At 42.3% G+C, this 103,249-nt stretch overlaps 3 protein-coding genes across 6 annotated transcripts; 1 reads left to right on the top strand and 2 right to left on the bottom strand.

The window, feature by feature from the left end:
* The first annotated feature begins 18,487 nt into the window (after window positions 1-18,487).
* On the top strand, window positions 18,488-30,362 carry LOC106586275 (interleukin-1 receptor-like 1). The gene is made up of 12 exons (XM_014173400.2): window positions 18,488-18,603; window positions 23,666-23,710; window positions 23,920-24,019; window positions 24,159-24,399; window positions 25,146-25,329; window positions 25,508-25,658; window positions 27,912-27,980; window positions 28,086-28,215; window positions 28,399-28,547; window positions 28,671-28,802; window positions 29,186-29,350; window positions 29,461-30,362. The coding sequence occupies exons 2-12, from the start codon at window positions 23,669-23,671 to the stop codon at window positions 29,868-29,870; spliced, it is 1,773 nt and encodes a 590-aa protein (XP_014028875.1). The 5' UTR covers window positions 18,488-18,603; window positions 23,666-23,668; the 3' UTR covers window positions 29,871-30,362.
* Window positions 30,363-53,742: 23,380 nt separating this feature from the next.
* Window positions 53,743-80,169, bottom strand: LOC106586274 (1-acyl-sn-glycerol-3-phosphate acyltransferase gamma). Of its 4 annotated transcripts, none has more exons than XM_014173397.2 (10): window positions 79,964-80,169; window positions 63,359-63,416; window positions 62,841-63,066; window positions 62,508-62,677; window positions 62,078-62,239; window positions 58,770-58,923; window positions 58,559-58,661; window positions 57,478-57,553; window positions 57,088-57,286; window positions 53,743-56,873 (listed from the first exon to the last, which is right to left on the bottom strand). In XM_014173397.2, exons 3-10 carry the CDS (start codon window positions 63,016-63,018, stop codon window positions 56,782-56,784), a joined length of 1,134 nt encoding a protein of 377 aa, XP_014028872.1. In that variant the 5' UTR covers window positions 63,019-63,066; window positions 63,359-63,416; window positions 79,964-80,169; the 3' UTR covers window positions 53,743-56,781. The 4 variants fall into 4 exon arrangements, with proteins under 4 accessions (XP_014028872.1, XP_014028874.1, XP_014028873.1 ...); XM_014173399.2 differs by having other exon boundaries at window positions 79,845-80,151; XM_014173398.2 differs by lacking the exon at window positions 79,964-80,169 and adding an exon at window positions 74,744-74,798.
* A 4,511-nt stretch (window positions 80,170-84,680) lies between these two features.
* LOC106586273 (pyridoxal kinase) lies at window positions 84,681-94,749 on the bottom strand. Its single transcript, XM_014173396.2, has 11 exons — window positions 94,410-94,749; window positions 93,955-94,009; window positions 87,796-87,900; window positions 87,509-87,592; window positions 87,358-87,392; window positions 87,104-87,189; window positions 86,585-86,630; window positions 86,313-86,424; window positions 86,041-86,177; window positions 85,866-85,932; window positions 84,681-85,774 (listed from the first exon to the last, which is right to left on the bottom strand). The coding sequence occupies exons 1-11, from the start codon at window positions 94,488-94,490 to the stop codon at window positions 85,662-85,664; spliced, it is 921 nt and encodes a 306-aa protein (XP_014028871.1). The 5' UTR covers window positions 94,491-94,749; the 3' UTR covers window positions 84,681-85,661.
* Window positions 94,750-103,249: the final 8,500 nt, after the last annotated feature.

Raw genomic sequence — 103,249 nt, 5'->3', positions numbered from 1 at the left:
GTTCAACAGCAGAGATGGGATTTCCAGTGTTTTAAATACTGAGTCAGGGTTCTATGTGTTAAGACTACAGTAAGGGCTCTGTATTCATTTAACTACATGGTAACTAACTACTTACTAAGAAATAGAAGAAACCCGCACACTGCTCTTGCTAGTGTGCGGGTGATACTATCAAGAGCAGTGTGCGGTTTCCTTTTTCCTTCATCCTGTTTCAACTGTTGCCATGCACCTGCAAAAATATTTTTTAGATGTGCTTAGTGATTTTGTACATAGGCAGCACCGAGCTCTTGCTAGTATCACGCAGTGATGCGTGATACTAGCAAGAGCTCGGTGCTGCCTACGTACAAAATCACTCGGTGCTGCCTACGTACAAAATCAGCAGGGGATCACAGGCAGCAGCCTCTAATGTGCTTTGAACATGAATTATGTGCCTATTTAAAATAACTCTGATGTTTTTCGTATGATGTACCCAATGATTAATGAAAACTTGCTATGTCCTCATTGTGGTTTTATGGACGTGTTTACTGCGTCTTATTTATACACTTTTGTGGTGTTTGTGAAATGCATATTGTTATGTTTGGTAGCACTTGTTTATTTTTCCTTTGCCTCCAACCCCTTTCCATGCGTGGAACGGATGTGGGTGGGGCTAGGTCTACATAGAGGTGCTGTTTTGACGAAGGCTGACGAAGGCCGTGAGGCCGATACGTAAGCTTATTAAATATCAGTGATACTATCAAGAGCAGTGTGCGGATTCCTTTTTCCTTCATCCTGTTTCAACTGTTGCCATGCACCTGCAAAAATATTTTTTAGATGTGCGAGTGCCTTTTGAATTTTATATCCCAGGATATCCCAGCCAATCAGCATTCAGGTCTCGAACCACCCGTTTAAAATGAGTGATAATTTACTTAAATTTGTGTTTATTTCTAGTTTTTTCTATCCAAGCTAAATTATTCAACTTCATTTGCAGATAATTTATCAAATAAACTATTGGTCCGGCTGCCTAAGTGTTTTTCGGTGCTGCCTATGTCCAAACAGTAAAAACAAACAACATTTCGGGATGGAAAAACATTTTCAGTTTAAACTTAAATTACTAAACCAGATATACTGTAAAGTATGTAGAAAAGATAATGGACCTATATAATTTCAGTTAAGATCATCTTTGAGAATGAACATGCACCAAAAGAAAAGCTGAAGAATCTAAAATTATGCATTCAGGAGCATTTTTGTCATGTCATGGGGCCCCCATTGATTTTATGTTTCGGTCACTAGGATAGCATAAGCTATTACAAAATGTGTAGAATTGCTGGAAATTAGCTTTAAAACAGCTACAATTTCTTCACCGAGGCCAACAGGAGGAATACAATTTTCAGTCAGCGACTGCACTATTGGTCACACCCATGTCCACGCCAGCCATTACACCCACCACATAAGCCCAATTTTTGCCAGAAAATACCTATTTAAGTTAAAATAGGCAAGAATATCTGACAATGTCTAGGTCATTTACATATATAAATCTATATACAGTACCAGTCAAAAGTTTGAACACAACTACTCATTCAAGGGTTTTTCGTTATTTTTTTACAATTGCTTACATTGTAAAATAATAGTGAAGACATCAACTATGAAATAACATATATGGAATCATGTAGTAACCAAAAAAGTGTTAAACAAATCAAAATATATTTTATATTTTATAATCTTCAAAGTAGCCACCCTTTCCTTTGCCTTGATGACAGCTTTGTACACACTTGGCATTCTCTCAACCAGCTTCATGAGGAATGCTTTCCAGCAGTCTTGAAGGAGTTCCCACATATGCTGAGCACTTGTTGGCTGCTTTTCCTTCACTCTGCAGTAAATCTCAATTGGGTTGAGTTTGGGTGATTGTAGAGGCCAGGTCATCTGATGCAGTACTCCTTCACTCTCCTTCTTGGTTAAATAGCCCTTACACAGCCTGAAGGTGTGTTTTGGGTCATTGTCCTGTCGAAAAACAAACGATAGTCCCACTAAGTACAGAGCAGATGGGATGGTGTATCGCTGCAGAATGGAATGAGTAGGTGTGTCCACACTTTTGACTGGTACTCTATGTATGTACACTACTGTTCAAAAGTTTGGGGTCACATAGAAATGTCCTTGTTTTTCAAAGAAAAGCACATTTTCTGTGGGTTCGATTACAAGTTCAAAATGTCCAGAAACAAAGACCTTTCTTTTTAAACTCATCAGTATATTCTTGTTCTGAGAAATGAAGGCTATTACATGTGAGAAATTGCCAAGAAACTGAAGATCTCGTACAACAGCTTCATTAAATAGTACTCGCAAAACATCGGTCTCAACTTCAACAGTGAAGAGGCGACTCTGGGATGCTGGCTTTCTAGGCAGAGTTCCTCTGTCCAGTGTCTGTGTTCTTTTGCCCATCTTAATCTTTTATTATTATTGGCCAGTCTGAGATTTGACTTTTTCTTTGCAACTCTTCCTAGTAGGCCAGCATCCCGGGGTCGACTCTTCACTGTTGACATTGAGACTGGTGTTTTGCGGTTACTATTTAATGAAGCTGCCGGTTGAGGACTTGTGAGGCGTCAGTTTCGCAAATTAGACACTAATGTACTTGCTCGTCTTGCTCAGTTGTGCACCGGGGCCTCCCATTCCTCTTTCTATGATGCTTAGAGACAGTTTGCGCTGTTCTGTGAAGGGAGTAATATACAGCGTTGTACGAGATCTTCAGTTTCTTGGCAATTTATCGCATGGAATAGCCTTCATTTCTCAGAACAAGAATAGATTGACGAGTTTCAGAAAAAAGTTATTTGTTTCTAGACATTTTGAGCCTGTAATCGAACCTACAAATTCTGATGCTCCAGATACTCAACTAGTCTAAAGAAGGCCAGTTTCATTGCTTCTTTAATCAGAACAACAGTTTTCAGCTGCGCTAACATAATTGCTAAAGGGTTTTCTAATGATCAATTAGCCTTTTAAAATGATTAAGCTGAATTAGATAACACAATGTGCCATTGGAACACAGGCGTGATGGTTGCTGATAATGGGCCTCTGTACGCCTATGTAGATATTCCATAAAAAATCAGCCGTTTACAGCTACAGTAGTCATTTACAACATTAACAATGTCTACACTGTATTTCTGATCAATTTGATGTTATTTTAATGGACAAACATTTTTGCTTTTCTTTCAAAAACAAGTACATTTCCCAAACTTTTGAATGGCAGTGTATATAACTAAATGAACTATCATTCAATACAAGATATTTAGTCGTGCTTAGATGTAACTTCTTGCAGTGTGTGGTTCTACCATTGTCTTATACGCAATCTGTATTGATAGTTCATGACAACCACAGGTGGCTGGTGGCACCTTAACTGGGGAGGACAGGCTCATAGTAATGGCTGGAATGGAGTGAATGGAAAGGTACACATTAAACATGGTTTCCATGTGTAGGATACCATTCCATTCACTCTATTCCAGCCATTATTATGAGCCAGCCTCCCCTCAGCACCCTCCTGTGATGACGTGGACTCGTTAGAATGACATCTGTCTGAAAACAATGTGGTTTCTGCTGCAAACTGAGAAGTTCATTCAGACATACTGACAGAATTTGAATCAACTGTGATTAAATCCTTTAATATTCTTAATTGTTTAATTGAATAAACAGATGCAAATATTTTGAAAAAAGACATATCAAAGTTGAGTCGAGATGTGCCACTTTTAAGCCAAAAACGGTCAGATTTCATTGTCGTATTTCTAACATTACCTAATTCTTTAGTTTCGAAAACTTGGCAAAATGAAGAAAATCTAAAATTTGTGGGATTTTTTTCCAGTAAAAACCTACAGGTTAACTTCTCTGCATGTTCTCTTTCACTGGAAATATATACACCTTATACAGAGAGCTGGACTGATAGATACCCGAGGGAGAGGTGGTACTGTAGTTTGGAGTTATGGGAGTAGACTGGAGATGAGAACAACATTATGCCTTTAAACCTAGAACATATTTCTCCTAAGCTACTGTAACAGTTGTATTGACAGTTGAGAGATTTAACAGGAGATGTAACAGAGGTATCGAACACAGAAGCATCATGGGACAGTAAGTATTATTAAAATGGGGCCCTCTTAACTATTATTGTAACTAGGAGCAGGTTGTCATGGGACCCTCATCTCTTTAGCTTTACAAATAGCTATAATTTAACTAACCCTAACTACTTTTTTCTGTAGTGAGAAATAAAACATGAGTTCCTCGTCATTTTAACAGAGGGCAGATTTATGTGAATCTTACTGAGTCAGTGTCCCTCTACTTGCCAATCAAAACATAATACTACTGAGGAAGTGTTGTCTAAGTTCACACACACAATGCAATGAAGCTGCACTCTGTCTGTTAAGGCTTGCATTAATCTGTCCTGGTTAACATTTACATTTTTACATTTTAGTCATTTAGCAGACGCTCTTATCCAGAGCGACTTACAGTAGTGAATACATATTTCATACATTTTTATACATTTATTTTATTTTTTATTTTTCTCTCCGTACTGGTCCCCCGTGGGAATTCGAACCCACAACCCTGGCGTTGCAAACACCATGCTCTACCAACTGAGCCACATTAAAAAACCTTTAATGCTAAAATAAAAAGCACAACAAACATCAACATAGGGAGAAAAGATGGTGACGTTGAAACAGGATGGTGTTCTGTAGACTAGTGATGATGTGTTGCTACCATGTTTGCATTTTGCACTAGAGAAATGCCAGTCACCTGTCATCTTTGAGGTCTGCTTTCATGTCAGTTCCAGTTATAAAGGAGTCATCAGCCTCCCTATACACCAACCCCTCAGACCACAGATGGGGCGGGTCACCATTAAGAGTATCATCATCGTGTAAATAGTTGTCCAATGAGTAGAGATAAACAATGTAACATGTTTTAAAAGCAAGTGCAGTTGCAGTGCCTGAGCCTAGGGTGGCGCTGTGCCCTACAATGAATAGCAGCAAAATAAAAAGAGAAGAAAATGTAATAATAAGAACAATTCCTTCCTGTGCAATTCAGGACCAATAGTAGCTTTAGTAACATCGTGTTACTCGTTGGTGGCTAGTGATACTAAGATCCTATTGATCCACAACATATACCTGGGCCTAATAAACCCATAAACATGTCAGTACTACCCCGGAGAAAACTCAACTACCCACAGTGCACCATTATGGATGAATGGTTGGTGAAGTGTGTCTGAATAGAAGACTGTAGTGGAGGGAGAGATGAGGTGGGGAGGGAACCTAGCAACCAATCAAACAATCACCCTAGCCTGAGGAAACTTGAATTAAGGCAAACATTACTACTGTCTAGAGATGAAGCGCAGAATCAAATGTAATTTCAGTAATGAGGTTATAAGTGGACAGTAGTTTCTGTACACTAATGCCACTACCAACCCCATCACTGTTTTAGGAGAGAAGGGGATGGCAGTGAGACCTGCAGCTCTCAGCTTCGATCATTAGAAGAACTCATTCATTCAGTAAGTACTGCATTTTGTCTATAAAGGGTAGGTGGGGGTTATCATTGTCTGTTTTGACTGGAATTGGTGATCAAGGTTATTATAAGAGGTCACACTAACACTGGGGGTGGTTTAGCATGTTTAACCCAAAGCAGAGATAGCAGGAGAACAAGTTCATAGTTCACTCAGGAACTGGCTTGGTAATATGTGTGCAGATATCTACTTGTGAGCAAGCAATGGAGAATGCTGTAAAAACCTACATGCATAAAATAATAATTACAGTCAGAAGCCGGGGGCGTTGGAACAGTGGAGTGGAGTATCATGAAAAAGATCATCAAGGACATCAAACCCCCGAGCCACTGCCTGTTCACCCCGCTATCATCCAGAAGCTGAGGTCAGTATCAAAGCTGGGACCGAGAGACTGAAAAACAGCTTCTATGTCAAGGCCATCAGACTGTTATACAGCCATCACTAGCACATTAGAGGCTGCTGCTTGTAGGCATAGACTAGAAATCACTGGCCATGTCACGATCGTCATATAAATAATTTGACCAAGGCGCAGCGTGAGTAGAGTTCCACATTGTATTGCTCGTAAAACTTCAAAAAACAACAAAGATATAACGATCTTGCAAAACGTAGCGCACAAAGGCACCCAGACAAAACAATACCCCACCTCGCAGGTGGGAAAAAGAACACACTAAGTATGATCCCCAATTAGAGGTAACGATTATTAGCTGCCTCTAATTAGGAACCATGCACATACACCAACATAGAAATATACTCACTAGAAATCCCCCTAGTCACGCCCTGACCTAAAACCCCATAGAGAACCCCGAGGGCTCTCTATGGTCAGGGCGTGACAGTACCCCCCCTTCCCCAAAGGTGCGGACTCCGATCGCGAAACCTGAACCTAGATGGGGAGGGTTAGGGTGGGCAACTAGCGTCGGTGGCGGCTCCGGTGCGGAACGTAGCACCCGCTCAGACCGCGGATCCGGCCATGGAGCCGGGCTGAATGCCGTGCCTGAACTGGGAACCGGCGCAGAGGAAGGCTCTGGCCATGGAGCGGGACTGGACGCCGTGCCTGGATGCCGTGCCTGGACTGGGCACCGGCGCAGAGGAAGGCTCCGGCCATGGAGCGGGACTGGACGCCCTGCCTGGACTGGGCACCGGCGCAGAGGAAGGCTCCGGCCATGGAGTGGGACTGGACGCCGTGCCTGGACTGGGCACCGGCGCAGAGGAAGGCTCCGGCCATGGAGCGGGACTGGACGCCGTGCCTGGATTGGGCACCGGCACAGAGGAAGGCTCCGTCCATGGCACTGGCGCAGGAAGCTCTGGGCCGTGGACCGTCACTGGAAGCTCTGGACTGTGGACTGTCGCTGGAGGTTCTGGGCCGTAGACCATCGCTGGAGACTCCTGACTGTACACACGCACTGGAGGCCTGGTGCGTGGAGCCGGCACAGGTTGCACCGGACTGATGACATGCTCTCCAGGGCGAGTGCGGGGAGTCGGCACAGGACGTACCGGGCTGGAGAGAGGGGCACTGGAGGCCTGGAGCGTGGAGCCGGCGCAGGTTTCACCGGACTGATGACACGCTCTTCAGGGCGAGTGCGGGGAGTCGGCACAGGACGTACCAGGCTGGAGAGAGGGGCACTGGAGGCCTGGAGCGTGGAGCCGGCGCAGGTTTCACCGGACTGATGACACGCTCTTCAGGACGAGTGCGGGGAGCCGGCACAGGACATACCGGGCTGGGAAGGCGCACTGGAGGCCTGGTGCGTGGAGCCAGCACAGGTTTCACCGGACTGATGACATGCTCCTCAGGGCGAGTGCGGGGAGCCGGCACAGGACGTACCAGGCTGGGGAGGCGCACTGGAGGCCTGATGCGTGGAGCCGGCTCAGGTTTCACCAGACTGATGACACACTCCTCAGGGCGCCTGTGCTGCAGAATACACTTAACCAATATCTCTCTCCGATATCCCTCCTCCAACTGCTCCATCGACTCCCAGACGGTCTCTTGTGGTTGCCCTTGGGCTGTTTGTGGCCGCGGACCCCGGCGTCGTCGCTGCCCCCTTTACTCCTCGGCGACTCCCGCCAAGGAATGGTCTTGCATCCACCCAGTATTTCTTCCCATGTCCAACTCTCTTTTACCTCCTGGGCACGCTGCTAGGTCCTGTAATGGTGGGATATTCAGTCGTTCCGCTCTGACATCACTTGTCCATATGTATATAGTCTAGATATTACTTGTTAGATATTACTGCACTGTTGTTACTTGTTAGATATTACTGCACTGTCGGAGCTAGAAGCACAAGCAATTCGCTACACCCGCAATAACATCTGCTAATCACGTGTATGTGACCAATAAAATTTGATTTGATGTCAATGATAACAGATGTTAGTACAGTGTGGTGAAAAAGTATTTGATCCCCTGCTGATTTTGTACATTTGCCCACTGACAAAGAAATGATCAGTCTATAATTTTAATGGTAGGTTTATTTCAACAGTGAGAGACAGAATAACAACAAAAAAATCCAGAGAAACGCATGTCAAAAATGTTATAAAATTATTTGCATTTTAATGAGGGAAATATGTATTTGACCCCTCTGCCAAACATGACTTAGTACTTGGTGGCAGAACCCTTGTTGGCAATCACAGAGGTCAGAATTTTCTTGTAGTTGGCCATCAGGTTTGCACACATCTCAGGAGGGATTTTGTCCCACTCCTCTTTGCAGATCTTCTCCAAGCGGTTTCGAGGCTGACGTTTGGCAACTCGAACCTTCAGCTCCCTCCACAGATTTCCTATGGGATTAAGGTCTGGAGACTGGCTAGGCCACTCCAGGACCTTAATGTGCTTCTTCTTGAGCCACTCCTTTGTTGCCTTGGCCGTGTGTTTTGGGTCATTGTCATGCCGTAATTCCCTTCCACGACCCATTTTCATTGCCCTTGTGGAGGGAAGGAGGGGTTCACCCAAGATTTGACGATACATGGCCCCGTCCATCGTCCCTTTGATGCGGTGAAGTTGTCCTGTCCCCTTAGCAGAAAAACACCCCCAAAGCATAATGTTTCCACCTCCATGTTTGACTGTGGGGATGGTGTTCTTGGGGTCATAGGCAGCATTCCTCCTCCTCCAAACACGGCGAGTTGAGATGATGCCAAAGAGCTCCATTTTGGTCTCATCTGACCACAACACTTTCACCCAGTTGTCCTCTGAATCATTCAGATGTTTATTGGCAAACTTCTGACGGGCATGTATATATGCTTTCTTGAGCAGGGGGACCTTGCGGGCGCTGCAGGATTTCAGTCCTTCACGGCGTAGTGTGTTACCAATTGTTTTCTTGGTGACTATGGTCCCAGCTGCCTTGAGATCATTGACAAGATCCTCCCGTGTAGTTTTGGGCTGATTCCTCACCGTTCTCATGATCATTGCAACTCCACGAGGTGAGATCTTGCATGGAGCCCCAGGCCGAGGGAGATTGACAGTTCTTTTGTGTTTCTTCCATTTGCGAATAATCGCACCAACTGTTGTCACCTTCTCACCAAGATGCGTGGCGATGGTCTTGTAACTCATTCCAGCCTTGTGTAGGTCTACAATCTTGTCCCTGACATCCTTGGAGAGCTCTTTGGTCTTGGCCATGGTGGAGAGTTTGGAATCTGATTGATTGATTGCTTCTGTGGACAGGTGTCTTTTATACAGGTAACAAGCTGAGATTAGGAGCACTCCCTTTAAGAGTGTGCTCCTAATCTCAGTTTGTTACCTGTATAAAAAACACCTGGGAGCCAGAAATCTTTCTGATTGAGAGGGGTTGAAATACTTATTTCCATCATTAAAATACAAATCAATTTATAACATTTTTGACATGCGTTTTTCTGGATTTTTTGTTGTTATTCTGTCTCTCACTGTTGAAATAAACCTACCATTAAAATTATAGACTGATCATTTCTTTGTCAGTGGGCAAACGTACAAAATCAGCAGGGGATCAAATACTTTTTTCCCTCACTGTAAGTAATTAGTTGAAAAGGCACTCTCACATCTGAGCTATCTTTGTTGCAGGTGCATGGTAACAGTTGAATAAGATGAGAAAATGGAAGAAACCCACACATTGCTCTTGCTAGTATCATTGCTCTTTATTAAGCTTTACGTATCGGCCTCAAGGACTTCGCCAGTGCTTTGACGAAGGCCATGCTTAATAAAGAGCAGTGATACTAGCAAGAGCAGTGTGCGGGTTTCTTCTATTTCTTAGTAAGTAGTTAGTTACCATGTAGTTAAATGAATACAGAGCCCTTACTGTAGTCTTAGCACATAGAACCCTGACTCAGTATTTAAAACACTGGAAATCCCATCTCTGCTGTTGAACATAGCTCAGTTGAAAATAAGTGTCTTAGTAATATTCAACAGCAGCCAAACTCTAGCTGACTGTCTTGGTAAGAATGCATAGACTAGTAGAATCATAGAACCCCCCATTATATTTGCTCATTAATAAAAAATGGCTCCCACAGCAGAGAGATGATGCACAGTGAATATAAACACCTTTTTTTTGCTCAGAGATAAAAAGCAAAGAGGAAACCTGGCTTTTAGTAGAGCGAGGGGGAGATATACTGTACTACACTCAGGTCCATAAGTATTTGGACAGTGACACAATTTGCATCATTTTGGCTCTGTACGCCACCACAATGGATTTGAAAGGAAAACGATCAAGATGTGCTTTAAGTGTAGATTTTCATCTTTAATATAAGGGATTTGTCAAAATTGTTTCAACCGTGTAGGAATTACAACCAGTTGTATATATAGCCCCCCAATTTTAGGGGCTCGAATAATTGGACAAACTAACATAACTCACAATTTAATTTATGATTGTAATACTTGGTTGCAAATCCTTTTCAGTCAATTACTGCCTGAAGTCTTTTGCCTTCAGTTTTGCTTTCAGCAAGTGAAATTCATGCTCAATTGGATTCAGATCAGGTGATTGACTTGGCCCTTGCAGAACATTCCACATATTTTCCTTAAAAAAATTACTGGGTTCCTTTCGCAGTCTGCACTGTGATGCACTGTCCAATGAGTTTTGAAGCCTTTGGCTGAATCTGAGCAGATAATATAGCCCTAAACACTTCAATAAATACAAGGGAACCAGTTCCAGAGGCAGCCATACATCCCCATGCCATAACACTACCTCCACCATGCTTCACAGATGAGGTGGTATGCTTCGGATCATGAACAGTTCCTTTCCTTCTCCATAACTTCTCTTCCCATCAGATGATACAAAGATCAACTTGTACCAGAATGTCTATAGGATGCTGTTCCAGAACTGTACAAGCTTTTTTAGATGTTTTTTGGCCAACTCATTTGGTCTTCCTCTTTTTGAGGCTTACCAATCTTGTGGTAAACCCTCTGTATTTACTCTGAAGTCTTCTGTTGATTGTTCACTTTGACACCGATACGCCTACCTCCTGGAGGGTGTTCTTGATCTGGCCAACTGTTGTGAAGGGTGTTTTCTTCACCATGGAAAGAATTCTTCTGTCATCCACCACAGTTGTTTTCCATGGTCTTCCAGGCCTTTTGGTGTTCCTGAGCTCACCAGTGCGTTCTTTCTTTTTAAGAATGTACCAAATAGTTGATTTGGCCACACCCAATGTTTTTACTATCTCTCTGATGGGTTTGTTTAGATTTTTCAGCCTAATGATGGCTTGCTTCACTGGCAGTGACAGCTCTTTGGACTTCATATTGAGGATTAACAGCAACAGATTCCAATTGCAAATGCCACACTTGAAATCAACTCTAGACCTTTTATCTGCTTACTTGTAAATTAACTAATGAGGGAATAACACACGCCTGGCCATGGAACAGCTGAGAAGCCAATTGTCCAATTACTTTTGGTCCCTTAAAAAAGGGGGAACCACATATAAAAAGTGCTGTAATTCCTACACCCTTCACCCAATTTGGATGTAAATACCCTCAAATTAAAGCATATTGAAGTCTGCACTTTCAGCTCTTATTCATTATTTAATTTAAAATACAATATGCTATGGTAGACAGCTAAAATAATAACTTGGTCAATGTCCAAATATTTATGGACCTGACTGTATATTTTACAAGAGGTGAACATGGTAGGAACACCTCCTCAACCTCATATAAAAAACACAATTCTAAAGAACGTTATGGAGAGAGGAAAGCTGCTGATAGGCTTGCTTCCAAGGGTCAAAGGGCATTGGTGGCTCATCTCCTCCCTGGTTGGCTGAGAGGACCGAAGCATATGACATGAGGAGAAAGTGGGTGGTCCATGCTATTTGGAATCCTTGGGACGTCCCTACCCTCCATTGAAGTTGAAATGTAAAATGGTTAAGGGAAGGGTTAATAACCTCTGTTGGGGGTGTGGGACGCAACCATCTCACCTGGCCAACATCCAGTGAAATTGCAGAGCGCCAAATTCAAAAACAGAAATAGTCATTATAAAAATTCATAAAACATACAAGTGTTATACATCGGTTTAAAGATGAACTTCTTGTTAATCCAACCACGGTGTCAGATTTCAAAAAGGCTTTACTGCGAAAGCATACCATGCGATTATCTGAGAACAGCTCCCAGCAGACAAATCATTACAAACAGTTACCAGCCAAGTAGAGGAGTTACACAAGTCAGAAATAGTGATAAAATGAATCACTTACCTTTGATGATCTTCATATGGTTGCACTCACAAGACTCCAATTTACTCAATAAATGTTTGTTTTGTTTGATAAATTCCCTCTTTATATCCAAAAACCTTTTGTTCCCTCGATTTGTTCAGTAATCCACAAACTCAAAGGCAGTCACAACAGACAGATGAAAAATCCAAAAAGAATCAGTAAAATTCGTAGAAACATGTCAAACGATGTTTATAATCAATCCTCAGGTTGTTTTTAGTCGTAATAAGCAATAACATTTCAACCGTACAATAGCTTTGTCAATATAAAAGGAAAACAAGAAAGGCGTGCTCTCGGTCGTGCGCATGAAAAACCTCTGGGACCCTGAATGGTCCACTCATTCAAAATGGTCTTACTCCCTCATTTTTCAGAATACAAGCCTGAAACAATTTCTAAAGACTGTTGACATCTAGTGGAAGCCATAAGAAGTGCAATTTGAGTCAATGGATACTGTAATGGCATTCAATAGAAAACTAAAAAAATAAAAATTCCACTTCCTGGATGGATTTTTCTCAGGTTTTCGCCTGCCATATCAGTTCTGTTATACTCACAGACATTATTTTAACCGTTTTGGAAACTTTAGAGTGTTTTCTACCTATATGCATATCCTAGCTTCTGGGCCTGAGTAGCAGGCAGTTTACTTTGGGCAGGCTTTTCATCCGGAGGGGAAAATAGTGCTCGCTACCCTAGTGAGGTTTTAAGGCTATTGTTAGGTAAGAGTTATGGTTAAGGTTAGAGTAAGGGTAAGGTTTAAGGTCAGGGTTTAGTGTAGGGATGTCCCAAGGATTCTGGACAGTACTAACTGAGTGTGTACTTCTAGCTCAGAACAGGAAGTGGGCAGAAGTAAGCAGATGTTACTCGTGTCCGAGTCTCCACAATCCCACTGGGCAAAAACTGGTTGAATCAACGTTGTTTCCACGTCATTTCAACAAAGAAAATGATGACGTTAAATACACATGGAATATGGATTGGATTTGCAAAAAGTAGTTTCGTCTTTAAAAAAACCTTCAATCCAATGACATGGTGACATGTTTTTTGGATTTCAGGTTGAATTCACGTTAGTTGACAACTCAACCAAATGTAGATAAAAACTATACATTGAACTGATGTCTGTGCCCAGTGGGATGCACGTAACACGAAACATGTAACAAAAACAAACAGAGGGAATATATATGTAGTGTGATTAGGGAATATAAACCAGGAGTGCAGGGAAACGAGACAAAACAAATGGAACAATGAAGAGTGGAGCGGCGATGGCTAGAAGACCGGTGACGTCGACCATCGAACGCCACCTGAACAAGGAGAGGAGCCGACTTCAGCGGAAGTCGTGACAGTACCCCCCCCTTGACGCGCGGCTCTGGCAGCACGCCGACACCGGCCTCGGGAACGACCCGGAGGGCGAGGCGCAGGGTGATCCGGCCAGAGACGGTGGACCTCCTGCAGCATTGCAGGGTCTAACACGTCCTCCACCGGAACCCAGCACCTCTCCTCCGGACCATACCCCTCCCACTCCCCGAGGTATAGAAGGCCCCTCGCCCGACACCTTGAATCAAGGATGGACCGAACGGGGTACGCCGAGGCCCCCTCGATGTCCAGAGGGGGCGGAGGAACCTCGCTGCCCAGATGTACTCCAGGTTGCAGTGGTCAGTCCAGATGAGGAAAGGGTGTTTAGCCCCCTCAAGCCAATGTCTCCACGCCTTCAAAGCCTTAACCACAGCCAACAGCTCCCGGTCCCCCACATCATAGTTCCGCTCCGCCGGGCTGAGCTTCTTCGAGAAAAAGGCACAGGGGTGGAGCTTCGGTGGCGTGCCCGAACGCTGAGAGAGCACGGCTCCAGGCTCGGACGCGTCCACCTCCACTATGAACACCAAAGAGGGATCTGGAATCGCCAGCATGGGAGCTGAGGTAAAAAGAGCCCTTAGGTGGGAGAACCTTACAGAAGGACAACCATCTCTGGAGCACTCCACCAATCAGGCCTTCATGGTATTGGCCAGACAGAAGCCACTCCTCAGTAAAAGGCGCAGGACAGCCTGCTTGGAGTTTGCAAAAAAGGCACCTACAGGACTCTAAGATCATGAGAAACAAGATTCTCTGGTCTAATGAAACCAAGATTGAACTCTTTGGCCTGAATGCCAAGCATCATGTCTGGAGGAAACTGGGCACCGCTCATCACCTGGACAATATTCCCTACGGTTATGCATGGTGGTGGCAGCATCATGCTGTCGGGATGTTTTTCAGCGGCAGGGACTGTAAATTTGTCAGGATCGAGGTAAAGATGAACAGAGCAAAGTACAGAGAGCTCCTTGATGAAAACCTCCTCCAGAGCGCTCAGGACCTCAGACGGGGGAAAAGGTTCACCTTCCAACAAGACATTGACCCTAAGCACACAGCCAAGAAAATGCAGGAGTGGCCCAGCCAATGCTCGGACTTGAATCCGATCTAATATCTCTGGAGAGACTTGTGCAGCAACGCTCCCCATCCAACCTGACAACGCTTGAAAGGATCTGCAGAGAAGAATGGGAGAAACTCCCCAAAAACAGTTGTGCCAAGCTTGTGTCGTCATACCCAAGAAGACTTGAGGCTGTAATCGCTGCCAAAAGTGCTTCAACAAAGTACTGAGTTAAGGGTCTGAATACTTATGTAAATGTGTGTAGATTGATGGCGAAAAAATATTTAATCCATTTTAGTATAAGGCTGTAACGTCACAAAATGTGGAAAAAGTGATGGGGTCTGAATACTTTTTGATTGCACATATTTTCTCATAGTTTTGTAGACTTTCCATTTGTGCACAGAAACATCATCCACAATAGAAATAAGGAAAGGTGACGACAATAGAGGAACAGAACATATATGAATATATAGGCCTCAATCCACACAAAAGCAAAGCTCTGTGATGGAAGGTCACAATGTTGGAGATGATGACTTCCGAGTAACTCAAAGTTACTTAGAACTAACCCAACTTCATTCTCTGCATGTCTGTGATATTGTAAAAAAAATCATAACAATTAGACAGTCCCCATTGCCTCGATATTACCCTATATTCTACATGCTGTGATACTGATAGGATGATTAAGAATGTAGTATTTACTGATTGCTGGAAACCATTAACACAATTGCACACATTTCTCTTCTAATGAAAAAAAGGTGTTAATATTCTGTGAACAAAACACTTATTAATTTTGTATTCACTGATGACATTTGTATTGAAGGTTTTGCAAAAGGTGATCCAAGTAAGGAACAAACACAAGAAAATGATCAGAAGTTCTGTAAATGTAATTGAGCATTTGGCCATTGCTGTTCAGCAGTAGATACGTTTCAACACAGATCCAAAAGGTGCTTATACGAGAGAGAGAAAAAATATCATGTGTATTTTTGGCAAACTATCCCTTTATGCAAAGGTCTCCCTAAAACCATTTACAGAACTAGTATTCTGCCTCTTACACAGATTCTAGTAGTCCCTGTGGCTGTACTTAGTGGTGCCCTCACAGAGCCAGCCATGTCCCCAACCACTGCCCCCAGTACTGCTGCCCCAACCTTCAACTATGGTGCTTTTCTCTGTTCATCTCCAACTCTCTGCTCTCGTCCTGCTGTGTCCTTCTGCTTCTCCTCTTCCTTCTGTGACAACATCTGTGTCTTTCCCAAATGTCTATGTTGAGTATACAGACATTACCACATTTTATTCAGTTTATTAAAAAACAAGGGTTAAACTTCTTATGGTTAATTAGATCTGATAAGGAGAGATACATTATTCTACCTCAATATATCTCACACTCACTGAGATGTTTACCATGTCCACATAACCACTAGCAGGTGCTGTAGATTCCTCTGTGTAGTTGTATTCGATCCTCCTTAATCTTCACATGGTTGATCATGTCTTCTCACTTTATTCTGCTGTTTAAACTCCGCTACATCTCTCTCTAGCTTTGATATCTCCACTTCTTTCATTTCATACCTTTGTTTGTTCTCTTGTAACGCCTTCTGTGTCTCAACAATCATGGCATTCAACTCCTCTTAACTTACTCTTTTCCATCTTGTCTCTCTGTTCTTTACTTTCTCTTTCATGCTTCCTCTCCATCTCATCCAATGCTCTGTCTTTCTGCACACACATTTGTTTGAGAGCTTCTTTCTCTCCTTTGTACTTCATATGTCTGTCTTATATCCCCTTTTCTCTCATTGTGTTTCTCTGCTTTATCTCTTTCAACATTCCATATTTCTCCTCATGTCTCTTATATATTTCCTCTCTCTTCAATCATCATTTTAAGCGTGTCATTCTCCCTCTCTTCCTCCTTTAGTAATCTACCAATCTCCTCAGAGCTTTTTGTTAACTTCTTGATGCTCTCCCTGAGCTCCCAGTACATTTTGAGCCAGTGTTCACCATCGTTTCCCACCACTGTCTCCTCAATTTTCTTCAGAAATTCTTTGACCTGAGGGCCTCCAGCCGGTCTTGTGTTATCAAAGACACGAACCTGTCGCCACATTTATTGACAAGCCACTGACAGGCAGGCCATCTCTCGATGTGATGTCCAAAGGCTGTATCTGCCTTCCCTGTGGCTCAGTTGGTAGAGCATGGCGTTTGCAACGCCAGCGTGGTGTGTGCAACGCCAGGGTTGTGGGTTCGATTCCCACGGGGGGCCAGTACAAAAAAATGCATGAAATGTATGCATTCACTACTGTAAGTCGCTCTGGATAAGAGCGTCTGCTAAAATGTAAATCTCCAAGCTTTTCTCCCCTTGGTGAATAACACTATAGCTTGACTCCAGACTGACCGACCAATCAGATTCAGTTGTTCTTCTGCTCTTGACCCGTCTGTCTCTGTGAATGTTTTGCCACTCCGTACAACCACAAGGACAGCTCGGTGTAGTCCTATTTCTCTGGTGTCAACAGTGCATTATCGCCCATGCCACCTGGGTGTATCCACCACTGTGACTTGCCTCATGGTGATGTCACACTGTGTGATGTCATGTGTCCAGCCTCAAAGTTTTGGGGGAACTTATTTGGTTACAAAAATGTATATCCTTTTCCCTGAGCAGAGATCTGAGTGTGTCCCTATGTCTCTGAACATTCATCAATCTGAGGTTCACCCTCTCCTCCTCTGCCCTCCTCCTCACCTCAGTCTCCATTGAAAACATTTCATTCATGACAACATAACCAGGACCACCTGCCACCATTTTATTTATCTCGCCCCAGCAGCTCTGTGACATCATCACCCATGTTTAAAGCATGGTACCTATGCCCACACTTCCCCACCATCTCCTGGAGAAACCCATGTCTCGCTATGTGTTCCTCTAGTGACATTCTCCTGAGTTTCTCACATTGGGTAAACACTACCATCATGTGCCTGCGGAGTACATGGTTGAGAAGCTTGAGGGGGCCCTCTACTGTCAATTCCCTGCCTTTGTGTGAGTTCAAATGGATGACCATGAGGAAGGCATGCGGACCTGGTTGATACATGGATATGCTGGGTTTTATTACATTTACATTACAGTCATTTAGCAGATGCTCTTATCCAGTTAATGCATACATTTTATTTCTTCTTTTTTTCTCCCCCGTACTGGTCCCCCATGGGAATCAAACCCACAACCCTGGCTTGCAAACACCATGCTCTACCAACTGAGCCACACAGGACCTGCTTTTATGTTACGGTGGACAAGGAAAGGGTCCTGCACGGAGTACTGGATGCATCTGTCTGATGTGTTGACCACAGCGACCTGCCGGCAGTCCATTAAAACTTTTCTCCTTATACACATCTCCACGTCCCTCCTGTCCAGGATGGTGTTTCTTGTTGTCTCTTCTCCAGCCAATCCCTACCCAGGAGGATGATTCTTACCTTAGGGAGATTATACTGGTCCCCTATTAGAGAGAAGAGTGCATGTTATATGAAAAATAACACACTTGAATTTTGGCATTACAGTATGACCAAATGTCAGTACTGCAATAAAACTGACTTGCCTACTTAAATAATGGTTAAATAAAAAAATATATATAAGTGTGAAGCATCCGGTTGGGGTTTCCACTCACTACCAAATATGGTGATGAGAGGAAGCACAGTGGCCGGCAGTGGAAGAAGATGGAGCGAGATGGATTTTGACCTACATTATATAAATTGTCTCAAGGATGAAACATTTGATCTCAATACAAATTTTCTGTTCCCAAAACTTGAATCTGGTACGAACAGAGAGGATTAAGTTTTATAGATTTTACCCTTTGCCAATGTCTTAAAAACTTGCAATGTTTAGAAGGACTGCAAGGGAGAATTGAGTTATTGCACAAGCACACTTCACAGAATAGGCTTTCCCTAATGGAAATATGCAAATACCTGCTAGAAAGCACTACCCATACTCCGGCCTACAAGAAAAGTTTACACTGCTCAGTTTGCTCATATTTAGCAGATTCCAGTTCCAGATATACACCTACTGTGTAAATTCTACTCAGATGCTCCTTTAGACTGAGGGAGGATTGCTGCGTAGGTAAGGCTTGCAATTCATTTGATTAGATTACAGTTCAGTTTAAGTGTGTTTTTTTCTGTGCAACGCTGAGTATGCTTCAACAGGCAATATGTGGAAATGTATGCATCTATGTTGAAATTGTGCTGTTTATGTGATGTTTAGGTTCCAATGGTTGAAATATTGTCATCAGAATATGGTTCATGGTTGTCTAATCAGCAAGCGTCTACAGTACACCAGCTGTGCAGTACAACATTTGAAAAACTATTGTAAAATATGCTATTTGTTAGATGACTTTTTCTGTGAATGTGGTAAGTTTTCACAACGCTTTGTACAAAACTCAAAAGAGATCATCAGAAAGGCAGTTGTTTCAAAACTCTAACCACATTTTCTATTGACTAAGTATAAAATAAGCTCAGCAAAATAATACAGACACTTTTTCATCAAACTTAATCAGTGTTTCATCTAGAATACGTTTCACATTGCAATACATGTTCAAATAAAATAATTGTTCAAATAAAATAATTGTTTTTACAATACAATGCTCACATCATTTTTGATATGATTATCTTCTAATTTGTTAAAATACATTTTATTATTAATTAATCCGACTGCTCAAAATGTATAATCACTTAACTGTTTGGTAAATTTATAGATTTTAAACTGGTTTGTCTACTGCATATTTTGAGTACTACATAATTAAATGTAAGGTATAAACGTATAAAGCATATATATATACTATTTTGATGATAATTATTATGATTTAAAAAATTATATTGATTGTATGTAACAAATACATCCCCTAAACAGTAAACATGTTTCCAAAACCAAGTTGCTGGGATCTTTATGAAGGGAAGGTTTCACACTGCTTCACTGAAATGTCATTGCCAGCACAGTACTGTATTATTGTAATATATGCCATTTACATAGCAGGCACTTTTATGCAAAGTGACGAAAGTGAATCCACACATTTTTGTATGTGACCACTGTGAGAATCTAACCCACAACTCTGGTGTTGCTAGTGCCATGCTCTCAATAACTGAGCCACACAGGACCATGAAAGAGTATTGTTGAATGCTGGGAATGTGGGTCCAGGTGCTGAATTTTTTGCTACTTTAGTGCACGTATGGGTGAATTTGTTCCAGTGCTTTTGCTCCCCTGGGGTGGGGGGGACTACTATGTACGGACGGTGCTTTGGTTTATGGCCGGTACGCCCAATGTGGATCAAATCAAATCGAATCAAATTTTATTAGTCACATGCGCCGAATACAACAGGTGTAAACCTTACAGTGAAATGCGCTCAGGTTGGAGCTGACAGTATGCACTTTAGCCTGGTGGTCATTGTATCGTTTCGGTTCTGGGGTGCTGAAGTGCCGAGCCAGAGCAGCAGGGAATGTGTCACTGTCCCAATACTTTTGGAGCTCACTGTATATCACACCTCAACTGTCCACAATGCTAGTTAATGTATGGTGAGCGTTCTGGCACAAAATTATTGCTGTGCATCATCACCCAAATTGGTACCACACATTAGTGGTAGATGAGGTGAGTTTCCCTCTTACTATATAAATCCATTATTAATATTAAAATATATAAGTGCAACACAATATTGTTAAATACAATACAGGATTGGAATACAGGTAGAAGGTGTATGATTGCCATCCCCATGAGCCACCCTCCTTCAGGCCATGGATGAAGCATGTAATGACATTAATCCAGACCTACAGCATGTCAGGCTTGGATTCGCCATGACAAAAGGTTTTTCCCCAGGTTCATGAACAATAAGGATAGTTACTGTGTCGATGAGAACCTTTGGCCAAATGCTAAAGACAGGTTTGATGCAAACTAGTGTCTGCTGAACGTTATGTTTGTTTCATTTTCATTTCATTTGTTTCATGTGATTACAGTACACCTATTTTGTAATTAGGGATTAACATAGGTAACCGGGATCCCGGGGCTGTCATGGGAACACTCTTCATTTTTCCTTCCAAAAATGTGAAGACAAGACTCAGGAAGACGCAACATATTCCCCGATGTCAGCAATAATGCAATTCCACAAAATACACAACATACGCAGCATCAGATTAGCAAAAAATAACAGCACATTCTCCAAACAGGTTGTCGCATTGAAGCCTTTAACCTAGGGTGTTTACACACACAGTCACCATTAATTGAAAACACAAGCATAATTGACACTCCTGGACTGCACACGCGACACGAATGCAGTTAAAAAAAAAATACTGGAAACCCCCACTGTATAGCCTATAAAATAACATGTGCCTCTTTGAGCTGTCATTGTGTCTCTTCAGACAGTCACAAATGTGATCGGCCTATGCACAATTCGTTACATAGGCACCTCTGTCACAGACATAAAGTCTGTTAACAATTCAGAGAGGAATGAGGTAAGATTCTATCTTCTCCTGTCCTATAGCCAAGGCTATTTTCCTATCCAGTCCCAATTCCACTGACACCCAAAATCTCCATTCTCATATTAAAATTCCTAACTTCCTAACTCTGTAATCCATATAGCCTACTGTAGGTTGCATTATCAAAGCACGTATCTCGCCTACGCATGTCAAAATACAGCCATAACAGTTTCCCCGCTTCTCTGCGCTGTCTCATACTTATTGCCCATATGAGAGCTTTGGTAGAGTATATGTGATCATCAAACGATATGACAGTAGATAGGCTATGTATATTTTTTAGACAGAGTTGGCCTCCGTTAAAATACCTTGATATTTAAACTATTTCCACTCTTCGCCCTCGGTTAGTCATACATGTCAGAGCAAAAACTAAGCCATGAGGTTGAAGGAACTGTCTGTAGAGATCTGAGACAGGAATGTGTCGAGGCACAGATCTGGGGAAGGGCACCAAAACATTTCTGCAGCATTGAAGGTGCCCTAGAGCACATTGGCCTCCATCATTCTTAAGTGGAAGAAGTATGGAACCATCAAGACTCTTCCTAGAGCTGGCCGCCTGGCCAAACTGAGCAATCGGGGGAGAAGGGCCTTGGTCAGGGAGGTGACCAAGAACCTGATGGTCACTCTGACAGAGCTCCAGAGTTCCTCGGTGGAGATGGGAGAACCTTCTAGAAGGACAACCCATCATTGCAGCACTCCACCTATCAGGCCTTTGGGTGGCCAGACGGAAGCCACTCTTCAGTAAAAGGCACAGAACAGCTCGCTTGGAGTTTGACAAAAGGCACCTAAAAGACTCTCAGACCATAAGAAACAAGATCCTCTGGTCTGATGAAACCAAGATTGAACTCGTTGGCCTGAATGCCAAGCGTCACGGCACCGTCCGTACGGTAAAGTATGGGGGTGACAGCATCATGCTGTGGTGATGTTTTTCAGTGGCAGGGACTGGGAGACTAGTCAGGATCAAGGGAAAGATGAACAGAGCAAAGGACAGAGAGATCCTTGATGAAAACCTGCTCCAGAGCGCTCAGGACCTCATACTGGCGCAAAAGGTTCACCTTCCAACAGGACAACGACTGTAAGCACACAGCCAAGACAACACAGGAGTGGCTTTGGGACAAGTCTCTGAATGTCCTTGAATGGCCCAGCCAGAGCCAGGGCTTGAACCCGATCAAACATCTCTTGAGAAACCTGAAAATAGCTGTGCAGCGACGCACCCCATCCAACCTGACAGAGCTTGAGAGGGTCTGCAGAGAAGAATGGTGTGCCACGCTTGGTGTGCCAAGCTTGTACCGTCATACCCAAATATTGACGTTTTTGCAAACATTTGCAAACATTTCTAAAGAACGGTTTTTGTTTTGTCATTTTGTGGTATTGTGTGTATTGTGTGAAAAAACAATTGAATCCATTTTATAAGGCTGTAACGTATCAAAATGTGGAAAAAGTCAAGGGGTCTGAATCATGCACTGTATTCTGTCATTCTTTGAAGGAGGTTATCTAGCAAGCTAAGCAACTTTGCTCATTGGTCTTTTGTTTGACTACTGTTACGAAGTTTTTATGATTCATCAAAGCTATACTCGGGATGTGTTCTGTGCTTCCTGGGTGCACTTTGTGTTGAGATAGCCTACTGCTGAAATGCGCTGAATGCTGCAACATGTATAAGATGTTCATTCAAGTTTTCAAACGCCAAATTCGAAGTTGTTCCAAACGTCAAATGTCGAAGTGTTTAAGGTTAACTTTAGTCATTAACTCCAAAATATTAAGGTTAGGTATTAGCTCAGAATGGTTAAGGTTAAGTTTTGGGATAGGCTTAAACGAAATATGCAACCTTTCACACCAGAAGCAGATGCTTACGCCCATCCACAACGCCCTAGCAAAACCAAAACCTACTTGAAGGTAACATCCCTCACTGTTGCCCCTAGTGACCGGATTCTACATCTCCCGACGTCCTCAGACATGGATGGACGTCTAACACTGACATGTATCACGGGTGACCTGGCTGGAATTAATTGAGGAGCATGATAACGCTCTGAATTTATGAACAGCCTGTTTCAAAATTCACAACAATGTCATTGGCGATCAAAGATATACTCATTACTAAATATCAGTTTAATTTGCTCTGAAATCATTACATAGTGGCGCAGCCAAATCAACAAGGTGGCTCAGCGCTCTCTTATTTGGGGAGAACCATATCTTGGTTTTAAATGCTTTAAATGGTCACTGGATAAATATGAATTACCTGGATTAAAACTTGGTAGATTTTGGGGAAAAGATTCATTCTTAGCTGTAATTATATCTAAACAATACATTTCTATTTTTCATCAATTATTGTGAAATATGTATTCAATGAACACACCTGATCGAATATAGTACTTTCTGCAATAAAAGTGTTACTAGTTTGGAGTTTTGTACTAAGAGTTTTGAAAATTCACCACATGCTTGTGAAAATAGCACCAAAGCGATTTGAACAAAAATTGTAGCAAACACAGGTTATTTTCCATAGAGGTCATGTTGCATGTCATGGTTTCTTCATTCAAGCTTAAAATGTTACATGGCCATTTCAATAATCCACATTGTCAACATTTCAGTTTTCATCATTTCTGCAGTATCAATAACAGGATATCCTAAAAAGATCTTGAAAGAGAAATATGACTCTTGTTCTTTCTTATCAGTGGATGCAAGTTCCTGTTTTTCAGAAAATGTACTTCACTTTCAGGGTAAGCTCTTTCAGTAATTATTCACTCTGAACCTAAAAATATTTTCTGCATATGTATTTTATTCCCTTTTGAAAATAGGTATGTAATTTATTGTAAAAACAAGTAAAACATGTTCCTGATGTTTTATTATAGGGTCTTGTGTGGAATGATAGTTCCTGTCCGACTTTACAATAAGGTAACATTATTTTTTTGTTCCCCTTGTCTTGTAGTTGGTGGATGGTGGTCTCATGTTTCTGCTCCTCAGTTTGACTAGGATTTCTGCCCAGAGAGAAATGTCCTTAAACCCCACTACAATAGGTCATTACACAGGTATAGCATCTTCTTCATATTTCACACATTTCTACATCCTATTATTACAAGGCATAGTGAATATATTGTACCTTGAACAATAGACCTCTTTTCCTTCACATGCAACTTAATCGGGTAATGTATGTTCATATTTTGGCAGAGTCCCCATGTAACCAATCTGTCAAGTATGAAATTACTGTGACAGAGGGGGAGGGCCTTAGTTTGCCAGCCTACTATGACCTGAGTGAGTTGGTTTGGGCCAGCTTGACTGAGTTTACCTGGTACAGAAACAGAACCCAAGAGCTCCCGTCCTCTGAGGAAGAGCGTGTGCATCATCATGGACCGGTGCTCTTCTTCCTCCCCCTTTTAATCAACGACTCTGATCAGTACTACACCTACTGGTAATACAACAACTGTGTGTGTGCGTGTGTTTAGGGGTTAAATTGGTCATTGAGAGCAGGGGAGCCCTGTTTGGGAGGGTTAGGGTGAGGGTTGAGTCTAGGGTTAGTGTTGAACCTGGATGTGTACATAGGGCTAGGGTAGGCATGCACATTTACAAAGAAAAAACCTAAGGGTCGCTTGTCTTGCGCAAACGTTGAATAAAATTCTACTTCAACTTACTCTGCCGATTGAAATTTGAGACAAAATATCCACAGAAAACTATTATTACCGACTTCAAAATGCAGAACTCTGTGTGTGGCAATAAAGATGTGTTTGCTCCTGACCTAAGGCCAAGCACAAGACGGAAGGACATGCACGATGATACATGCATACTAATGGAAATTTTGCAGGTGTTTACATGGTTTTGAGCACGTGACAGGTGACAGAAATTTCAACGGCAGTACTGGCACTCTAAAAAGTCGGGTAGATAATACTGTCCTGTGGATATTTTGTCTCAAAATTCGACCCACTGAAGGACCAACCACACAGACAGCTGGTAGGGTCACATGTAATACAATTGTATTCAACATTCTGGCTTCTAAGGAAACTTTCTACGTTTTTAAACTGCTTCGATTCAGGCTGTATAGACTCTTGGAAAAAAACATTTGCTATCTACAGCCTAAATGGGTTCTTCGGCTGGCCCCCAATTAGAACCCTGTTGGTTCCCTTTTGGATAACTAGTCCACTGTATATGCCTATGTTCCAGGAGAAAGGGAGCAGACACCTGCCTAATTTTTGTGACAGAGGTGATTGTGGTCAAAGCCCAACCGTTCGATCACTCAGTCCTATTTAGCAGTATCTCAGAGTCAGCAGACAACATCGCTATCCCATGTCCTGACCCAGTGGAAAAATTGTGCCAGGATGGAAAAGAGAACTTAGCCTGGTATAAGGTACTGAACATGACCAGAATGCTAACACAAACTTCAATCCTGCAAAACTATTCAACATTGGTTCTCAACTCCTGTCCTAAAGCTCCTAAGGGTTGCACCTGCTCTTGATGAGTGGAATCAGGTGTGTTACTGTTATTTCAGCAAAGAAGTTTGTCAAATTGTTTGTCTTTCATTTCAGAATTTCAGTCTCATTCCAAACGAGTCTGAGAGAAATCTGTGGGTGTACGGCGCCTCCAAAGCAGACGAGGGCATCTATACGTGTGTGTGTACGTGGGAGCACAATGGGACAGTTCTCAACACTTCTGCATCCAGGAGACTAAAGATCAAAGGCAAGTAGGTTGTGGCTTGATGACAGCTCTGTCAATCCTCTCAGCATTTTATTTATTTGATTTGAGCTTTGCTGAAACCTCATCCAAGATGGCAGCAGGGTCAGCAAACATGGAAACTCTAGGCTACATTACAGCAGGTTATTAGGCTACTGTCATAGGGGTCGTTGATTGGAGACCAAGGCGCAGCATGAATAGTGCTCATTATTAAACTTTTAATGAAAACACTGCAACACTGCAACAATAAAACGACCAACAATAGTCCCGTCAGAGCCCAGAGCCCAACCTAAAAATGACCTCATACTAGGGTCAGGACGTGATAGTACCCCCCCCAAAGGTGCAGACTCCGAAAGGGAGGGCAGGGAGGGTGACAACAGTCTATGGCGGCTCATGTGCTCCACCCAGAACCTATCTCTTCTCCCGATCCTCCAGCAATGGAGATGGCTCTGGCTCAGGGCGTAACCTCCATTCCGCCCGCAGATCCCTCCGCTTCTGTAACATAGGCCTGTGGATCATTATTGGAGGAATCGGACTGTAGATCCTTACCGGAATCACTGTGCTGTAGACCACTGCTGGAGGTTCCGACCGCCAAGCCGCCGCTGGAGGATCTAGGCTGCAGGCCGCCACTGAAGGCTCTGGGCTGCAGACCGCCGCTGAGGGTTCTGGGCTGCAGACCGCCGTTGAGAGTTCTGGGCTGCAGACCTCCGCTGAAGGCCCCGGGCTGCAGACCTCCGCTGAAGGCCCCGGGCTGCAGACCTCCGCTGAAGGCCCCGGGCTGCAGGCACCGGACGTACTGGGCCATGGAGACTTACTGGAGGTCTGGCGCTTAGTGCTAGCACAACCCGTCCTGGCTCGATGCTGGCTCTAGCCTGGCAAGGGCGGAGCGCTGGCACAGGACAAACTGGGCTGTGCTGGGGAATGAGGGTTACCGTACGTGGAGCAGGCGTAGGATATACTGGGCCATGGAGGTTCACTGGAGGTCTGGCGCTTACGGCTAGCACAATCCGTCCTGGCTCGATGCTGACTCTAGCCTGGCAAGGGCGGAGCGCTGGCACAGGACAAACTGGGCTGTGCTGAGGAATGCGGGGTACCGTGCGTGGAGCAGGCGTAGGATATCCTGGGCCGAAGAGCCGCATTGGAGGCCAGATACGTTGAGCCGGCGCACTTTTCCCTGGCTGCCGGCCAACTCTCGCACGGCAACGTTGAGGAGCTTGTATCGACCGCACCGGACTGTGAGTGTGTATGGGCGACATAGTGCGCATCACTCCATACTGCATTGCTCGCCCCTCTGCGTGCCTACTCCACCGTGCCCTTTCCGCCAGTACCTCTCTCTGGAATCTAGCGTCGTGCTCCGCGCTTGACTCCCCGACTGGCTCCGGTTTACTTCATGGCTCTCTCTGAAATGCCCGGGAAGTTAGATCAGGGCTCCCCCCTGACCTCGCCAAACTCCCCGTATGCCTCCCCCCCCAAAAAATGTTGTGGGCTGCCTCTTCGCCTCCCCTATTGGAGGATACAGCACCTCATAATACCGTCGCTCCCTCTTGGCTTCTTCCAATTCCTCATTCGGGCGACAATACTCCCCAGCCTGGCTCCAGGGTCCCTTCCCATCCAGGATTTCTTCCCACGTCCACGACTCCAGGTACCTCCTCTCACGCTGCTTGGTCCTTTTACGGTGGGTGGTTCTGTCATAGGGGTCGTTGAATGGAGACCAAGGCGCAGCGGGATAGTGCTCATTCTTTGTATTTAATGAAATCACTTTAACAACAAAACAACCAAAACGACCAACAACAGTCCCGTCAGGTACACTAGACTAAACGGAAACAACCACCCACAAACCCCCATGAAAAACAGGCTGCCTAAGTATGGCTTCCAATCAGAGACAACGATAGACAGCTGCCTCTGATTGGAAACCATACCTGGCCACAACATAGGAAATGACAACATAGAGTGAAACTCTAGACAACCCACATAGAAAACAGAAAACCCAAAACACATAGACAAAACACCCCCTTGTCACGCCCTGACCAATCTACTAGGGAAAAATGACTTCATACCAGGGTCAGGACGTGACAGCTACACTAGGTACATTAGGCTCCATTTTATATCAAACAAACAGAATCAAAAGCAACAGCAAAAGCAACCCTCATATCACATGTGGTCTTTGTGGCAGCAACAATCATCAATAACATCAGTGACAACGTTTTGAATGTATCCAAAAGTATCTTTCTGACTAAACTGTGTGTTTGTCTCCTTCAGCTCCCTCTGCCTCGCATCCTCCTCAGATCAACCTGCCTAGAAACGGAAGCACAGAGACCACTGACCTGTGTAGGGATCAAACCAGGCTCAAAAACGTTCAAATACTTGTGTTGTGCTTGATTTGGTTTGCCCGGTATATCTCTCTGTCTTCAGAGTATCTTTTGTTCTTCATAGACACCACTAAGAAGTTGAGGTGTGAAGCGTTTTGTGGGCAGAACATTGAAGACAACTGTCACGTGTGGTGGGAGATGAATGGAGTGAAAGTGCGCTCGCAGCAGCAAGGCTACTCAGTGAACACCACCAGGTAGGTACACACATGCACGCACACACACGGATTCATGCATACACGCAAACACACACACACACACACACACACTTATTTTTGAGAACAAGGTAACAGAATTTACACATTTCCTTGAAAACAAGACCCCAGATTCACCGTTGAGAAATCACTGTGTGAATGTTTTGTGTGTATGTGTTACTGAAGCGAGGTGGAGGTATCTTCAATGCGGAGTATCTTCACGGCTATCCTGACCATAAACACAGTGACTACTAGGGACCTCCAGTCTAAGTTCACGTGTGTTGCAATGAACGACCAGAAATGGACTTCTGCAGTGGTTACTCTCAAGCAAAGAGGTTAATGCACACACTCTTAAACAAACATCACACAGACACACGTCACACAAACACACACAAAATCACACGCAAACTCTCTGTAACTTTCTTGGTGTTGTGTTCTCCCTGTCTTTCCCCCCACAGGGTTTATGTTTATGGGTCTATGTGTGGTGCTACTGCTCTTCTTCTTGCTAGCTGCTGTGGCCATCAAAGTGTTTTACATCGATCTGGTGCTCCTCTTCCGTGGAGTTTTCAAATGCTATGGTCGATCTGAGGGTAAGAACATCTAGCCACCCACTGAAGTTTAATGATGCTATTTCATTTAAGATATTTCATTGTACAGAAATGCTTATTCAGCCTACATGATCTATATAGTATTGGATACCATATAAACATATTACTACATTTAGTTCTTATTCACCACACTGAAGCATGGCCCACTGATTGTGCAGTGCAGTTGTCTGCAGTAGGCAGTAGGCCTAGTAGGCCCTTCTCAACAGGTCCTGGCTGGGGTCAATCCCACTGCAAGAGTAGAAGTAATGGCCCATTTATTAGAAAATAACTCCATTTCAGTTCAAATATAATTTAATCAAATCTCTACAATCTACTCCTTTCCTGCTGAGGTTTGACAGAAACCTCCTCTTTGTCTGTGTTTTCAGATGGGAAGGTCTATGATGCTTACGTTGTCTACCAGATGGATGGCGTAGACAAAGACATGGATGAGAAAGTGTATAACTTTGTGTGCAGCTATCTGCCCACTGTCCTGGAGCAGAAGTGTGGCTTTAGACTCTTCATCTACAGCAGAGACGACTTACCTGGAGAAGGTTGGTTCTTTCAGACTGTGTCCTGCCCTCTAAGAAGCAAATGTAACAGTAATAAAGTACTAAAGTCAAAAGTTATCTTCTCCCGCTCCTCTCTGTTCTGTTGTCCCCAGACCGCATGGAGTTGGTGGAGGCCTGCATGCGGCTGAGCAGGAGGCTGATTGTCATCCTGACCCCCAGCTCAAGCACATGGTCAGGCTCAGGAGGTCAAGGCTCATGTGGCCAATGGGGCTACTCGTCTTCGTTGACCACAGCGGAGGACTATGACTGTCAGGTGGGGCTCTACCAGGCTCTGGTCCACAGTGAGATGAGCATCATCCTCATCCAGCTGGGGGACATGGGGGAGGGTGGCTACACACACCTGCCCCCCGGCCTGCAGCACCTGGTCCGCAAGAGTGCCCCCTTAATGTGGCAGGAGGGAAGGCGTGGGTCGACGCTGCCCAACTCAAGCTTCTGGAAGAGGGTGCGTTACATGATGCCTTGGCCGCGCCGCTCGACTAGTTTTGACAACCAGTTAATATGACTGTTCTATGTGAACAATCAGGTCTGAGGACTTGAAGTGCGGTTGGAGGTCTAGGATTCTGTTATAGAAGAGAACACCCCCAGGTTCTCTGAAAATCCTTATTCCATTCATAGAAATATCATTAATTATTCCAGTGCTGTGCAGAGATATACACAGGTTAGCTGAGAGCGTCACAAAAACGATGTGTACAACGTGGCAGAAGGCCGTGTGATGTTGTGATTCTGGATGGCTAGCAACAATGACAGAAACTGCCATGTGGGGAATAGTAGGTGGCTAATTTCAGCTAGTTTTATCTTGTTCTTGAAACCATGTCTTGTTTTTAGGTATTTTGACTGATGTCACGTCTATGCTAATATGGCAAAAATGTGCTTTCTTACTAACCAATAACTGTAACAATGTATTTGAGAGATAAGTGTTCATTGTGCAACTTCATGTTTTCAATAAACATTGGAGACTAAACATAGTTTACATGCTGTCAACAATCTAAACCAACCCGTTCTGTTTTGCTCCATATTTGTGCACGCGTCTGTTTTGTTGCTAAACAACCAACCTGTCTATGGAGCCATAGTGACATATTGACTAAGGTCCTAAATCAATTGAAATGTACATTTCCAACCTTTGAGAAACTTGTCTACTTACTCAAGATAAGTGCCGATTATTATGTTGAAAGAAAATGAATTTAACTTATCTGATGCCCTGAAGATAGTCATTGAATAAACTGGATGGGGAAAAAGACACGACTGTAAATCTGAACAGTCAGCATTACAGATACCCTGTAGGCTAATTATGAAAGTGATAACTGCTGCCACAGATGATCATCAATCAACAGATATATTTTTGTATTTTTCTGTGATGTTATATCGATTCCCGTTGTCATTTCATGTTTTCATGTGTATCTGAGCTATTGCTGTTCAAGCAGGCAGAAATACAGCAGGTATGACAAGTTTTGTATTTCTGCCTGCTTGAACAGCGAACAGGTCAGATACACATGAAAACATGAAATGAACCCAGGAATCGATAGATCATCGCTCAGAAATGCACAAAAATGATATAACATTCAAAATGGGTGAATCGTTCCCTTAAGGTCTCAAAATAGAACATATCAATGGTAATAGACTAAGCAGACAACACAGGACGGTAAAGGAAATATAAACATATCATTCACAACAACTGTTGTGAAACAAGTGTTCCAAGGACTTGAGAAAGACTCATAATGTGAATATTTTGCTAATGTTGTCAACCTCGGGACCACAAACTAATCATAAAACTGGGAGATCTACCGGACAATGTTCTCTAGGTGATTTGTATTCCTTTATTACTACTGATACAGTATGTGATTGAGGTAGAAATGTATAACCTTTAAATGCTTCCGATGCTTCAGTCTTTATTCTTTTAACCACACTTTGGTTTTGGTAGAAAAGTCACTGCCAGGAAATGCTTATGTTAGCTTCTTTTAATGAATAAAAAAACTTTATTTTATTCAGCATAGAGTGTGTCTGAAGTTACCCATCCCATCACATTAACTGTTTTGGAATAAAATGTTCAATATATGTTCTTAAACATCCTCTTGTTATTGGCTTTGGGGTTTTGCTCAATTTCGCTTTGGATTTTGTTTTCGATTTCAAGGTTGGTTTTCTTTGGGTTTGTCTTGCCCTGATTGGAATCATCCTCGTTGGTCAGGATGTGTTGCACCATCCTCTTGTCTCACCTGTTTGGTTTGCGCCACGTTTATTTCCACTCCCTTACCTAAGTTGGTGTGGGTTTTCTTTTCCTTTAGTTTGTCTGATATCAGGCAAATCTTGTGGGCATCCATGGTGGGTGTTAAGATCAGGGTTGGAAATAAGTAATTTCAAATAATCTCGTTACTTCCGTGCTGTAACGACTGCCGTGAGAGAGAGTGGACCAAAACGCAGCGGAGTTAGTGTTCATCATATTTAATTACGTAAGAACACTATACAAAACAAACAAGAAAACCGACAGCCAAACAGTCCTGTCAGGTGAAACACAATGACAGAAACAATTACCCACAAAACCCCAACGGAAAAACATGCACTTATGTGTGACTCCCAATCAACCACAACGAACTTCAGCTGTGCCTGATTGGGAGACACACACACACGGCCCAAAACAAAGAAATACAAAAATATAGAAAAAGAACATAGAACGCCCACCCAATGTAACACCCTGGCCTAACCAAAATAAAGAACAAAAAACCCCTCTCTATGGCCAGGGCGTTACACGTGCACGAAGAACTGGAATTACTTAGAGCTCATAGAGCTAGACACCATATTTTATGACAAACAATTTGTATATGTCCTTTACCATTAGAAACTAAAACTAATTCTAAGTTAAATGAGTTTAAATTGAATATGCAGACAAAATAAATATCTTCTAAAAAGTGGAGTTGTGTTCGCGACAAGGTCGTCATGGCAAAAGAAATTAACAAGGGACCGCAGAGTGGGGATAACTTAAGACTTCCTGTCTCCACTATCTTAGACATATAGGCTGTGAGAACTGGTTAGAACCTGTTCTCATTTGTACTCTTTTTCTAAGGAAGTGGAGCCAATTACCTTTTTTTTTATATATATATATACTCAAGAAAAATAATGCAACAAGTAAAGTGTTGGGCCCATGTTTCATGAGATGAAATAAATGATATAAGAAAATGTCCATACATTCAAAAAGCAGATTTCTCTCAAATTTTGTGCACAAATTTGTTTACATCCCTGTTCGTAAGCATTTCTCATTTTCCAAGATAATCCGTCCACAGGTGTGGTATATCAAGAAGCTGATTAAGCAGCATGATCATTACACAGGTGCAACTCATGCTAGGGACAATAAAAGGCCACTTTAAAATGTGCAGTTTTGTCACCTGGAACGTTGCAAGGACTGCGTTGTCTACTTTGCCAAGTAGAGGGTCGAGGTGCAATCATTTGAGGATCAAGTGTTTCTGGCGCTTATGAAGTTGCGTCACAGTTACACCAACTTGCACCTGGCTCAACTATTAAATTGCAGTGCAAGCACTGTCAGCAATGTTACCATCACTTTCATTCACATAATCCAAAAGCTTTTTTTAGCATCATGAAAACTGTTCCATGTCAGAAGAACCTAACGTGCTTGCCTGCGTCTTTTCAGGGTTCCAGCAGAAACTTCCGGATGGTCATTGACAGTACTGACATTGAAGTTGCTACTCCAAGTCAGATGGATCTGCAGAAGCAAATATTCTCTGTGTACCATTCAATGAACTCCATCAAGCTGCTCCTGGGAGTTGCACCTAATGCTGTGATAACATACTGCAGTGATCTGCATGCAGGATCTGTGTCAGACAAAGCCATTGTCCAGAAGTCAGGGTTTGAGAAGATCTTCATGTCTGGAGACACGGTTTTAGCAGGCAAAGGATTCTTGGTCGAGAGCTTGAGGCCTGCAGGAGTCACTGTGAACATTCCTCCATTCCTGAACCACAGAAGGTTCACAGAGCGTGAGATACATCTCACAGAAGACAGAGAGAAACAGAATCCATGTTGAGGTCAAATGCTTGACTAAAAGATTCAAAAATCCTGAGATTCATCCCACCTTATCTACGTTATGGTAATGTGCTGGTGCAGACTTGCTGTGCACATGTAAGCCTCCAAGACCAACTCATCAGAGAAGTAGCTGATGATTGGGAAACAATAACAAACTATGAGGCATGAGGATTGGGTGAGGGACCAATTGTCACAATGTCTAAGGTGGGTTTGTGTTATGATAAACAATGCATTTTCTGTCCAGATAAATATGGTGATATAGCATTGAAAAAGACCTACCACTGACCAAATGTCTCTTTGTTTTCCAGTCCAACAAGAGTGCATCCCTTAGGCCCTCCATTGCATGGACATCCTGTGCCAGTGTGATCCAAGCACTTGTGGAGTGCCAGTTGTCCAGTTGTGGAGACTACAGCACATCGAGCCTGTGGACGGACAGGTCAGTAACTCATCAAATATGATACATTTTTGCGTAAAACATTGAATTTCTAGATGCATCAATATGTTGACTTCATGTCACCTTTTCCACATGTTTTAGACATGAGGTGTGACATGTGGAACATCAGGCTCACCCCATGAGAAGCAGTGCATGATCAACGCCACCCTCAGGAAGGAAATCTGCTGGAAGTGATGGCTCTCCCATCGTTAGCTTTACCCTCTCTCTAGTTAAACAGTCCAGATTTACGTAGGGTGTGTCCTATCCAGCTCTACTTACTACTTACTTGGACTTCAATGGAAACAGAGTTCCAGGCAATGTCAGTTAAATGTAAATATTGTCAGTTAATCATTCCACTTAAACTGACTGTCTAGTTAGCAGACAAACTAACATACTGTGCAGAGATGAACTACATTACTTTAGTTGGCTGCTTTGAGCAAAATTTGTATGTAATATAACCTTTTCTGGGAGCTTAGTGTGTGTGTATGCACTAAGCAAGTGTCCCTTCCAGTGATGTGGAGCTACCCTTGGACCTGGTGCCAGTAAGGACGGTCTTCACGGAGACGATAACACCCTCCCTCCTCCTGGATGTAGAAATCCTTCGACTTCACTGCCTCTTCAATGGTAAGGTCCCTGGCACCATAGGGACACTTGACCTCCACCACTGCTGTGGTGCCCACCAGACCATCCGGTGAAGCACCCAGGATCCCAGACCCCGTGACCCAAAGCCCTGACTCCTGCACATCCGTCCCTGTAGCCAATTTAATGCCCTTTTTATTATCTGTGCCCCACTTTACAGACAACACCCCATCCAACAACTGTGATCTGAGAAGCCTTTTTAGCAGCAACGGTGTAATGCTTTTGGCCCTAACCACTGCTCCAAAATTGCTGGCCGTCAACCTCCTTCTCCTCATGGTGTGCCAGTTTGGGTTGGTGCACTGTCGAACTGTTGCCTGCCGTATAGCCTCTTTCTGCTCCAATGACAGCGCCATGCCAGCCAGGATGCCTGCATGCCCCAGGTGCAGTTTTTTAAAACAATGTCCAGTACAGACAGGGATGACAGTGAGGGTAGCGGTTGTTCTGGCTCAGTTTCAAGGAGACATGCCATTCCACTGAATGAAATCAAATCACATGCGCCTTACAGTGAAATGTTTACTTACAAGCCCTTAATCAACAATGTCGTTTTCAGAAAAAAGTGTTAAAGTAAGAAATAAAAGTAACAAATAATTCAAGAGCAGCAGTAAAATAACAATCGCGAGGCTATGTACAGGGGGTACCGTTACAGAGTCAGTGTGAGGGGGCACCGGTTAGTCGAGGTAATTGAGGTAATATGTAGGTAGAGTTAAAGTGATTATGCATTGACAATCAGCAGCAGTATAAAAGAGGAGGGGGGGGGGACAATGCAAATAGTCTGGGTAGACATTTGATTAGCTGTTCAGGAGTCTTATGGCTTGGGTGTAGAAGCTGTTAAGTCTTTTAGACCTAGACTTGGCGCTCCGGTACCACTTACAGTGCAGTAGCAGAGAGAACAGTCTATGACTTGGGTGGCTGGAGTCTTTGACAATTTTTAAGGCCTTCCTCTGACACTGCCTGGTATAGAGGTCCTGAATGACATGAAGTTTGGCCCCAGTGATGTACTGGGCCGTTCGCACTACCCTCTGTAGTGCCTTGCGGTCGGATGCCGAGCAGTTGCCATACCAGGCAGTGATGCAACCAGTCAGGATGCTGTCGATGGTGCAGCTGTAGAAGTTTTTGAGGATCTGAGGACCATTGCCAAATCTTTTCAGTCTCCTGAGGGGGAATAGGCTTTGTCATGCCCTCTTCACAACTGTCTTGGTGTGTTTGGACCATGATAGTTTGTTTTTGTGGACACTAAGAAACTTGAAGCTCTCAACAACCTGGCACCATCCCGATGGAAACCTGGCACCATCCCGATGGTGATGCATGGTGGTGGCAGCATCATGCTGTGGGGATGTTTTTTAGCGGCAGGGACTGTGAGACTAGTCGTGAATGAGGGAAAGATGAACGGAACCAAGTACAGAGCTCCTTGATGAAAACCTGCTCCAGAGCGCTCAGGATCTCAAACCGGAACGAAAGTTCACCTTCCAACAGGACAACGACCCTAAGCACACAGCCAAGTCAACGCAGGTGTGGCTTCGGGACAAGTCTCTGAATGTCTTTGAGTGGTGTGGTGGATGAATCAGAATTAGTTGGGTAACATGGATAATTAAGATGTTTTATTAGTATAATATGCTTATGTGAGATACTTGTCATTAGAAAGTGTCCTTTGGACTCTGGTATGTTTCAGTTCCACGTTTCCCTTAGCTGGGGCTCAGTTACTTGGAGCCCAGAGAGGGGAGAGGTCAGACTTGTTTTTTACATGTCTCTGTTGCTATGCAGAATATCAGCAAGAGAGGAGGACAGAATGAAACATTGTCTTCATATGTGAATGTGTCTTTACCTATTCTTAAACCATGTGAAGGAATGGCGTGATTAATGGGGAACCAATTATTTGTCTCCACAATGTCTGTGCGCAAGTCACTGACCTCAGTGAGCTTGTCCAGGAGTGGGGTCAAGAGGGGGTTTGCTTGAGATGGGAGTATCTAGAGTTGACAATTGATATATGCCATTGGATGAAATTGTGTTTTTGTTCTATGAAGTACCAGGGACGAGATTAGAACCTCATCATTAGGGATCAAACTGAACGATAATTTATAGCGAATGCTATCTGGCTGTGGATACTCCTCTCTAAAGTAAACAGTCTTTCTTTGTGAACCATTCCAAAATGTCTGTGGTTTGTCATGTCAAAGGGGGGTGGATATTTGCTATAAAATATCTCAGTAGCCATTGTGTTGGAACCTCCCTTTTTCAATGGTTCATTCGAGAGAGTGCATTATTGAAGGTCAAGTGCTTTTGAAAAAGTATCTTAATTATTAAATATGTAGTTTAACTCAGACTGGTGTGTTTGTAACTCTCCTCATTTGGTAATGCAGAAATTAGCCACCATATTTGGCGACGGGGGTGGGATGTGAATCTTCACTTGGTGATCGCGCCTGACGATCTGGGCAAATCGTGCACGAGGGATCCCTCAAACTTGGGATCTCAGGGAAACCACACTTCGGGAACAAAGCAGATGGACCCACCTTTGATCTTAGAGGCAGCGAGCCGACTGGATACCACATCTCAAACTTAGTTTTTAAAGAAAGAGGTGAGCAAAACACACTTGAAGTCGAGTTTTTAGAAAAGCCTCTGTTACGTGAGCTCTGAGTGTGTATTCCTTTGTGAGGGGGGCACCTTGGAGGTGTAAACAGGGCCGAGTCAGAGGAAAGAAATCTGAGAGTTTGCGGACTCAATGATACTCTGCCACTGGTCGGTTGCGGGCGACCTAGAGCCGTCCTGACACTGAATTGATCACAGTGGGGATTGGTGCGGTCTGTGGGGGTGAGGGGCCAGGGTGACTGTGTGTTCTGTGTGAAACATGGTACTTGGTGAAGCCCTATTGGAATAAGGACCTAGTTCTGAGAATGTCTGTGTGACTGTCTAAGTGACCCTCAGAGGTGGTGAATTCCAATTATTTTAAATGTGCTAGCCGGGTATGCCCTGGGTTACTCTGTGAGTATTTTGTTAAAGTTACCACTAGGTAATCTTTGTAGGAGCGTTCTGTGTGAGCGGGGTAGGTTTACTCTGTGTGAGTAACCTTTCAATTATGTTCTGATGTTCTGTGTGAGTATCTGGCCAATCCTGTGTGGGTGATCCTTAAAGTTCTGTGTGAGTAACGTTTTATATGGATTCTGTGAATATATGATAAATTGTATGTGTGTGTATAATCGATTATTGGAGATTTGATAAAATACTGAGAATATAAATAGATACAATTTAAAACATCCATTCGTAGTTGTACATAGGTTTTGAGTTGTTATCTTTAATGGATAATTTGATAAAGATGAGGTTTTAAGCGGTATTAAACTGTCTACAATGTTTGGGAAATTGTGCTCTAGAAACTGACTGGAGTGTGTCCACTTTTGGTTATCTTACCCTAACGATGTAACTATAAATGCGTATTGGATTATCTACGTCTGGGTACAACAGTTGAAATTAAAACTGCCCTTAATAAATCCTCTTACAGCTCCTTAAGGATAGGGGGCAGTATTGACAATTTCGGAAAAAATAGGTGCCCGTATTAAACTGCCTCCTACTCAAACTCAGAAGCTAGGATATGCATATTATTAGTGGATTTGGATATAAAACACTCTGAAGTTTCTAAAACCGTTTGAATGGTGTCTGTGAGTATAACAGAACTCATATGGCAAGCAAAAACCTGAGAGAAATCCTACCAGGAAGTGGAAATCTGGATGCATGGGCTCTTTTCAAGTCGTTTCCTATTGAATACACAGTGACGTAGTAATAATTGTGCACTTCCTACGGCTTCCACTAGATGTCGACAGTCTTTACAAAGTTGTTTGAAGCGTCTACGATGAACAGAGACCGAATGAGAAGGAGGGGAAGTTGTTGAGGCAGGGGATGACATCACTTCTTGGCGCGCGTTCATGAGAGTGGATCCTCCGTTCCAAAACCTTTTTCAAGACACAGGAACCGTCCGGTTGAAATATTACTGAATCTTCACGTTCTGAAGGCCCTACAGATTGATGTTTTACAACGTTTGACATGTTTGAACGAACGTAAATACAACTTTTTGTAACTTTTCGTTGCGACATCGTCCACGTGCTTCCTACACTTGGAGTAGCTTACTGAACGCGCTAACAACAAGGAGTTATTTGGACATAAATTATGGACTTTATCGAACAAAACAACATTTGTTGTGGACCTGGGATTCCTGGAAGTGCCTTCTGATGAAGATCATCAAAGGTAAGGGAATATTTCTAATGCAATTTATGATTTTAGATGACTCCAAGATGGCGGCTATCTGAATAGCCTATTGTATTTTTCTGAGCTCAGTACTCAGATTATTGCAAAGAGTGATTTCCTCGAAGCTTTTTTGAAATCTTTCATAGCGTTTGCATAAAGGAGATGTTCATCTATAATTCTTTGAATGACAGTTTATTTTTGTAAATTGTGGCGCTGATTCAACGGCAATATTTGAGGGAAATATTTTCTGAACGTCACGCGCCGACGTAAAATGCTGTTTTTATATATAAATATGAACTTTATCGAACAGAAAATGCATGTATTGTGTAACATGATGTCCTAGGAGTGTCATCTGATGAAGATCGTCAAAGGTTAGTGCTGCATTTAGCTGTGTTTTGGGTATTTGTGATGCATGCTAGTTGCTTGGAAAATGGCTCTGTGGTTATTTTTGTCGATGTACTCTCCTAACATAATCTAATGTTTTGCTTTCGCTGTAAAGCCTTTTTGAAATCGGACAACGTGGTTCGATTCAGGAGAAGTGTATCTATAAAATGGTGTAAAATAGTCCTGTGTTTGAGAAATAGAAATGATTAGATTTGGTTTTGAATATGGCGCTCAGATTTTTTTCACTGGCTGTTGATCCTGCTAACAGGATCGGAGCGGCAAGAGGGGTCTGAAACTGTTATTTTTTTTCCTCCCAGTATGAGAGGAGTTGCTGGATATATTGAATAAACCTTTTTACATAAAGTTAGAGCACATTAAGATGGAATCTCAACGTAATTTATAAAGTTGGACAAAGCCTAGGGTATCCATCAAACTCATTATCATTGCCTGATTTTAACCTGTCTGGGAACGTGGGACGCAAGCATCCCACCCCTGGTACACCCCATCAACAGCAGGTGAAATATCAAGGGTGCCAAATTTGAAAACAATTAAATGTCATAATTCAAATTTCTCAAACATACAACTATCTTACACCCTTTGAAAGATAAACATCTCCTTAATCTAACCACGTTGTCCGATTTCAAAAAGGCTTTACGGCGAAAGCATAAAGTTAGATTATGTTAGGACAGTGCATTGTAAATAGCTGTGTGTAATGTTTTGTCAATGCAAAGACAGGCGTCACCAAAAGCAGAAAACCAGCTAAAATTATGCACTAACCTTTGACAATCTTCATCAGATGACACTCCTAGGACATTATGTTAGACAATACATGCATCTTTTGTTCTATCAAGTTCATATTTATATCCAAAAACAGCGTTTTACTATGGCGTTGATGTTGAGGAAATATTTTCCCTCCAATACCGCCAGTCAATCAGCACAACAAATTAAATAATTACTATTCGAAAACATTGGTAAAATATTATATTGTCATTCAAAGAATTATAGATTAACATCTCTTGAACGCAACCCCATTGCCAGATTTAAAAATAACTTTACTGGGAAATCACACTTTGCAATAATCTGAGCACTGCGCCCAGAAAAATAGGCTTTGCGATACAGACTAAGCGCCATGTTGGAGAGATCTAAAATCAAAAATACTATGTAAATAATCCCTTACCTTTGATTATCTTCATCAGAAGGCACTTCCAGGAATCCCAGGTCCATAACAAATGTAGTTTTGTTCGAAAAAGCTCATCATTTATGTCCAAAAAGCTCCGTGTTGTTAGCGCTTCCTGTAGGCTACTCAAAAAAATGAACGACGCCCGCCGGACTTGTCTTCATGAAAGAGGGGGAAAAAAATATTTACGTTCGTTCAAACATGTCAAACGTTGTATAGCATAAATCATTAGGGCCTTTTTCAACCAGAACTTCAATAATATTCAAGGCGGACGATTGCATTCTCTTTTAAAACGTATTGGAACGAGAGTACCAAAACATGAACTCGCGCGCCAGAGTCATATCGGCCATCTGCTTATGACCAACGTTCCAAGTCTCTTGTTCGGTCAGTTTTCACAGTAGAAGACTCAAACCACTTTGTAAAGACTGGTGACATCTAGTGGAAGCCATAGGAAGTGCTCAATGATTAATAAGCCCCTGTGTGTTTCAATGGCATAGGCTTAAAGGTAATTCAACACATCAGGTATCCACTTCCTGTCAGAATTTGTCTCAGGGTTTTGACTGCCATATGAGTTCTGTTATACTTACAGACACCATTCAAACAGTTTTAGAAACTTCAGAGTATTTTCTATCCAAATCGGTTAATAATATGCATATCTTAGCTTCTGAGTTGATGTAGGAGGCAGTTAAATATGGGCACATATTCTTTTCAAAATTCTCAATACTGCCCCCTATCCCCAACAGGATTTATTATGATGAAGTAAAGTAATTGAAATACGATGAGAAAACATAATCTACTTTTATTAAAAGGCGCAAGATCTGTTTCCTAGTCTATGAATGTTGATTTTACTCTTTGACTGCTAAATCTATTCATTTGGCATGTGAGAATCATCGCCAGAGTAAAGCTTGGACTTTGAAATTAGGGCTATATTCTGGGAATTGTCTCGGGAATACGTGCCTGATTTTACGACTACAGACAATTGTAAATGGGTTTATTTGCTGGGAGTCTTGTTCATTTAAATAGCATTGGTGGTTCAGGGGTAGAATTATTGCCTGCCATGCAGGAGGCATGAGTTCATTTCCTAGCTAATGGACTAAAATCTGTGTTTTTGATTGTAATTCAACTATTCATATGTTTTTCCTGGAAAGATACGGTTGTTAGTGTTTGTTTAAGATATAAACTTAACGTTTTGATAGCTTGATTAGTTTAAATTGAAAGACTAATTCATTCAAAATAATAGCGAGACCAATTTTGATACAATACGTTGTCTGTTGCTGGAAATGACATACAGAGAAAGAGTTGAATGAAGTATTTTATAAATTTGGCGATTTACATGTTATTTTTAAAGTCTTGGACATTTCATAAGTGTGAAGCCGAAAGAGAAGAGGAAGTTGTAAAGTTTGGTTTTAATCTTACGATAGAGGTAAGGCAGAACGTTGTTTGAATAGTGGGTTATATTTTTGCTTACGGGTAAAGAATAAAGATAAGAAGAGAATTGGTTCTGTGCGCTGGGCTATGCTTGGGCTATGTTTGGCTAGAAGGAAACATTTTGTGATAGAATGCTGGTTATTGATTCTTGGTTTGAATGTTTAGGTAACACCAGTGAATTTGAAAAGGAAGTTTATGTATTCAAACATTATACTCTGTTTCCAATATGTGGAACAATGTAAGATCAGTACAGTGAATTGCAGGTTGAGTTAATTTTATTTTACAGGGACAGTGCAAATGAATCACAGTTGTGCGTGTGCTTGGCCGGTATGCGCGTTCCTGTAAGACGTAGAGTCGCAAGCTAGCGCGAGGACGCGCTCTTTGTAAGGGGGGTGAGTGTAACCGATGTGAAATGGCTAGCTAGTTAGCGGTGGTGCGCGCTAATAGCGTTTCAATCGGTGACGTCACTCGCTCTGATATTTGAAGTATAGTTTTGTTACCTCTGTAGTAAAACAATTTCATATGTTCTGGAAATTAGCTAGGTTGCATTTGGTTATTTGAATTACCTTTTTAATTTGCTTTTAAAAGAGAGGTTGGAATCAAGTATGATGCAGTGGAACTTAAAATCAGATATCACGTGGAACTTTCCCCTGATACATAGACATCGGTCTCAGGGGCATCAGTTGTTTTATTTGTGAGGAACATGCAGACTGTGTTTTTTTTTAAAACGTTTTATTGAGATGCATACATGAGTCTCTGAGCAACTTTGTCATCTGAACAATTACAGTAGTGAGTTCTTGTGTAGCTTGTTTGTTATTTGCATGCATTGATCAATGTATCATCTGCATACGTTGGAACTTCAGACCCTGTACAGACAGAAGGAAGATCATTCATGTACGAGCTGAACAGTATTGACCTTTTGGGAATGAAAACATTGTATATTATGAGTGGAAAAAGTTAGTTTTGATTCTTTACGCTGATAAGACATCAACTTTTGAAAGGTTTTAGTTTTGTTAAACGACCAGGTTTGTTTTTACTACATTTATGCAACAGGTTGAAATGATTTGATTGCTGGAAAGAGGTTATAGGTTTGTTTATTGTTTACTGGTTATTGTTTATTTTTGTTGTTTTCACTTAATTAAACATTGTATTGTCTGATGTGTTTGAGTATGATTCTTTCCTCCGGGACGGATGGAAGTCAACTAAAGTATGTATGTTAAAGGAGACATGGGAGAACACGTCTCAAACTACATTTTATTAAATGACTGGGATTAAATATTGCTGATTCCTTATGCTGAGAAATGTACTACATTTGCGACAGTATATATTTTTTTCATTTAGTGGGGTAACAGGAACAATCCAAAGGTGAAAAAAGCTAGCACATATTTGTTGGACATTGGTCTAGTAATGATACCAGGATAATTGTATCTAAGGGTAACGCATGGTCAATTAAGCATACCTATACATTGATGTAGATTAAAACTAATGATTAATGATTTGAGGGAGTACAGTGGAATTATTATTAGGTTTTGTTTGTAGTTAACTTCTGGGTTTCTGAATCAGTGTAGTATAATGAATGCTAACGAAGTGTTTTGTGTTTTTTTTTCTTTGGGAAAATGGGGATTTCATTGTCTCTCTTTGGAATGTTTCCTGGGGCTATAATCTTGCGTGAGTGAGATTGAGGCTGTAAACTACCAAAATGGAAAAGACCTGGCAATGTTTTGTTTGTTTTTACTTTAGGGTTTGTAAATACCCACACACAACACATTTGTTATTACTATTTGTTGGTGTTTTTAAAATAGTATGTTTTGTTTTTCTATTTCCTGTGGGGTTGGTGAGTTTTCCATTTGACTTAGTGCTAAGATATCTTAAAGGGGTATACACGTGACATTTTTAGAAAAAAAATTCCCCCTGAGTTTTAATTAAAGATGTGGATTTTTTGGAAAATGAAATGTTCTGGGGACCTGTGATACAAGATGCAGAAAATGTTTGAGGGTTTTTCTTTAATTTATCTAAAATAGTAAGAAACATTTCTGTGAAGGGTGGTTTGACTAATGACCTGTATCTGGGCTTTCCTTTGTGGTCTGATCAGCCTCATGGGAAAGTCATTTGGATATTACATTTTAGGTCATTTGTTATACTGATTTCAAGGTAATTCGTTACATTTATAATTATGATGGAATTTAAAGTTCTTAGGTCCAAATTACAAATATGTCTATGTGATAGAGGGCATTGCCTTTAACTAAGGGTAGGCTGATAAGTCTATTTTCCTATGACCATATGGGTAAAATAATTTTTCTTTGTGGAGGTTTTCAGCGTTGTGATTTTCATTCGATTATGTTATTTGAAATGTTGTTTTATCTTTTGACCAGTAGTAGTATTTTTTAATACATTACTCTCATGGAGAGTTATGTGTTAAAAAAAAATGGGGGAGGATACAGTCCTTTGAGGTTTTGGATACAGTCTTTTGAGGTTTTGGATTCAGTTCTTTGAAATTTGGATTGAAGTTTACACACCTTGAGTGATATGTGAAGGAGTGTATTGTTGTGTTGTTTGTTCTGTTCTATTCCTGATGGGTTACAGGTCTAACTTCCTGATTCTGTGGCTCTGCGATGGAGTTGACATTGTGATGGGGAGTATAAGCCAATTTGAAAGAATAGTTTCAATAGAATGTGTTGTTATTCTCTTTGAATTATGTTTAGACATTTGTATTAAGAATAATTGGTAAAAGTAATAATTTATCATGTAGTTAATGAACTGAACTAAACTGTTGTTCTGATCTGTTCTTTCGAGGTTATCATGAAAAGTGACATCAGACGGTATCTTAATGCATGGAAGAGATAATTGGACCGAAAAGTGTGTGTACCTCAATCCCCCTCTAATTGGCTGAAGGAGTGACGAAGGCGTTAAATATGGCCCTGTCCGAACCATTTCTACCGAGAGGAATGGCCGAGCCAGTGTACAGTATCCGATCTAAGCTATCAACTGCTTTTCTCTCATGTTTCTCTCAGGAGTGTGAGAGGAGTCCACGTGGAGTGAGAATGGGGAAAGGTGCTGTTCTAAACTTCTCTTATGTTGCTGGTATACTGGTTGATGAATGGACAAGACATAATGGGCGTCTAAGGTGAACCATTGACATTGGGACATTATAATGGGCCATTCACTTTGAACTTTAAAGCTATCTGAAGAAGAACGAAGAGGACGCCAGAAGAATCAGTGCCTGGAGAGAGGGGTTTGGTCAACTGTGCCCAAAACTGTTTAGATTTTTGAGGTATCAGGTTGATTATAGAGGTCTACACCACTTAAAATTATAGTAATTTAGATTAAGAATGCATTGAGATACTGATCTGTAGAATAATCGTGATAAAATTGTTAATAGTAGAAATTATGGGATAATTATACTGGATGTTAAAATGAATGTACATTCTGCTAATGTTGATGTGTGTTTAAATTGAGTTTTTACTTTGAGTGATAGTACCAATTTGAATCACTGAGCAATGTAATTTTAACATTTTGGTTGGATAATTAACTGGGTTCTAATTATGATTTTATTTGGAAATGTAATGATTTTTAAAACTGAAGGATTGATTTGAGTTGAGTATGTTAATATCTATATGAGTGAAGAAATTAATGTATTAGGGATTGATTGTTTTGATTGTTGTTATGAACTAAGGATGTTGATGCTATTATAAGCATGCCATGGTGACTGCCATGGGTGAACTCTGGTCTGGAGATTGTAAATGATCCTAATCTATTGGATCTATAGGCATTGCCTTATAAATAGTGGAATCATGATGTTTGTCTTGGGTCATGTTCATCAGGCACCAAGGGAATACATTTTACTTTAACTAGGAGTCACTACCCGGATTTGTACAACAAGATATGCTAATTTTAGTTTCTGGGATGGAAATAGCCATTTCCAACATACTATGCTTATCCATTGGAGTGTGATAGATAACTAAAGCTTATTTTATTAAACTCCATTGTTGCATGCACTGCATTATGCATTAAACATGTGCTTTTTACTGTCTATGGAAAATATAGCTTGGAATCTCAAACTGTATGCATTTTTTGTTTTTCTTCGTGGATTCGTGCAGATGACTGTGTATCATAGCCTTCCCTGACAAATTGCTAGAGTGCTTAGTAAATGTTGGGGGATGGTAATAAGAGACAGTGCTGAGTTTCTTGGGATGTCATGTGCAGGACCCCATGCAATGAGTTATATGTTTGTGATTTTTGGTTTATGTAGAATATATGTATTTTCTATGTGAATGAATGTTCTTAAATCTTGTGATTTTCTTTTAAGTTGAGAGGGGATGACTGTATTTTCTGTTGTGATGCAGTCTGTGTTTAGACACTGGTTCCGCTGTAACGTTCCTGTTCTGATTCTCTAGAAGGGACGGAGTCCCTTGAGAGGGGAATGTGGTGGATGAATCAGAATTAGTTGGGTAACATGGATAATGAAGATGTTTTATTAGTATAATATGCTTATGTGAGATACTTGTCATAAGAAAGTGTCCTTTGGACTCTATGTTTCAGTTGCACGTTTCCCTTAGCTGGGGCTCAGTCACTTGGGGCCCAGAGAGGGGAGAGGTCAGACTTGTTTTTTACATGTCTCTGTTGCTATGCAGAATATCAGCAAGAAAGGAGGACAGAATGAAACATTGTCTTCATATGTGAATGTGTCTTTACCTATTCTTAAACCATGTGAAGGGATGGCGTGATTAATGGGGAACCAATTATTTGTCTCCACAATGTCTGTGCGCAAGTCACTAACCTCAGTGAGCTTGTCCAGGAGTGGGGCCAAGAGGGGGTTTGCTTGAGATGGGAGTATCTAGAGTTGACAATTGATATATGCCATTGGATGAAATGGTGTTTTTGTTCTATGAAGTACCAGGGACGAGATTAGAACCTCATCATTAGGGATCAAACTGAACGATAATTTATAGCGAATGCTATCTGGCTGTGGATACTCCTCTCTAAAGTAAACAGTCTTTCTTTGTGAACTGTTCCAAAATGTCTGTGGTTTGTCATGTCAAAGGGGGGTGGATATTTGCTTTAAAATATCTCAGTAGCCATTGTGTTGGAACCTCCCTTTTTCAATGGTTCATTCGAGAGAGTGCATTATTGAAGGTCAAGTGCTTTTGCAAAAGTATCTTAATTATTAAATATGTAGTTTAACTCAGACTGGTGTGTTTGTAACTCTCCTCATTTGGTAATGCAGAAATTAGCCACCATAGTGGCCCAGCCAGAGCCCGGACTTGAACCCGATTGAACATCTCTGGAGAGACCTGAAAATAGCTGTGCAGCGACATTCCCCATCCAACCTGACAGAGCTTGAGAAGAAGAATGAGGGAAACTCCCCAAATACAGGTGTGCCAAGCTTGTAGCGTCATACCTAAGACAACCTGAGGCTGTAATCGCTAAATGTGCTTTAACAAAGAACTGAGTAAAGGGTCTGAAGACTTTTGTAAATGCCCTATTTTAGTTTTTATTTTATTCATTTTTGCAAAAAATTCTAAACACCAGTTTTTGCTTTGTCATTATGGAGTATTGTATGTAGATTGAGGCGGGAAAAACAGAATGTAATCCATTTTAGAATATGGCTGTAATGTATCAAAATGTGGAAAAAGTCAAGGGGTCTGAATATTTTTTGAATGCACAGTATATAGTCAGAACTAGTGGGTCTAATGATTTGTCACGTCATTGAATACCAAATCTCAGAAATGTATCGATACAAAAATCCTAGTCTAACGTCAAGTAATTATTAGGATGGTGTGCCTTCATATCAAATGGAGTGCAAGAAGAAAAAAAATTCACCTTCCTCAAAAAGCTTTTATTATTCAGATTCAAATTCAGAGTGAATGTAACAGCTGTTCCACTGCCAGGCTGTAAAATAATCCCTGAGTGAGAATTAACTGATTGCAAGCCATGCAAAATGTAGTAGGGCCTTGGCTACAGTTAAGAAATCATGATTAATTACGGTCATTCTCGAAAAATGCATAACAAGCTCTCTCCTCTCGCAAGTTATTGCAAGACTTTCTTGAGATACAGTTGACGATTGTGCCGAAGCAGCATACCACCCTACATTCCCACTGCTGGCTTGCTTCTGAAGCTAAGCAGGGTTGGTCTTGGTTGGTCCCTGGATGGGAGACCAGATGCTGTTGGATGGCCAGTAGGAGGCACCATTACCTTTGGTCAAAAAATGTTTTCCCAATGCACTAGGGCACTGATTGGGGACATTGCCCTGTGCAGGGTGCTGTCTTTCGGATGGGACGTTAACCCTGGTGTCCTGGCTAAATTCCCATTCTGGCCCTCATACCATCACGGTCACCTAATCATCCCCAGATTACAATTGTCTCATTCATCCCTGTAACTATTCCCCAGGTTGTTGCTGTAAATGAGAATGGGTTCTCAGTCAACTTACCTGGTTAAATAAAACTAAAAACAAAGAGGCCCGCTCCCTTCAACCTGCTTGTGCAAGAGATCTGTTGTTTTCCCCCCTCCTTAGTGAAAAACGCCATTCAGAGCAGCAGTAAAATAACAGATTTGATAGTTGATTGTCAGCTTGTCATTCAAAAGGTTTATTATTGCCAAAATATGGAAGCAAAGGTTCTGCTAAATACAATGATAATTTAAGTCAATACAACATATTCAAAATGTATCATGTATATTATGTACATTTTAATATTTATATTATATACAGCTCCTCAGAGTTTGGGACACACGTAAGTAGTCCAAGTCTATGGTAGGACTTGAAAATAAACCATGGGTATTTGCAATGTGATATTGCTGTATGAAGGTGGTGACTGATATGTACCTGGTTAGTATATGGTCCTGAGGATGGAAGGATGATGTTGGTGATTCAAAGAGCCTCCTCTGTGCACTGCAAAAAGTGAAATCTAAACTAGTCTACAGTAAATATCTTATATTTAAGCAATAAGGCACCTCAGGGGTTTGTATAATATAGGGCCAATATACAAGGGCTAAGGGCTGTTCTTATAAACAACGCAACGCAAATTGCTCGGATACAGCCCTTAGCCGTGGTACATTAGCCATATACCACAAACCCCAGAGGTGTCTTAGTGCTATTATAGACTGTTTACCAATGCATTTAGAGCAATAAAAATGAATGATTTGTCATACCCGTGATATATGGTCTGTTATACCACAGCTGTCAACCAATCAGTAGTCAGAGCTCGAATCAACAAGCTTATAATGAATGATAATTCACTTAAAAGTTGTTTTTTTCAAGTGTTTCTTTCCAAGCTAAAATATTCAATGTCATTGGCAGATAATTTTGCTTATTTGAACCTTTTTTTCCTTTTTTTTTCTTCTTAGAACATTTTTGGTCGGCCCAAACACCAGTCTCAACGTCAACAGTGAAGAGGAGACTCCAGGATGTTGGCCTTCAAGGTAGAGTTGCAAAGAAAAAGCCAGATTTCAGACTGGCCAATAAAAACAAAGGATTAAGATGGGCAAAAGAACACAGACACTGGACAGAGGAACTCTGCCTAGAAGGACAGCATCCCGGAGTCGCCTGTTGACGTTGAGACTGGTGTATTGCGAGTACTATTTAATGAAGCTGCCAGTTGAGTACTTGTGAGGCGTCTGTTTCTCAAACTAGACACTCTAATGTACTTGTCCTCTTGCTCAGTTGTGCACCGGGGCCTCGCACTCTTTCTATTCTGGTTAGAGCCAGATTATGCTGTTCTGTGAAGGGAGTAGTACACAGCGATGTACGAGATCTTCAGTTTCTTGACAACTTATCGCATGGAATAGCCTTCATTTCTCAGAACAAGAATAGACTGACAAGTTTAAGAAGAAAGTGCTTTGTTTCTGGCCATTTTGAGCCTGTAAGCGAACCCACAAATGCTGATGCTCCAGATACTCAACTAGTCTAAAGATGGCCAGTTGTATTGCTTCTTTAATTAGCACAACAGTTTTCAGCTGTGCTAACGTAAATGCAAAAGGGTTTTCTAATGATCAATTAGCCTTTTAAAATGATCAACTTGGATTAGCTAACACAACGTGCCATTGGAATACAGGAGTGATGATTGCTGATAATGGGCCTCTGTACACCTATGTTGATATTCCATAAAATAATCTGCCGTTTCCAGCTACAATAGTCATGTACAACATTAACAATGTCTAAACTGTATTTATATATATAATATACATATACATATATATATTCACACACATACACAATCAGTCAAAAGTTTGGACACCTACTCATTCAAGGGTTTTTCTTCATTTTTACATTGTAGAATAATAGTGAAGAAATCAAAACTATGAAATAACACATACAGTTGAAGTCAGAAGTTCACATACACCTTAGCCAAATACATTTATACTCAGTTTCTCACAATTCCTGACATTTAATCCTAGTAACAATTCCCTTTCTTAGGTCAGTTAGGATGACCACTTTATTATAAGAATGTGAAATGTCAGAATAATAGTAGAGAGAATTGTTTATTTCAGCTTTTCTTTCTTTCATCACATTCCCAGTGGGTCAAAAGTTTACATACACTAGGTATTTGGTAGCACTTGGCAATTATTATTTTTTTAAAACTTGGGTCAAATGTTTCAGGTAGCCTTCCACAAGCTTCCCACAATAAGTTGGGTGAATTTTGGCCCATTCCTCCTGACAGAGCTGATGTAACTGAGTCAGGTTTGTAGGCCTCCTTGCTCGCACACACTTTTTCAGTTCTGCCCACAAATGTTCTATAGGATTGCGGTCAGGGCTTTGTGATGGCCACTCCAATACCTTGACTTTGTTGTCCTTAAGCCATTTTGCCACAACTTTGGAAGTATGCTTGCAACCAAGCTTTAACTTCCTGACTGATGTCTTGAGATGTTGCTTCAATACATCCACATAAGTTAACATCCTCATGATGCCATCTATTTTGTGGAGTGCACCAGTCCCTTCTGCAGCAAAGCACCCCCACAACATGATACTGCCACCCCCGTGCTTCACGGTTGGGATGGTATTCTTCGGCTTGCAAGCCTCCCCCTTTTCCTCCAAACATAAAGATGGTCATTATGGCCAAACAGTTCTATTTTTGTTTCATCAGACCTGAGGACATTTCTCCAAAAAGTACGATCGTTGTCCCCATGTGCAGTTTTATGGCGGTTTTGGAGCAGTGGCTTCTTCCTTGCTGAGCGGCCGTTAAAGTTATAACGATATAGGACTTGTTTTACTGTGAATATAGATACTTTTGTACCCGTTTCCTCCAGCATCTTCACAAGGTCCTTTGCTGTTGTTCTGGGATTGATTTGCACTTTTCGCACCAAAGTACGTTCATCTCTAGGAGACAAAATGCGTCTCCTTCCTGAGCGGTATGATGGCTGCATGGTCCATGGTGTTTATACTTGCGTACTATTGTTTGTACAGATGAACATGGTACCTTCAGGCATTTGGAAATTGCTCCCAAGGATGAACCAGACTTGTGGAGGTCTACAATTGTTATTCTGAGGTCTTGGCTGATTTCTTTTGATTTTCCCTTTGATGTCAAGCAAAGAGGCACTGAGTGTGAAGGTAGGCCTTGAAATATATCCACAGGTAAACCTCCAATTGACTCAAATGATGTCAATTAGCCTATCAGAAGCTTCTAAAGCCATGACATCATTTTCTGGAATTTTACAAGGCACTTAGTATATGTAAACTTCTGACCAACTGGAATTGTGATACAGTGAATTATAAGTGAAATATAAGTGAAATAAATCGGTAAACAATTGTTGGAAAAATGCAAAGTAGATGTCCTAACCGACTTGCCAAAACTATAGTTTGTTAACAAGAAATTTGTGGAGTGGTTTAAAAACTTGTTCTAATGACTCCAATTTAAGTGTATGTAAGCTTACGACTTCAACTGTATGTAGTAACCCCAAAAAAGTGTTTAAAAAAATCAAAATATATTGTATATTTCAGATTCTTCAAAGTAGCCACCCATTGCTGTGTGTGCAAAGCTGTCATCAAGGCATTCCCTCAACCAGCTTCTCGGGGAATGCTTTTCCAACTTTCTTGAAGGAGTTCCCACATATGCTGAGCACTTGTTGGCTGCTTTTCCTTCACTCTGCGGTCTCTCACAATTGGGTTAAGGTCAGGTGATTGTGGAGGCCAGGTCATCTGATGCAGCACTCCATCACTCTCTTCTTGGTTAAATAGCCCTTACACAGCCTGTAGGTGTGTTTTGGGTCATTGTCCTGTTGAAAAACAAATGATAGTCCTACTAAGCGCAAACCAGATGGGATGGCGTATCGCTGCAGAACGGAATGAGTAGGTGTCCAAACTTTCTACTGGCACTGTATGTATATATAGAACTAAGTGAATATTCATTCAATACAATATACAGTGAGGGGAAAAAAGTATTTGATCCCCTGCTGATTTTGTAAATTTGCCCACTGACAAAGAAATGATAAGTCTATAATTTTAAATGGTAGGTTTATTTGAACAGTGAGAAACAGAATAACAAAAAAATTCAGAAAAACGCATGTCAAAAATGTTATAAATTGATTTGCATTTTAATGAGGGAAATAAGTATTTGACCCATCTGCAAAACATGACTTAGTACTTGGTGGCAAAACCCTTGTTGGCAATCAGAGGTCAGACGTTTCTTGTAGTTGGCCACCAGGTTTGCACACATCTCAGGAGGGATTTTGTCCCACTCCTCTTTGCAGATCTTCTCCAAGTCATTTAGGTTTCGAAGATGACGTTCGTCAACTCGAACCTTCAGCTCCCTCCACAGATTTTCTATGGGATTAAGGTCTGGAGACTGGCTAGGCCACTCCAGGACCTTAATGTGCTTCTTCTTGAGCCACACCTTTGTTCCCTTGGCCGTGTGTTTTGGGTCATTGTCATGCTGGAATACCCATCCACGACCCATTTCCAATGCCCTGGCTGAGGGAAGGAGGTTCTCACCCAAGATTTGACGGTACATGGCCCCGTCCATCGTACCTTTGATGCGGTGAAGTTGTCCTGTCCCCTTAGCAGAAAAACACCCCCAAAGCATAATGTTTCCACCTCCATGTTTGACGGTGGGGATGGTGTTCTTGTGGTCATAGGCAGCATTCCTCCTCCTCCAAACACAGCGAGTTGAGTTGATGCCAAAGAGCTCCATTTTGGTCTCATCTGACCACAACAATTTCACCCAGTTGTCCTCTGAATCATTCAGATGTTTATTGGCAAACTTCTGACGGGCATGTATATGTGCTTTCTTGAGCAGGGGGACCTTGCGGGCGCTGCAGGATTTCAGTCCTTCACGGCGTAGTGTGTTACCAATTGTTTTCTTGGTGACTATGGTCCCAGCTGCCTTGAGATCATTGAGAGGATCCTCCCATGTAGTTCTGGGCTGATTCCTCACTGTTCTCATGATCATTGCAACTCCACGAGGTGAGCACTTGCATGGAGCCCCAGGCCGAGGGAGATTGACAGTTCTTTTGTCTTTCTTTGTTGTCACCTTCTCACCAAGCTGCTTGGCGATGGTCTTGTAGCCCATTCCAGCCTTGTGTAGGTCTACAATCTTGTCCCCGAGCTCTTTGGTCTTGGCCATGGTGGAGAGTTTGGAATCTGATTGATTGCTTCTGTGGACAGGTGTCTTTTATACAGGTAACAAACTGAGATTAGGAGCACTCCCTTTAAGAGTGTGCTCCTAATCTCAGCTCGTTACCTGTATAAAAAGACACCTGGGAGCCAGAAATCTTTCTGATTGAGAGGGGGTCAAATACTTATTTCCCTCATTAAAATGCAAATCAATTTATGACATGTGTTTTTCAGGATTTTTTTGTTGTTATTCTGTCTCTCACTGTTCAAATAAACCTACCATTAAAATTATAGACTTATAATTTCTTTGTCAGTGCGCAAACGTACAAAATCAGCAGGGGATCAAATACTTTTCCCCCTCACTGTATAGGCTTGCTTAGATGTAACTTTTTGCAGTGTGTGGTTCCAGCCTCCCCTCAGCACCCTCCTGTGATGACTTGGTCTCGTTAGAATGACATCTGGATTCTGCTGCAAACTGAGAAATTCATTCAGACAAACTGACAGCATTAAAAATCAACTATGATTCAATTCTTTAATATTCTTAATTGTTTAATTGAACAGATATTTAGAAAAAAGACAAAAGTTGAGTCGAGATGTGCCACTTTTAAGCCAAAAAGGGTCCGATTTCAGTGTCGTATTTCTAATGTTACCTAATTCTTAAGTTTCAAAAACTTGAACAGAAAATTCAAAGTTAGTGGGAGATTTTCCCCAGTAAAAACCCACAGGTTAACTTCTCTGCATGTTCTGTTGCACTGGAAATATATACACCTTATACAGAGAGCTGGACTGATAGATACCTGAGGGAGAGGTGGTACTGTAGTTTGGAGTTAAGGGAGTAGACTGGAGATGAGAACAACATTATGCCCCAAAACTTGAACATATATTTCCTAAGCTACTGTAACAGTTGTATTGACAGTTGAGAGATGTAACAGGAGTTGTAACAGATGTATCGAACACAGAAGCATCATGGGACAGTAAGTATTATTAAAATGGGGCCCTCTTAACTATTACTGTAACTAGGAGCATATTCTCATGGGACCCTCATCTCTTCAGCTTTACAAATAGCTATACTTTAACTAACCCTAACTACTTTTTTCTGTCTTGAGAAATAAAACACGAGTTCCTCGTCATTTTAACAGAGGGCAGATTTATGTGAATCTTACTGAGTCAGTGTCCCTCTACTTGCCAATCAAAACCTAATACTACTGAGGAAGTGTTGTCTAAGTTCACACACACAATGCAATGAAGCTGCACTCTGTCTGTTAAGGCTTGCATGAATCTGTCCTGGTTAAAAAACAAAGGACATCAACATAGGGAGAAAAGATGGTGACGTTGAAACAGGATGGTATTCTGTAGACTAGTGATGATGTGTTGCTACCATGTTTGCATGTTGCTCTGGGGAAATGCCAGTCACCTGTCATCTTTGAGGTCTGCTTTCATGTCAGTTCCAGTTATAAAGGAGTCATCAGCCTCCCTATACACCAACCCCTCAGACCACAGATGGGGCGGGTCACCATTAAGAGTATCATCATAGTGTAAATAGATGTCCAATGAGTTGATAAACAATGTAACATGTTTTGAAAGCAAGTGCAGTTGCAGTGCCTGAGCCTAGGGTGGCGCTGTGCCCTACAATGAATAGCAGCAAAATAAAATGAAGGGGGAAAAAAATGAAATAATAAGAACTATTCCTTCCTGTGCAATTCAAGACCAATAGTAGCTTTAGTAACATCGTGTTACTCGTTGGTGGCTAGTGATACTAAGATCCTATTGATCCACAACATATACCTGGGCCTAATAAACCCATAAACATGTCAGTACTACCCCGGAGAAAACTCAACTACCCACAGTGCACCATTATGGATGAATGGTTGGTGAAGTGTGTCTGAATAGAAGACTGTAGTGGAGGGAGAGATGAGGTGGGGAGGGAACCTAGCAACCAATCAAACAATCACCCTAGCCTGAGGAAACTTGAATTAAGGCAAACATTACTACTGTCTAGAGATGAAGCGCAGAATCAAATGTAATTTCAGTAATGAGGTTATAAGTGGACAGTAGTTTCTGTACACTAATGCCACTACCAACCCCATCACTGTTTTAGGAGAGAAGGGGATGGCAGTGAGACCTGCAGCTCTCAGCTTCGATCATTAGAAGAACTCATTCAATAAGTACTGCATTTCAACTATAAAGGGTAGCTGGGGGTTAGGGTTATTGGTGATCAAGGTTATTATAAGAGGTCACACTAATTCTGGGGGTGGTTTAGCATGTTTAAACCAGAGCAGAGAGGGCAGAGAACAAGTTCATAGTTCACTCAGGAACTGGCATGGTAATATGTGTGCAGATATCTACTTGTGAGCAAGCAATGGAGAATGCTGTAAAAACCTACATACATAAAATAATAATTACAGTCAGAAGCCGGGGCCGTTGGAACAGCGGAGTGGAGTATCATGGCAATGTTAGTAAGTAGTTAGTTACCATGAAGTTAATGAATACAGAGCCCTTACTGTAGTCTTAACACATAGAACCCTGACTCAGTATTTAAAACACTGGAAGTCCCATCTCTGCTGTTGAACATAGCTCAGTTGAAAATAAGTGCCTTAGTAATATTCAACAGCAGCCAAACTCTAGCTGACTGTCTTGGTAAGAATGCATAGACTAGTAGAATCATAGAACCCCCCATTATATTTGCTCATGAATAAAAATGGCTCCCACAGCAGAGAGATGAAGCACAGTGAAAATAAACACCTTTTTGGCTCAGAGATAAAAAGCAAAGAGGAAACCTGGCAGGGTTCTACACTGACCTTTTTGTACAGTGAGCATACGTGCGCCTAAGTTGAAAAATGTACAAGTACACAAAGAAGGAGCACAATGAAAAATATTTGGAGGTAACAAGCCGTTTTCTTTGTAGTAATGGTGCAATTACCACGGTCATGAATTTGCGCTCGGTGTATTCGCCATGGCACTCAGGGGCTGCCGTACAGTGAAATCTTTGCAACAATTATCCTCTGGGTGATTTTTTTTTCTAGACGCATAGCAACATATTTAGGCGCATATGCGAGGAAAATGGTCGCATTATAGAGCTCTGCCTGGCATTTCGGTAGAGCGAGGGGGGAGATGTACTGTACTGTATGTTACAAGGTGAACACTGAAGTAACACCTCAACCTCAAATCAAAAACTAAATTCAAAAGAAAGTTATGGAAAGGAAAGCTGCTGATAGGCTTGGTTCCGAGGGTCAAAGGAGTCGAAGAGTGCGCGTTGGCGGGGGGGGCCTGAGGGGGTTGGATAAGGGGGCAAGGAGCATGTTCACAGCAGTACCTCCCGTTCTCAGTCCACAGAGAGCTGGCTGCAGATGGTCTCCTTTTTCTCTCTACACTTCTCCCATGGCCAAACCCCTCCCTCTCTTCCTTCCCTCATCGTCCAGATCCATCTCTGGTGTAAATCGGTTTGACCCCCCCTCCCCGGAGTGCTTACTCGCATGCACCTCAGGACAACAGAATGGGGGAGGGGGACCGCAGGAGGACCGTACGAGAGCGACCAACCGCGGTCAGGAGGCAGAGTTCTAGTTCTGTTTCTTAGCCCCCTCGTCGCCGTAACTGGAGCCCGTCTTCTTTATCTCGGTGACACCAATCAGGCGCCGGATGGCTATGGAGGCTGAGGAGGACCAAAAAGATAACAGAGAGGTTATGGACCAAATCTCAGTGAGGCAGAAAACATTTGTTGTCAGGAACTATGCACATTAATCAACATCTCAGTTACATTCCCATACGTGTTAGAGTTAGCTATACACCTCATGGTTATTGGATCGACGTCCCAGCCCCAGCCTAAGGTAAGAGTAACCAGGAAGCGTTATGTACCCTCTACTCACCAATGATAAGGAAGAGGCTGAAGCCGAGAATGAGGAGGGGGGAGCCACTGACCACCACACCGCAGGCAAAGTTTATGAGGGGCGAGAGCAGCAGGGTAGCCCAGAACAAGAAGTTAAGTAGCGTCCACAACCGGCGAGGAGGGGTGATGGTGGGACCTGGGAAAGTGCCCTCTTTATGATAGTGTTCTTGCAGAGCATCCTGGAGACGGAGACCGAATGAACGTCAAGGTACTACCAAACCTGGTTAAACATATTTTGTTGTTACTTCCAAATAAGGTATGTGTCAGTAACTCATCTCATATGGGAGTTTATCTGTGTGTGAGACTTGTACAGGGAACAAAACTGCATTTAACAATATTCAGTTACAACTCAAGCACTAAAGATCCCTACCTTCTCCTGGTAAAGCTTATGAAGCCAGTTGGCACACTCCTTCTCATCTTCTGGGATCTCCTCTACAGGGAACCGCCTGCAGGGAGAAGGAGCAGGGGAGACAAGCAGTCAACACAAAATCAGGAGATAGCAGGGGGAGTCTGCTATGGAGTGTAGTAGAGCAGGGTTTCCCCAAACTCGGTCCTGCCCCCCCGGTGCACGTTTTGGTTTTTGCCCTATCACAAACCGGCTGACTTCAAATAAAAAAAATAAAAACTCATCATCAAGCTTTGATTATTTGAGTCAGCTGTGTAGTGCTAGGGCAAACACCAAAACATGCCCTCGGGACCGAGTTGGGGAAACCCTGGAGTAGAGAATGAGTTTGGTATAGCAACATCTAACCACCAGGGGGCAAACTCACCCAAAGTTCAGATGGGGCACCTCATACAGTGCCATCTACTGTAGGACAGGGCCATCAAACAGCCTTTTGATGTATAGCATTATGTATTATTTTCCACAAGCACCTGCTTTTGCCACACCAGGCTACTCTCCCTGTTTAGCCTCACACGAGGATCATTCATGCAGTGGAGCTGTTTTGATATGCCTCTCCGTGTAATCTAATTTAAAGGAAAGGCTTTGAAGGTCTCTCAACGTTGTCATTCAAATGGTCATTATGATTTGAAGAGAAACAGTCCATGATGCCATTGACAAATGGCTCTCTGTAATCTTATAGTTTTACTCAGCTCTCCCTAAGAGTTAGTTTTTTTTTACTGAAGGCTGGTACTGAAACTCATGATTGAATTATGGTCTCAAGGACATGAGTGGCTGAGTCCTGTTTTTTTACCGCAGGGCAATCTGTGATCTCTGTTGATGCCTTTCCCCCTTTACCTCCCTTTACCTCCGCGGGTTGGGTAGGACAGGACTACCCCAGCAACACAAAGGAGTGTTAGGTAAGATTCCGGCTCAGTTTTGAACAGTCCACTGTCCCGCTTACTATTAAAAAAATAGGAACGAAGCCAAGAGGCTAACAGAATGTCATGGGTTTTCGCTTGAAACAGCTCAAGTAATAATCACAGGGTCATACATATTGATTAGTACCCACCTGATTCTCATATCTGCCAGGTATTTCTTGCCGTTGATGATGCCCAGCAGAGTGGGGACTTGGTGGTCTTTGAAATTCAATGTGACATCATACACGGCAGATACTAAAAACAATGAAAGACAGAACAGAAAATCTATAATAATACAAGACCTTATTTTGAACTGTGCGTGTGTGTATGTGTGCGCGCGCAACACGTGCATGCATGCCCCACCTGTGCCCTTGAGGCATTTCAGTGTTGTGGTGAAGCCTTTGGTTCTGGGCAGCAGGTGGTATTTGAGCTTGGGCAGGCCTTTACCCTCTGCCACCTCCATACTGATCTGGTGCTTCTTCTCTGTGAAGCGGGTGCCTTCGCAGTACAGCAGGAACTATGGAGACAGGAAAAGGAGCGTCAACAAACATGCACTCACAAGGGATTCACAGACGCACGCAAACGTTGAGGTTAGAGAAACACACGCAAAGATAAAAACGGCAGGTTTAGAAATACACTACTGGTTCAGACAGGCACACATCCACCGAGGTGACCTCCTTTCCCCTATCCTCTTAGACTCCCCAGCAGGGCCAGCTTGTGTTACAGATCAAGTGCACCTCCAGGAAACGCTACTCGAAATAAAGTTCTTCAAGGACTTCCATTTAGAGTGGGTGCAGCGTCAACAAAATATACATCCTCAGACAGACAGAAGACTGTTTCAAAGAAAACACTGCACATCTTGTCGTCCTCCTGTCCCTGAGGTGAGTTGGTCAGTCATGCGATTCCTAGGTGTTGCTTAAACCAGATCAGACGACCTGATTAGCCAAATCTCTGTCGTTCCCGGTAACAGTAACGAGAGGTGGAAGTGGAAACTTGCAGCCTGAGCAACAACATAAGATCGTTAGGGAGGGCTATTAGGAGCCAGACCAGAATCCCACTGACCTAGATTCCCCTGTGGCGTTTCAGCTCGATGAATAACACGAACCAGACCTGCTCCAGACAAGACCAAACTCCTGGACCTAGTCCAAATGACTTATGGCAGACTGAAGCTAGGAGCTCAAGAATCAGTCCTGTGTGTAGATTCACTGTACGAGCTGTCTGGGCCTAATGTGCGCTACCCTCATCGTTTTGTAATGGCTGTTAAGAGCCAACAGAATGACAAGAAATGTAGTCATGTGGCCCAGGATAGAAAAATGTAGGCCTTAGCCCTTTACACTTGTACCCGGGTTGAAAATGGCAGATTTGGGCACTGATATGCACCTAAATTGGAACGCAGTGGTTGTACAGTTCAGGCTCTCCACTTCACAGCGCTGTGTGGGTTTTGACTGACAGACGTTCTGAACTTGAGCAACACAGGTGACAAGAAGTTGCCCCCATCCCTCCCGCTAAATTGGGCAAGTTTTTTTTTGTCATCTGAGTGAAGGAAATGCTGTAAATTAAGAGAATTCAATGTATTTTGAAAGATGACCCTGGGTTGTCCTGAACAATAATGGGCCTGTTTGTCTATTGTGAAGAAAATTTGCCGCGGAACACGCACCTGAATGCACTCATGACTAGGGCTGTGGCGGTCACGACACTTTGCCGGCTATTGTCACGCAAATGACTGCCGTTCTCACAGTAATTGAGCGTTAATTAACATAAACATGTTTAGCATCTCCAGGTCTCGGCGCACACAAGCCACTGATGTGAGCCTTTGGAACATCTACATACACACAAGTCTATTAAAATCATTTAATATTCACCATCACAATAAAAATCAATGATTTATTTTAGAAACATTATGATGTGAAGAAAATGCATTTCAGGAAGAACAGAATGAGTCGGCCTATATATTATCTGGCTATGCGCCATGCCATAGGCTAGTTCATTTAGCAGAAAATACATGCTCATAAGTCGCGTGCCATTATTTTATAGGATTTCATAGTAAGAAGAATATAATTGAACTTAGCTGAATAAAATAATATTATTCCTATTCCGGAGCAAAAAGGTGACGATTTGAAACAGGTCCTACACGCTAGATTTAGATGGTAATATATACAATACGTTTTGATTTAGAATGGCCCGTTGTCAAATGGGCAGGAACAGGGGCAAGGAGAAGAAAACCATCATCCGTATGCACTGGAAAAGCGAATGGGGGCCGCTTTCCACAATTGGTTTTTCAGAGTCATGCAGGGTAGGCTATTCCAGTTTTATAGTGGAGCATGTGCTTAATACTAGCAGCTGAGAAATAACGTCGCAGCTGGGATCATCCTCTTTTTAGTGGCAACCATCAAAACTGCTTTCATTAGGGATTACACATAGAAATGTCTGGGCTTATAAGAACACTTATTTCACTCCATCCATCAGCCATTGAGAAGCATGCAGCCGTAACTTTGGAAACCAACTGGAATCTGTTCGGTAACATCAATAGTAAAAAAAAAAATAATAATTAAATCACAACAAAACAAATTTCATTAAAAGTGTTGACAGCCCCTGTCTCTGTGCGGGGGTGGGGGCTTGGGCTCAGACCGTACATTGGCCTATCCATATTTTGAAAGCGCTGTCCATTTCCTTGTGTTTGGCTTTGAAACAACATCCACAACCACCATGTTTTCCACTCAGTCTTGAACTTTTAAAAGCATGATACTGGTAAGTGTTTGATGTGATTTTCTATTGCATTGCTGTCAGAGTGGTTAGAGGGACTATAGAGCCCTGAGAACCAGAGCATTAGCGACCTGATGGTCGTTAGCGAGTTGGGTACTAGTACCAACGCGTGTCCAGAGTGCATTAAATGAGATTATAGTGATTCAACGGTCTCGTGGAATTTGACTGCGGTCATGACTCATGACTGGTGTGGCGGTAATACGGACACCGCAACAACCCTACTCATGACTCATATCTATGCGCACCAAAATGATGATCCTTTTGTTGTCAATAGAACAAGCTTTCAAAGTATGCCCAGCTGACCCAGATAGCGATTTAAATATGGTCCGCTTTTGGACTGCGTACAGAACAGTAATTGTGTGACGGTGGGGATGCAGGGTTGTGTTCCAAACAGAACAACCACTAGTGCGCTTGCTCTAGTTCCTCAACGGCACAGAGAGGAGAGCTCGACAACAAAAAGCACGCTATAGTTTAAGACTCTTCTTTGAGCATGGCAATGACTTAGAAACTGCACACTGTGGAGAGGTGTGTGTCCACTTGGAGACAGCAGTTAGTCCTCTCACTCAAACTCTTGTTGCACCTACCCCACATTTTCCAGGAACATTCTTATGCTATGAATGTATCCAAAGAATCGTCAGATTCTGTTATCAACAAATGCGGCGAAAAGTACAGTAAAATGCACATAAAAATCAAGCATAATGTTCAGATTCAGTCTCGTGTCAGGTGAAATGTTGTCCCCTCAACTTCAGGTGTAATAATTTCTCCATAATCTCCAAACTGTTTCAATTGGTACTATTCTTATGTATATGCTTTTCATATGTCTTCTGTAAGAAACATTTTAATTTAGCCCTCTCCATATAGGCCAATTCCCATGAGTGTAAAGGGTTAACCAAAGGAGACACACTCACCCACATAAACTCAGGGTAGTCTTTGAGTCTGTCCAGACCTCTGAACACAGTGTCTCTGTCCTCCTCCCACTTCCTCTTACAGAACACAATTTCCAGGAAGTACCAGGTCCATCCAATCAGAGGCACTTTCAGCAGCTCATGTTTGGCCAGCACCTTGGAACTCTGGGCGGAAAAGAAAGCGTGGGAACGGTAAGAGTCCTGAAGTGTATCTCTAGGACCAATCTCATCTACTTCTCTTTATCGCTACGGAATCTGAAAACGCACAACAGTTGAAAATAATATGGAAGGCGTCATTTGGTTTCACATGTCTGATTCTTTCAGATCAGGGCTGATAATAGAAAGGAGGCAAAGTAGGGAAGCTGATGAGTTTGGACTATTGAGATGACCCCCATTTAGTGACTGATGAATAGCAGAGAGAAGATATACTGACCCCTAGGACTCCGTATCGCTCACACATGGTCCAGCCGCAGAGGAAGTCGATCTCGTAGTTGTGGTTGAGGATGATGATGACGTGCTCCTTGCCAAACCTCTCCACCGTGGCCTGGTCTGTATAAAGGGTGCATTCTGTGCCCGACCACCACTCTAGCAGCATCACCAGCTCTGCAACAAGTCCAAATATAGAAATTAAAATCGACTCAACGGCGACGGAGTCAAAATTATCAATATCGAATCTCCAGATTCATTATTTCACAAAGTCCCCTTTTGAGGTGTGACACAGGATCTCTCACACACACACACACACAATTCTAGCGTGGGGACTCACGGCTCCAGAGGGAGTAGGAGAGCCTGGTGTTGATCCTGCGGTAGAGCTGCTTGTTGAGGGGCCACAGGACGCAGGTGAGGAGCTGGATGAAGTTGATGATGAGGCCGCTCACCACAAACACAAAGCCCAGGAGGAGCTGCAGAACAAACTGGGTCTTCAGATAGGCTAACAGACCCATGGCTGCTGCTGCTGAGGAGCCTCCTCTCCTCCACACACTACTAACGACCTGTGGGAAAAGGGAGAGAGAATAGAGTGGGAGGGTGCAGGAGGAAGAGGGGGAAGCGAGGCAGGAAGGTGAAAGTAGGTAAGATAACAAGAGGGGTGGTGAAGAGAGGAAGAGAAGAGGGTGATTTAAAAGGACAGAGCAGTAAAAAAGGGAGAGGAGAAAGAGTAAAAGGAGGAGAAACAATGAACATGTTACATTAGATGTGTTTGCTCAGAGAGAAGATCAAATAAATACATTTCAAACGACATGTACGGTTGATTGATTCGAGAAGACATCACTGTTTCATTCTCACCACGGTGGACTCCCTCTATAAGCCCCTCCTGCACGGCCCTTCACTCAGTATTACGGACCTGGAAAAGAGACAGACCGAGAGAGAGACAGGTCAACATAGGCAGAAAGGTGGCAGGCAAGAAACAGAAAAGCCTACTGTAAACCATAGTGTATGGTTGCACAACTGTATACAGTCAAGAACAAGTGTTAGTGTAGAAGCTGGTCTACCTCATTAACAACCAGAACCTACTAAATTCTAAGCTAGCGGACAGAGGGGGAAAAAAACCTCTAGCCTTTGTCTAGATTGTGTACTACTGTATAGCGCGTGCGTGCGAGTGCCCGTCACAGAAAATAATGAATAAATGACTGTCACAGACTGAATGAGCGTGACAGAGAAGGCGGCTTACATGTGTTATGTTACAGCAGGCTTGTCAGAGCACAGGGACTATAAATGGGTCTCTGTGATGCATTTTCACTCACACAGACCAGTGAGTCACAACACAGCCCTCCAGTCCACTGTGACCTTCAACCCCATGCAGGAGCGTTCACTCTCAACCTCAAAAGCTCTGCACACTTCACCTCTCCTATTCATTGTTCTATCGCATCCCTCTATTTGATTTTCAAATAAATTCATCCCTCCACAACTCCTTATCCTATTCATCCCTCATTCAACCTTCCATTACCTCTCTATTTAAACTGCAGGTTGGCATTTATTGGGATGACTCATGTACTGGAGGCAGCTCTGCAGAGGTCACTAGCTGGCACAGGCACAAAGTCATAAAATCTGATTTAAAACCCAACCACACTGGTAACCCTAATGCCTAAACCCAACCATAAATTAAGACCAAAAAGTAATTGTTTTCATGATTTTTCCCCCATATAGCCAATTTCGACTTCGCTGCTGGCCCATCTAGCGGGAACTGCTCAGTTCTGCCTCCAGGACAAGACTCATGACAATAAATGTCCACCTGCATTTCATCTATCCCTTTACTTATACCTCCCTCTGTTTTTCCTTTCATCCTTTTTTCCCCATCCAGTTCTGTTCTCTAAGGCAGCGATTCTCAAATTAGGTTTTGAATGGGTCGCTGGTGTCAGAGTATAACGGTTTTTTTAAAGACTCCAGTCTGAACTTAAACCAGGTAGGAAGTGTATAGAAATGAACTTACATGTAATATTTTTTCCCCAGAGAGTAAATTAACAAGACTATTTTCAAAATAACGATATTTTGGTTGATTTTGAGGTTTCAAACCAGTTTATTAACATTCTTCATCGAGAAATTATCAACAATGAAATTACAATAATAATCGACAATGAAAGAGGTTGGAATGTTGTTCCCTTGTCATATAATTGCTTCATTTACAATCAATACATACTGGGGGGAAAAAATCTGATTGTATTTTGTTGATTCTTTCGAGATGCGAATATGCGGTCGTCACAGACAACCTGGTTCAATTTGGGTCCCGAAGCAAAACCTGTTGAGAACCACTGCTCTCAAGTTTTGGTTTATAAGACCAGACAAGGCCTGGCGCATGCAGGCTGTGGTCCTCTGTAGCTCAGTTGGTAGAACATGGCTCTTGTAAATGCCAGAATACTGGGTTCGATTCCCAAAAGCACCCATGTGTATATTAAATATATATATATTTAAAAATATATATTAAATTATATTTAACCAGGTAGGCCAGTTGAGAACAAGTTCTCATTTACAACGACAACCTGGCCAAGATAAAGCAAAGCAGTGCAACAAAAACAACAGTTACACATGGGATAAACAAAGGTATAGTCAATAACACAATAGAAAAATATATGTACAGTGTGTGCAAATGTAGTAAGATTAGGGAGTTAAGGCAATAAATAGGCCATAGTGGTGAAATAATTACAATTTAGCATTAACACTGGAGTGATAGATGTGCAAGTAGAGATACTGGGGTGCAAAAGAGCAAAAAATAATAATAATATGAGGATGAGGTAGTTGGGTGGGCTATTTACAGATGGGCTATGTACAGGTGCAGTGATCGGGAAGCTGCTCTGACAGCTGATGCTTAAATTTAGAGGGAGATATGTCTCCAGCTTCAGTGATTTTTGCAATTCGTTCCAGTCATTGGCAGCAGAGAACTGGAAGGAAAGGTGGCCAAAGGAGGTGCTGGCTTTGGGGATGACCAGTGAAATATACCTGCTGGGGCGCGTGCTACGGGTGGGTGTTGCGATGGTGACCAGTGAGCTGAGATAAGGCGGGGCTTTACCTAGCAAAAACTTATAGATGACCTGGAGCCAGTGGGTTTGCGACGAATATGTAGCGAGTGCCAGCCAACGAGAGCATACAGGTCGCAGTGGTGGGTAGTATATGGGGCTTTGGTGACAAAACGGATGGCATTGTGATAGACTGCATCCAATTTACTGAGTAGAGTGTTGGAGGATATTTTGTAAATGACATCGCCAAAGTTATTGATAATAATTCATAAGATGCACGCATGACTAAATTGATTTTGGATAAAAGCGTCTGCTAAATGGCATCTCTCAAAAAGGAGGCAATGGGTTGCAAAGTGTGTATTTGTGAGAGGAATAAGATGTGTTTTGTTTGCTCTCAGAACAGGCCAACCATGTCTCCATTGTTCAGGACAAATGACCAGCGTCCCAGAGAGGGAGGAAGACGCACAGAGAGAGATTGTGTGCAAGTGCAATGATGTGTAAGTGTGTAGAATCGTCTGGCAGAAAGGCAGCAGTGCAGAATACATTACAAACACTACATTCCTAAGTGCAAAACATTCTTAGTATCTCGTCTTGCATAGTTCTGAGAAGTCAAGTCTATGTGCTGTACTGAACATCACTGAATGGGTGTTAAGCCAGCTCCATTTTGATGTTTGTCCACTACACAGCAGGTGATGGGGATATTTTAATCCAGACTGTAGCCTATAAACAAGATCAAACACCCATGGAAGCTCAAAGCTTATTCTATTCTCTGATTTAAAAAGGACTGGATGAGATTTTGCCTAAGTGTTGCCCTCACAATTGGCTTAGCTTAAATCATGGTGATAGGCATAGATACAGTAAAATGTACAGTAAAATGGCAATGTCATACTAGTAGTGTGTCTGCTCTTTCCAGAAGTGGCTGCTCTTTGTTAAAACCATGGATGGGCAACTGGTGGCCCCCCTTTTGTAGGCCTGCGGACCAACTTCACACAAAAAAAAAAAAATAATAATAATAATAATGATAATATCTGTCGTCAGTGGTCTCACTTACTTTTGAGAGTTAGAATAATATAATACACAAGGTGCAATGTCGAAATTTGGTTGTGCATCAGTCACTCAGACCATGTCAGTACATTTTTTTTTTTAAATGGTAAATTAGTCTAGCGACCAGCTATCTAAACTTTTAATAAGCATGGTCGAATTACCGACCGGGGTGGGGCCCATTGATCATCAGTTATCATATAAAAAAAAACTACGAACATTTTCCTACATCCTATGGCTAAATGTGTAGAATTTCTCTCCGCCCCATGGCAATTTTGGGGGGAATTGCCTGAAATTAGTAAAAAAATAATAACAATAGTTCTCTGCACCATGGCAAAAAGTGTAGAATTTTAGCAAACTTATTTTAAAACGGCTACATTTTCTATATGCCTCATGGCAAAATGTGCAGAAAATTAACTGAGGGGGCAATAGAAATACTGATTGTTTTTGGATATAAATTACACACCCTGCCTAGCTATAAACAACACACACAGGGGCCGTTTTCTAAGAGAAGGAGCTTGTGTGTGGTTGAATTGCTTTCATGGAGGACTGGCTGAAATGTTAAGGATACTCAAAATAGAAACCAGCTGATTAAAAAAACTAAATTATTAGCCTCCATTCAGTAAACGCACAAAACCACTTCGCCAGGCCAAATATATACACATTAAAACCTTATTACAAGATGGCATTGACAGATATAGCAGCTCTGCTTCTAGCTTTACAAGCATTTCGTACACCTGCAATAACATCTGCACGTGACCAATAAAATGTGATATCTATTATAGACATGTTTGCGCAGTGGCGAACCTATTGGACCTAGGCCTTCAGCGTGTGACAGGATAATGATGCTGACAGGACAGCAACGGTAATACCAGCACACTCATGTACAGTGAGGGAAAAAAGTATTTGATCCCCTGCTGATTTTGTACATTTGCCCACTGACAAAGAAAGGATCAGTCTATAATTTTAATGGTAGGTTTATTTGAACAGTGAGAGACAGAATAACAACAAAAAATCCAGAAAAAAACATGTCAAAAATGTTATAAATTGATTTGCATTTTAATGAGGGAAATAAGTATTTGACCCCTCTGCAAAACATGACTTAGTACTTGGTTGGTGGCAAAACCCTTTTTGGCAGAGGTCAGACGTTTTTTGTAGTTGGCCACCAGGTTTGCACACATCTCAGGAGGAATTTTTGTCCCACTCAACTTTGCAGATCTTCTCCAAGTCATTAAGGTTTCGAGGCTGACGTTTGGCAACTCGAACCTTCAGCTCCCTCCACAGATTTTCTATGGGATTAAGGTCTGGAGACTGGCTAGGCCACTCCAGGACCTTAATGTGCTTCTTCTTGAGCCACTCCTTTGTTGCCTTGGCTATGTGTTTTGGGTCATTGTCATGCTGGAATACCCATCCACGACCCATTTTCAATGCCCTGGCTGAGGGAAGGAGGTTCTCACCCAAGATTTGACGGTACATGGCCCCGTCCATCGTCCCTTTGATGCGGTGAAGTTGTCCTGTCCCCTTAGCAGAAAAACACCCCAAAGCATAATGTTTCCACCTCCATGTTTGACGGTGGGGATGGTGTTCTTGTGGTCATAGGCAGCATTCCTCCTCCTCCAAACACAGCGAGTTGAATTGATGCCAAAGAGCTCCATTTTGGTCTCATCTGACCACAACACTTTCACCCAGTTGTCCTCTGAATCATTCAGATGTTCATTGGCAAACTTCAGACGGGCATGTATATGTGCTTTCTTGAGCAGGGGGAACTTGCAGGCGCTGCAGGATTTCAGTCCTTCACGGCGTAGTGTGTTACCAATTGTTTTGTTGGTGACTATGGTCCCAGCTGCCTTGAGATCATTGACAAGATCCTCCCGTGTAGTTCTGGGCTGATTCCTCACTATTCTCATGATCATTGCAACTCCACGAGGTGAGATCTTGCATTGAGCCCCAGGCCGAGGGAGTTCTTTTGTGTTCCTTCCATTTGCGAATAATCGCACTAACTGTTGTCACCTTCTCACCAAGCTGCTTGGCGATGGTCTTGTAGCCCATTCCAGCCTTGTGTAGGTCTACATTCTTGTCCCTGACATCCTTGGAGGGTTCTTTGGTCTTGGCCATGGTGGAGAGTTTGGAATCTGATTGATTGCTTCTGTGGACAGGTGTCTTTTATACAGGTAATCAACTGAGATTAGGAGCACTCCCTTTAAGAGTGTGCTCCTAATCTCAGATCGTTACCTGTATAAGAGACACCTGGGAGACCGAAATATTTCTGATTGAGAGGGGGTCAAATACTTTTTTTCCTCATTAAAATGAAAATCAATTTCTAACATTTCTGGCATGCGTTTTTCTGGATTTTTGTTGTTGTTATTCTGTCTCTCACTGTTCAAATAAACCTACCATTAAAATTATAGACTGATCATTTCTTTGTCAGTGGGCAAACGTACAAAATCAGCAGGGGTTCAAAACTTCAAATACTTTTCCCCCTCACTGTAGGAGTACACTTTCTTCCAGTGGGCATTGCATATACTCACTTCTTAATCCCCACTGATGTGTATCAAAGTAGCCTACACAATCACAAAACCCGTGAAACATATTCACATGCATGCCCTACACAGCCTAGTTTCAGCGGAATACCATCTGCAGGCAGCAAGAGCGCGCAGCTCTCAGCTGGTTTTGGCATGGAGCAGCTCACAGATTAATGTAATTGGCAGCCGGTAGGAAAGACATTTCAATTCATGAAATCTACCAGTAAATGCTAACTAAAGCAACAATGGGTATTCAGTCATCATGCACCGCTTGCATCAGGGACGTAGGCATGAGTGGGCCTGGGTGGACACAAGCCCACCCCCTGGGGAGCCAGGCCATGGCAGACCCACCCAATCAGATTGAGAAAAAAACGAAAAAAGAACACAATATTACAAAAGAATACAGTTCCAATCGCCAGATGATCATTTGAAACAACCATTTCCTGCAGTCAATGACCCAAAGCGCCCTCTTGGCCTCATGGGAAAAATGTTACTAATATTTATCTTATTTTGTTATTTTTATTAGTAAGAACATTCCGTGTTTCTATGTCAAACAGTTTTGTTATATTTTAGTCTTCTGTGATCTATATAAAGTGTAATATTGGGATGCAAACAAAAAAATATAATACATTTCAACTCTATATCTGACACGATACAGGAGTGTGGTACCCTGATTTAGTCCACCACAGTAAAAACGTATTCTTGTTGAAAGTTATTGAAAAGGGAGAAGCTAACAAATTAGCAACATTCTCTTCGATTACACCTGCTGCGGCCGCTGCAAAACTAGCCTACAACAAAAGATAGCTAGCTAGAGCGTGGGAAAACTACTGCTCGCTATTGCACAGTGACATGTTAGCCTTTGTAAAATCGGACCCACCCAAGTGAAAATGTGATTGGTTGATTCCATTGTCACTCAATCATTTTACCTTAATACAGTTCTGAATACTAGCTTCTGATGGCCTAGCCAATGTCTGACTTAGCTAGCTCGATTCCTCCCCCCAGAGACCACTCCCAAAAAATTCTGATTGGATCTTTTCTTCAGTGTAAACCCTTTCCAACAAACTGAACAGATTAAATCAGATCATTGAAAATAATATAATTAGAATGATCATTATTTTATAAATCCTTAGCCCTTCTCAAGGCGTAGAAGGACCTCATTGTTGCCCACTGTATTTGGGTCAGTAATAATTTGTAGTGTGGCTCCATTTTGCCATAGCATACATTTGCCCTTTAGAATCCATATGTTCTTCTGAAATATGAACACAGAAACACTGGACATTTTGAACTCTTATTATGGTGGCGATTTGACAAAATTACAATCATGGTCTTGAATTGGACTCTCATTGTTCTGGTGTCGGTCTTGACTGTCTCGGACCCCTTGTCCCCCTCCCGATCTTGACTGTTTGGCCCTCCCTCCGGTCTTGGTTTCAACTTGGATTCGATTTGCTCCGGTCTTGGGTCGGTCTTAGTTTAGGTGGTTTCGAACAAAACACTACTTTGTTAAGAAGTGTTTGTCAAAATCGGATGTTGGGGATTATATTTAATGAATCCTATGAATAGAAATGGCCAATTTGGGTGCAATCATTTAAACGTAAATCAAAAACTGGTCAAAATTAAGCTAACATATTGGTTACGCCCAGCCCTTATCCAGTACTCTCAGATCTACAAGAAGTGTCTAGCCCAGAGCTGTCAAAACGTTTGGACAGTATGTATGTGGGGCTGCCCTAGTCCTAGTATATTTCGTATTGGCAAAATGCATTCCAACGTGTTGCAAAACCTGTGAGACAAACAGGCAATCAAACCCAGGGACAAGAAAAGCAGTAGGTTGGGAGTAGAGACATGTCTGGTAACACATTGCCAAACGAGTCAATTCCTAATAAATTGCAAAACTGCACTGGAAGGTTGCCCAATAATTCTCCCACCCATTGCTCAAGTAGTGCCTTGAGAGCATCTGAGAAGACACAGGTGAGAGGGCTACCACTCGGGGTTATACACCATTGGAAGAATATTCCCATGTCACAATCAGTTAAAAATAGGAAGGCATTCTGCATTGTAAATTATTCAGAGTAATTCCCTACATTTAGGCCATTAACATGAGTATCAGAATGACAGATTGCAGTGTACCTTTGTAGTCAAAGCTTCAAATAGGAACCCAACAGACCGCTTCCAACTGAGACCAAAAGAGAAGGCTCTGGGTTTTGAGGTAAAAGAAAGTAAAGAGCACGTACACACTTTCTCTCCCACATGCACAGCCTGTTCAGACGTGACCACGGGATCAATTTATTTTCCAGCTCACTGCAATAAATATTGGAAGAAAATGCTTTCGGTGTGCATCTGTGCACTTACAGTAGCAAAAGCGGGGGCAGAAATCTTTTTTTTTTTTAATGAACAATTGGATCACCTGTGAGTTCTAAAAGATTTCACCCCTTTAAACATCCTCAAAGGAACATATGTTCAAAGAGTAACCATGGTAACAGACCCAGATGTAACACACTAGGTAATGGGTATTATAGGTGCTCCTTCTGCATCCAGTTCCTCTCTTACTTTTCTATCCCTCTTAAAAAGCGGCAATCCTTAGTTAGAAACAATAACAAAGCATACTTCACGCCCCCGTTTCAGTAAAAAGCGGAGGGATGGGGCTGGAGAAATGTAACCACTCAAATTCACAGAAAGATCTCCGGGTGCAAGGACTGACCATCCATGTTTTGAGGCTATATAGTGTTTGTTTATAATTTTACAGTGGTTACAAACATTGAAGTAAAACAATCTTATATTTTTGGTTCTGATAGTGTATGACAGTTGAACTAAGCTCATGAGGCATTTATAAGTTAAATTCTTCAAGAATCAAATGGGTACATATAAATTCTAGAAAAGTCCAGAAATGGATGTAGCAACTGCAGATTGCCTCTTTAAGGGCTTTTCAGACATGCAGGAGTGTCCCATTCATTTTCAATGGAGCTAGGTGGGGAGCAGAATTACATCCAAAACCAATAATTGTATTCTAATCTATTTTTGGGTTAATAATTGTTGTTGCCTGTAAATACTTTTTTATGCATGCTTATGGTGTTACAGCAATTCACTTTTCACACTTCGAAAATTGTGTTTGCTTTGTTGCTATGGTCACCGGCGGTCAGCTATTGCCCTCGTGTGTGAAGGCAGTAGCTGCTTTGACAAGAGGGATAAACCAGGCAAACCCTGCTCTGCCCAGCGCTTGTCCGTCTGGAGAGCGCTTTACTCTCTCGCTCTCCATCTCTTTCAACCAGGATCATCTCCAAGACCAAAGTTGGCGAGCATTACCTCAGACTAGAGCCCTCAAAGCATCATAAACTAGTTGCTTCTCCATGGGAAGCAAGACCTGAGGGACCCAACTCAAGTAAACAGGCAGCATAAGCAGAGCTCCAGCCTAGCCCCAGGAGCCTGAGAAAGAAAGCAAGACCCACCTGTGGCCTCACGCATTCCTGGGAGAGGATTACAGAGTACAGACACTGGGTTAAAGCTGCTTAGGAAAGGAACAGCTGCCTCTCCTCAATCACCTGGTTGCAGGTTCGCTGGGGGATATGGTTATGTATGGCCATAGGAGCCATCTATTCTACAAAGACCAGGAAAGGTCAAATTAGGATTTGAGAAAACCCATTAGCCCACATCTGGCCAACAAGGGACAAGATTCTCAAAGTCATTTTGATACAACTGCCTGGGTCGTAACAAACATGTAGAACATACCAATGAGGGGATTAAAGAAGGGATATGAGTTGACTACACCTGAAGCTCCCCAAGCAAAATGCCAGGCACCCATTGAAGTCACAGAACTGGTCCAGATATCTACTGGAGGCCATCTGAACGGCCCTGGTTAGTGGCTGGTCCACCCCCCTTCTTCCCAGTATGACTTACCAGTAGACGTAGTAGGCCATAGCCAGGACCACCAACGCCCCACAGATCCCGGTGAAGATCATCACCGCACTCTGGTTCAGCATATTGACCGTTTGTGTATCCCACCAAAATACAATTTAAAAATTGAATAAGACCGATCGGGAAGACAGCGGATTGTCACTCATGGCATATTCTGCTGCACAGCCATGGTAATCCCTCAGAGGGGACTAAGGAGAATATGATGAAAGCTGTAACTCAACCAGATTCCACTGGATGAGGTGTCGGTAGGAGGGGGGAGATCCCACGGAAAACTGACCACTCAGAGCAAGAGGTGAGTGTGGTCCCCAGACGAAACTGCGCTCACAATGGGCCAAAATAACTGAAGTCCAACAAAAATGACCCAGAGGAACCTCCAACTACCAGTCCACTTCAATTCAGACCTCACTGGATGAAGCGAATGATAGCTAGGTAGGTAAGAATGGCCAGTGTCTCCCTTCTAGAGGACAGGCATACATGTAAGCAGTATCTTACATGCCTTACTCATCTCTAATCCTCGGTGGATCAGATTAGCACTGATTAGGGAGCTACAGGCACCCTGGATAAGTCACTTCAAATTTCCATCAACCTGGAGGGGTCTGGGTTCTCTTGGAAAGGGGTGGAGTTAGCATGGCAGAACCTGCCATGGTAACAGTTTGATTACAAGTTGTTGCTTCTGGCTTTACTCTGCCGTTGGCTACCAACCAGTGCCACTCAAGAAAGGGCGGGAGAAGTGACCCCAGAGCTAGGTTAACAGCTAGCTACTTAACTAATTTGCAGCAAGTGTCTTCTTGCAGTTTGTTTTGTTCTCTAAAGACATGGTGGGCTAAATAAACACTTGTCCAGATGGCAGCTATTTCATCCACAACATTAAAAATGAAACATCATAAACATCTTAGGTACCGCACCAAACTTAGCAATTTGATACCTGGTTCATTGAATGGAATTATTTTACAAAAAGTATTTGGTCGTAATTGTAATGTTGCAGGGTGGCCCCCATCCTCCAGGACAGTCCAGGAGAGCTACTAGGTGTGCAGGCTTCTGCTCCAGCCCTGCTCAAACACACCACATTGTAATAAAATCAGCTACTGACTGGTGTGCTTGACAGGGCTGGGTCAAAAGCCTGCACACCCAGTAGCTCTCCAGATGGAGAGTTGATGGACCACATGTTTTATACAGTTGCCTAACAGTGCAGTATTTTACTTTGTGGGGGGTTAAATGCCTTGCTCAAGGCCACAACGGCAGGTGATATACTGTAATGCATGGGATCAGAGACCAGCAGCCTTCCATTGTGAATACCAGTGATAATAATTAATGTTATTTTGTAAAGTGGTTCCTTGCATCATACAACACAATTTTCAGTCTCCTTTTTGGCTCATGGTGTTAACCATTTTTATTTTTGGACAAGTGACTTTAGATTTCAGGCAAGTAAAAAAGTGGCTATAAAAGTTCAGTGCAGCCATAGATTCTGAGCTGTAAGGGAGAGATGACTGATAAGACAAGAGGATCCAAGAGGTACTTCTTCATACAATCAGCAGAACGGAGATGGCGGCCGCTAGGGAACGGGGATGGCGGCCGCTAGGGAACGGGGATGTGTGATATGGCACCGACAGAGATGGTCGCCTCGCTTCGTGTACTTAGGAAACTATGCAGTATTGTTTGTACTATTTCTTACACTGTTACCCCAGGAAATCTTAAGTCTTATTACATACAGCCGGGAAGAACTATTAGATATAAGAGCAACGTCAACTTACCAACATTACGACCAGGAATACGACTTTCCCGAAGCGGATCCTCTGTTTGGACCACCACCCAGGACAATGGATCGGATCCCGGTAGGCGACCCAAAACAACGGCGCCGCAGAAGGGGCAGACGAAGCGGTCTTCTGGTCAGGCGCCGTAGACAGGCACATCGCTCACCGCTCCTAAGTATGTCCAGTCTCTTGACAACAAGGTAGACAAAATTCGAGCAAGAGTTGCCTTCCAGAGAGACAGAGATTGTAACATTCTTTGTTTCACGGAAACATGGCTCACTCAAGATACGTTATCAGAGTCAGTACAGCCACCTGGTTTCTACACGCATCGCACCGACAGAAACAAACATCTCTCTGGTAAGAAGAAGGCCAGGGCGTATGCCTTATGATTAACGAGTCGTGGTGTGATCATAACAACATACAGGAACTCAAAGTCCTTTTGTTCACCTGACCTAGAATTCCTTAAAATCAAATGCTGACCGCATTATCTACCAAGATAATTCTCTTCGATTATAATCAGAGCCGTGTATATCCCCCCCAAGCAGACACCTCAACAGCCCTGAAAGAACTTCATTGGACTCTATGTAAACTGGAAACCACATATCCTGAGGCTGCATTTATTGTAGCTGGGGATTTTAACAAGGTTAATCTGAAAACAAGGCTCCCTAAATTTTATCAGCATATCAAATGCACGACCCGGGCTATCAAAATTCGGGATCATTGCTACTCTAACTTCCGTGACTCATACAAAGCCCTCCCTCGCCCCCCTTTCGGCAAATCTGACCACAACTCCATTTTGTTGCTCCCAGCCTATAGACAGAAACTAAAACAGGAAACGCCCGTGCTCAGGTCTGTTCAAAGCTGGTCCGACCAATCTGATTCCACGCTTCAAGATTGCTTCTATCACGTGGAATGGGATATGTTCCGGATAGCCTCAGACAACAACATTGATGTATACGGTGAGCGAGTTTATTAGCAAGTACATCGGTGGTGTTGTACTCACGGTGACTATTAAAACCTTCCCCAACCAGAAACCATGGGTTGATGGCAGCATTTGCTCTAAACTGAAAGCGCAACCCACTGCTTTTAATCATGGCAAGGCGACCGGAAACATGACCGAATACAAACAGTGTAGCTATTCCCTCCGCAAGGCAATCAATCAAGCTAAGCGTCAGTATAGAAACAAAGTAGAGTCGCAATTCAACAGCTCAGACACGAGACGTATGTGGCAGGGTCCACAGTCAATCCCGGATTACAAAAAGAAAACCAGCCCAGTCGCGGACACCAACGTCTTGCTACCTGACAAACTAAACAACTTCTTTGCTCGCTTTGAGGACAATACAGTGCCACCGACACAGCCCGCTACCAAAACCTGCGGCCTCTCCTTCACCGCAGCCAACGTGAGAAAAACATTTAAACATGTTAACCATCGCAAGGCTGCGGGCCCGCCCTGTGCAACTGGGTCCTGGACCTTGACGGGCCACCCCCAGGTGGTGAGGGTAGGAAACAACATCTCCACCCCGCTAATGCTCAACATTGGGGCCCCACAAGGGTGCGTTCTCAGCCCTCTCCTGTACTCCCTGTTCACCCATGACTGCGTGGCCTGCGGACAAACTGAAATGGTCCAACCACACAGACAGCATGGTGAAGAAGGCGCAACAGCGCCTCTTCAACCTTAGGAGGCTGAAGAAATTTGGCTTGTAACCAAAAACACATTTACAGATGCACAATCGAGAGTCTCGGGCAGTGGTAATGTATTGGGCCTGTAGCTTACTGCACAAATCTTATTGCTACAGTAACATTTTGAATTGGTTAATGTTGCATAGGTTTACATTTTTTAAGTCATGTTAAAAAAAAATCTGAGTGGTAGAGCTCGGCTTGCATTTTGACTCAGTGATCTTGACTCAGAAAGGGTTAGTGACCACTGTTCTAGACTTTTCTCTGTTAACACTACCGATGTTTCCCTTTACTGTGGTAATTCTTATCGAATCAATGCAATATTAGCCACTTTCAATGCAACATACCGAAACAAAACTAAGAAGAGGCAGAACGCATCGGAGTAGGATTCTATTGCATTGACACGCACGACTCAGCCCGTATTCTACACAAATAAATTCATTAAAAATCCTACAATGTGATTTTCTGGATTTTTTTTTCTCATTTTGTCTGTCATAGTTGACGTGTACCTATGATGAAAATTACAGGCCTCTCATCTTTTTAAGTGGGAGAACTTGCACAATTGGTGGCTGACTAAATACTTTTTTGCCCCACTGTATGTGAGCACACTTGTTCAGTCCAGTCAAACCGAAGCATGCAAAAGGATTACGTCAGAGCTCCCAGGGGTGTCATGCACCCCAGAAATCTGAGGGGGCCCGGAGGGGAAAGGCCCTCTGTCCGTAAATTGGAGAATTTTGCCATGTCTATTTTTCTGTATAAGCATACCTATTGAGCTGTCTGTATCGTCTTGACGTGGTTCTGTTTTTAAAAGAAAGTAAATATGCCTCTCTGCTAAAATCTGATATGAGTCTTATTCAGTACATTTAGTTATTGCTTGCTTTAAAAAACAAATATAATAATTTAAGTCCACCAACCTTGCCAGCAGGCTTTCCAGCGAAGATAGTTGGCGAAGCTAGCTACTCTAACTTGATTGACAGCCTTGTGAGAACAGAAATTACAAGATTGCAATAACAGTATTATAACATCAAATTGTTGTTTTATGGGGGCTTGGCTGTTTTGCATGTTATTTTGGCATTAATACGTGTCACATATAAATTAGCATTTTGTACCTTGGGTTGAGTGTAAGCACCAACTCACGAAACCCCCGTTTCTCGACCGTGTAAACTGGGGCCATGTCTTTGCAGATGTAAGTTGTAACGGCAGCTGTTATCTCCTTCCACCTTCGTGATTCTTTGCCATATGGTGTGCCGCGGGCAAAAGCCTCTTGCAAGGTCTGAGTCTGGGGTTTGTTTTGAGCACTCGACTGTACTTTTTTAGGTCTCATCCGTAGAATCTCTCCGTACTGTTTCACATGAGTCTTGCGTAGGTGGTAAAATAGATTAGTGGTGTTTGAGACTGTTATCAGGACCGGTCTGTGCCATATTTTGCAGTGGATGGTTTTCTGGTCCGTGTCAGACTTTTCATATCCAAACCACGTCTATGCGACCAAAGATTCCCCTCTTTTAGGTACGAGTTCCGTGTCTCCGTCCTCTGTGTCACGTTCACTCTCTTCCATGTTTGTTTGTGTTGCAAATTTCCTTCCACAACGCAAAGCGTCGTCCAATTGATGAAATATATTGCCTTAAAGAGTGTGATTTGCGACACAACAAAATAAACGATAGAAAAATGTCTATCATTTCATATTGTGCTCAATCGTCACACGATATATATCGTCATATCGCCCAGCCCTAGCGCCATGTAAATCTTGATGTCTGTTGCATGAGAGCAAAATGTACCTTTGTGTAAATTCTCTCATCTGTGATTTGTCATGAACATCCAGGAGGATGGACTTTGCTATAAAATGCTGTGGCTTAGTCCTGCTGGTTGGGCTCTCAACGAATCCCCTACGGGTGGGTCCATTACTGCAGTAATTCAATAATAAAGTTTACTTGTAAAAAGTCTCCTTTTGATTAGAATAATTCCACGACAGCCTGAAATGGCTTCTTGGTAGCTAGTTATGAGGTTGGGAAACTATTTTGGCTAGCTAAAGCAAACTTCATAAAATTGCTAAGCGGCTAGTAGTATTAGAGAAAAACTAACAAAAAATGCATGTATTTTTTAAACAGGATAAATCTGAGGGGACACATGCCCCTGGGTTCATGTTAAGTCTTTGCCCTAACACTACACAGCCGACTAAATTCCCAATCTGGCCCTCACACCATCACGGCCACCTAATCATCCCCTGCTTCCATCCCCCTTCTCTCCGCTGTAACCATTCCCCAGGACAATGCTGTAAATGAGAATGCATTCTCAGTCAGCTTACCTGGTAAAATAATGGTTAAAAAAATGAAATATCAAAGCTTGATGATTAATTGATTATGGTATGTAGTGCTAGGGCAAAAAAACTAAAGATACACCCCTTGAGGTCCCCAGGACCGAGTTTGGGAAACCCTGCCCGAAGTAGAAAAAAATGACAAAGTGAGCATGTGCAAAAGGTAACATCACGAGGATCAAACATGCACATCATCCAGTTAGCGACATCTCAAAGAGATGCTTTAAATTATTAATTTTAGTACTGGTGCAATTTAATAAAATGTACAGTACAGAATCGCCAAGGCACGCAGAAGGAGAGTTTGTCATCCCACTGGGTTACTTTAGTGCAATGTGCACATGCCAGGTCAGCTATACTTGCCTCGATCTGACCGAAAGCTTGATTGCATGAATGCTGCATAATACATTCTGCAGTCAAACTTTTTTCATTATGTAATTCTAAATGTTTTGTTGCACACAAATCCACTAAAGTTCGACATTTACCATTTGCTTATATTTATGTAAGGTCTACACATACGGTTTAATCACATTTTCAACGAAATGTATTTATAAAGCCCTTTTAACATCAGCCGATGTGGATAAATCCAACGTATGCTCCACACAGAACTATGCACAAATGCTGCAAGGCAGACGCAGCGTTCCATTGGAAATTAATGGACTTCTGGTGTACAAAACGTAACTACGCTCTGTCTGATCGAGGCATGACAGAGGAACACATGTGGTGTCAACGTCGAAAAGTGAGCTATACCCACAATTTCCCAATGTAACGTTACAATTCCTGAAAATAGAAATCACAAAACCAAGCAAAATGTGCATCAGGAATTGCATATTATTATTATTTTTAATTTTTTACACAAGATAGCTACTGTATGTTTGTGATGTGAATTTTGCCAGCAACTACCTAACAAGATTGAAGCTAACTACATAGCTTTCCCAATAAATACGTTGATTGCTCATTAAACTTACTGTTAGAGAAATACTGTTGGCTAGCCAACTACACAAACACAATACATGGGACGAATCCAGCTAGCTATTCGTCTGGAATATATGATTGTATTAACGTAAATTAGCATGTAAGGTATAACACTTAGCAATCAAGCTTTCTGTTACCTACCTATCTAACTGGTAGTTAGCACCCAACGTCAGAAGATTCGTGCTTACTAGCACTAGCCAGTAAGCTAACGTTACCCCATGCTGTCACTCGCCGTGATAATGCTAACGCGTTAACGTTACCTGACTTGTTCCAGTTTTGAAGATGCAAGCTTCTTAGCTAGTTCAAAACTAGTGCAGCCACTTTGGATTCTTCTGGATTCCAAGCTAAATTATTATCAGTAGCTAGCTAGCCAGCTAATTCACTCATCAGGGTGGTTGCTATGCTATTGTTTGTCGCTGAAATGACCAACTGAGGTATGAAAGAGCAGAGCTGAGACGATATCAAACTTCCGGTCCGGCCCCTCACCCATATTCGGAATGAAACAGCTCCTGTCATTTGGCGGTTATCATGAATAGATTTTTTGATTGAGATTTATTAGGATTCCCATTACCCGACGCCAATGTCGACAGCTAGTCTTACTGGGGTCCGACACATAACGAAAAATACAATACAGACTAAATAATTTACTATTTACATACATTAAAATCATTAAGATGTAGTCTTTGCTTAATTTGTGCCGGATCCTGCACCTCTCAGTTTTGGACTGTTTCGTTCCGGAACCCATTTTCTAGGAACCGGTACCTCTCGTGGCATGAACAATACGTTTCACTGTTTGCAATGTAAACAATAAATTAATATAATAAAAGCAATCAGAGTTAGGCCAATTCAAGTTGACTCCTCTGCACTTCTCCTGGCTGCCCCATAAAAATATAATGTGAAAACGTGCCAGATAATTGATTCGTGTTGGGCCGGCGCGAGTTTATAATTTGCGCAACATTGTAGCCTATATAGACCAACGCGTGTACATTGATGTGGTGTGAGAGAGAAGCGCGCCTGTATCTTGCACATAACAAGAATGATATTCACGCTCTGTGATTTATCTCCCTCTCTCTACTCTGATAGACATGAGCCTGCAACTGTCACCTCTCCATCATTTATTTCCTCATAGAATCACAGCCGCGCGAACGGTTCTGCAGCTACGAGGGGGTACGAGGTAGTTGAGGCAATAACTTCAGAAAAGTATTCACACCACTTGACTTTTTCCACATTTTGCTGTGTTACAAAGTCGGATTAATATTGATTACATTGTTATTTGTCAATGATCTGCACAAAATACTCAAAGTTGAAGGAACATTCTAACATTTGTAAAAAAAAATTTTTTAAAAACATAATATTTTTTATTAACCCTTATTTTACCAGGTAAATTGACTGAGAACACATTCTCAATTACAGCAACGACCTGGGAACAGTTACAGGGGAGAGGAGAGGGATGAATGAGCCAATTGTAAAATTGGGATGATTAGGTAACCATGATGGTATGAGGGCCAGATTGGGAATTTAGCCAGGACACCGGGGTTAACACCCCTACTCTTATGATAAGTGCCATGGGATCTTTAGTGACCACAGAGAGTCAAGACACCTGTTTAACATCCCATCCAAAAGACAGCACCCTACACTGCCCTGGGGCATTGGGATATTGTTTTAGACCATAGGAAAAGGGGCCTCCTACTGGTCCACCAACACCAGTTCCAGCAGCATCTGGTCTCCCATCCAGGACCAACACTGCTTAGCTTCAGAAGCAAGCCAGCAGTGGGTTGCAGGGTGGTATGCTGCTGGCCTATGTCTTGATTGGATAAGTATTCAACCCCATGAGTCAATACATGTTACGATCACCTTTGACAGCAATTACAGCTGTGTCTTTCTAAGTAAGTCTAAGAGCTTTGAACACCTGGATCGTACAATATTTGCCCATTATTCTTTTATACATTCTTCAAGCTCTGTCAAGTTCATTGTTGATCATTGCTAGACAGACACATTTTAAGTCTTGCCATAGATTTTCAAGCCAACTTAAGTCAAAACTGTAACTAGGCCACTCAGGAACATTGAATGTTGTCCTGGTAAGCAACTCCAGTGTATACTTGGCCTTTTGTTTTAGGTAATTCTCCTGCTGAATGGTGAATTTGTCTCCCAGTGTCTGTTGGAAAGTAGACTGAACCAAGTTTTCCTCTAGAATTTTGCCTGTGAGCTCTATTCAGTTTATTTTTATCCCCCCCAAAAACTCCCTAGTACTTGCTGATGACAAGCATACCCATAACATGATCCATGCTTGAAAATTTGAAGAGTGGTACTCACTGATGTGTTGGATTTGCCCTAAACGTAACGCTTTATATTCCGGACAAAAAGTTAATTTCTTTGCCACAGTTTTTACAGTATTACTTTAGTGCCTTATTGCAAAAAAAGGATGCATGTTTTGGAATGTTTTTATTCTGTACAGACTTCCTTCTTTTCACTCTGTCTTTTATGTTGGTATTGTGGAGTAACTACAATGTTGTTGATCCATCCACAGTTATCTCCTATCACAGCCACTAAACTCTGTAACTGTTTTAAAGTCACCATTGGCCTCATGGTGAAAACCCTGAGCAGTTTTATTCCTCTCCGGCAACTAAGTTAGGAAGGCACCTGTGTCTTTGTAGTGACTTGGTATACTGATTCACCATCCAAAGTGTAATTAATAACTGCACCATGATCAAAGGGATATTCAATGTCTGCTTCTGTTTTTTACCGATCTACCAATAGGTGCCCTTCTTTGCGAACCATTGGAAAACGTCCCTGGTCTTTGTGGTTGAATGTGTGCCTGAAATTCACTGCTCGACTGAGCGACCTTACAGATAATTAATTGTATGTGTGGGGTACAGAGATGGGGTAGTCATTTAAGAAGCATGTTAAACACTTTTTATCACCATGTGACTTGTTAAGAACATTTTTACTCCTGAACTTATTTAGGCTCGCCCTAACAAAAGGGTTGAAAAGTTATTGGCTCAGAACATTTCAGCTTTTCATTTTGAATTAATTTATAAACATTTCTTAAAACAGTGATATTATGGGGTATTGTGTGTACATCAGTGACACAAAATCTATATTTAATCAATTTTCAATTCAGGCTGTAACAAAATGTGGAAAAAGTCAAGGGGTGTGAATACTTTCTGAAGGCACTGCACATCTAGGTATGGGTAAAACTGACTGGTCAATCAGGATAGATGGGTAGCAGCAGCATATGTGGAGAGTGTGAAAGTTTGTGCACACTATGTGGCGTCAATATGAATGTGTGTGTGTTTTGTGTCTGTGAGTGTACAGTATGTAGTGTGTGTGTGTGTATGTGTGTGTTGGAGTGTAAGTACAGTGCATTCGGAAAGTATTCATAACCCTTGAGTTTTTCGACATTTTGGTATGTTACAGGGTCTGAAAACTTATGTAAATAAGGTACTTATGTTTTTATTTTTAATACATTTGCAAAAGTGTCTAAAAACCTCTTTTCGCTTTGTCATTATGGGGTATTGTGTGTAGATTGATGAGGATCTTTCTTTATTTAATCCATTTTAGAATAAGGCTGTAATGTAACCATTGTATACACCATTGCACTCCCCCACCAAAATATTTTGGAAGCTATAGAAATGTATTTATTAATGTCTACACTTGTTTTTGTCACCTTTATTCTATTACATACACCATAATGTATACTTTTAAATTATACTGTGAGCTCAACATAAAAAGAAATGATCATTCTTTTTTATATAAAAACATTTTCCTTAAAGTATAATTTTTTTGAAAGTTCTAATGTTACTGTCCCCATTACAACAAAATAATACTAAATACATGTAATTTTGTCCTTGAAATGTTTAATTGAAATACTGTAGAATTACATTAATTCCTGTGGAGGATATGGCCGACAGGTGGCTTCAAAGACTCCCATTGGTCAATACATATCAGCAATCCAGGGTTTATATACATTATTGACTGAGACACAGTAGCTCAGATACAGACAAATTAGGATTTATTTATTTTTACTCTGGGAATGTGGCATTGTCTTGCTTAACTGTTAGTCACAGTCATCATCATTCTCATCATCACACGGAGGTGAAAGATACAATACATTGAAGTAGTACAGTACAGGGAACTACACCCACATAAGGCTTTTTTTAAACACTGCAGTGCAAGTCAACCCACTATACATCATGACTGCCAATATTCACACATGCCAAATACAGTGCTTTTCTAAATAACCATTCCGACAATCAATAAGATTTATGCTATCCCCTTATGGTTACTGATGGCCCTCTGTACAGTCATGTGCAGCATGGGATGGGTCAGGGATAACTGTCTTTGACGCCCTCTGCTGGTTACTGTAACTAACCACTGCCTCCTTGACCTCCAGTTGCGCTCCAGTGTTGTTGCTGGGCGGACAGGTCTGGCACAGTAATGGTCAGACACCCCAAACAAAAAGCATGACTCATCAACTTGGTTGGTGTTGCCTTGGCACAGCGTGAGCTTCTTTACTCAGCCTGCCTGTTAATTTGGGTTAATGAAAACTATCCATACTGGGATTAGTGCAGCGATCAGAGGCTATGAAACCTGCCCCTAATCTCACCAGAATACAACAGGCCCATAGGCCCCCAGAAAGTAAATTAATTATCTGTAATATTCCACCAATCTACTTATATAATCTCTAACATTCACCATATGTGGCATAGTATATCCAATATTTCAACCACTAACACAAAAATATAGAAAATAGAAATTCACTGCTGGCAGAAATCATTTATTTCCAGGCACCAGGCTCCAATACCTGTGGGATCAATTAATACTCCAATGAGAACGTCGCTTAAAGCTACAGTGTGCCCCTAGGACTCAGTGTAGAACAGAAAACTACTGATCTCAATGTAATCCCACCCAAGGGAGCCATAGGTACAGAAGGCCCTCACTTTAGAGACACTTGAAGAAACTACAGAGACCCATGGATTAATTAAAATACTAATATTTTATTATTCCTCATCATTTATTATATACATTCCATCTCAGAGCTGCAGCTTCAAGTTTGGCACTTATCTTTCTAACATTGTGTAAAGATTTATTTAATTACCTTAGCAGGCACAGACACACAACATATTCCTCTAACAGACTCTGCTAAGGCCAATTTGTACTTTCATACTGACATAGGCCTGTGTTCTAGTAAGGATATGGAAATAGTGACACAATCAAGACCATGAAAAACATTCAATGATTACAATTAATGATAAACATGTTTATCAAGACTATCTGTGCAAATATTGGTACCTCAGTTTGAAATGTGTTAGACATTTAGGAATTATATAACAAGTATTAGGACAGATGAAGCACGTTAGTAGTACAAGTAAAATGAACATCTATTAATCATTTACATCATAAAAAGTCTGAAAACTAACATCTAGAATCGTCAAACTATCAAATAATATACTTTTTGCCTAAAATGAAACATTGACAATTGAAAATCCGACGATCAAATGTGCAAAGATTAGTATTGCATAACATGACCATGGTAGCACAACTCATGTTGATGCATCAATGAATCTGGTAAAAGCCTATGATCTATCCCCAACCCATAACTGAGGCTCAGAGAATTCCCTGGTCAGCTCACGTTGTCAGGGGAAACTCAGGGCCTATGCCATGCCAATGCCAAATTGAGGGCCAATCAGGCGTCCATACCTCCACTTCTCTATTCTGATGTACAGTAATACCCATACCCTGTTTGTGGTCCTCTATTACCATCCTCCATGTTTCCAATGGGTGACAATGCTCAGGTCATAGTAAAGACACATGGCAGTGATTAAGTAGAAGAGTGTGTGCGGTGCGCAGGGCAAATACCCAGACTGAAAACATAGTGCTCTCTACGAGATCCTATAAGGCAAAGTCAAATGACAATTCATGGTGTAAAAATCCTAAGTCTCTTTATGAGGCATTGGGTTATAAGACGATGGCCTCCACTACAATGGCCGGGTGCTCAATGTCCTTTTTGCTCTGGACCATCCTCAGCTCCAACTGAGCAGGGCTGGGTCTCTTACCAGGGCCGGCCATCTCTGATGGAGAGGAGGAGAGATGTTAGAAAGACTGGAATATAAATTACACAGGCATACAGACAGACAGGCAGAGACTTCTATATCATCTTACTGTTGGCATAGGTAATGGTCCTCTTGATAACATGATGCAGGACAGAGACAGTCTTCTCACAGGCAGCCTAAGAGAGATGACAAAGTAGGTAAGAAAAGAGACTAGTTCATCCAAACCACATTTATTACATTAGTAAATGATTATGTAACTTGGTTGTTATCTCTGCATTACTGACCTTCAGGTCTTTGGGGTGGTGGTGGGTCCAGGCCAGCAGCATGGCAGCGAACAGGTCCCCTGTTCCCACAAACACTGCATCCACCTTGGGCATTTCCATTCGAATCTTCTGGGTGGATGTAGTCCCATCTGGTCTCACTGAAGGACACAGTGCGAGTATGAGTCTTTGTTACCTTTTAACATGTCAAGTTAAACATTCACATGCACTATCCAAAACCTACAGGGACACATTTCTTTACCAGTCAGAGCCCTTCCTTCCGACCCTTGCCTTACCCATCTTCTGGCTTCCAAGGGCCACTAGGAACTGGCCCCCGTGAGGAGAGATCAGGTCTGTGCTGGTGAGGACTACCATATCAGGGCCCATCTGGTGGAGCAGGTCCATCACCTGAGAGAGCAAGGATCCTTCATCAACATCATCATCTTCACCATCAGTCAAGATTCAAACTCATCATCATCATCACCACCACCATCATCATCATCCTAACCATTATCATCTTAATGTGTATTAGCTCTACAAGATTTAAGTGATGGACAATGGAACCCACCTCAAGAGCGTCTTTTTCTGTGCTGATCTTCCTCCCCGTCAGCAGCCTAAGAGACACATTCTCATAGGTTATGCACACACAGTACAAGCACAGAGGTTCAAGACATAATTGCATAAATACACAAATAAAAATGCTCTGTGTAAAAATGGCACCTTCTTTTGGCCAAAGTTATTTTACATTTGTCCAGAGGGTGAACTCGTATGCAGGGCAAATCAAGTCAAGCCATGCATAATGACTAATGCATAAACCAAGGCACAGTGTTCACTTAAAGGGCTGGGGAAAGATTTGGTCTGCTGCTTTACGAATAAAACATAAGGGAACAAAGGTTTTTTGACCAATAAGGGTTATTTTGCAAAGGGCTAAGAACATCTACCATGATTTCTTTCTGGGGTAGTAATATTGTAGTATGCATTCATTCTGTCCTTACTGTGATAACTACATGATGGCATGTTGTGTAGCACATTGACATAGCAACTTAATATATGCAACCCAATGTATCCTAGTAGCAAGTGTACTCACTCTGCCTCAAACTGGTTGGGTGTAAGTATATCAGCCACTGCTACGACTTTGTCTCTGTAAACAGGCAGTATATTCTCAGGGACATACTGGAAAAGAAGAGGGTAGTAGGTTCATGAGTGCACATATTACATATTGCACATATTGTGAACATGTTTGAAGAATAACAGAACTATATAATAAGAAAAGTAAAATGACTATAATAAGCAAGGATAAGAAATACTATAATAAAATGACTATAAGCATGGTATACTTACCATAGATCCTTGGTCTCCCATCACTGGATCACACACTGATAACACAAAGCAAACATGTGAGAACACACCAACATCCAAGCTCTACATTCATCCCGAGCCTTACTGTGTGTAGCTATATGGGATACACATCTGTGTAGCAATGGTTACTCACCATACACCAGTTTTGGGTTCAACCTCTTCAGCTCCTGAACAATGTCCACCACCGTCTCTAGGAAAGATGTGTCCCTGGTGTACCCTTGGGGAAAAGAAGATCTATGGGTTATGCAAAAGGTCATACACCTCATGTGCAAACATTAAAGAAAACTAACTGATTAGAATCTTTACAGATCATAGGTTAAAGGTCAACACAGTTATAATACTCCTACATACTATTATATAACTGTTACATTTTTGCTCAAATGGCAGAATCCATATTGACAATGGAAACATCTGTCTCACCTGTGAGGACGTAGTCATAATGGTTGACGTTGTTGAGTTTGATACCCTCATAGAGAACGTTCAGCTCATCTGCCGTCAGCACTTGCCCTTTCCAATGAGCGTAACCTTGGAAACAAGAGCTAAATGGTCAGAGGTAACGGAAAACCTTAAGACTTGATTATAGAAACACTGATCTGCCAGTCATCAATCATTATAGGCCATGGCTACGGATACAGAGTTTTCACCCACACCCCCTTCAGGAACCTCTTTCTTAAAGCTAAGGATCCAGATCATGTTCTGCGTATGTGCTATTTTACACACACACACACACACACGTTTTGTGCACAACTTGCAGTTTGTAGGCTACACCATTGACCAGACATAGGCGATCAAGGAAGGGGTAGCGGCAACAGAGCACTCCGCACCGCAGCTACATATGCAGCGGAGTGGGCACTCAGTAATATAATAAAAATATAAAAAACCTGCACATGCACAGAAATGTCCATATTTCTTTAGAGCCTGAGTGATATGTTTTTTTTTAGGTCCGATTCCGATTTTTGTGGGGACAAAATTGAATGATACCAATATACAGTGCATTCGGGAAATTATTCAGACTCCTTCCCTTCTTCCACATTTTGTTACGTTAAGCCTTATTCTAAAACTGATCACATTAATTGTTTTCCTCATCAATCTACACACAATACCCCATAATGACAAAGCGAAAACAGGTTTTTAGAAATGTTGGCACATTCATTAAATATTAAAAACAGAAATACCTTATTTACATAAGTATTCCAACCCTTTGCTATGAGACTGGGAATTGAGATGTTTCTAAAACTTGGACTCCACCTGTGGTAAATTCAACTGATTGGACATGATTTGGAAAGGCACACACCTGTCTATATAAGGTCCCACAGTTGACAGTGCATGTCAGAGCAAAAACCAAGCCATGAGGTTGAAGGAATTGTCCGTAGAGCTACGAGACAGGATTGTGTCGAGGCACAGATCTGGGGAAGAGTACCAAAAAATATCTGCAGCATTGACGGTCCCCAAGAACACAGTGGCCTCCATCATTCTTAAATGGAAGAAATTTGGAACGACCAAGCCTCTTCTTAGAGCTGGCCGCTCGGCCAAACTGAGAAATTGGGGGAGAAGGGCCTTGGTCAGGGAGGTGACCAAAAACCGAATCGTCTCTCTGACAGAACTCCAGAGTTCCTCTGTGGAGATGGGAGAACCTTCCAGAAGGACAACCATCTCTGCAGCACTCCACCAATCAGGCCTTTGTGGTTGAGTGACCAGACGGAAGCCACTCCTCAGTAAAAGGCACATGACAGCCCGCTTGGAGTTTGCCAAAAGGCACCTAGTCTGATGAAACCAAGACTGAACTCTTTGGTCTGAATGCCAAGCGTCACGTCTGGAGGAAACCTGGCACCATCCCTACAGTGAAGCATGGTGGTGATAGCATCATGCAGTGGGGATGTTTTTCAGTGGCAGGGACTGGGAGACTAGTCAGGATTGAGGGAAAGATGAATGGAGCAAAGTACAGAGGGATCCTTGATGAAAATCTGCTCCGAGCGCTCACGACCTCAGACTGGGGCCAAGGTTCACCTTCCAACAGGACAACAACCCTAAGCACACAGCCAAGACAACACAGGAGTGGCTTCGGGACAAGTCTCTGAATGTCCTTGAGTGGCCCAGCCGAAGCCCGGACTTGAACCCAATCTAACATCTCTGGAGAGACCTGAAAATAGCGGTGCAGCGACACTCCCTATCCAACCTGACAGAGCTTGAGAGGATCTGCAAAGAAGAACGGGAGAAACTCCCCAAATACAGGTGTGACAAGCTTGTAGCGTCATACCCAAGAAGACTCGAGGATGTAATAGCTGCCAAAGGTGCTTAAACAAAGTACTGAGTAAAGGGTCTGAATATTTATGTAAATGTGTTACTTCAGTTGTTATTTTCCATACATTTGCAAACATTTCTAAAAAAATGTTTTTGCTTGATCATTATACCGGTATTGTGTGTAGATGGATAAATAGTTTTTTTTCCTCATCAATTTTAGAATAAGGCTGTAACATAACAAAATGTGGAAAAAGTCAAGGGGTCTGAATACTTTACGAATCTTCCGATATACTGTTTTACAGCGGGGAAATGAAAAAAAGCGTCATTTTTCAAATTGAATTCTCATAAATTGCCATCCAAAAGAGCAATTGTCCAATAACTATGCTTCAAATGTTAATTTCATACATTGTGACAATAATGACATCATGAGAATGGCCTCAGGTGGTCAGATAAGCATGAGTCCCTTTTTTCATCCTATTTATTGAAAATCGCTTATTGTTGGAATTATTGGCCGATACAGTGGTAAAAGGCCAATATCGGTGAACCAATATATCGGTCGGGCTCTACTATTTTTCTACTACAACCTGGGCAACTTGGGGTACAGAACTCTATCTGTAGCCATTCGATTCATTATATAGTCTAGTTGTGTCCTTCTTATGACCAGCAGAAGGAAATGTTAAGTAGAAGTTGTCGAGCAGTTAATCAATCAGAGTTTGGATTTGGGAGATTGTTGGGAGAGACGAATGGAGGCTGAGACAACCAAACATTTTGACAGAGGAAGACTGATTACAATCTCCATTGTTAGAATTCAGTTACCTGCATCAATCATTCCTCTAGCATCTGTCTCTCTGACATTGGGCTGAGGACACAGCAGCTCATTTAAATTGTTTTAAATAAAAAATAAAAAAACATTCACAACCGAGCAAGAAACAGGCCTAGCAACGATTCTAATCTCTAAACATACTCCAATAAACCACCTGCAGGGGAAGAAAGAGTACAGTCTTGGGTTTAAGAGCTCAAACATATAAGGAATGTGTTTATTCACTTCTAACCCTGAACGTGAGTTGAACACATTCAAGGGAAATTATAGTAGCATGGGCTAGTACTCAATAAACAGTTGGTCAGTAATGTGATAGGGAGCGGACACAGTGGGCTGAACTCCAAGGTAACGCTGCACATGCACTTGAAGCGTCACATCATTCATTTCCATCAACAAATGATTTATTTGCACAAAAACTCTATGCACGGGCACAGACCTTATTGAGGCCAGTGTGAAGTTAACGGGCTACAAAATGTCTGTCTGCTTTTTTCCCCACAGTATCTCTCCCCTATCTACATTCACTCCTTCCTTGTCCTCCCCACCAGCACTCTGTTAGTCTTCCATGTAGGTAGTGAACTCACTGACACACATTCAGGTTTCACTTTAGCGAGATAACCCGATTACTCTTAACACTAACAGACAGGAGAGCAACTTACTGAACTTTTTTAAACTGCACTGTACTTTCCTTTAAGTCAGATAACAAATAATGGTGAACACAAGCTTAAACAGTTGAAGTCGGAAGTTTACATAGACTTAGGTTGGAGTCATTTAGGTTGGAGTCATTTTCAACCACTCCACAAATTTCTTGTTAACAAACTATAGTTTTGGCAAGTCGGTTAGAACATCTACTTTGTGATGACAAGTAATTTTTACAACAATTGTTTACAGACAGATTATTTCACTGTACCACAATTCCAGTGGGTCAGAAGTGTACATACACTAAGTACACTAAGCCTTTAAACAGCTTGGAAAATTCCAGAAAATGATGTCATGGCTTTAGAAGCTTCTGATAGGCTAATTGACATCATTTGAGTCAATTGGAGGTGTACCTGTGGATGTATTTCAAGGCATACCTTCAAACTCAGTGCCTCTTTGCTTGACATCATGGGAAAATCAAAAGAAATCAGCCAAGTCTGGTTCATCCTTGGGAGCAATTTCCAAATGCCTGAAGGTACCACGTTCATCTGTACAAACAATAGTACGCAAGTATAAACACCATGGGACTATGCAGCCGTCATACCGCTCAGAAAGGAGACGCGTTCTGTATCCTAGAGATGAATGTACTTTGGTGCGAAAAGTGCAAATCAATCCCAGAACAACAGCAAAGGACCTTGTGAAGATGCTGGAGGAAACCGGTACAAAAGTATCTATATCCACAGTAAAACGCGTCCTATATTGACGTAACCTGAAAGGCCGCTCAGCAAGGAAGAAGCCACTGCTCCAAAACCGCCATAAAAAAGCCAGACTACGGTTTGCAACTGCACATGGGGACAAAGATCGTACTTTTTGGAGAAATGTCCTCTGGTCTGATGAAACAAAAATAGAACTCTTTGGCCATAATGACCATTGTTATGTTTGGAGGAAAAAGGGGGATGCTTGCAAGCCGAAGAACACCATCCCAACAGTGAAGCACGGGGGTGGTAGCATCATGTTGTGGGTGTGCTTTGCTGCAGGAGGCACTGGTGCACTCCACAAAATGGATGGCATGATGAGGATGGCAACTTATGTGGATATATTGAAGCAACATCTCAAGACATCAATCAGGAAGTTAAAGCTTGGTCACAAATGGGTCTTCCAAATGGACAATGACCCTAAGCATACTTCCAAAGTTGTGGCAAAATGGCTTAAGGACAACAAAGTCACGGTATTGGAGTGGCCATCACAAAGCCCTGACCTCAATCCTATTGAAAATTTGTGAGCAAAACTGAAAAAGCATGTGCGCGCAAGGAGGCCTACAAACCTGACTCAGTTACACCAGCTCTGTCAGGAGGAATGGGCCAAAATTCCCCCAACTTATTGTGGGAAGCTTGTGGAAGGCTACCCGAAACTTTTGACCAAAGTTAAAGAATTTAAAGGCAATGCTACCAAATACTAATTGAGTGTATATAAACTTCTGACCCACTGGGAATGTGATGAAGGAAATAAAAGCTGAAATAAATCACTCTCAACTATTATTCTGACATTTCACATTCTTAAAATAAAGTGGTGATCCTAACTGACCTAAAACAGGGAATAGTTACTAGGATTAAATGTCAGGAATTATGAAAAACCGAGTTTAAAGGTGTATGTAATCTTCCGACTTTAACTGTATGTTAAATCATGAAGAGACATTCCAGGATCAATAATGAATGAGGGGAATACATTTCCAACCAGGCAACACAGGCTTCCCACTGAGTTTAGAGGAGGCCCCCTTGGCCCAGACCCAAGATCAGAGAGAAGGGGGACTCTGGGGGTGATGGGGAAAAGTAAAGGAAAAACAGAGCTCCACTGTAGTAAAGGAAGATATCTAATTGGGCACCATAGTCCGTTCCTATAGCTTGTTTAATTAAACAGATTGGGCTGAGATCTGTAGGCTGTAGGCGTAACTTGACATTGATCTTTACTTCCCACCATCAAATATTCATAGAAGAACATTTTGTCCACTTCATCCACTGCCATCCCCCATATTGAAAGGTGACGCATGAGCTAACATAGCTACTGCAGCCTACTAGAAGTTAAAAAACAACCATCCCCGTGTTCAATCTCTGAATGGTATGCACTCTACGAACCCATTACTTAACAGTTCAGTATCTCCCTTCTTTCCATACAGTTGCATTTAATTGATGGACTATCAATCATTACCTGTAGGCCTATTTCCAACACCTTACAGAGAACTTGGATTTGATTTAATGTATGAGATCATTGTATCATCATTTACTCCAAACTTTCAGTATTTTACAACCTAACTTTAGAAAAAGTGTTTTGGGAGACACAGTAGGTTTGTGAATTGCAGAAGTTTGAGCCAAAAACAAATTTTGGATAAGCACAAAGGCTTGATTATTCTTCTCTGAGTGAAAGCGGCTTGATTATTCTTCTCTGAGTGAAAGTGGGACACTGTTGAGCTTTACAACAGAAGGGTATTCACTCTACAATTGGGGGAGGAGAGGTTAAAAAAAAAAAGATCTCACCAAAAAGTAGAGGATGAGATTAGTGTTACAGACCACTATAGCTAGGCTACACACTGTGCTTACTAAAGACATTCACTGAAATCTTGAATGTGGGCCAAGATGGAGATGGGCCAAGACGATATTGGCTACTGATACGGAACAAAAAGGATCCAAAGACATTCTTCCATTCCACATGGGTATATCCGATGAGGTTAATGGTCTGTGGGGTGGGATAGGATAGGATTTGATTCTTCATTTCATTTTCTTCTGGTGTGCTTTTATATAAGTAGCCTATTGTTGCCTCTGGTTACCAATTGTTTTTGTAAAATTGTATATTAGAGCATGGAATTACTGCACTGTAGGCCTACATACCTGTGTGATTGGAGAATTGCACAGAGTTGATGGAGTCCACTTCGAACCCCAGCACCTGAGAGGAGACAAACAGCTCATAACAATGCTTCACTTTTGTGGTCTTATGCCATTTTCTTATTGAACACACACACACAATCATTTGAGTACAACATCATAAAATTAATTGTATTGATTATGTCTGAATGAACAGGTTGCGTACACTGTATCCTCTGTTATTCTGCATTACAATTTTGAGTTTTTCCTACCTCTTCTATTCGAATACACTAACTGAATGCTAAAACACATTACTGTATGCACATGTGACTGTTATTCTGCTAATCTGACCAGTTTTGCGAATCTCTCCTGTACTCTCCCCTTTCTCAGAATCTTCAGTAGCCCGGCTAGTCGAGCAGAGCTGTCAAACGTGCATACATTGCAAACCTCCTGCAAGCAACGTAAACATATTCATTTCTTACCTGCAATGGGAATGTTGCCGATTTATTCCCGACGTATCCCCTGACCACATGACTCTGAACAGACAACACACGGCACTCCATTTCAATAATTCAGTTTTAAAGATACGAGGACTGTGGAATAAGATGTATTTCGTGTCTGAGCCAACTAACCACGCTTGAGCAAAATTATATATTTTTTTTGTTGATCCTGTACACGAACGTTTAGCTACACGAGGAAACTCAATGCAAATAAGAAAACTCCAGCAATATTCATTCCACTGGGCTGTGTTCACTACAAAAAAATAACACGATACCACATTAACACACTTCCAGAAGACTGACTGGCTGCAATATCTCAGGCAACTATATGGACACCTAAGAAGTCAACGGCGCCTCAAGTGGATAATGATTTACAAGTTTATAATACAATAAATGAATCAATCAGACTATCCCAATGTAAACTGACATTCAAATTGATTCATGCATGGGTTGCATAGGGTCGGAGTTAGACAAACACAGTTTGTTTAGACACATTAAACTTTAAAGGCGGTGATAAGGAAGTGAGATCCTTTGAACTTGCTTTGTGAAATTCACTGAGGTTGCAAGCTGTGCTAGAGCATAGAGATAGTTAGAGGACATATTGAATGTGTCCCATTATGGAGTATGTGAGAGCATGGGCAGCAAGTATAGGTAATGAGAGAGTTACAGTATATGGGGTAGGATGTCTTAACTGTTCTACATTTTTTCAATATGGGTGACTCTCTTAAAATAGCCTGTTTTGTTTTTGTGCAGGCATCACCCTTACTTAAACAAGCCCTCACCTGAGAAGTAGAAATTATATGGAGAGAAACTGGGAATTGAATAACTGCAGTTGACATAGTTAAGTAAATGGAAGAACACTCTTATTGCAATGTGGGTGGCTCATGTGGGTGTGCATAGTGTAGTCTATGGCACAAGGTGTTGCCAGGGCACAGCACCCTCTTCAAGAAGCAGGTGTAACAGTGTAGGTTCCATCCCTCTCTTCGCGCCAACCTGGGCTCAAACCAGGGACCCTTGCACACATCAACAACTGACACCCACGAAGCATCGCACACCACCGCTAACTAACTAGCCATTTCACATCGGTTACACAGGAGGTGAAGTTCTCCCGCACATGGATTTCCTCCCATGCTGTGTTGTTGGCCCCCATCTGTGCAACATCCGACATAGCAGACATTGCACTCGCAAACAATGCACCCAACCGTGCAGTGCCCTACACAGTAACTGTGGGCAATCGTTTTGAAGGAATCTCCAGTTACAAGGTAACTGTAAGAATATACAAGTTAATGTCATTATTAGACTTTTACATCACCAGGTCATTGTGTATTACTAAAGTATAATATATCTTATAACAATTAAATGTTTTATTTAACTAGACAGTTAAGAACAAACTCTTATTTACAATGACAGCCTACCAGGGAACAGTGGGTTAACTGCCTTGTTCAGCAGCAGAACAACATATTTTTACCTTGTTAGCTCTGAGATTCGATCCAGCAACCTTTCAGTTACTGGCCCAACACTTTAATCACTAGGCTACCTTCCGCCCCAAATCATGATAACACTGGATCGATGGATGCATGTGAGTACATGTGTAGCATGTGACAACAGCAGGATCATATCAAGGATTGCATCACAAATTATGTGCACTGCTTTGAGTCCGCAGGACCAGGACTGAGAACCACTGCTCTTCATTGGGACCTGTTCTTCTGCAAACGCACTGTCACAGCTCTTTATCTGAGGACATAAAAAATCACAAGACACAGACTTCATTATACTCAAATTAGACATCACTGAAAATTATGAATATTATGTTGCTATTATCTCAGTCCTCAGTTTTTATTTCTACAGACTGGTACTACACAAAAGTGTCCAGAATAGCCTACTCTCTCCCTTCTTTTACAGCTAATGCTGCTATCCTTTCACCCTCTTCCATGGCTGTTAGCTAGCTACCTACAAATGCATTTGGAGTTTGTGTTTAGCTAGTTAATATGAAGTTAGGTAGCTGGTGATATTTAATTCACTTACAGTATGTCAAGTTGGCTAGATAGGTAACGTTAACTAGCTACGTTAGCAGCTCATTTGAGTTAGCCTGCACTGTAGCTAGCTAGCTAATAATACATCTTTTTTTTACATTTTCAAAATGTATTTACTTACTTGAATAGGTTCTTCCAGCCATATGGATGATTGGAGACAGGGCAATGATGTTTGTTTGTCACCAGAGCGGTTTAGAGTGTATTACTATTTACCTGTGAATATATTCATGAAATACATTTACATTACATTTAAGTCATTTAGCAGACGCTCTTATCCAGAGCGACTTACAAATTGGTGCATTCACCTTATGATATCATATGATATCTTATGATAAATAGAGAAAATAATAAAATAATTTACCCATTTAATAAGCAGACCTTCATACAAACTTGCTATGCTGAATTCTTGATGCACAACGAACTTGATGCTATATGCTGCCATATGATGCCAGCACGCCCACAAGTGAGCCACTCTGGGCGGCCAAAGCGGCACGCAGCAAATTTACCGCGTGCTAGTGTACATGAGCCGTAATAGATTTGGTTCAGTCAGTCATCCTAATGAGCCCTCCACAGCTAGCTAGTTTACACTCCTTAAGAGTCTACTGATGCACCTGTGCGCCAATCTAATTAACATAATAAAAAATTCCCATCAAAATCAGCCCGTTTAAGCCAATGGTGTGTTTTTTTGTATGGGCTGCATCTCAATCCACCGCATCCGACTATGTCAGCCTTCAGCATCTGTGGTGGAAAGTGGCAGAACTACAGCACTGTTTGTCAGACCAGGACAGATTCCCAAAATCGGCCTTCTCACTAAAACATCTGGAGCGTACGAACGGTAGGGCCTACTAACTAACATGACCACTCTATGGACAGATGAATCCCCCACAACTGTCACGGGACTCATCTGAAGATAACCCGGTACAAGTAAAACAAATAAATGGGAGTATGGAGGTAGTTTTGTGCCAACAAAAAAAGGGGTTAAATAGGTGTCCAAAAAACAAAAATATTTCCGGAGCTTTCTTATATCTCCTCAATATAGGACAGACACTTAAAAACCGTATTCCTTATGATTTTTTTGCTTTGTTACTGTCTGTTTTTCCATTTATGAATGTTTTATTCAACTCCTTTCTATATTTTTCAAAGGTCAAATTTAAATATTTTTCTTCCCACCCCCATGTGTTGCCGGCTTGCAGTGCAAAAACTCTCCCCTTTTAAGCAATAGACAAATTGTAATTGGTAACATATCAAATGAAATGGATGATGGACATCCACATATTAATACTTGGAGTTAAGACAGAATGATGGGCAGAAACTGCTTCTCCAATAGAAATCCTCGATCTCAATTGTAGGCGATGTCATGGAGACGTTGGCTAGCTAAGCTCATGCACGTTATCGGGTCTAACGGTCGTCTTGTGCCAAACTGTGCATGTGCATGCCGTCAAGTCAAAGGCACTCCTTTGATATAAAGTTGATTTTGAGAAAATGTTCAACGTGTCACTTTCACAAGGTTGGAGTAATAACATGTTCAACTACTTAAGACATTGGCTCGAATCTAGGTTGTGCCTTTAGAAGAATTTTTCACTTCTCTCATTGACTTCTCAAACCCCAAACTCCGGCCTGGTCTGTTTGGTGTGTTTCGCAAGCGTTCCCGGAAGTCTCGTGATGTTGCGCCTCTGGGTTTAGAAGCTCTGTACTCGGAGTGGGTCTGAAAGTGGGTGTGGCGAAAGAAGTGGGTGAATCAATAGCGATAGTTGTAACATCAGCACTCCGTTATTGGTTAGACGGTTTTGATTGAACGGTGTTGTTTTTAGTTTCCTGCCAACTACTTTACGGTGAGAGCATGGACTTTAAAGCCAGAGGATGAGTCTGATTAGTATTTCAATGTTAAAAAATAATTGTACATTTTAATTTAATAAAACTGACGATTGTTTATTTTTTGTTAAAAGTACTGATGATGGGTGTACTGTTGATTGTATGTCTGCGCTTACTGTGACTGTCACCCTGATAGTGGCTACACTAGGTAATCTCCCGATTTTATGCACTAGGTAGCTACTTCCCATGCTGTTGCCGAAAAACAGTGCCTGGCAACAACAGTGCCTGACAAGTGGGAGCGAAGGACACTGTATCCCGGTGTTGTTAATGTTCATTCCCTCCCGACTGAATAGACTGTATCAAGATCTATACTGAACAAAAATATGAACACAACATGCAACAATTTCAAAGATTTTACTGAGTTACAGTTCATTTTAGGAAATCCGTCAATTGAAGTAAATTTATTAGGCACTAATCTATGGATTTCACAACTGGGCATGTGTGCAGCCATGGGTGGGCCTGGGAGGGCATAGGCTCACCCTGTCACACCCTGATCTGTTTCACCTATCTTTGTGCTTGTCTCCACCCCCCTCCAGATGTCGCCCATCTTCCTCATTATCCCCACTGTATTTATACCAGTGTTCTATGTTTGTCTGTTGTCAGTTTGTCTTGTCTTGTCAGGTCTTACCAGCATGTTTTCCTGTCTCCCTGCTTCCTCAAGTTCTGTTTCCCCGGTTCTGACCATTCTGCCTGTCCTGACCCCGAGCCTGCCTGCCATTCTGTACCTGTCCTGAACTTGAGCCTGCCTGCTGTTCTGTACCTTATTGACTCTGCCCTGGATTACGGACCTCTGCCTGCCTTTGACCTGTCTTTTGCCTGCCCCCTGTTTGGGTCAATAAACTTCTGTGACTCTAGCTGTCTGCATCTGGGTCTTATCCTCTGTCCTGATAGTACAAACTGGTCATGACTGACCCAGCAGACTCAGACCAGCTCCACAATGCTATCTCCCTGCAAGGAGCCACCATTGGAAGATACAAGGAGTTACTACAATGTCTTAAGGAGGGACTCCATACCCTGGCAGAACGCCATCACCAGGTGTTCGATACATTGCTGGAGCAATTCCACGGATTCCCCACTGGGCTGCGGGTCACACCCATATTCTCCCAGCCTACCCCAGTGTCCCGAGAACCCGCTTACCTCCTCCGGAGCGCTGCGCTGGAGATTCCGGAAACTGCTGGGCTTTTCTCTCCCAGTTATCCCTCATTTTCAAGCTGCAGCCTTCTTCATTCCCCTCGAACCGCTTCGAGGATAGCGTACATCATAATGCTGGGATAATGTCAGGGAGGGCACTCGCCTGGGTCACAGCGGTGTCGGAGCGACAGTCCGCCGTCTGCCTCAGTCTGGAGGAGTTCGTGGAGGAAGTTCGGAAGGTGTTTGATTCGCCGTTGTCCGGGAGAGAGGCTGCTCGTAAGCTGCTCCAGCTACATCAAGACTCCCGTAGTGTGGCAGACTATGCAGTGGATTTTCAAACATTGGTGGCTGAGAGTGCTTAGAACCCGGAACCATTGTTTGACATATTCCTTCATGGATTATCAGAGGTGATCAAAGATGAGCTCGCAGCTGGGAGCTCGTAGGAGGGAGAGGGAGTCTGTGCCCTGTTGCTCTTGCTCACCCTCGATTCCAACCTCGCCTCTGAAGAATCTCAGAGACCCCCGAAGTCTACATATCCAAATTAACCCGACGTCACCTGAGTATTCTCGGGAATCACAGAGGGCTGCAGACTCACCTCACTCGGAGTCCATGCACCTGGGCAGGGCTAGATTGACTCCGACTGAGCGCATACGCCGACTCCACACCCAAAGCTGTCTATGTTGTGGAGCTACGGGACATTTCGTAGCTACCTGCCCATTAAAAACCCAGGCTTATCAAGAAGGGGCGAGTACTCTGGTGGGCCATACGGATACCTTTTCCTCGCCCCTTATTCACACCCCTTTCCATGCCATCCTGCTGTGGGGGAACCAGTCAAAATCTCTACAGGTTCTTATCAACTCTGTGGCCGATAAGAGTTTTTTGGATGCTACCCTGGTGTCCGAGCTGGTCATCCACACTCAGCCCCTCTCCATTACCATGGACGTTAGAGCGCTGGACGGGCACTCTATAGGCCGGGTCACTCACAATAAAACTCACATCAACTTACGAGTGTCAGGGAACCACAGCGAGGCAATCCAATTTATGCTGATTAAGTCTCCTCAGGTTCCCATGGTATTAGGATTTTCTTGGCAACAGCGACACAATCCCATCATAGACTGGACTGCTGGTGCAATTATGGGCCGGAGCCCGTTCTGCCACGCCCATTGTCTGAAGTCAGCGCAGCCTGCCCTGGGACGTCTTCCTGTGGGCTCGGAAGTTGCCCCGGACCTGTCCGCCATTCTTGCGGTGTACCAGGACCTCCGGGAGGTTTTAAGTAAAGCCCGGGCCAATTCACTTCCTCCGCACGGACCCTATGACTGCGCAATCAACCTCCTCCCGGGCACCACACCACCCCGGGGATGACTGTACTCTCTGTCAGGTCCAGAGACCAAGGCTATGGAGACCTACAGTTGAAGTCAGAAGTTTACATACACTTAGGTTGGAGTCATTGAAACTCATTTTTCAACCACTCCACAAATGTCTTGTTAACAAACTATAGTTTTGGCAAGTCGGTTAGGACATCTACTTTGTGCATGACACAAGTAATTTTTCCAACAATTGTTTACAGACAGATTATTTCACTTATAATTCACTGTATCACAACTCCAGTGGGTCAGAAGTGTCAACTAAGTTGAATGTGCCTTTAAACAGCTTGGAAAATACCAGAAAATGATGTCATGGCTTTAGAAGCTTCTGATAGGCTAATTGACATCATTTTAGTCAATTGGAGTTGTACCTGTGGATGTATTTCAAGGCCTACCTTCAAACTCAGTGCCTCTTTGCTTGACATCATGGGGAAATCAAAAGAAATCAGCCAAGACCTCAGAAAGAAAACTGTAGACCTCCACAAGTCTGGTTCATCCTTGGGAGAAATTTTCAAATGCCTGAAGGTACCACATTCATCTGTACAAACAATAGTACGCTAGTAGAAACACCATGGGACAACGCAGCCGTCATACCGCTCAGGAGAGATGAACGTACTTTGGTGCGGAAAGTGCAAATCAATCCCAGAACAACAGCAAAGGACCTTGTGAAGATGCTGGAGGAAATGGGTACAAAAGTACCTATATCCACAGTAAAACGAGTCCTATATTGACATAACCTGAAAGGCTGCTCAGCAAGGAAGAAGCCACTGCTCCAAAACAGGCACATGGGGACAAAGTTCGTACTTTTTGGAGAAATGTCCTCTGGTCTGATGAAACAACAATAGAATTGTTTGGCCATAATGACAAACGTTATGTTTGGAGGAAAAAGGGGGAGGCTTGCAAGCCGGAGAATACCATCCCAACAGTGAAGCACGGGGGTGGCAGCATCATGTTGTGGGGGTGCTTTGCTGCAGGAGGCACTGGTGCACTTCACAAAATAGATGGCATCATGAGGTAGGAAAAATATTTGGATATATTGAAGCAACATCTCAAGACATCAGTCAGGAAGTTAAAGCTTGGTCGCAGATGGGTCTTCCAAATGAACAATGACCCCAAGCATACTTCCAAAGTTGTGGCAAAATGGCTTAAGGACAAAGTCAAGGTATTGGAGTGGCCATCACAAAGCCCTGACCTCAATCATATTGAACATTTCTGTGCAAAACTGAAAAAGCATGTGCGCACAAGGAGGCCTACAAACCTGACTCAGTTACACCAGCTCTGTCAGGAGGAATGGGCCAAAATTCCCCCAACTTATTGTGGGAAGCTTGTGGAAGGCTACCCGAAACGTTTGACCCAAGTTAAACAATTTAAAGGCAATGCTACCAAATACTAATTGAGTGTATATAAACTTCTGACCTACTGGGTATGTGATGAAAGAAATAAAAGCTTAAATAAATCATTCTCTCTGCTATTATTCTGACATTTCACATTCTTAAAATAAAGTGGTGATCCTAACTGACATAAGACAGGACATTTTTACTAGGATTAAATGTCAGGAATTGTGAAAAACTGAGTTTAAATGTTTTTGGCTAAGGTGTATGTAAACTTTCGACTTCAACTGTTTCTATCTTTCTGTGCTAGAGCCACTGGCTCTCAGCAGGGGTAAGAATAACATACAAGTCGTGTTCCCCTGCTCAGGAGAGGTGACGCAACAAGCAATTTGTGAATTCATGCCAGTTCTTGCTGGGTTCACAGCCTGAACAAGTGTCCTAACTGTTCCAAATAATGAAGGCGCTGACGTAAGTGGCGTCAACATGCACCTGCAAAATTGCTGCAAATTGCGCTGTGCTGTAGTTGCTCGCCCCTGCCTGGCTCATGCAGCAACGCTGCTCAAAGAACAAAGGAATGTTTGGTGGGAAAGCACTGAGTGTTAAGCTAATTATCGCCATCTATGTATACTGGGAGATGTGAATTGCAGAACAATTACCACATTCTATGTGATCAGGTAGAACACATTAGCAATAACCATTAGTCCAATCAAAGAAAACCATGTTTCAAAGTTGATTCATGTGCATCCAGGTACACTACCGTTCAAAAGTTTGGGGTCACTTCGAAATGTCCTTGTTTTTGAAAGAAAAGCAAATTTTCTGTCCATTGAAATAACATCAAATTGATCAGAAATACAGTGTAGACATTGTTAATGTTGTAAATTACTATTGGTGTTGATGTGAGCCATGACCAGCAAAGCACTTCATGGCTACAGACCGGAGTGCTATGGGTTTGTAGTCATTTAGGCAGGTTACCTTAGTGTTCTTTGGCACAGGCACTATGTTGGTCAGTGCATGCTCACAGTACACGTCCTGGTAATCCGTCTGGCCCTGCGGCCTTGTGAATGTTGACCTGTCTAAAAGTCTTACCCACA

This window comes from Salmo salar, chromosome ssa25, assembly GCF_905237065.1.
Source record: "Salmo salar chromosome ssa25, Ssal_v3.1, whole genome shotgun sequence".
Taxonomy (NCBI): Eukaryota; Metazoa; Chordata; class Actinopteri; order Salmoniformes; family Salmonidae; genus Salmo; species Salmo salar.
The sequence above is the reverse complement of the archived record's forward strand: the minus strand, read 5'-3'. Positions and strand labels throughout refer to the sequence as shown.

What these genes read in the sequence shown, in the direction of transcription:
- LOC106586273 (XM_014173396.2), bottom strand. Translation starts at nt 94,490, where the DNA reads ATGGAGTGCCGTGTGTTGTCTGTTCAGAGTCATGTGGTCAGGGGATAC. An exon ending in CGGCAACATTCCCATTGCAG is followed by an intron (nt 94,010 to 94,409) that starts GTAAGAAATGAA and finishes GTCTCCTCTCAG; the next exon opens with GTGCTGGGGTTCGAAGTGGA. An exon ending in GCAATTCTCCAATCACACAG is followed by an intron (nt 87,901 to 93,954) that starts GTATGTAGGCCT and finishes CTTGTTTCCAAG; the next exon opens with GTTACGCTCATTGGAAAGGG.
- LOC106586275 (XM_014173400.2), top strand. Translation starts at nt 23,669, where the DNA reads ATGCAAGTTCCTGTTTTTCAGAAAATGTACTTCACTTTCAGG. An exon ending in TACAATAGGTCATTACACAG is followed by an intron (nt 24,020 to 24,158) that starts GTATAGCATCTT and finishes ATATTTTGGCAG; the next exon opens with AGTCCCCATGTAACCAATCT. An exon ending in CACAGAGACCACTGACCTGT is followed by an intron (nt 27,981 to 28,085) that starts GTAGGGATCAAA and finishes TGTTCTTCATAG; the next exon opens with ACACCACTAAGAAGTTGAGG.
- LOC106586274 (XM_014173397.2), bottom strand. Translation starts at nt 63,018, where the DNA reads ATGGGTCTGTTAGCCTATCTGAAGACCCAGTTTGTTCTGCAGCTCCTC. An exon ending in ACTACCCTGAGTTTATGTGG is followed by an intron (nt 58,924 to 62,077) that starts GTGAGTGTGTCT and finishes CTGTCTCCATAG; the next exon opens with TTCCTGCTGTACTGCGAAGG. An exon ending in ATAAGCTTTACCAGGAGAAG is followed by an intron (nt 57,287 to 57,477) that starts GTAGGGATCTTT and finishes CTCCGTCTCCAG; the next exon opens with GATGCTCTGCAAGAACACTA.